The sequence below is a fragment of the Aristolochia californica genome, unplaced genomic scaffold, assembly GCF_029961685.1.
Source record: "Aristolochia californica isolate CCGP_79_NKW_82.1479 unplaced genomic scaffold, dmAriCali1.0.hap1 SCAF_2, whole genome shotgun sequence".
NCBI classification, from domain to species: domain Eukaryota; kingdom Viridiplantae; phylum Streptophyta; class Magnoliopsida; order Piperales; family Aristolochiaceae; genus Aristolochia; species Aristolochia californica.
This window is the reverse complement of record NW_027181881.1, coordinates 38,735,592-38,879,770: the sequence shown is the minus strand read 5'-3', so window position 1 is coordinate 38,879,770 and position 144,179 is coordinate 38,735,592. Positions and strand designations below refer to the sequence as shown.

The 144,179-nt window shown below is 37.3% G+C and overlaps 9 protein-coding genes and 1 pseudogene across 10 annotated transcripts; 6 read left to right on the top strand and 4 right to left on the bottom strand.

Annotated features, from left to right (window-relative positions):
- The first annotated feature begins 3,983 nt into the window (after positions 1-3,983).
- On the top strand, positions 3,984-28,547 carry LOC137955654 (mechanosensitive ion channel protein 10-like). The gene is made up of 6 exons (XM_068802690.1): positions 3,984-3,997; positions 4,429-5,892; positions 7,405-7,528; positions 10,452-10,745; positions 27,482-27,684; positions 28,132-28,547. The coding sequence occupies exons 2-6, from the start codon at positions 4,466-4,468 to the stop codon at positions 28,394-28,396; spliced, it is 2,313 nt and encodes a 770-aa protein (XP_068658791.1). The 5' UTR covers positions 3,984-3,997; positions 4,429-4,465; the 3' UTR covers positions 28,397-28,547.
- Positions 28,548-38,852: 10,305 nt separating this feature from the next.
- Positions 38,853-41,375, bottom strand: LOC137956153 (thermospermine synthase ACAULIS5-like). The gene is made up of 10 exons (XM_068803513.1): positions 41,165-41,375; positions 40,980-41,046; positions 40,718-40,812; positions 40,522-40,624; positions 40,209-40,297; positions 39,785-39,941; positions 39,629-39,704; positions 39,481-39,539; positions 39,247-39,383; positions 38,853-39,158 (listed from the first exon to the last, which is right to left on the bottom strand). Exons 1-10 carry the CDS (start codon positions 41,305-41,307, stop codon positions 39,068-39,070), a joined length of 1,017 nt encoding a protein of 338 aa, XP_068659614.1. The 5' UTR covers positions 41,308-41,375; the 3' UTR covers positions 38,853-39,067.
- A 1,502-nt stretch (positions 41,376-42,877) lies between these two features.
- On the bottom strand, positions 42,878-47,394 carry LOC137955909 (small ribosomal subunit protein uS3x-like). Its single transcript, XM_068803126.1, has 6 exons — positions 47,248-47,394; positions 46,991-47,138; positions 46,529-46,700; positions 43,595-43,649; positions 43,380-43,511; positions 42,878-43,255 (listed from the first exon to the last, which is right to left on the bottom strand). The coding sequence occupies exons 1-6, from the start codon at positions 47,275-47,277 to the stop codon at positions 43,088-43,090; spliced, it is 705 nt and encodes a 234-aa protein (XP_068659227.1). The 5' UTR covers positions 47,278-47,394; the 3' UTR covers positions 42,878-43,087.
- Positions 47,395-50,846: 3,452 nt separating this feature from the next.
- Positions 50,847-54,495, top strand: LOC137956350 (uncharacterized protein At2g37660, chloroplastic). Of its 2 annotated transcripts, XM_068803815.1 has the most exons (9): positions 50,847-51,060; positions 51,544-51,630; positions 51,711-51,766; positions 51,958-52,053; positions 52,147-52,227; positions 52,335-52,397; positions 52,478-52,651; positions 53,400-53,495; positions 53,590-54,495. In XM_068803815.1, exons 1-9 carry the CDS (start codon positions 50,883-50,885, stop codon positions 53,665-53,667), a joined length of 909 nt encoding a protein of 302 aa, XP_068659916.1. In that variant the 5' UTR covers positions 50,847-50,882; the 3' UTR covers positions 53,668-54,495. The 2 variants fall into 2 exon arrangements, with proteins under 2 accessions (XP_068659916.1, XP_068659918.1); XM_068803817.1 differs by lacking the exons at positions 52,147-52,227; positions 52,335-52,397.
- A 5,080-nt stretch (positions 54,496-59,575) lies between these two features.
- On the top strand, positions 59,576-66,231 carry LOC137956012 (replication protein A 70 kDa DNA-binding subunit A). Its single transcript, XM_068803290.1, has 2 exons — positions 59,576-60,573; positions 64,032-66,231. The coding sequence occupies exons 1-2, from the start codon at positions 60,314-60,316 to the stop codon at positions 65,662-65,664; spliced, it is 1,893 nt and encodes a 630-aa protein (XP_068659391.1). The 5' UTR covers positions 59,576-60,313; the 3' UTR covers positions 65,665-66,231.
- A 727-nt stretch (positions 66,232-66,958) lies between these two features.
- On the bottom strand, positions 66,959-67,703 carry LOC137956342 (uncharacterized). Its single transcript, XM_068803806.1, has one exon. The coding sequence runs from the start codon at positions 67,582-67,584 to the stop codon at positions 67,219-67,221; it is 366 nt and encodes a 121-aa protein (XP_068659907.1). The 5' UTR covers positions 67,585-67,703; the 3' UTR covers positions 66,959-67,218.
- A 15,417-nt stretch (positions 67,704-83,120) lies between these two features.
- Positions 83,121-83,726, top strand: LOC137955036 (uncharacterized mitochondrial protein AtMg00240-like). The gene is made up of 2 exons (XM_068801916.1): positions 83,121-83,433; positions 83,620-83,726. The coding sequence occupies exons 1-2, from the start codon at positions 83,121-83,123 to the stop codon at positions 83,724-83,726; spliced, it is 420 nt and encodes a 139-aa protein (XP_068658017.1).
- A 2,434-nt stretch (positions 83,727-86,160) lies between these two features.
- Positions 86,161-111,429, bottom strand: LOC137956005 (peroxisome biogenesis factor 10). The gene is made up of 11 exons (XM_068803281.1): positions 111,050-111,429; positions 110,377-110,408; positions 108,862-108,951; positions 108,274-108,368; positions 104,295-104,505; positions 103,911-103,980; positions 103,610-103,688; positions 103,184-103,317; positions 87,676-87,773; positions 86,469-86,560; positions 86,161-86,352 (listed from the first exon to the last, which is right to left on the bottom strand). The coding sequence occupies exons 1-11, from the start codon at positions 111,237-111,239 to the stop codon at positions 86,250-86,252; spliced, it is 1,194 nt and encodes a 397-aa protein (XP_068659382.1). The 5' UTR covers positions 111,240-111,429; the 3' UTR covers positions 86,161-86,249.
- Positions 90,159-91,739, top strand: LOC137956127 (uncharacterized; annotated as a pseudogene).
- A 29,874-nt stretch (positions 111,430-141,303) lies between the features above and the next one.
- Positions 141,304-142,841, top strand: LOC137957032 (NAD(P)H-quinone oxidoreductase subunit U, chloroplastic). Its single transcript, XM_068804732.1, has 5 exons — positions 141,304-141,605; positions 141,720-141,781; positions 141,932-142,021; positions 142,111-142,251; positions 142,384-142,841. The coding sequence occupies exons 1-5, from the start codon at positions 141,326-141,328 to the stop codon at positions 142,474-142,476; spliced, it is 666 nt and encodes a 221-aa protein (XP_068660833.1). The 5' UTR covers positions 141,304-141,325; the 3' UTR covers positions 142,477-142,841.
- The last annotated feature ends 1,338 nt before the right edge of the window (positions 142,842-144,179 follow it).

The following is a 144,179-nucleotide window of genomic DNA, read 5'->3' as shown; positions in this document are numbered from 1 at the left end:
GAGGAAGAATTCCCCCCCCCCCCCCTCGCTCTCGCTCACGGTCTCGCTCCCGACTCAGCTCGAGTCGGCTCGCTATCCATCAAGCCGAACCTGGATTCGATCGAGCACGGCTCATTAAAATTAACGAGCAGATCCCGAATCTCGAGCTCAGCTCGAGATCCAGAGATATAGAATCGAACCGAGCCAACACCGAGCTGAGCTCGAGCCAGTCGCTAGCCGGCTAGGTTCGAAGCCACCCCTAGTCTCAATGATTCATCTAAGAGAGAAAGGAAGGGAGAGGGGGCATGGTCACCGGTTCAATAGTGAGCTTGCTCGACGACGTTGAGATTGTTCGGAGGAGAAGAACATAAATGAGGGATATATTTCAGGCATAAGTTTTTTGGTGGATACGTGTTTAGAGGAAGCATAAGAGCAGTAACGCCTCCTTTCGTCTTTCCAGGTAGTAAAAACATTTCTATGAAGCAATAATGCGGCGCCTCGATGTTTCTTAAGAGTATCTTTTTAAAAAAAAATCAAAAATAGGTATTTTTTAAGGAGAGATTTTCAAGCAAGACAGGCTGAAAACTCTTGGAAAAAAATGTTAAGGGCATGTTTGGAACCCACAAAAAATATAATAAAATAAAATAAAAGGAGAGAGAAAATTATTTTCTATTGTTTGGCAACAAAGAATCATAAGAGAAAAGAAAATAAGAGATAAAGTCATAGTTAATAAATTTTCGCTCACAAAATGATAAAATTTGAAAAGAAACAAATAGAAATTTGAGAGAAAATTTTTAATCATCAAAATTTTAAGATACTACTAATTTTCTTTTCTTTTCTATTTTCTGCGTGTATCCAACCATGAGAAACTGTATTTCTCTTCTATTCTCTCTTTTATTTTCCAAATGCATCCAAACAAAAAAAAAATTCTTTTCTTTTCTCTTTTTCTTCATCTTCTTTTTCTTTTCTTTTCTCTCCACTATATGTTTTCCAAACACAACCTAAGAGGGGTCCTACAATTTTGTCCCCTCTTGCCTCCTCTTCTTTCTAGTCTCTCCCTTCCCTCTTGCCTCCCTTCACCCCCTTAACCACTTAACCCCTAACCACTACCATCATGTCAACCGACTGCATGTGAGGTTGGCACTGTGGCTCTCATGTAGGATGAAGCCCTACACTGGAGCTTAAATAATTATATATAAATTAATATATGAAAATATTGTATAAATTCATATACCAAATTATATATAAAAAATTATATTATAATATACTTTTTATAATATTACATTATATTATAATGAGAAAATATTTAAATTTTATAAGAAAATATTTATAATTTAATTATGTTATACTTAAAATATATAATTATATTAAATATTATAAATAAATTATTATTTTTAATTTATAATATTATGTTCTAAATTTTTACGTCTATAATCAACTCAAATAGAATATTAGAATTTTTCCTAAATAGATTGGCACAAATAAAAGTTTTGGAGAAGTGGAGAAGAAACTCTAGTTTGCTTAAGAGAGAAAATTTGGTTTGTAATTACTTAAGGGTATATTTGGTTTATGTGGCCTAACTTTTTAGAAGGGTTGAGAATTGTAGTCCAATCCATTACTACTTTCTATTTGTAAGATCCTTCATATTATTAAAAAAAGAACTTTTTTTCTCACCAAAGATTCTCCTACTCAATATTACTTTTTTTTACTTTTTGTTTCTTTGTTTTTGTCATTGTGGTTGTTACTTCTAATGCTACACTTCTAACATGCTACATTGAAACCAATATGGAGGAGCAAATATCATTCATGCATTTGTGTGTTTTTATTTTATATGTTTCAAATAGAGAGGGAGAAAACAAACATTTCCAAAATGTTCCTTTTGCAAGAGTAAACTCAGTTTTTCAACCAAATCATTCAAACTCTTGCATTTTTTCTTGGTATCCTTAGTTTTTCTAAGGCTCAAATAATTTTAAAATTTGTGCCTAAAGTGCTGGAAGCTTGAAGACACTCTGGGAGTGGTTATCTCTACAAGTTTTATTTTTTTTATTTGTGTAGACCCTTTTAAGTTTAAAAGGAGATTGCCCAACTAGAGATAAAATAAATAGTATTGAATCTTTTTGGGATAAATTAGAATAGTATAATTGGGTTTTACATGTGGCTTAAAAAGAGTCAAAATCTCTTTTGTAATTCCATGTAATATAGCTTATTAGTAAAAAAAAATCACAGGCAAAAATTCTTAAGTGCTAATTAACATTAGGGAAACATCGAAATAAATAAATATTGACCTCTTTGTGGTGTCTGCAATTTTGCCTATATTTCTCTACTTTATTTGCATAATTAGATATTTAATTTTAACTTTTATTTTTCAATTCATCATCTCTTGAGAAGCTAATTAGGTAAACATTTTTTCACCCAATATTGCTAACTTAACCCATATATTTAAAAACTGGGTTGACCAAGTGACATTGGATTTGCGATGAGTTGGAAGGGACTAGCCCCAAATAGAAGGGGCAAGTTTGATCCACCCCCATAAAAATCCAAGATTATTTGACCACATAAGAAAACATCAACTATTAGGTGTGAAAAATAAAACAACATAATACTTATCATTGCTAAAAATGAATTTAGCAAAACCAGAATTCAATTTGGCAGAGCTAAATGAAATCTAGTAGAGCTAACATGGATTTGGTGGATACCCAAGTTCTATCAAAACTTGAGTATTTGTATTAAGAACTTAAAGTATCCATTTAGAACTTGAGTATTTTAAAATAAAAATGGATCTAGTGGAGCTAAATTAAAGGTAAAATCAATTTGGAAAATACCCAAGTTTTGAAAAAAAATAATCAAAGATCTATCAAAACTTTCGGTTAAAACTCGCGTATTCTTATAAAACATGGGTATTCAACAAAAAAAATTATTTGGCTCCTCTAGATTCTTTTTCAGTGATAGTAAAGTTTTCTATTACTTTTTTTCACGTCCGACATTCTTACGTGATATTATGTTATACTTTTTTATATAACAAAATTTCATTGATTGTGGTCCAGCCTCTTACCTAAAAATAAACGAGCCATTTCATTGGCATAGACTAAGCCACCGGAGATTTACACCTCATCCTCTTGGCTACCTTCTATAGACGATTCATGTGTTGGGGGGATCCCAATTCATGGTTTATTTGAGTATTGAACCGGGCCAAAATTATTTGGTTCGGTTTGCTCTTTTCTTTTAGTCACTATCGAGGTGGCGACCGAGGGCATCAAAGGGACACTGCTCATTTCCCGCAAATTTTTTTCTTTTGAAAAACGTGACTTTGAAAGCCAAACGAGGGTTTTCGAAAGGTTTTCATTTTTCTGTCTTTTCACATTTGAAGAATCGTTACTCATTACTTGCGTTTGTTTAACGCTTCCCGGCCTTCGATGCCATTTCCTGCCGTTTTTTTATCGCCGTTGCAACCACTTTCTGGTGACTTTTGGCCGTTTTCAACTCTCAAGTCTCACCGTCGCTTTGTTGAAGTTCTTGGGTTCGAATAAGCCTTTCTTAATTAATTTATTGGATTCATCTCGTCCACCAGTCTCAGACGGTTTTCTGTCTTTTAGCATTTTATAATCGTTGAAGACGTGATTCGGCTATATTCAAAGAAGAATGCGTCAGAGAAATGCAGCAGGTGGTGTGAGATCACTCGGTTTGAGAGCTAGTATTTTTATTATGGAAAAGTTCAAACTCCATTGGAAATATTAGCATTTAGCACAAGTTTGATCTTGCTAGTTATCATTTCGAACTCTCTGCGTCTGGGAGGAGCAAAAGCGGTGCAAGCCTCATCTTATTTTTCACTGTCAATCGCTTGAAAACTTCGCGAACCAACTCTCTGATTCCAGACCTGGAAATTGCCTCATCCGGCGGCACCAGACGCGAAAGGAGTGGCGAGGCTCGTTTCTGTCCTGTTGGAAACATTATGAAAATATAGCAGTGCTTCTTCCCGGCTACCGCACGACCACAAGAAGGAAGACGGCAGGACTGAGAGGTGCATCATCTCTGAACATGCTTTTTTCGAAGTCCTCAAAAACTCTTGTTTTGTGGAAAGCTGCAGCAGACCAGAGGCTCAAGCTTGAGTCTTTTCCCCTTTTCTAAACCATTGATCTCAGAAAATTTTGCCGAATACTTCGTCTAGTCGTCAGTTTTAACAGAGGATATACTGGCTCCAGGCTTGGATTTACACTCAAAAGCCAGGGATTTTGTTTAGCTTTTTTTGTAATCCTTTTATTTCCGGAAAAAGCTTTGAATCCTTCAGAATGTTTATCTAGCTTGCTACTTTTAGTGCTTTACTTAATTTTTTCCCGCCTTTACCAGTCCACTTCTCCGCTAAATATCTTATATTTCTCCTGTTAATGCCAAGAATCATCTGTTATCTTCATAATATCGAAAGCTTGCACGGTCCTGAAATACTTTTATTAGTTCAACAGTCTTCGAGGTGTCGAACTCGGACCTTGACATGGATTCCACCCTAAAAACTCTGCCCGTGGGTGAGAAAGGAGAAGTTGTTGTAGTTATACCACCAGAGGAAGGCCTCAAGGAGTGTGCTGCCGATGAAGGGTCCAGCTCATTCTCCAAAGTTACGGGGTCTCCTGCTAATAGGCCAACTAAGGAATCAAACGTCTCCACCGCTGAATTTTCACAGTTGGATCGCCGCAAATCCAATGCACACGTCTCCACTTATATAAGCAGTCCTTCACCTGAAAACGCCAAATTCATCCCAAGCGCCAATAAACCTCCAAAATCTCCGTTGGAAACTGCAATCAGACGCCGTTCTTTCTCAAGGTCCTCATTCTCCAAACCCAAGTCAAGGTTTGTGGAAGAACCTAATCCTTATTCTGTGGTTTTAGAGGATAGTAGCGATTCAACAGTAAATAATAGGCCGCCAAGTTCTCCTTATAAAGCTCCTACCATTACTCCCAAAGCTGTAGGTACTCCTAAAACACCATATACTCCTGCTGATGAAGACGAGGAAGAGATCATAAGGAAATACATTCCTCCTCACCAGAAGTGGCGTCAGAGGCTTAAATTTGGGGTTTTGTTTGAGTGGGTCACTTTTATTTCTGCCACAGGGTTGCTAGTTACTAGCCTAACTGTTCACAGATTACATAATTTTGTGATATGGGGGTTGGAGATTTGGAAATGGTGCATGATGGTGATGGTGATCTTCTGTGGTAGATTAGTAACAGAGTGGTTAATCACAGTTCTGGTATTTTTGGTTGAACTGAATTTTGTGCTGAGAAAAAAGGTCCTTTATTTTGTTTATGGATTGAAGAGAATTGTTCAGGTATTTTTTTGGTCCGCTTTGATACTTCTTACGTGGTTGCTTCTGTTTGATCGTGGGGTTGAGCGATCACACAAGACGAGCAGATTTTTAGACTATGTTTCACGAACGCTTGCTTCAGTGGTGATTGGGGCCTTTCTTTGGTTAGTGAAGACGTTGTCAATGAAGATCTTGGCTTCTTCTTTCCATGTTACTGCATTCTTTGATAGAATTCAAGAATCAATATTTCATCAGTATATTCTTCAGGCTCTTTCTGGGCCTCCCTTGATGGAGATGGTAGAGAAGGTTGGGGCTACAGCAAGCACAAGAAGTTCTGTACAGCTGAGTTTCAGAAGTACAAAGAAAGGCAAGGGAGGGGAGGAGCAGGAGGTGTTAGATGTAGCAGCACTTCAAAAGATGAAGCAAGAGAAGGTTTCTGCTCTAACCATGAAAAGGTTGGTTAACACGATAACAAGTTCACGCTTATGGACGATAGCCAATACTCTTGATGAAGTTGTTTATGAGGATGGCAATGAACAAAAAGACACGGAGATTACTAGTGAGTGGGAAGCAAACGCAGCTGCATATCAGATATTTAGGAATGTTGCCAAGCCTGGTACAAAGTAAGAGTTTTTTTATTTATCTTATGATTTCTTCAGTTATTTCATTCTTATTCTTGATGATATTCTTCTTCTACTTTGTTTTTTTCCTTTTTCTTTTGTTGATTTGGTTTTGAATATTACTTTCAGGGTAGTTCCGGATACAGACGTTATATTTAGGATAGTTCCAGATACAAACATTATATTTAGGGTTAGTTCCAGATGCAACCCTAAATTTGGTCCTATTCTTGGGCACTTATATGCTGTATTTCTAACCTTATCTATTTGAAATTTCATAAATAAATGCAGCGTCACCTTTACTATAATATCCTATAGGGAAACAAATTGAAGACATGACCATATTACCATTTATAGTAATTTTTTATTTAAATGAATTATTTTTAGAGGAAAGTTGCAGTCTTCCCTCTCCATTTTTCTATAGGGGAAGGCTCACCAACCCTCCTCTCTTCTCTAGGAACAAATGCATTTTTCTCCCTGGTGAGCATGGCTTTGCTGAGACAAATAGTGGATTATAACTCCAATTACAAGGAGATGTGTGTCACTTTTGGAACACATATCTCCCCTTTGTGATCAGTGTATTGCCACATTCCCAGCATAGGAAGTCCCAACCCGTGGAGGACTGCTCTTTCCCCTCTTTTGTTGTTGATTGGATAGAGATGATATTGGAAAGAAGGAAGAAGATAGGTAGGGTGAGCTGCCTTTCCCCTTGTTTCTGAGCGTTTTGCATGGAAATGGGGGAGGGGTGAGGATCACCTCCTTTATTTTTGCCTTTGTTGGAACTCATGATAATAGGGAGCTGTGGCTCTGCCTCTCTGTCTTTGTCTCCTTTCATGGATTGCCCACCCACCCTCTCTTCTCTAGGAACAAATGCAGGTTCCTCCCTTGTGTAGTAGAAGCTTTGGGGTGGAAGAGAAGCATGAATTCCCTGAGATGAATATAACTCCAATTACTATGAGGCAAGTATCACCTTTGGGACACATGTCCTCTTTGTATTTGTGTCATGCCACATTACCAGCATAGGAAGTCCCAATCCATAGAGGACCACTCTTTCTCCTCTGTTGTTGTCAATTTGATAGGAAAGAGAAAGGAAAGAGGTAAGAAGATAAATAGGGTGAGACCTTCCCCTTCATTCCTAGGCATTTTACATGGAAATGGTGTGTGTGTGTGTGTGTTTGGGGAGGGGGGGGGGGGGTTCTCTCTCTCCCTTCCTTCTTTATTTTAGAGTGATTTTCTAAATTACTAAGTAAAAACAAATGATTATACCCTAATGATATGATTTGGGCTTTCAGTAGGCATTTTTGATTGGATCATATTTGGAAATAGGACATGTTAAGTGGCCTGGTTTGGAATTAGAGCAAAATTAGTTGTTGTATTTGGAAATTAACCTATTTTATTATTAGTTGAATTATATTGTATGATGCTAATCTTATTGATGAGAATGTGTTAATTGTCTTAGCTATCTGTCAAACTGGACCTCTTGAATATTTCTCACACTATCTATGGAATGAGAATTAGGCATATCGATGAGGAGGACCTTCTACGATTTTTGAGTAAGGAGGAGCTGGAGAGTGTGCTTCCACAGTTTGAAGGTGCAGTGGAAACGAGAAAGATAAAAAAAGCAATACTGAAAAATTGGGTGGTGAGATTTTCCTCTCTCTCTCTCTCTCTCTCTCTCTTCTCCAGGTGTTATTCTATATACTTTTTCATGGATTCACTCTTCCAAACATTAAAGAAGTCATCTGTAGCAAGTGCCCGATACTTCTTCCTTAAAAGAAGTTTGAGGGGGTGGAAAATAGTTTTTATCTTTGAAAACTAAAAACTCTGGAAAAGATTCTTTAAGCATACAAGTGCCAGATGTGCCAGATTGTGCCCAAGTGGCACAATCTTGAGAGTTAAAATAAAAAGTGTTTTAAACAATCTCTAATTGCCCATTTAGGCCTGGAATATGGTATAAATACCTACATCAATGGGTTAAAATTACGGGTGGGTGCAGGTTATTGAAAACCTAAACCTGTCCCATGTCCTCTCCTCAAAATCTCTCCCCCACAAATGACCATGATGGGGTTGGATATCTAACTCTATCCTGAATCCCAGCATTATAAAAAATTTAAAAAAATAAAAAAAGAATAAATAGATTAAATGTATACAGTTGTATGATTAAATTTTTTTCTTTGCTAAATGCCCATGTTGAACTAAACAGTCTCTTTTAATAATGTTGATTACACATACACATATCCCTTTTACTCATGGTGATACTTGACCCCAAGACATCGCACTAAAGACCCTCCACTAGACTTCAAAAGTCTCCTTTTAAAAGATATTGTTGTCTTTATAAAATGATTGAGGGTGATTTTTTAATAACTTTCTATGGATTGTAGTTAGGGACTACCCCATCGGGGTAGGGGAACTTGTCACAGGGTTTTAACCCTCATCCCATCCGCTTCGAGCCTGTACGAGTTTTTTACCCTCATCTCATCCTACCCTATGGGGTGATGGGCCTACTCAGTCTTTACCTAATTTGTCTTTGGTAAGGTTCCAGTTTAAGTCATGTGCCTAGTCACTTACATGCCCTTATACACCAATGTATGCCTCAGCAAACATCTACTAATTTTGGAAGATAAAAAAAACGTAATTTCTCATCAGAAAAAAAAAATACATGGAGTAGGTCCCAAATGTGGGGCTTGCTGCTAGGCCTAGGAGGGAAAAGTTCTGCCACCCACCTGCTTGTGATTCATGGGCTATGGTTGTGGACCTGGGTGGTGACTCCACATGTAGGACTTACATATTTTATTTATGCTTTTTTATTTCTGAAGGGTAATTATAATCTTTTTACCTTCCAAATTTAGAAAAAATTGCTTGAGGGTGTGTTGATATTCTTGAACATGTTATAAAGGCATGCAAGCACTATTTTGAACCTGAGGAATATACCAGCAATTGAGTCTTAAGAAGTACCTAAGAACAAGGGTGATGTCTGTCGATGGGAGTGGCTTTATTTTAGATTTGTACAGATGTAGGATACCTTGGATCAGCAAACTCCACAGAAGTAGCAATCAGCACTCTCCTCATGGTCTGGTTGATGTCTTTTTGATTGTACAGGAAAGACTTTCATATCTTAAGCTCCACAGGCTGCTGATATCCTCCTCGGAGGCCCCATTGATGGTATAATGAAATTTAAGAAATCTTTGGGCTCTGAAAGCAAATTAGGTTACTCCCAGTCAGCAAATTGTCGTTTGATCTCTCCCTTGATACAGATGGTGGTCACTGGCTAAATCTTGTTGTAGGAACATCCCCTTGGAGACCAATTAGAGGTTCTCTAGTTTGTGCTTTTCTGATGATCCCTTTCTCCTGTTTGCATTCTCTAGTATCTGTCCTTGGAAATTAAATCTTGTTATTTTAAAAAAATAAATCTTTTATAGCCCTTCAATATAGAATTTCTTTCCCTTCCCTGCTGTTTATAAGCCATAAATTTGTTTATTCTCAATCAAAAAGTTCGAAATGGTCTGATGTGGATGTGTTCTTGGAGCTAAAGTATACTTCAAGCATACAGGTGACAGATGTTATGGTAACAGGTAGTTCTAAGTTCTTGCAAATTGCATAATTTTGCAATTAAAACCAACTGACTTTGAATTGAATAGTTAATAAAAAGTGTCTTATGATCGTGGACTTCTCTGTGTTGTGACTTGGATCATGGCCCTTCAGATAGGAACTAGCAACCTGTGTGCCTTGTGTACTGGGAGAAATGTGTTGATTCTTCTGGTAGAGATCTACTGTAAGCTGTTTCTTTTGAAAGGGGGTTCCTTGACCTTTTTTGGCTGGGCCTCTGGAAATTGTCCCTGCCTAGACGATTTTCTATTTGCTCAACAAAGTTAAGATATATCTGATCAGCTTACCATCCATTGAGGCATCCTCAGATCCTCTAACAGCATTACTCATTCTTTAGCTAGGACAGCTGCCCCTTAACAACATCTTGTTGTGGGCAGGACCTTCCCATTAGATTAGTGGTTATTACAGTTGTTCATTCCTGCTTTTTTTTTTGGTGCTGTTTCTTCTGGTTTTTGTTATGGATGACCCTGTACTTTTTGTATTATTTTCTCTATTTTCTGTCATCATAGCTTTTTCTGATTGTGGTAAAGAAAAAGTCTACCATAGTAAAATGTATGAAATCATGTGGACTAATTATTTTGCATTTCCTTCCATAAATTTGTTTTGTATGTTTTCTTAGGCAGGTTCACCACTGCCCATACCATTGCTTTCTCCTTTTTGTTATACGGATTTTACTGTCGCAGATGAAAACTTAGTTAATTTATGCATTGACAAGAGGGTGAGAAAGTTATTACTGATGCATTATGTGGTTGGATATCGATTTAATACTGATTAGGGAGCATAAATGAAATGAAATGAAAGGACAAGGGTACTTACATTTAACAAAAGTGTTATTTTAGGATATTCTCAAATCTATTATCTGCACATCTTCTGCTCAACTTTTAAAACCCATCCCTACCCCCAATCACTTGTCTAAGGAGCTTTGCGTTTATTTTATTTTATTTATTTTATTTTTTCAGGTGAAGGTCTACCTGGAGCGCAAATCGCTTGCACATTCTCTAAACGACACCAAAACAGCAGTAAAACAGTTGAATAAACTAGTGTCAGGGATTGTGATTGCTGTTATCCTCATCATTTGGCTGCTCTTGATGGGAGTGGCGACAACCAAAGTGCTTCTTGTTATATCTTCCCAAATGCTATTAGTAGTTTTCATCTTCGGAAACACCTGCAAAACCCTATTTGAAGCGATAATATTTGTTTTTGTTATGCACCCATTTGACGTAGGAGATCGTTGTGTCATAGACGGAATACAGGTAAATCTCCTTAAAATTTCTTTTTCTTCTTCCTTGTTTTATACATCTTCACTTGTTTTTTATGTTTTTCTTCTTCCACTAGTGAGCCTTGTATTACATCCTAGAAGTGGGTGAGTGACTGGTAGCATAGTCATGACCCTTATCTTCTATTAATTGCTCAAACCACTACACCTCCCATCACGATTTGATAACGGGTCCAGGTCTTTCCCAAAATGACTAACTCAATTAGGAAGCCGCTTTCCCTTACTAATTGATTCTTGTAGTACTATTCTTCAACATAGCTAGTGCCTGAGACTACAGGTAGGCCAGTTAGATCCTCATCTCATCCTTGGCAGGGAACTTTTAAAACTAGTACGTTTGTTCAAATGATTGGGGCTTATTGTGGCTCACATATCAAAAGTCTAAGAAACTGATAGCAAGCCCAGAAATGTGATAGGGCCAAAAGCTGACTTACCAACTGTGGATCATCTATTCCCTGGAATGGACTTGGTAGCTTTTAAAATTTTGACTTGGTTTGAGTTTGACTTTTTTAGGATGTTACTGTTGGGAGTTTTCTGGGGCACTATACCACATTTTTTTTCTCTTGACAGCTTTTGTCCTTAGATGGGAACAATAGCAAAAGGAAAAAGGAAAAACAAGTCCAAGCCTTTTGTGCTGTATGAACGTGCTAATTAGTACATTGATCTTCTCTTCATCTGTAGTATGTAAGACATGACATTATTAAATGCAGACTGTTCTAAGGAACTTAAAGCTGAACTAGATTAAGTGGAATGGCACGCTCTCCAACAAGATATAAAATTTTTGGTCTGCTCACAACCCCTCCAATCAAAGATAATTTTGGCTCTGATCTATCTTGCTTGCATATACCTTGCTCATATATGAAACCCGTGAGCTTAAGGGGGGGTTAGTCAACAAACTTAAAATTTGAACTTCATCTTCATCTCCTGCTTCAAATTCATTTGATTCATCTACATGAAATTCAACTTCAAACTTGGTGTTAGTGTGGACGAGTTCATGTGCACTAGAAAATAGTTTCTAGTGTTAATGCCCCAAAATGAGAAAAATATAAAAAACAAGAGAATGAGTAACTTGTAATAGTATACTTAATTAAAACATAATACTTAAACCCCAAATTAGGTAAAACAAACATGATTACTACACGAATAAGTAATTTAATATATAATTAAAATATATTAATATATTAATTAAATTAGATATTATATTATTTAATGATTGCAGTTTATTGTACATTAATACAGTAATTACATGAGCCAATTAATTGTGCACATGATTAATTATAAAAAATAAATAAATAAACAAGAAAAATTGATCAAATGCTAACTTTAACACACTATATTTTTACTTATTATTGCATCATCCGGAGGAAAAGCAGCGACAGAGAATAGGATTTGCAAGTTTTTTTTTTTTTTATAAAAAAATCGCATGTGCAAAATGTTATGCACGCAATAACATTGCTAAGTTATTTACAGTAATTAATTGTTTTTCTATACTTTATTTTATTTTATTTCAGTTAAAGAATTAATAGGCCACATGGGCATTTCTTAAAATTTTATCTTGAACCTTGTAAGGGTGAACCCTATTTAAGGGGTAAGAGTAATGAGAAAAAGAAAGTATTGATTTAGAGTAAACAAGGGTTTTGAGTTCTCCTTAACGAGCTCAGGGGTGTGAGTTCTCCTCAAAGAACCTAGCCTTTTCAAGCCTCCCTTTAGCTTGATTTTTTTTTCTTCTCTCTTCCTCCCTACGAATCACTGTGTCAGATCCGGGACCATAACAACTAGTATCAGAGCGGGAACACAATGAACGATTCTTCGTCCCGAGAAAATGGCTTGCCAAGCGCGATTTATTGGAAGAAATACACGCAAGGGCTGTAGCATTGGAAGCAGCATGGCGTGATGGAATGCGTGAATCTTCCATTAAAATTTCTGCAATTGAGAGGCATCTCGCTGTCACAGAAAAGAAGGTCATACGACCTAAACTCGCTCAAGCAGACATTGTCTCAGACGGGAAGAAAGACCAAGGGACAGAAGCTGTCTTCGCACACGCCACGGTTCCAATTTCTTCCGACGAAGCTTCAAATGCTTTGTTCTCAGTTTTGGAACCCCAAAATAGCTACCCCGAGAAGCCCAAGAAGCTTCTTCCCCAACTCTTCAGACAGCCACCAGGTTCCCTTATTCCAGCAGCTGGCAAGGCGAGGAGAAAATGGGAGAAAGGGTGACGAGAGAAAGGGTAACCACAGTGGAAAATATGGTGTTGACAGCAGGAAATGAAATTAGGACCTATAAGAGTTGACAAGAAGAAATTTGGGGGTAAGTTTCTGAAATGCCCTCGATTTTTATGTCAAAACGCATCTCCCATGGGGTTGATGGGGCTCAAATGGGCTGAGCAGCAACAACGCTGCTCGAATTTTGGGGACGAGGGTTTTTTGTTCCGGAAAGAAGAGCAACCGAGCGATTACTTCAATTTTGATGGAATTCAGGCTTTTGTGTCTGATGTGCGAGATGGGATTTTTTTGGGTTTTCTGGAAGTGGTAGAGAATATGCTATGGATGAATTATTTTTCTGATGATGAGAACAGGACCAGTGCGTCTGTTCATTGTCGTCTATCCAGCAATAGCAGTCATGCTTAATTTTTTAGGTCCCATGTATTCTGCTCGGACACTATTTGTTGCAATTATTCAAACAGGTGTGAGTGCTGGAAATTATAGGGTGGCCGAAGTGAGAAAGAATGGGGAGACTGATGGGTTGAACAGTCTGACGAATTTTCAACTTGCTGCTGCTATTGCAGTGCAGAAAGGGGCACAACAGCAGCAAATAAAAACTTTTAGAAAAAATGCAGATGAGCAGCACCTGGAATTTGCTAATTTTGAAAAAATGAAACAAGACTTGAATGTGCTTGTGAAAGGTGGGAACATTGCTGATGCTCGTTGTGTATTTAATGAATTGCCTGCCGTTGATCTAGTCTCATGGACAGCAATGATTTTGGGCTATACACAAAGAGGCCATCCTAGTGAGGCCATGGAGCTATTACAGACAAGAAGTGGGAAACTATGGTTCCCAATTCTGTAACTATAACTGGTCTTCTTTCTGCATGTTCGCCAAGTTCAGGGGCTTTATCATTGTCTTCAACAAAGGGTGCTACTGGTCATCCCCTTGGAGCAGTGGGGCAGTTGAAGCAATCTTTGCTGTCCTTTTGACAACAATAGCAATGCCATACATGGCACAGAATGCCAACTTCCCTGCTGTTGCTACAGAAATTCACCAGAGAGCACTAATCGCTCTTTGTGAGTCCTCTCAGAAGATTTACGTTGCTGCAACCAACTCTAGATGTGACTGGGGCTTCCTAGAGGATATTGTTTATACATTATGTATGCAGAATGATGAGGCTGTGACAGTCCTGAGTTTAGAAGCAGCAGTGGCAAGGGGTGCAAAGCTCAAATGCAGGACTTATGAAGCAAAATTATCTGTTGCAGTGGTCAATACATTTAGTCCTGTCCAGGATGTTACTGATTCTTGCCACACAGGGACAGCAATAAATGTAATCTGGGTTCTTGCTGCAGGTGCCATTCTTAGACCTCTTGAGACTGACAAATGGGTTCAATTCTATATAACAAGGAACAGGTTGGAATTGACTGATAATCTATGCACTACCTTTCTGAATTTATATGCAAAATGTGAATTGCTAGATAACTCTTTGGCTGTAATTGAGCAGATGCTCCAGATTTTTTTTTTGTCTTTGACAGCTTATTTTTGGGTTTGGATAATAATGGATCCATAGAGGAAGCTGCTGGTTTTTCAGCACATAGGTTATGCAGAGATTCACCAGAAATGTTTGGTAAAATGAAAACTCATACCATTGGACTAGATGAGATCACTTACCTGCGTCTGTTCAGTGCTTACGCTCATGGTATGTTAGTACAGCATGCTGGCCAATGTGAGGGGACTGGCTCCAACGACTGAACACTGTGACTGCAGGGTGACTGTTCTGAGTACAGCAGGGTATGCACATAACAGACCGCCTGAAGAGGCTCATGGGTTCTTCAACAAAATGATGTCTGCTGTGGCAGTGCAGAAAACAATGCTGCCAGAGCCAAGAAAACATTGCTCCTGTGGCAGTGCAGAAAACAATGCTGCCAGAGCCAAGAAAACATTGCTCCTGTGGCAGTGCAGAAAACAGTGCTGAAAACAGCAGCAGTGCAGAAATCAGTGCTGCAAAACATTATTCAACTTGATATACTAGTTCTGCTTTTCGGTGGTGATCAACATTCTGTTGGCCACCATGTCTTGCAGTGGGGTTTGAAGCTCCTTATGGGGATCTTGAATGGAAAGCGGGTCCTCACTTTTCATTGGGTTACAGCTTGTTTGGCAGCTCAGTATCCTGTCCCTAACGAGGTGTATGAAGTTAGTCCACATATTCAAAATCCAGAACTTCGTGTGAGGAAGCAGCATTATGAGCTACTGTATCCGATAGATGCTATTGATAACAAATAGCTTCAGGTGACACAGAGACAGCGGCGGCAGCTCGCTTTCCTTTTGTTACAAACCAAACCCCATGGACAATTCCAGCATACCAACTCATCCTCTGCATTGACTTCACTTATGGATGAGGAGAGGAGTCATGGTAAGTTCAACGCTGATAATTTCCTGTTTTGCGTTATTCCTAAGCAGATAAATGACATAGAGAGAATGGTTGGGGTAAGTACTAGAATTATTTCTGTTTTCCATAGTACTGCAATTTATGGGTTTGATGAGCACTTGCAAAATTCAGAGTTGTTTAATCTTGACGTTTTTACTGCTGCCTACAACCCAGTGATGAACATACAATCCATTCTTACTCAATATCCTGTAGTGGGTTTCATCACTACTTCCACCAATCTGGGTGCATTACATCAAGGAAAACAAACTTACATCAAGATAGCTTTTAACTGCCCGCATTCAAGCTGCTTTTCAGCAGCAGAGGTTATCAATGAAATTTTTGCACGGCTGTCACTGGCTGAATATGCTTATGAGGCTCATGTTGCTGGTCTCTCTTATGGGATAAACAATACCGAAAGTGGAAACCAGGTGCCAATGATTTCAAGCTAACTATTGTCAGTACCAATTGAACCTGATTTGGGTGCACGTCTTGGAGTTGCTCGTGTGCCAGAAATTGGATTTATATACACGAAATTCGTCAGGACCGTAACCAGTACTGCCACGGTTGTTTGTGGAGTTCAAAAGGATATGCTGAGTGATCCAAGAGCAACAGAGTATGCACAGAAAAGTGAGGGTACACTAGAAGAAATTGGGCAGACCGTAGTAATTATGACTGTTGAGATTTCAAAATTCAGAGTTTTGTCTCAAATTAAAACTGCCCAACCTTTGGTATGTAGGGTGTATGATGCTGGCACCAAGTTTCATGACATGCCTGTCAAGGCACTTAAGATGGATGATACTAGCAGAGTTTTTGACCAAATCTCACAGAGGAATTTAATTTGTATGCATGCTATGATGTGGGGACACTGTCTTCATGGCTGTCTTGCAGCAATGGTGGGTTTATTCTCACATGGGTTTTAGAAGATTATGGTGGAACGTCTTGTTGGCCAGTAATGTTCTTGCCAAAATGGAACAAGTGATAATTCAGACTGTTGTTTGGTTGCTTGACTGTGTGATCAGTTGCTTCAACAAGTGATGCTGACAGTGTTGGATTCTCAAAAAAACAAAAAAATTGCTTCTTAGGTAGAATGCTCCAGTTTTGTCGTCCCGAGGGCTGACACAGATACCGTGGATGCTACTTTGGAATAGGTAGAGACATTCGGCAAACAGACCCTACCTTTGAGCTTGAGAACAAGCTTTTTCTCCAAGGGGGGTGTAATGTTATGCACACAATAACATTGCTAAGTTATTTAGAGTTTAATTAATTGTTTTTCTTTATTTTACTTTATTTTATTTCAGTTAAATAATTAATAGGCCACATGGGCATTTCTGTAATATTTTATCTTGAACCTTGTAAGGGTGAACCCTATTTAAGGGGTAAGAGTAATGAGAAAAAACAAGTATTAATTTAGAGTAAACAAGGGGTTTTTGAGTTCTCCTCAACGAGCTTAGGGGTGTGCGTTCTCCTTAAAGAACCTAGGGTTTTCAAGCTTTCCTTCGGCTTGATTTTCTTCTCTTCTCTCTTCCTCCCTACAAATCACTGTGTCAGATCCGAGACCATAACACGAAACTCGCACGTGCGAGTTTGCACGTTGTGCGGGACTGGGCGTTGAGGGGGGGGCGGCTGATCTGACAGCTGAAGGCAATGGTAGGGGGGTGACGACGACGGGAGAGGATTCGAAGCAGCTGCTTTGGCTGGGGTACGATGAGGCGAGGGCGAGGCTACGGGCGGCAAAGAAGGCGTTGCACGGGGGGAAGGATTAGGTGCGGCAAGAGGGAGATGGAGGCCGAGAGGGACGAAAAAATTTTCGGATGAAAGAGAGAAGAGAAGAATGAGACCAATGCAGGATAGAGACCAAAAAAAAAAAAAAATTCGACGAGGGTTCGATGCATCCCGCCCGCTTCATCCGGATGATTCGCAATATACTGCGTAATCCCCGAAATTAAATCATGGAGATGATTTTGGGATTCATCAACATGAATCAGGCGTTGGTGCTTCACTAACAACGTTAGGAGATGAACTGAGCAATGCGGCTGAAGTTCATTTCCCGCGTCAAGTTGACTAACCCCCCCCCTAATATACCATTATAAACATGCCACTTGAAATGTCAATTTCTTTTCTCATGTGAAAAATGACAGATTTTCTTATTACTATCAAAATTCTTTACTAATTCAGTTATCTGGAAAAGCATCTGTAGTTATGCTATTATTTTTGGGCTATTGATTAATTTTGCTGCTTGTCTTTACTTTCATAACATGGTCTCTTATTGTTTGAGGCCACTAATCATTTAGGAGTCATTATTTTTTTTTCTTCATTTCTTTGTTTCATTATGATAGCACACGAAACAAAGGGTGTACTTGTAATTAATTTTATAAGTAAAAGGGTAGATTAGGGAAAATGGAAAGGGAGCTTCAGCTACGGGACATATTTATAATCATTGTCTAGCTTGAAGGATAGATATGACGAGTAGAAGTTGTTTAGAAGTAGAAACTCCATTAAAAGTAGGAAGTTGCTTTGCTAGTAGCTTTTTAGTAGCTTCATAGTTTGGTTAGGCCTAGTGGTTTCCTAGTTTGGGGAGTTCCTAGTTTGATTAAGCTTAGATTAGGAGTTTCTCTTTCATTCAAATTATGTAGCATTTGTAAATTGAGAAGGCTGGGCAAAAGGGGACACAAGTCCTCAAGCCCTAATTTATTTTTGCTTTTGTTAAGGAATAGTCATACATGGATTAAGGAGTGCAAAGATATTGAGTTTTTTAGCTGGGAAAGAGGTTTCCTAAGTTGGCTAGTCATTTGGGGATGGGCCTTGGACCCAACTTCACATGGTATCAAAACAACTACTCGTATGTGGGTCTACACCTAAACTATCCACTTGTAGAGCCACAAAAAGGGCCCTGCACCTAAACTATCTACTTGTAGAGCCACAAAAGATGACCTACATGTGAGGGGGAGTGTTAAGGAATAGTCCCACATGGATTAATGAGTAAAAAGATTTTGAGTTTATTAGTTAGGAAAGAGGTTTCCTAAGTTGGTTAGTCATTTTGGGATGGGCCTTGGACCCAATGTTATAGCTTTATTGCTTTGACAGTTATAGAATTAGTTGGCCCTAAAATCTTCTAGTTCTTATCAAGTGGTAGTGGAGCTGTTCTTTCCGCAGATTTATCACCATCATCCCACAATTATCGTATTATGAGTTATATATTGCCAAAAATGTTTTGGAGTCTAGTTTCTAACGCAAAAAGAATTTTGATAATTTGATTTTTTCTACATGGAGAAATCAAAATCTGAAGTATCAAAGGTTGGATGGTAGAAAGCTTTTATTTTTTAGATTGTTAAAGTTTAGGGGTATTTTGGTAATTTTATTATGGTATATTGTATCATGAGGTTCTAGTCAGAAATGTATCAATTAGACATCTCCAATGATGTAATTTTTACACATTTCAAAAAAATGATATAATTGTTACCCTTTTTTGTTACTGTTTTATGGCTGTAAGGGATAGTGTAATAGGGGTAATATGGACATTTTCCTTGTAAATCACTTTAAGTTGTTTAATAAAGAATTTTGGGGTCGACCAAACTCCCTAATATGACTGCTCTCTGAAAGCAGTCTTTCCCTCTTATTCTCTTCTCCTTCTCCACTTTCTTACTTTTTAATTCTTCCTTTCTTTTAGTTTACATGGTATCAGAGTAATCAATCTATTTGTGGTGGGTGTTCAACAAGAATTTTATTCTCGTCAAGCCTGCAAACTCTCCAGGAAGAGGGATTCTCTAGAATTATTACTGATAGAAGTGAAAGGTTAGACCTTTTTTTCTGTTTCTTTGTGCCATAACCCTAGGATTGATAGGTTGTGCTATCAATTGAATAACTTTATAAGATTTTTGTGCCCCTATTGTTTGGATCTTCTATCCCAATTTTGTGCCTGCACAAGTTTTAGAGACTCAACACTGCCTGTATCATCATCATTAGGGCTGATGGCAGCCTAATTACCTTCTTCTAACATTCTTTTTCTTAGACTACTGGATTGTGTCAGTGCAATCATATTCATTGGAGTATGAGTGCCCTAATTTACTGTGCTGTGTGGGCCCGCCTCATATGCATAGGCACATGTAGAGTTTTTTTTGTGAATTCTTTGGCGTTGGTGGTTTTAATAAAGTGTTAGATGCCCCAAGTAGGAAGAATCTACCATAGTGAGTGCCACTGCTCGAGAAACAAATACATCATCCAACATATAGAACCCTCCATTCCATGTCTTGAACCAATCGTCCTCTTCGTTTGTAATTCTTGGAAAACACAAGTAGGATAAAAATTTATTGAATAGTTGAAGGATTTAGTAATAGGACTCATAGACAAATTGGAACAAACAGAACGAAATCTAAGGACATTTGTGGGGTAGAGTGAACGGACCCTCCCCTTGAATAGAAGAGGTGGATCCATCAGCTAAAGTAACTCAATGGTATGAATGAGATGGATTAATGGATTGAAATAAGGAAAGCATACATGACATATGTGTAGAGGCTCCTGAATCAATGACCCAAGAAGGAGAATGAGACCCATTCAATGCAGTCATATCTGTACTAGCCATTGTGGCACTTGTTGAAGATTAAGGATGAATCTCAACAGTCGAAGTAGTAGATGATGCAGTTAGTTGGCCCAATTAACCCACTAACTTTTCTTGTCTTGTTTCAATGTGGAACTTTTTATCACTCAACACTACCCTTCATGTCTAGGCTTACACATAATAGGTCGGAATGTGGGTACAAACCCTCTAATGGGGCACACGGACTTCATGGAACCCACCATACAAATTCCTATCTCATGGACTCCATAACACAACTACCTAGGTGAGCACAAACAAGGATTTCGCTCACACACACAACTTGCTCTACCATGTTGAGCTTTTTGGGTTGGGTCCGATTTCATCTCAAAATGACTAGCCACTTAGGAGGCATATTGTTCAACCTTATAACTCGTTAACTTTTCTTCTCAATGTGGGACTTTTTCGTACTCAATAGATACTCATTGGGTGTAGACATCTATTGAAGCCCAAGACATTAGACAGTGAATGGCACAAACCCATAGTCCACGCTGAATCTCAAGGGCGAGGTTCTTATAAGGGGCTGCAATGATAGCACATGAATAATAATGACATACTTGTGATTAATTTTATAAGTAGAAGGGTAGATTAGGAAAATAGAAAGGGAGCTCCAGTGGGACATATTTGTAATTATTGTCAAGCTTGAATGGTAGAATAGGAAGAGTAGGAGTTGTAGAATTTTGGATCCCATGTAGAGGACTTAGATCAACTAAGAAGAAGAGATCGACCACAAAGGTAGAGAGCTTGGACTAGGTGGAAGAAGAGGTGCGCCGACCAAGGGAAGGAGGGAGGCTGGATGAACTTTGGAGAAAGGAGGAGAGAGCTTCAATGCTCTACTCTTAGCCAATGCCTTTATTTATAGCTTTTACAATGCCCTTAGGGCTACAACTTTATAAAAGAAAGACATAAAAAGGACAAGTATTTACACCTTCGTGCCATCTTTATGAGAAACATCCTATTTTACCCATATGCCACCACTTAGACGTGTGGCCTTACTTGCCTTGGACTTGTGGGCTTGAGCCCATATTCTAACACTCCCCCTCAAGTTGGAGGTGAAAAAACATCATAGATACCTAACTTGCCACATATAAAGGATAAGATTTTAGATGTGACTGGTTTAGTAAGGATATTTTCTACTTGCTCTTGTGATGAAACATGTTTGAGGGAGATTATACCCGCTTGAAGTTTCTCCCATATAAAGTAGCAATCCACCTTAATGTGTTTGGTCCTTTTATGGAAGATTGGATTTGAAGTAATATGAATAGTTGTTTAGTTATCACAATGTAGACCCATGGGACCTCCTTTATACAATCCTAATTCAGTAAGAAGGGTCCTCCATAGGAGTTCACTAATTGTGTGAGCTATAACTCTGTATTCTGCTTCGACACTAGATCTTGCAACCTCATTTTGTTTCTTACTTCTTCATGTAACCAGGTTCCCTTCAACAAGAGTGCAATATCCAGAAGTAGACTTCCTATCATCTGGTGATCCAGCCCAGTCTATGTCTGAGAAACCGTCTATGTTGAAGTGACCATGTTTTATATAAAGTAATCCTCTTCCCGGAGCTCCTTTTATGTATCGTAATATTCTCTCTAAGGCATGTCAATAGGTAAGTTGTGGTTTACGCATGTATTGACTCACCACACTTACAGCATATGATATGTCTGGTCTAGTTATCGTGAGGTAGATCAGTTTGCCCACAAGTCTTTGATATTTGTCAACATAAATATCTTCTCCAGTCATTGCACATAATTTTACATTCGTATCTATTCCCGTTTCTTTGAGGAGGTCCAAGACATACTTCCGTTGAGACAATATTATCCCATGTTTAAATTGAAAAACTTTTATGCTCAAAAAATAATTAAGTAGTCCCAAATATTTAGTTTTGAATTCCTGACATATCATACTTCTTGTATGTTATGTGCATCATCACCGGTTAAGATAATGTCTTCAACATATACAGCCAATAATATTTTTCATTTAAAAAAAAAATCATTTTGAGGTATCTTTAAAATATACCGAATGATCTGCCGAGCACTGATGAAAGCCAAACCGTAGTAGTGCTTGGCAAAATTTATCAAACCAGGCCCGAGGGGACTGTTTAAGCCCATATAAAGACTTTTATAACCAGCATACAGACTCCCCCTCAACCACATAACCAGGTGGTTGAACCATATAAATTTCTTCGCGTATCACCATTTAAGAAGGCATTCTTTACATCGAGTTGATATACGGGCCATGATGAATTAGCAACAAAAGATAATAGGATACGTACTAAATTTAATTTGGCAACTAGAGAAAAGGTTTCCTCATATTCCACTCCATAACACTGAGTGTATCCTTTAGCAACGAGTCTGGCTTTAAGATGAGCAACGGACTCATCCGGGTTATGTTTAACCGAAAACACCCATTTACAACTGACTGTTTTTTTTCCTTTTGGGAGTGATGCTAAGTGCCAAGTTTGATTCTCATATAAGGCGTGCATTTCTTCATCCATAGCCGCCTTCCATCTTAGATGCTATAGGGCCTCATGATAGGACTGCGGAATTGAAGTAGAAGAAAGAGATGCAAGAAACTGAGAGCAAGCAAAAGACAAACGATGGTGAGACATAAAGTTGGATATAGGGTGAGAAGTAGTACAGGAATGACGTTCCATTCTTAAAGCAATAGGCGGAGTATCAAATTTTGGACCAAACCTAGGGGGGGATGGACCTACCTCAGGTGGATCCAAAAACTTCACAGGTGAGGTGTTGGCCGGTGCTTCAGGGGGCTGAGTAATATCGACATTAAAGGGCACAAGTAGACAAAGAGTGATAGGAGGAAATGACAAACCTGGAGGAGCATCATTCGAGGAGTAGAATGAGGTGTCCTCAAAGAAGGTCACATCCCGAGATACAAGCATCCTCCTAAGGGTAGGATTGTAATAGACATACCCTTTCTGGGTGCAAGAGTACCCAAAAAAAAATACACTTCATAGAATGAAGAGCAAGTTTACTCTTTTGTGGATATGTGACATGGACAAAGCATGTACATACAAAAACCTTGAGAGGAAGAGAAAAGGGGTCTTCACCAAGAAATAATACAGAGTAAGGAGTTTTATGGCTAAGAACTGATGAAGCTATTGATAAAAAAACAGGTCGTAAGTATAGCATGAGGCCAATAAAAGTTAGGTACCTTCATGGAGTAGAGGAGGCCCCGAGCAACTTCAAGAAGATGACGATGCTTCCTTTTAGCAACACCATTCTGTTGAAGGGTATAGGCACACAATGTTTGATGGATAAACCCATTACCCTCACAAAATGATTGGAACTCACTAGACAAGTATGCCTTAGCATTATCAAACCTAAGGATCTGAATCTTTTTTCCAAATTGAGTTAACACCATAGCATGAAAGGTTTTAAAGATAGTAAGTATTTTAGATCGTTCTTTCAAGAGATATAACCAAGTGACCCGGGTAAAATCATCAGCAAACGTAACAAAGTATTTAACATAAGAAATATTAGAGACACACAAAGGTCCACATACATCAGAGTGTACTAAAGAAAAAGGAGCAGTACTTGTAGTTGTAAAGCGAGGAGAATATGTATTTCTATGATGTTTACTCAATTGACAAACTTCACAATTGAAAGTAGAGAGGGATTTTCACGAAGGAAGTAAATGACTCAGGAAAGGTGTAGAAGGATGGCCAAGCCACTTGTGCCCAAGTTGTGCCTCGGATGTAGTGGATGATAGGGCAGCTAATGGAGGAAAGTTGAAGTAGTACAAACCCCCTTTTTCATGGCCGCTACCAATTACCCTTTTCGTAGTTAGATCCTGAAATGTACAAGAAGAGGGTGAGAAAGTGACAGAGCAATTCAGATTTTTTGTGATTTGACTAATCGAAAGCAAGTTGAAAGGAAATTGAGGGACAAATAAGACATCTTGAAGAGGGATAGAAGATGTGATAGACAAGGAACCCTTGCCAAGTACTTTGGTTTGGGTACCATTAGCAATAGTAACAAATTTATTGGGAAAACATGGAGATAAAGAATGAAGCATGTGTTTGTTACTTGACAAGTGTTCGGAGGGCCCAAAGTCTATGATCCAAGAGGAGGAAGAGGAAGAGGAAGAAAGCATACCTGAGGCAATGGTGGGAGCAGTAGTAGGTAACGGTGGAAGGGAAAACTCCATAAGGGACTTCATCTTATGAAATGTGGCATAGTCTTCAGCAGTGAGACTCATTTTTCCGGATTGGGAGTCATTCTTTTCTTCCCGTTTATCAACATTAACGGAGGTTGGGTTAGTCGTGGCCCAATCTGGCTTGCCATGAAGCTTCCAACAGTTTTCCACAAGGTGGTTTTGACCACCACCGTAGGTGCATATGCGAGGCTCAATGCGTGAATGGGTAGGACCCGTTCTACCACCTCTTGTGCAGCCCCCTTTAAAATTTCTGTCGCGTCCTCGGTTGGAGGATGATGTACCCCTATTATCGGAATACATAGCTGATGGAGCATCAATAGGGGAGGTAGGAATGGATCAGGGATCCGTATCAACGTAGCACTAATTTCGTCGAAGGATGGAAGTGCGATGAACTAAGAAGTTGGGTCTTAGCAACCTCAAGATACGGCTTGATATTCGTTAAGTAAATGGCTGCTGCCAAGGCCTCCCGTTGCCTTTCTTGAACTGCAATATCTGTTGAATACGATTGAGTGATCTTCCATTCTTGAAGAAGTCCCTAAAACCGGGCCAAGAATTCATGAATATTATCCCCTTGCTTAGTATTCAGCATACTTTGTAAGACATCAAACAATTTTTGCAAATAGGTCATGCTAGAGTATAATTTAGCGCATGTGTCCCAAATATCCTTGGCTGTTTCCAAGCAGATCACATTGTTGGCTACATGTTCTTCCATGCTATTTATGAACCAACTAATAACCAGATTATCATTTTTAACCCACTTGAGGTAGGCTACATCTTTATCAATTAGAGGAGAGAGTTTGTTTAAGTGACCTAGAAGATCATGATTAATGAGAACCCGTCGTACCGATTGTGACCAGCTAAGATAATTGGAGAGGCCCCTCGAGGGGATAGTAGTAATTCTGAGTATGTCACTCGTACTACTTGTATGTTCAATCTCCATTATGAAGTAAATCAAATGCTTAAACTACACCAAGATCAAATTGTAAAGGGCGTCTCAAAAAAATCCACTAATGCAACTTAGAAGATCCGTGGACCAAATCAAACACTTACAAAGGGAGATATAGAATTTTCTCCAGCAGAGCAGGCACTAAATCATCGAAGAATTTGTGCTTATGTCAAGTGGAGACATCATCCAGAAATCAAACAATTCCTCTTATATCTTTTAAAAAATAAAGAGGATAGATTTAAACCTTTATGCCTTAATCCAAACTCCAAAAAGAACTATGGCCAAACACTTAAGAATCACAATCTTCTTTTGAGATCCTTATTATCAAGTCAGGTCTCTTATAACTCCTCAACTCATGGGAACCAACTTCCAAAAAACCAAGTGTTGGAGTTCAAGAAAGTAGAAGGGGCAGCAGAATAATAGAGGCAAGTAGACGCTGGAATTTTAACCATATGACGATCATCCAACAAAATAACAAGATCCCATGAACAGCGCCAAGTGTGAGAGAACTTACAGCAACATGTGCTGGAAATCCAACTCATAGAAAATTGATCCAAGTTACATGTAGGTAACCGAATCACAAATCATTTCCATCAATACATCAATTTTGATAAAACACTAGCAGCAACCAATCTTGATCAAGCTTGCAATTTAGCTACAAGAAGATCAAGATTATAACATCTTCTTAATCACAAGAGATTAATCTTCACAACTTCTCATATGAAAATCATCTTGTCTTGATCTAATCTAGAAATCAAGACCTCAACTTGTAGAAGGAGAATATGTAAATAATAACCAGAATTGACTTATCTCTTCATGGTTGGACTCCTTTCATGAATAAATTCTTGGACAGATCTTCATAAATATTGGCTTGTATACTTCATCAAGGGGGATCCTAAACTCCTTGTTCTGATACCATGTAGAATTTAGGATCCCATGTAGAGGACTTAGATCAACTAAGAAGAAGAAGAGATCCAACCACAAAGGGAGAGCTTGGACTAGGTGGAAGAAGAGGTGCGCCAACCAAGGGAAGGAGGGAGGCTGGACAAACTTTGGAGAAAGGAGGAGAGAGCTTCAATGCTTTACCTCTTAGCCAATGCCTTTATTTTTGGCTTTTACAATGCCCTTAGGGCTACAACTTTATAAAAGAAGAGACATAAAAAGGACAAGTATTTACACCTTCATGCTATTTTTATGAGAAACATCCTATTTTACCCATATGCCACCACTTAGATGTGTGGACTTAGTTGCCTTGGACTTGTGGGCTTGAGCCCATCTTCTAACAGGAGTTGCTTAGAAGTACGAACTGTCATAGGAGTAGGAAGTTGCTGTCTTAGTAGCATCCTACTAGTTCTGTAGTTTGGAGAGTTCCTAGTTTGATTAGGCTTAGATTAGGAGTTTCTCTTTCATTCAAATTATGTTACTATTAGTATCCATAAATAGAGAAGGTTGGGCAAGGAAGAAGACACGTCCTCAAGCCCTAATTTGTTTTTGTTTTATTGCGTTCTTGGTTGAGAATTATTTAACCAGAAAATCTTTCACTTTGGTTCTTAACACAGGGAAAAAGAACTCTGCCTTTTGCTACAAGCAATTTTTTTTTTTTTTCAAATGGTGAAAAACTTTTACTACTGGTAAAACTTAGCACAAATACAGAAGAATGAAGCTCAAGCTACAATGGGGAATGACAAAGAGGGTCAGGAGACGCCTTCCTTGGCGAGAACATCCAAAATATTATTAGCAGCTTGGAGTGTGTGCTGCCATGATACAACAAAGGAAGTACATAAGATTGTTTTCAAGGAGGAAGAAAACAAAGAGAGTTGTAAAATCTGAAACCAACCAGTAATAAGATGGAAACAAAGGAGTGGAGGAAGAAGTTGGAGGTTGTCTACTTTTCTGGGTAGAAATCTTGATTAGGGCATATAATTGACTCTTAATCTCTTTCATTGATTACTTACAGGACATGCATGACTTCGAGAAAAAATGAAAAGAATGAAAAAGAAGAGTGGTGGTGGGGTGAGGAATTGGAAGAAATTGATGAAGATGAGAGAAAGTTTGGCAGCTGCTACTTTTATGTAGAGAAGAAAGAAATAATGCAAGAAAATTATATGGAGTGTACGGTTACAGTTTGCTTGAGAATTGGGTGTTTTGATATATTGCCATGTAGGATATGTGGTGGACAAGTGATAGAAGGACTATAGATGATTGCTGTTAACAGAAATAACTTAACTCTGTGATTGGCTAAACGTTTTGCAGCCATATAGCAAAGTATAAATGAGTGGGACCGGTGGTGCCATTTTATGTATTTGACACTATTTCTGAATTTCAATCCTTAAATAACTGTTGTTTGGTCACCTTAACCTTTTGCAGATGGTTGTTGAAGAGATGAATATTTTGACAACTGTGTTCCTGAGGTACGACAATGAGAAAATATATTATCCAAATTCAGTACTGGCAACAAAACCCATTAGCAACTTCTACAGAAGCCCAGATATGAACGATTCTGTAGAGTTCTCTGTTGATGTTTCAACCTCAATGGATAGCATCAAAGCTCTCAGAGAAAAGATAAAGATGTATGTTATTCTGAATGTCCTTACTTGTTCAATACAAATATTTAGCAAGCCACACTGGTGCTGTAGTTAGCATTCCTATTTATAGAATATTAGTGCAGTTATCTAAGCCCAAAATTGCAGACTCCTGAAGTGTGCCTATGGCACTCTCCCAAGCCCGAGGTCCACTATAATGAACTATTGTGGATGGTCTCTGGCTAAATATCTGATGGAGAAATTCAAGATGTGTTTTCTGATTCCTTTTATCGTAGCACATGAAACATTATTTTCTGATGACATAAACTAGATCAATGTAGTGTTTACAGGCTTCAGATTATTTAGATGCTTACAAAATGCACACAGCATATCTGTCCTTAGTTCTAGCATAACTAGATTTTTCGTTGTCAGACTCGGCCTTTTTTTATTCTCTTTTCTTAAATATCATTGAAGAAGCTCATTTTGGCACCTCAGGTTCATGGAAAACAAACCTGAGCATTGGCATAGTAACCACAATTTGGTTGTAAAAGAGATTGAAAACATGAACAAGATGAAGATGGGTCTATTTGTTCTCCACACAATGAACTATCAAAATATGGGGGAGAAGACCAGCAGGAGATCTGAGCTCCTCCTTGGGCTGAAGAAAATTTTCGAAGAACTTGGAATAAAGTATCATCTGCTGCCTCAAGAAGTCCACCTCACCTATGCCAGTGGGATGCCAACAAACTTGGGCCGGTGATGTTTTGTTTCTGAATGACAGAATAGAAGCTGTTCTTACCTTCTTGATTTACCTTATTATAATGAAAGGGATGTGGTATTCACCTGTTGTGGTATGAGATTTTTAGAAGAACTATTATTCTTCAACGAGAAGCTTATTTCTAGAAAACAGTTGAGCGTTGAGTTTATTAGTTGATAAATTCTTATGTTTTGTGTATTGGTTTTAAGTTGTTATTTAGTTTTTGTTCGTGAGTGTTCTAGGTCTCGCAGTCATCTAAAAACCAGGTTCTCCTAATTTTAGTCCAAGATAAAGACCAAAAAAAAATAAAAAAAAATGGTCTCAGCAACTAGTTTTACAAATTGAAGAACAAATTTCCCCTACTAAAACTGAAAACAATTGACCAAAAAATAACATGTATCACACTGATTCTGGTTGATTACATCCAAAGTTAAGAGTTGTTATTTAGTTTTTGTTCGTGAGGTCTCGCAGTCATCTAAAAAAGACTATGGCATGAAATGATTTAAATATAGAAAAGATTCCAGACCTATCATTGAATAAAAGTGGCAATGTAACTCAAGTAAAATAATCTACAGAGGCAATGAAGTATTTAACTTGAGAAATGTTTGATACACTCAATGATCCCCATACATCTGAATGAATCAAGGAAAAGGGAACAACACCTTTAAGTTCAGCTCAAGGAGAGTATGTAATCCTTTGGTGTTTGTTCAACTGACATATTTCACAATTCAAACCAAACAAAGATTTCAAAGAAGAAAACTAATATTGAAGTGATGATGTTGATAGATGCCCGAATTTGTTGTGCCATAATTGTGCCTCTTTCTGAGAAGTAGAAAATGTAGTCACTAGAGGCAAGTCCATGGCCTCCACCAATCATCTACTTCGCTGCTAGATGCTAGAAAACACAAGAAGAAGGTGAGAAGGTGATAGAACAATTAAACTTCTTTGTTAACTGACTGACATACAACAAATTTAACAGAAACTAGGGAACAAATAAGACATCAGTATGCGAAACAGTGGGAGTAGTAGAGGAGAATCCTTTCCCAAGAACTTTGGTTTGAGATCCATCTGTTAAGCATGGAGACATAGAATGTAAAAGACTCTTATTACATGTAAGATGCTCATAGGCCTCTGAGTAAATGATCCAAGATGAAGAGGACGAAGTGGCACAAAGCATACCTAAGATAATGGTAGTTGCAACAGTAGTAAAGAAATATATAGATACCATTAAGGTTTTCATTTTCTATAATAATTCAAAATCATCATCCGAGACAGTCTTCTTCTATTTATGTGAGTCGGTTTTTTCTTCATTCTTTTAAGTGTTATTAAACGAGGCCTAACTGGCAGCAACCCAATCTGGCTTGCCAAGAAGCTTCCAACAAGTGTCCACTAGATGATTTAATCCTCCATAGTGACTGCACACCCATTATCAGTCCTTGAAGGACCAAAACTAACTCTACCACCTTATCCTCTCCCTCTTCTATAATATCTAGCGCGCCCCTTGTCTGCAAAATTTGTATCCCTATTACTTGAGTACATAGCAGAGGATGTCTTAGCTTGTGGAATGGAAGAGGGGTCTGGTATTCATAGAAGACTAGTACTTATATCACCAAAAGATGAAAGTGCTAATATCGATATCTCAAAAAATATAGCTCCTAATCATAAATGATTTATTTTTTTAAGAAACTAGCCTCAAAGAGCTTTAAATTGATATCTAATTTGACATAAAAATATATGTTATTTAATCTTTTATGACCTTTTGATTTTCTTCATTCTGTGGCTTGACCCTTGCCGACTCCAACGCAAATATCTCCTTAAATATAGATCAAAATGGCATAAAAAAATTTCTTCTGAAACTAGACTTTGATACCTTTCATCCAAGTATAACTGTTATTCATAAAATATATTTTTTTAGAAAAAGAATTTGATAGATTTGAAACTTTGTAATTTGGCTGAACTGAATAATCTTTCTTCTTTGGCCAGCATGACCATTGACCCTTGCGAATTGATATATCCCTCTAGAATATTCAGATTGAAAATTGGTTTTATAAAGTAGAAAATAGACTTATAGTTCTTTCTTTAGACATATAAAGTATCATTCTTGAAGTCTTATAATGGCTCAAAAATTGAAAATTTATGCTATTATTTGAACCTCTCTTGCAGTCTTACCTTTTCTGTTTAAAATATCGATTTCTATTTGTAGAAAACTCTGATTACCAAAATTATTTTTTAGTTGGAAAGTAGACTCAAAGATATTTCCATAAATATATAATTTTAATTATGAAAGGTTCATTATGGAGGTAAAAACACCAAGAAACCAACGTATACTGGGATACGAAAAGAAGAAAAAGATTCAATACTAACCTAAACTACTAGAGATGATAGATAAAAAAAGAATCACATTATCTCTATTGGTTCACCAAGTCAACTCACAGAACCCGCTTTGATACCATTTTGAATTTCTAGAAAAGAGAAAAACTTCACTACCTTGATCTAATGTTAGTACATGAGCCTATATTTATAATAGAAGAAAGAAGTAGAATCCAATTTAATTAGACTACCTTTGTCCCAATTACACCCAAAACTAAACATTAAAAGATAAGTCCTAAAATAATTAAAATAATTGGGCATAAATAGAAGACTAACATAACTAAAACAAATTTAATTGAGACACTTCAATGAGACCTCTTGTGAGACTCCTCTAAGACTCCACCATAAGAATTTTGACTCTATGAGACTTCTTGTTTTGAGGCTCATGTGAGACTCTTTCATGCCTGCTCTTCAATACCTTTCACAATTACATAAAAAAACAAAAAGGAAAAAAGTTACACCCTTACTTGGAGAGATGCTTCTCCTTGAGTGATTCAAGCTACCTACTCCTTTGTAGCACTTTGTGAAATGATCAAGGAGCTTGTACTAGGATGAATGCTATGATGATTGAAAGAGAATAAAGTTTTTCAAGGTATGTGGCTCTCTCTCTCTAAAGCACTTTTGATGGAAATTTGTAAGATAAAAGATTGTAGCTTGAAGATATGCCAATAAATGCTCATTCACTCATTTACACATGGTTTAGTACGGTATTTATAGCCTCCCCAACTCAAACTAGTCATTATTTGCCCGTTTACAAAAATCAATACTTTGATTGATCAATCATTGTTAAGTGATTGATCAATCAATCAAGCATAATGACTACTTTTCTATTAGATAGTGACTTATTGATCAATGGACTGATCGATCAATATGTTACTGTTGGTTGAGAAAAGTTAAGTTGATCGATCAATCGAGATTCCCACTGGTTGTGCAATTCGAGTATGATTGATCAGTGTATTTTTCTATGATCGATCATGCTTTATGTTCGTTACTGGCAAGGGTCTGACTGATCGATCAATCAAGAGGGATGATCGATCATTCCATGACAATTGTGCATGCCTGGACAGTAATGATCGACCAATCCAAGTGGGATGATAGATCATGTGTTATAGCATGAAATGGTTATCTTGGTTGATCGATCAATCAACTATGGTTGATCGATCATGCTATATATTTCTGGCTTGCATAGTTCTGGACGATCAATCAGTCCAATGCCAATTTAAAAATATAAATTTTTTAAAGCATAGAAATTTCTAAGTGCTCTAACATGTTTCTAATGATTTTTATGATAATCCTAAATATGTATATATGAAAATTATAACCCAAAGCTTCGATTTCACAAATGTACTTAAGGAATAGGAAGTTTAGAATGCTCTCTTACAAAAATTGATTGAGTTTAGATATTTTGTCTATAATTCTTGAACTCGAGTTTTCTTCTTTGTGGGTGCTTCTTCAATAGATGTTCTTCAATTGTGCTTGAGGTCTTGAATTTGGCTTTGACGCTTAGACCTTGAGATGCTCTTGAAGGTGAAGTATCTGAAATACTTGGATTTTCAAGTTATTAGTTCAATTAAGTTTTGTTATCATCAAAATCAATGTAGAAGTCAACCTACGGTTAACAAGTTGTATTTATTATGAAAATTGTTAACCTAGATGGACTTGCATCCTTAATTTTGATGATAACAAAATTTAAGCTAGCGAGTTGATATTTTGAATGAAACATTTCAAGATGCATTGCCTTCAACATACACACATATAGTCTATGAGGAAGAACCGGCCACATCATCAACACAAAAGACCTTGAGCCAAATGAAGAACAAGTCACCTTGAAGAAGCACCTATGAGGAAGCCTGACAACTTGAAAATCTAAAGTCTAAGTTTCATAGAAAATCTCAAGAATTCTATCTATATAAGACAATAGCCAAACAAACTCAAATTCTTAATTAAAAGTATGTTTTGGAGTATTAGAACATAAAAGGTCATCTAAACCATGTTTTGAAATTTCATACAAATGTGTTAGAAAAATAAAATTTTGGCTTAATCCATACTTAGAGCTTAATTGCATACACTAGCAAAGGGTTTGAATAATAATGGTACCAAACATATGATCGATCATCTTGAATGCAACAAAATTTTAGTATAAAGTATAATTAATCATTCTGTATGAGCATGATCATCAGCCAGTATGCTGAAAGGTAGGGTATATAAAACATGATTGATCAACCTTTATGGTTATAATCGGTCATCCAGAATGTTGTTAGATAGGTGTATAAAGAATGATCAATCAAAGACTATAAGGCATGATCAACCAGATTTTCAAAAAATTTCAAAATCGTTGATCAATGGCTTGACCAGTCAGTAGGTTATCATGAGTAAAAAACGTAGCAATTGGAGTTGAATGATTGATCAGTAAAAATTGATCGATCATCCCTTCATAGTAGCTTTTTTTACCATGGTAAAAAACTAGTTTTGATAGGAAAATTAGAAATGGGGACCAAAACTCATTCCAAAGTATTTAATAAGCATTTATTATAATACCAAAGTCATATGGATATATCTTTGTGGCAAAATTTCTATTTACCCTTTGTATGAGAAAAAATCCCAAAATCCACCAAAATTTTAAAAGTCTCTAAATATTTGTTGCCATTCCTAGTTCCATCAAACTCCACTTTGCACATGTTCTAAGGATTGGAATTGGATCTCACTAGGAGTTAGTTGTATTTTCAAAAGAAAGGTGTAAATTTTATTTGTGTCTTTTGTCTTTTTACTTTCCTTAAAAGAGGATTTTTAGAACCTTGAATCTAGAAGGGGAAAGATCTAGTTGTAATAAAATTTTGTTTAGAGAGAATGGGATTAGTATAATTAGGAATTACCCTTGGTTTAAAGACAGCTGATGAATCTCTTTGTACTTCTACTAGTAGAGGATAATAGTGAATTTTTCCCAAACAAGAGTTTTTGGGTGATGATTACCATTAGAAGAGCATCCAGATAAAAACTCCATCAAGAAGAGCAATCAGCAAAAAGGCTACCTATGTTTAATGGAACAAATTATGCCTATTGGATAATGTATGAATAAAAAAATTTCCTCAAATCTATAGTTTGGGATATTTGACATGCTATCAAAATAGACATTTTAATCCTCACAAGGTAATTGACGGGGAAAAGATCTCAAAGGATTTTGGGGAACTCTCTAACAAACATAAGGAGCGACTTAGAACCAATTCAAAGGTAATTAACCTACTCCTATGTGCCTTAGGACCAAAAATTTTAATAGAGTCTCCACTTGTAAAATAACTAATGAAATATGAGATAAGTTGGAGTGACCCAAGAGAAAACTGCTAGAGTTAAAGATCTAAATCCAATCTATTAGTTGCATAAAAATGATGAATTTAAGATGAACAATGATGAAACTATAGCTGAAAGAAACTTTAGGTTCACTCACATTATCAATGCATTGAACATTCTAGGTGAGAAAATTTCTCTCTATAGTAAGCATGACAAGTTTCTCAAGACTCTTGACAAGTTATGGAACACGAGGAAGACTACCATAAAGAAAATTTTGATTTTAGGATCATGAGATGAGAGGAACTATTAGGTATCCTCTGTACACATGAAATTGAACCAAAAGAAAACAGGAAGAACCTTCTAGGAGGAAAAATATTTCACTAAAAGCGAAATCTGCTCCTAGTGATCCTAGTGGCTCAAGTGAGGGGAGCTTCGATGAAGTGAGCTCTTTACTAGGCAGTTACAAAAGATGTAAAAAAGAAAGAAAAGTTTAGGAGAGGTCATAACAAAGGTGAAAAGGATTGAAGTTTGCTTTTGAGTGTAGTGGCATAGAACAATTAAACGTCCAAATATCAAGGAGAACTCACCATTGACAAGCAAGGCTATCAAGAAGAAAAAGAAGAAAGTTTTGATCTTAGCTTGGGACGTCTCTTATAGTGAATTCTACCATTTCGAAGAGGATGGAAGTGATGTTGGTCTCATGGCATGTGAAGATGATGACTCCACTACATCAGAAGAGGTAAGTGAATCCAATTATGAAGATTAATTGGAACAATTACTTGAAAAATCTCTAAAGAGCATCAATAAGTATAAAGATAGATTTGATGTCCAACAACAAGAAATGACAAAGTTGAAGGGTGAAATAGCTGCCCTTAAGGAAGAAAATGATGATCATGTGGCCAATGCATTAAGCCAACAAGAGTTAGAAGAAGAAAAAAGGCTTGTGATAGACTAGCATTTGAAAAGAATTGCATTGAGCTAGAACAAAAGCTCAAAAAATGCTACTTCTCATAAGAATGTACCAAGTAGGTACCATAGGAAGAAAAAGAGAGGTCAAATGCATAACTACATATACATGCCTCATGTTTGATGCTACTATTACAATCAATTAGGACATTATGCACATATATACAAACTTAGAAATGGGTATGGTGTAAAATAAATGTGGGTAAGAAAATTTGGATAGTCAAGGAGAATGCATTGGTTAATATTTTTTCAAAGGGACCCAAGTTGGTTGTTGAAAAATATGATGTAATTAGAGTGTCTTTGATGTAATTAGTTTATCTCTTCTTCACTCTTACTAGGGTGAAGGGTATTATTATAATATTATACTTTTATCATCAATAACTATAGCTTAAGAGGGAGGGTTTGGAAAATTCCATAACCCTATTCTTTCGCCTTTTTTTTCCAAATTCGTCATTCTTCATCTTCTCCTCCTAAAACCTTCTCTCCACAACTCTTCTTCTTCTTCTTCTTCTTCTTCTTCTTCTTCTTCTTCTTACCCCTCAATCCTCTTCTATTATGATAATACATCATGGAATCCTAAATTTCAACATGGTATCGGAGTGGGGAAAGATCTGAGATAGAAAATGAGAAGAAAGGGAAGAAGAAAAAGAAAAAAAAAATAGGAGTTTCTCGTTTTTCCTTTAGTCTTCTTTCCTAATTCATTGTTTTCATTACATTTTTAACTCTCTTAAAATATGTTATATATATAAAATTATATATCTTTGAAAATATAATTGAGTCTATTTTCTAAATCAAAATGAATATTTTAATTCAGATTTTTATAGAAAGAGAAATGGACATCTAAACTAGCAAAGGTCAAGCAGTAGAAAAGTTTCAAGCAACAGCAGGAAGCTTCAACTTTTGGGCTGATTTATGCCATAAAGTACGAGACTTTACAAGGATAATTATATATCAAAAGTAATATTTGTAAGTCTATTTTCTTACCTATTCAACCAATTCTCAATCTAAGTTTTTTTAGATGGAGATATCGATCTCAGAAGAATCAATGGTCATGTTGGCCAAAGAAGAAAAAGTACTCAGTTTGGCTAGATTACAGAGTTTGAAATCTATCAGATTATTCATCTCAATTTTATGAAAATAAGTTATACTTAGAAGAAAGGTATTTAAGTATAGTTTCAAAAGGAGACAATTTCATGTCAATATGATCTATATGTAAGGAGATATTCGCTTTGGAAGAATCAAAGGTCATGTTGGTAGTCTATTTAATGTGAAGATCCAAATTTAAGCCAATTTTTTTGCTTTTGTTTTTGAGTTATTGGTATTGATGAAAAAATATCAGGAAAATATCTCATGATCTACCCTTGATTTAATGCTGAAGATTATAGAAGTATCTTTGTTAGGAGATTCTGATCTAGGATCAGATTCAACACGTGTGTTTCTTCTCTGTTTATGAGAAATCGTTTTAGTTTATTAACAACATGTTAGAGCAGCACCCGGTGTACTTACCCCCTTATGAAGAGAGCAGCCTCGCTCAACCTATCACTCGTTGAAATCCTTTCAAGCTATAACTGGTCTAGCTTCAAGCTTTGCCTTCAGTTTTTAATCTTGCCTTTCAAAATTGGTTCATTTTGTAATTACTTCTCTAAGCGTGGACTACATTCAAACACAAGACACTTATGTCATTGACTGCTAATTAGTTGGTTTAATATGGCTAGCTCTCGGTTTGGTGGCTGAATTAATCATTGATACAGTAAGCGTGGAAGGAACATCCATTACTATTTTATCCACTCTTCTCTATTTTTTAGAAGACCATTTAGTTCAGTTATTCTTTTTGAGAAGATTAACAACACTCGGTACAACTTATTAGCAGTTTATTACTTGATTCCAGCTTATTATTTGGTGAACATATTCCTTATTCAAATATGGACTTACTGTAAAATACCTTATTACTCTTTATTACTCTTAAGGATTTTTACTATTCACCAGTTATCCATTGTTATATAACAACATATTTGGTATGTGTTATTTGGATATCGGCTCATTATCACAACTGTTATTGTATCTTTTTTATTGAAACATTATTATTGAAGACTAAATCCTCAGTTGCTTGCCTTGGGTTCATTATTTTTCGACTATTGTCGGCATTAGTTCATTAGTTCGTATGATGAAGAATAAAGCACATGATGACCTTGATTTTTTCATCTTATCTTCCTCATTAATCATTACCCTTTAATAATTGGGCAACTTTTCTCCTACCATATTTTATTTGACTCTCATTTATCCCCTTTGGCCAACCCTTTTTAGTGTGTTGTTATGGTTGGTCCTTTTTATATTGGGGTGTTTTTAAGTTCACTGAGACTTTTTATTAGTATCCTTGGGTTTTTTATTGTTGTCTTATGAATGACAGATATTACCCACTTGAGTAATTATTATCACTATATTTGTTTGAAATCATTTGAGGTTGGTTTTGACTTATATTCTTTCACCCATTTCTACCCCTTTTGAGAGTCTATGCTTGGTTTCGTACTTATACTTGGACCTCCATGATGGAGGAGATTATGACTACACAACTATGTTGTTTGTTTCAAGCTGGGAGATCAATGTCTTTACCTCCCAGCTTGAGGGGGAGTATTGGAAGATATGATGTAATTAGAATGTCATTGATGTAATTAGTTTATGTTTCTTGTCTCTTCTTCACTCTTACTAGGGTGAAGGGTATAATTATAATATTTACTTTTATCACTTATAAATAGAGGTTAAGGGGGAGGGCTTGGAAAAGTCCATAACCCTATTCTTCCTCCTATTTTCTCCAAATTTGTCACTTTTCCTCTTCTCCTCCTAAACTTTCTCCCAAAAATCTTCTTCTTCTTCTTCTCCTCAACCCTTAATCCTCTTCTACTATGATTATACATTATAGAATCCTAAGTTCCAACAAGTTGGGGTCTTAAAGGGATTTATTTTTCTTTTGTAGGTATGTCTCTAAGCCAAAGTACTAAAGAATGTATAGATTTTGGATAGTGGGTCTTGAAAGCACATGAATCAGTGATAAAAAGAAAATTTTGGAAGTCACCCTAAAGGATGCTGGTCATGTAACATTTTGAAACAATGAAAAAGGTAATAAAGATTAGAGGAATTGGAAAAATAGTCATAATTCTTATATTTCGGATATTTATTATGTTGAAAGGTTGATGCATGATTCGTATAGTATTAGTCAACTTTGTGATAAAGGTAGTAAAGTGTGACTTGAGAATAACTAATGCTAGTAAAAAATGAAAATTGATGAAATAGCATTAGAGGGTCATAGACATGGATATTATGTTTTATAGGAAATTCAAGATTGAGTCAAAGATCTTGTTATACCACATGAACGAATATGGGAAAGACCATTTATGGTGACTCTGCACATAGACCTATTAGAATCATTGTTGGATAATAATACAGTTGGATAATAATACAGCCACAAGTTGGCATGGCTTTTCAAGAAAGAGCAGTGGCCTCAGGTGAAGTCGAGGTGAAGCTTGGAGGCAAATCTCTAATTGGAAAAGAAGGTTTTAAAAAGATTTTTACAAGTAGGAAATGAGTTATTAAATTTATTTGAAATTTACATATTGTACATTCATGATGATTAATCAATGAGAGATCTAGGTCTGGGAGAAGAAGATTGAAGGCGAGAGGTGAAATTAGGGTTTTCAATGAATTTAGAAATCATGTAAGAAGTATCAGTTGCATAAGATGGTGCTTATATGCCAATAAGCTCCGTCGTTTCCGAAAATTTTTCAGCAGAGATCCGCCTGAGGATGAGCAAATTCTAAGCAAATATACATGCATTTTGTAAGATCTGATCTAAAACAGAATTTATTATCTTATTTGGTTCAAGAGTTTGTTTCCGCCATCAGATATACTGTAAAAGAAGAAAAGAATCCCACGTCCCCAAACTGTCTATTGCTTACTATTAAAGAGACTACACTTAAAAACCTCTGCAACTGTTCAATTCTAACTTTCTTTTGGACGTTGAGTTCCTCACTGTCAGCGGCATTTCTCCCGCATCCCCTTTCAGAGATTGGAATTGCAAGAGTGTGCCTTCCCATGCCCATGCAGAAATCTCGCATTTTCCTCCGTGTATACGTGAGTTTCATTCAACAGCCTGCCAACATAAAAATCCAAGAGTCACCGAGGGAACAATTCGTTTTCATGGGAAGGATGGGACTATGAATCGTCAATGAAACACTCACGAGTTGATAACAGTCTTGTTCATGACAGTAGACGCGACGAAGGAATCGCCATTCAGATAGTGCAATTCTCCCTTGATTCGTTCCTTGATATTTGCGTCCATTTGTTTGGCATCGAAGCTAAATGGTTCATCAGAGGCCTTCAAAATGCAAATATTAAGCAAGAAAGCCAGAAGTGGCGTTAAAGACTATAGCAGTGACGAATCATGACAAACGAATCCGGAAAAATCTACCTACCATGACCCAACCCCAGGTGTCGGCAAAAGAAGGGATATGAGCAGTATACGCCACCACGTCTGAAGAAATATGAGCTAAATCATGATCCCCTCCGTAAACAAGTAATAAACCATTTTGAAGTTTGAGCGGAAACAGGGAAAATACTCACATTTGAAGACCTGTTTGAGGGTGTTGTAAATGGAGGAGAAGACCTCCTTGTGGGTGAGAACACCTGCAGGTCCGGCCTGTGGACACAAAACAAAAGGAAGAAATCACTCGGAGGAATACAAAGTCAGAGAGGAAATGAGAGTTGAGAGAGACCCACTTGAGTTACAAAGACGCCCTTGTCGTTCAGCTTGGGCTTCAGCACCTGCTCATAGAAGCTCTTGGTGTAGAGCTGATAGCAGGGCCCTCCTTCCACTGGATCCGCCAGGTCTCCCACTATCACATCAAACTTTTCCTTCCTTGCCTCAATCTCCGCCCTTTCATCAACATAATGGAAGCTCATCAACATAAAGTCAAGAAGCTCTTCCACATAATGGAAGAAAGATTTTTTTGGCCATTGCGTTGTTTAATATTAATAACGTCCTTAAGTTGGGGCATTAATCATGCACCTGTTACAGGCAGCTTTTCAAATGAAACAGCAAAGCCGTTCAATGCATCTAAAGGAAATGATTATGTTTCATTAAAAGCAATTAAATGAGATGCTGTTAGTGAAGAGACGAGATATTAAAACCAGATGGACTCACTTAGCGTCGTTAATGACGAGGTGGAGCTTCTCGTCGGCGAAAGCGTCGCTGTTCGCCGTCAGGTACCTGCGGCAGAAGTCGACCACCTCCTGCATGAATGCCATGAAACGTGGAAACATGAATATAGGGGAACGTGGACGGAAACCTCTGTTTTGCGAGTACAGATGAACCTCAAAACTAGCATAGCGACAAAACCGTCCGTTACGTTTTTTTTTTGGGCTGTGGCCAAGTGGGAATGCTCGAAGATAAAAGTGGTTTGAAGAGATGAAAGAAGTTGGGTTGAAAGAAAAGGATTTCTTTTCCTTTTTATCACCTGATCAATATCGCACATCACGACTTTCTCTATATTTTTATGCTTTAAAATTTCTCTCGCTGTCGACCCTTCGCCTCCTCCCATTATAAAAACTACTTTGGGGCTGCAAACGAAACAAATACAAGATGAAAAATCCATTGAAGGATCAACTCGAATTAAGGAAGAGCGGAAACGAGTGTATGCATATAGAACTTGCTTAGGATGGAACGAAAGAGAAGGATGAACTAAGCATTCATGGTAAATAAACTCATCCATTTCCGCGCTCTGCATCTTGCCATCAATCACTAAAGCCTGAGCCATTGAAAAGTAAAAAGAACAAGATCAATAAAAGAACATAGGACAGAGAAATAATAAACGTCAAGAAGAAGACAAAACGCAAGAAAAGGAGAAAAAAAAAAAAAAAGCGTCTGTTATCGAGCTTGAAGGCCTAGAGAAGAAAGATGGAGCGCGATAGCGACCTTGCCGAAATGTTTTGTGTCCAGAAGAGCTATCTCCTGAAACTCGCTTGCTCCTCTATGTAAAACGCTGATCAAGGCAAAGAGATTGATTAAACAAAAGATCAAACTACATAGAAACCTCAAAGAACGCCATTAAACAACTTTCCTAGCCGGAGACAAAAGAAAAAAAAAAAAAAAAAAATCACCTGTTTAGTGAAAACGACCATTTGAGATCCACATCGATCTCCTCCTCAAACCAGTAGCAATTACTTTTGCCATCTGCAGTGAATCCATCACCTTGAGACACTGTGAATCCGTTTCCAAGGCTCATCTCCACGGCTTCACCCATTTCAACCACACTAAACGGGGGAACAAAGAAAAAGGTTAAGAATGGCAAGCAGATAGAAGGAGAAAGGGGAGAGGAGAAAACGCTTGAGGAGAGAGGTCCAGCGAAGCGAATTTATACAGATGAGGGAGCTGGGGGGGAGGGAATCAAATTAAAGAGGAAAAAAAAAAAAAGAGAAAAAAGGAAGATAAAATCGGATACGAGGGAAGAAGCACGCGCGGAGGAGAGTGGGTTCTGCATGAGAGGGGGGGAGGCAAAATTAAGGTAATTTGGTGGGAGGCGTGATCTCGGGTGGGACCCGCCACTGCCGACGTGGGAGTGGTTGAGCACGTGGCAAATAGGTGGGTCACAGAAGGGGACAAGAGTGGGGTCGACGTGAAAGAAGTGGGACCGGGAGATTAATGACGGCTGGCGTCCGGCCAAGCGTGGAGGAAGAGAGAGAGAAGGAAGTTGGCGGGACCCGCACGTGAGGAGGAGGCAGTCGAGCGTGGAGATTCCACTAATAAGTAGATATTGTGGAGAGTCCACCTCCACCTACAAAGCCCTTCGCCTCATCATGCAGCCATGTCTTTGCGTGCCGGTCTTATTATTTTTTTTTTACCTTCTTTAATTGACCAAATCGCCCTTTCATTATTATTAATCTGATCCCTTAATTCTTTTACAAAACCCAGAGTCCCTCAAAGAAAACACTTGATTAATCTATTTAAATAGTTTTAAATTAATGTAAGGGTAAAAAAGAGATTTTGGTAGGCATATGGAGCATTAGTGAGTGATTGCAAAGTGAAGTCACAGTCAAGAGATTTCGGTGGAGAGGTTTCGGTCATTTCACACATTTCCAACACCCGGCAGCCAAAAAAGAATGTCTCCTCCCTTACAAAACCATACTCGTGTTTTTTTACATTTTTTTTTTCCAAGTCAAAAGCTTAAATAATATGAGTGGAGAAACCCGGTTGCAGGAGTCAAAGCTTTTTCTATGCCTTTTCTACCCCCCCCATTGTCCAAAGTCAAAAAAAATCCCACACTTTTTTAGTGTCCAGTCCACACTAATTACCCATTTTTTCAGAAGACTCTTTTAACTCTAATGATTTGGAATTCCCCGGGACAAACTATCAACCGAATCGTGTGCTCGATTGACCCGCTGACTTCCTCCCCTTAGTGGTCCGATCTCGGCCGACAATTCGGACCCCACCCAGATATATAAAAGATGACGTCAGCGGGAGACTTTGGAGAGAAATTGTCAATTGGGATAAAAACTTAGAAGTATCCAGAAATTTGAAGCAAAACTAATTGATGAAAAGGTCATTAATCTGTTCAAAATTTTCACTATTTTAATAATATTATACCATGCTTGGAAAAAAAAAGAAAAAGGGCTTGTGCTTTGATTTGCTTGCTTTTTGCTTTGGCTGTCGTTGATTTGTCTACCGGCAAAGTCCCAAGCATTCATTAGAGAGGAAAGCTACTAGAGCCGCATTCGCTTCTTCCCTGCCACATCATATGCCCCAGAGAAATGATGCAGCTAAGCTTAAATGACAGTTGCTGAACATCAAGCATGAGAGACATTTTAGATGTTCCCTACAGCGCCCAAATCACACTTTCTCAACTTGGAGCTCTTCCAAATTCAAGCATGAACAGACAATACAATGCATATTTTTTAAAAGTAAACAAAAATTACTAAAGTTGCCAGTCTTTCTAAAGTTATAAGATATAGGAAGTATATAACGATCTTACAAAGAAAAAAAAACACTACTAAAATTCCTTCTTCTTTTCATACAGAGGAATCGTCTCAAGCTGCTGGAACCTCTATGTCTGTCGCCAACAAATTTGGCCTCATGTATTCCTCCTCTTCCTTCGGGGTGTGGATGGTGACAAGATCGGGAAGAGGCGTGGTGGGGCCCTGCTTACCCTTTGGATCCCAGTCCAACATAATCTTCACTTTGATACCAAGAACACCCTAACACAATATGAATCAAGATTTTCATTAGCCACAAACCCACAATATCTTAAATATCTAACAAAATCATCACTTGAGAGAACAAAAAAAATGTAGTATATATTATATGAGAGGAAAACCATACCTGTCGAAGCAGCACATGTCTTACCGCAGAGTCGATGTACTCATTTACAGGTTGACCAGAGGATATCATGTATCCATCTTTGAACTTCATTGATTTGGCACGCTGTGCCCTCAGCTTCCCACTTACAATCACCTGCGTGTACAAGGCGGACAATGTTCAAAAAAGGCAATCAATGAAGAACACCACATGAATATAAAAGTAATTTTGGAGCAGACCTCACATCCCTTCGCACCACTTTCCATGATGAACCTCAGGACACCATAGCAAGCCCTATATTGCCCACAAAAAAAAAAAAACACTATATTAAATTAGTGTTATAAATATAAAAACCTAAGCCTACCCAACATACTCCAGAAAGCTCATATACGACAAAAACCCTGAGATGAATACCCCCACTTGTGCTTACACAAAAAACTCCCAACAGTCCAAATGTTGCTCATTGATAAATAAACATATAACCTAATGCTCAATCATTAATAAAAGATCATAAATAAATAAAAATAGTTTAGAAAAAGCTTCTGCTTAAAATGGTTTCAACATGACACAAGAAATAACTGTAGGAGGATATTCCAAACTCCAAGCAAATAGTTTAGCATGCAAGAAGCCTGACAACCTCCATAGAGAACTTCTATTTTAGCATTGATGCACAAACCTCGATAGCTCATTAACAACAGCATCTAGGAGCTAATAAACCAATGCTGGAATTATGGGAAAAGCCGAAAATCAACCAATGTCAAAGGTGATAATATAGGAGATACTGCCAATCATAAAATGATGTATTATGGGATGATTCCCTCTCCTTGTAATCTTGCTCTTTTGAGCCAATTAATATAACTTAAAACTATTTCAAAAGAAAGAAAAAATGATGTATTAGAATGAAGCTGAAATGCATTTGAAAAAGGGCGGCTCAAGCATGTAAATTTATCTGGAACATTTTTTCAGTTCAAAAAAGTTTATATGACCCCAACATTAAAGGTCTGCATCTCAATCTGAAATTAATACAAAACTTGAAAAGAACACAGCCAAGGGAAAAAGATCCCAACAGTTCAAGTGTAGCTCATTGACAAATAAACATATAACCTAGTGCTCAATCATTAATAAAAGTTAATAAATAAATAAAAATATAAATGATCGATCAGCAAAGTCATTTAGAAAAATCTTCTGCTGAAAATGGTTTCAACCTGACACAAGAAATAACTGTAGGAGGATATTCCAAACTCCAAGCAAATAGTTTAGCATGCAAGAAGCCTGACAACCTCCACAGAGAACTTCTATTTCAGCATTGATGCACAAACCTTGATAGCTCATTAACTACAGCATCTAGGAGCTAATAAACCAATGCTGGAATTATGGGAAAAGCCAAAAATCAACCAATGCCAAAGGTGATAATATAGGAGATACTGCCAGTCATAAAATGATGTATTAGAATGAAGCTGGAATGCATTTGAAAAAGGGCTCAAAGCATGTAAAATTATCTGGAACATTTTTTCAGTTCAAAGATGTTTAAATGACCAGAACATTACCCCAATCTGAAATTAGCACAAAACATGAAAAGCACACAGCCAAGGGAAACATTATAAATCAACCACTTGCTTTCCAATTAAGGTATTCTTCACCTAAATGTGTTCTGAACCTCTACAAAAGTCTGACTGTATCCAGGAGTACATAGTTCGAGAACGACACTTTAGGCCACATGTTGATTACATAAAAGAATTTCTAACAATACAATAGGGTATAGCTCCAGTAACTTTCAATGACACAAAAACTTCTGCACTTGCAAAATCTGTATCGTGAAAATACACAGGAAGAGAAGAAAAGGACCACAAAAAAACACAGTTTAAATGTAACCCCAACCATTCCACATGAAGACAGATAGTTCCATGATTATGATTGGTGCGGCCACCTTAATTTGGTCATCTTCCGACACAAAGTTGGTATGAGAAAAACCTATTTGCTTTATAGATGACTGGAGAACATGACTTGAAGCTCAGAAGAAAAGAAACCTAGTACATGAACTCAAGCCTAGATAAACAAACAATATTGGATCAATAAACTGAGATACAGTCAATACAAAGATCAGCCATACTACACTCTGGCACTTGACATAACACACTAAATAACAAAAGCATAACGGCCCTAATCAAAGACAGGAAACACGAATTTCCAGTGTCACTAAAAATAGCAACGAGATCAATTGAAAATCCAAATAGTTACAAACAAATAACAATTAGGTATGATAAATTATCACACATACACAGGAAGTGTTATCACGGTAAACAGTATGAAGAAGCCAGATCAATGCTGTCATCTTCCACACAAAATTGGCACTAAGAAAACCTTTTGTTTTATAGATGAATACAATGCCTTCCAAATAGCTCCCATGGACCATTCAGGTCAGCCAAATACACTTTCAATATTCTACTGAGGTTTCCTGAAGATAAGTCAATCATTGGATAGAAGAAAAAACAAGAATTTTGACAACCCGTATAGATGAACTCACAGATAAACAAAAGGCACCCCAAACTTTTCCTTGCAATTTTCCCATCAAGAACCTGAATAGAAGGTTCCTCAGACCATAATTCAAGAGGGAAGGGCAGCCTACATATGGGCGTCCTCAGACACGAGGTTGGTATTGAGGACCAACTTTGCTGTAAAGATGAATTCAAAGAATAATCAAGTTAAAGAAAGCCGAAATGACCTGACTTGGTTTCCTTTTTGAAAGTTCATGAGATTGGCCAGATAAAAACAATGTTCACACTTAACCATTTATCTCGAGATTGGAGCATTAGCTCAATGGCCACATTGGAGGGTTTCTAATGTGAAGTATTCGGTTTGGGGGTGATGAGGGGTTTACAAAAAATAGTTCAGACAATCAGCACTCAAAGTAACAAAAATATGAGTGTTTCCACTCATTTTGAAAAGGTACGCTTAAACTACAATGAAAACCATTGAATCCCTCTCTTGCAACGGAGAGTCAAAAATAACTGATCGGCAATGGACCAACATAACAAGTACTGAATATTTCAAAAACAAGGGCAATCCATCCAGAGTGAAAAGACAGTAATATAAGCTTGTCCAATTGAATCAGGATGGCATGGACCATATCAGATCAAATCAAATAACATACATTTGTAACAATAGATGCATACCTCCGGACAGCAAGCCCTCCAAGCAGCTTGTAACGAAGGGACTCTGCCTGGGCAATGGCACAAAGACCTCTGTTATTGACCTTCTCAGCATACAGCTCGACGCTGTTTTCAGGGAAATTGAATCGTTTCTGAACAACTGACGTCAATTCCCGAATTCTTCTGCCCTTCTCACCTGAAGGAAATTATCAAGTTCCCTTATAAAAACTTTCTAAATAAATCAAAATTGGAAACCAAAAATAATGATCCGATAAAATCTGAAAAAAACAATTATGTACTTGACCACACGCAAAACTGTTCAGAAACACAAACACAGCAGTCCTTCTCTTCCTAGACTCTAGAAAGAATTATGATGAATACAAAAAAAAAAAAAAAAAGGCCAACGGGCCACAATAAGAAAAAGATCATAGATACTAATCAAAACTTAAACATGGCGATACAAGAAAATCCAACTGAGCGGCTTACCAAGTACGTTCTGCGTTCGAGTAGCTCTGATGATGATTTCCGTTCGCATAGGTGTAACTCGCACTTCAACACCAGAATAGCCATCTTCCGCAAGTTCTCTTGTCAGAACCTCATTCAACTCAGCAAAGAACACTCCATCAGCTACGAACTGCAGAAGACGAAACAAATTTTTTGAGGTTAAAGTTGAAATAAAAAAGTTACTGAACAAACATAACATTACAGAAGACCTAAAACCATAATGGGCCAAAAAGAAGAACCTTTCTTTTCTTGCTCATTTGGGTTGCCATTTTCAATGCTCGGAGGGAAACAGAAATCGAAGGGAAAGTTGTGAACACAAGAGCAGTGTTCTTCGCTCTAAACAGTGGTCGTTGTTGTGCAAACGAAGGCGAGGCCGGTTTGGGATGTTTATGATTTAAGAGCAAGCAAGAAAGATTGATCGGACGGCTAGAAAAACCGAAGTTTTACTGGAGGGACGAGATTTAACACTGGCCATTTGGTCTCCCAAAACCCTAATTTTTATTCTAGGCTTCAGTGTGCGTATTGCGCATCATGGCTTAAAGCATTTCATTAAAAGTATAATAATAATAATTAGCTGAGTGAACAGACCTCGAGGTTCGCTAATAACTCGGTTCAGTTTAATTCGAATAAACCCGATTTGGAAGATCAGTTCCAACTCAAACGAACCAAACTTGAACGATGCTCGGTTCGGCTCGCGAACCTAAATGAGGCTCGGATCTCGTTTATTTAAACCCGCGGTGAGGAGTCGATAATCGGGACCGAAGTAAGAGCTAGACTCATTTCGTCCAACGTTGCGCACGTCGGAATACCCTCAAACACTATGGTGCATGAACCAATGTCATGTGTTAGAGAAAGTGGTTGTGCAGGCGTTAAGGATGATTCAATTTTTCACTTCAATTCAAATTTATAGTGGATTAACCCCCTTAACTAGGGGTGGCATCGAGCCAAGCCGAGCCCAAACCTGTTTATGTTCGAGCTGAGCCTTGTCTCGAGCCTAAAATTATTATCGAGCTCGAGCCCAACAAGTTCGAGCCTCAATATATATTTAAAATTTTTCAAAAAATATATATCAAATAAAATGTATATAAAATTATGCATATATTTTACATAAAATTGGGCATGACCTCTACATAAAATTGGGCAAAACCTATATGCATCATACGTGTATAAGATTGGGCATAACCTTTACTTAAAATTGAGCATAATCTATATATATAATACTTGTATAAAATTCGGCATAACCTCTACTTAAAATTGGGCATAATCAATATACATAATACCTGCATCAACACTCCATAAAATTGTTTATACATTTTATAAACACTCCATGAAATTGTTTATACACTCCATGAAATTGTTTATACACTCCATAAAATTGTCTAAACACTCCATACACTACATAACATTATAAATAAACTCCATACAATAATCAAACACAACAAAATTAAATGAAATATCACTATCAATTTACAATCACCCAAATAAAAATTATAAATCCTTTAAATAAAATCCTATTATTATTAGAGACTTACTAGAAAATTACAAGAAATATTTTAAATTTTCTTAGGAAAGTTAAATGGACCTCTTATTGTATTTTCTAAGGAAATAAAATAATTAATAATTAATCTAATATATTATTATACTTATCGATAAATTTTTAATCACATAAAATGTCAAACACAAAATTGTTATGAAAATTGCCTCATCCTCAAAGTATTATATCATCAATTGTCAAATACTTATTCAAAAAATTTCTATATGGTTTTCTAACCCATCTTGCAAAGAAAATTTTACTTAGAAAATTATATGATTTTTTAAAAATAATTTATAATTAGAAAAATATTTTGAAAAAACTTGAGGCACTAATGGTCCCTATATTTCTACTAAAAATGTCTTTTCAACATTTATTGAAAAAATCACTAATAGTCTCTAGAAACGTATTTCTACTAAAATATCTTTTCAATTTCTTTAAGAGCCATGAGGAAGGGACAAAGAGTTTTTTTTTCCTTGTTTATGATCTCGCAAGTAGGGATGGCTTTGAATAAATTATATATAAAATTATGCATACATTTTTTAAAATTATAATGATAGGGGATTAAAAATTTTAAAATGGATTAAAAATGCACCAATATTAATCTTTTTTACTTCAATTGTTATCTAGCTTGTTTTGTAATTTTTGAATCTAAATTATGGCCTCCTTACTGCCCTAGATGAAAATTTATATTATAGGAAAAACTAAAAATATTTTTCTTATGATACATATTCCCAAAAAAACCTTTAAATAAAATCTTATTACTATTAGTGACTTATTAGAAAATTACAAGAAATATTTTAAAATTTTCTTAGGAAAGTTAAATGGACCTTTTATTGCCTCTTCTAGGGAAATAAATAAAAACAATAATAAATCTAATATATTATTATACTTATCGATAAATTTTTAATTAAATAAAATATCAAACACAAAATTGCAATAAAAATTGCTTCATGCTAAAAGTATTACAGCATCAACTGTTAAATATTTATTCAAAAATTTTCTATACAGTTTTCTACCCCATCTTGGTACGAAAATCTTATTTAGAAAATTATATGATTTTTAATAAAAAAATCAATTAGAAAATTGTTTAAAAAAACATGAGACACTAATAGTTCATAGAAACTTATTTCTATAAAATTTATTTTTAATTTTTTCGAGCGTTATGAGGAAGAGAATTTAAGGATTTTTTTTTCTTTATGATCTCGCAGGTGCGGAATCATCTTCGCGCAAGGGAGGGGGGAGATTAGTTCTCCCTTGAACTTAGGTTCTGGTTTTCTGCTGCGGAGGGAAAGAGGTTACGGCGCTAGGGTGGACCTGTCGTCGGGGATGATGGCGACGACGAAAACAGAGTAGACGACACGGAGAGGAAGAAATTGAATGGATTGCCACAGAGGCGCCCGACGAAAAGCTAGGACGATGGTAGAGGCGGCGACAACAGCCGATGGGACGGGCTCGACAGTGACGAGGGGTGGAAAAAATTTTCCCCCCCTCGCTCTCGATCCTGCTCCCCCGCTCCCGATCCCGATACCGATCTGATTCACCTCGAGCCGCCTCGCGAGCCGATGAACCAAACTTGGCTTCGGTCGAGTTCGGCTCGTTAAGGTAAACGAGCCGATTTCGGTGCTCGAGTTTGATAGATAACGAATTGAACCGAAACAATACCGAGCCGAACTCGAGCCGCTTGCGAGCTGGCTCGGTTCGTAGCCACCCCTACCCCTAACCGTGCTCGGGTTCCGTATGCTCTCAGTGGAGCAGTCCCAGGCACTCCTTAGGCTGGGAGTGTTGGTTGTCATATTTTTTTGGTGTCATATTTTTTTATATTTAAATAATTAAGTAATAGCCACAATGTTCTTAATTATGATATGCCAAAAAATTATGATTAATCATAAAAATATAATAATTTAACCCCAGGATAAATTTTATATTTAAATGATTAATTAGGATGTGATAGTAATATTTTAAAAAAAATTCTAGTTGCCGATAGGCCTAAAAAATTCCTTTAAAGATAATTTTTTTATCCCATAATAAAATAACATAAAACGTTTATGTGTTATAATCTAAGCCCATAAGAAATATTATAATGATATATTAATTTATCTGTTTAATTTATTTATATAAGTAAATATTTAATATTTAATTTCATTACATATTTTAGTAAACTTGTTGTTCCACGTCGATGAACTTCCAAACCCACCGAATCCGACATAAATTTTATCCAGTAGCGCCTCTGCACGTACGCATTTGGGTGGAACGCGTTGTTTATCCAGTTCACCCTGCTTGCCCGTCTTCCAACGGCTAAAAGCAGCCGCCCCGTTTCAAGGCTGGTTCGCCTAGTTTCTCATGGCTTCGCACGGCAGTCTCTCCATTGCCATTTCCATTCGTTTCCCCTCTGCCTTTACTCTTCAGAATCCATGGCAAATCAATAATGTCTCCGCTAGACGCGGAAATGCATCTCCCATCTGTTGTTCTTCTAAGAGGAAAACCAGCTTTACAGATCAGATACTTGATTATATTGAAGGTATCTCTTTACATTTTTCTGGCCAAATTTAAGCTTGCAGATTTTTTAGGTTCCTAGCTTATAAATTGATTTGCAAGAGGTTTCGTTTGTTGTTGAGTACTAGAACGTGCAAACATTTGTTTTTTTGTTTGGTCGAATAATTCAATTAGTCTTGAGACTGGTATTGAACCATTCACGGTTTATATAGAGATCGGGACACCACTTTGGATCCCTCATTTGAAGTGGTAAATGTAAAGCATATAGGGCTTTTGATTCGGTTGCAACCTTTTGTGTTGTTCTTACCAAATAAACAATCCTAATCTCTTACATCTGAAAAGGGTTTTCTCATTGATTTTTCCTCTTTACCTTCCTTAGCTTTGTCTATCTTAGATTGATTTTAGACCGGAACTGGTAATACTTTCCCTGTCAAACCTGTCTAAACTTCAATACGCAGTTAGAATCCGATAGGGAGTGTCAGAATGATTTGTTAGATTCATTTTTTAGGTGGACCCAAGTTAAGGAAGTGGTATGGAGCACCTGATTTACTTCCAAAAGATGGAGGTCTTGCGGAAGAGGAAGATGAATCCCAAGGTAATAATTCCGCCTACTGGAAATGGTCCTGATTGAATTTGAGCTGTTAAAAAACTAGGATGAATTTGTTTGAAGTGCAGAAGAGGAAATGAAAGATGCAATATTGGTCACAAATGGAGATAGTGAGATTGGTGAGGTAATGCAGACCTGTTTTAAACTCCTCATATTACTCAAGTTTTAACACTGAACACTGGACACAAACTCGCAAAACAGAGCTTTAGTTTTTGTATGTGGGAATTTGTTGGTACAGTGAGTACAATAGTTTCATTCATTTCACCGGATCTGGAATTTGTACCATGTCATTAGCACTCATTTGACATTTCACAGATGGTAATTGTATCCCTAATTGTCAAACGTGCACGAGTGAAGGCTCTTGTGAAGAATAAAAGAGCTGCTGTTGAATCATTTGGAACTTATGTTGAGGTCTTTTTCTTTTCTTTCTCCCATTTGTGTTTGTGTCCAGAAAAAAATGATTTTCACTACTATCTTACATGGTATTTTTAATTTGATACAAAGTTGATCACTGGAGACACCAGAGACAACTCATTTGTTAAAAAGGCTTTGAGAGGAGTTCGTGCAATTGTTTGCCCTTCAAATGTATGTAAATTCCCAAAAAAAAGTATATTTCATGAATCAGAGAATTGTGTTTCACTCATGTTTTTATGACAACCTTTAGTAGTCTCCCTACGTCTTTTCCCTTCCAGGAAGGTTTCTTTTCTGAAATTGGCAGCATGAGAGGTGTCCAGCACATTGTCCTCTTGTCTCAGGTTTTCACTCATTCTATGAAATTTCTGAGAAGCTCTTGTGAAGGGAAAAAGATGCAATGTAAAGATTAATAAGATTGCAGTTGGCTGTTTATAGAGGAAGCGGTGGAATCCAGGCTTTAATGAATAGCAAGGTATTCAAGTTGGCAGAGAAAGATGAAGCTGCTGTATTAGCCTCTGGAATTCCATACACAATAATTCGAGCTGGATTGTTGCAAAATACCCCAGGTGGCCAGCAAGGTTTCAGCTTTAAAGAGGTTAAGTTTCATTTTCTTTTTAATTCATACTGTTTTTTAGTGCATAGAAGTTTGTATGAACAATGAAACTCAAAGGATGAGTGTGGTTAATTCATTAGATATAATATCTTTACTCTGATTAGTGACAAAAAAACGTGATGCCTACTGCAAGAGGCATTTGTAGGGCCTCTTGATGTTATAGGTAGTTTAGTTTCTACTCCAGATTCTAATTTGAGGATGAATCAACTTAGGGCCTTTCAAGAGTATAAACTGAATGGTCTTCCTTAAGTCCACTCTTTGCTTGTTGTTCTTGTAGTTATTGAACTATATTGAATTTAGATTAGAAGAGTTGAAGAGAGAAATTGAAATAAAGAAGAGAGAGAGTTGCCACAGAAAAGAGGAGAAGAGAAGATGCGACAGTTGTTGGCTCTGGTCCATCAGTGCTCAGCATTAAATCGTGGTGGGGCACCGGAGGATATTGTGGTTTAGCTGGAGCGACACTACCTTATGATTCAATTTCACTGGTTTCTCTGTATTGGCCCTGACAAGTTATGTTAGACAAAGAATTGAGGTGCTGTAGGATCAGTGTCATGTTCGACTTTTGACAATAATTGGTTCACGAAAGGATATGATATAGGTGACCTTTCACTGTGGTAACTGTTAATTTTTAATTTTATTGGGATCACCACATGGCATACAGAACTCTTTTTAAGGAAATGAATTAGTTTCTATTTGATATTCAGTATTCTAAAAACCAGAGTTTTGTTAGGGTGTTGCAACAAAAGGAAATCTAAGTAAGGAGGATGCTGCTTTCATTTGCGTGGAGGCACTTGATTCTGCTCCACAAACTGGATTGATTTTTGAGGTTTGCAAAATCATTGAATCTATGTAAAATCTTTGGTTCATCATAGGAGATTTTGTGGTTCACAAGTTTGCTATAAACATATATTACTTTATAGGTGGCGAATGGTGAAGAGAAGGTCTTAGATTGGAAAGAGTGTTTTGCATCACTGATGGAGAAGATGGGGCCAGCTTGAGTAAATACTAACTGTGAGTGGGTTATGATTAATTCTCTTGCTTCCAAATCTCTTCACTGCTCTCAAATATTGGGCGTTGTAAACCTTGTAATTTAGAAGATCATTCAAACTTTATCAATGAAGAATTGTCTTTGATTCTCTGATGTCATCTTCTTGTAGCCTTGTGTTGGTTATGTTGGTTCCCTTGCAAACCTTTCCCAGTTTGCCTTTTTGTATGTAGTGAGCACCCACACACAACAGCAAAAAAAAAAAAAAAAAAAAAAAGAAGAAGAAAAGTTAGTAGGTCTTTGCCAGCAGCTCTTTATTAATTATTAAGTAAAATTCTTGGAGCAACCAAAACATTGTCATTACAATTGTTGAATTTATGGAAAAGAGAAAAACTTCATTGACTTGATGTAATCTGAGTACATGAACCCTCATTTATAATAGAGGAAAGTAGTAGAGTCCAATTACAATTAAACTACCTTTGTCCCAATTACACTTAAACTCTAACGTTTAAAGATTAATCATGGTATAATTAAATAACTCAACATAAATAAAGGACTAACATAACTAAAACACCTTTAAACTGAGATTCTTTTGTGAGACTCCTGTAAAATTTCACCATATTAATTCTAGCTTTGTGAGACTTCTTACTATGAGAGTCCTGTAAGAGCCTTCCATATCTTCTCTTTAACACTCCCCCTCAAATTGGGAGGTAATGACAGTGATCCCAGCTTGAACCAAATAACATAGATGTAGTAATAAGCTCCTCCATCATGGTGTCCCAACGCCGGGCACCCGACTCTCAAAGGTAGAAATGGGTGATAAAACATAAGTCGAAACCAAACTCAAAGGATTTCAAACAAATATAGTGATAATAATCACTAAAGTGGGTACCAATAAAAAGTCTAAATGGACTTAAAACACCCATATAAATAAAAGGGAGAAACCAAAACAATGTTCCAATAGGGGTAAGTGAGAGTCAAATAAAAGACGGTAAGAGAAAGGCTGCCAAATAACCAATGGGTAATGGGTAGGGGTGGCATTGAACCGAGCCAATTCGTGAACAACTCGAGTTTGGCTCGAAAAATTCTGAGCTCAAAACCGAGTTCGAGTTGAGGTTCAGGCTCGTTAAACGAGCCGAGCTCGAACGAACCGTTGTTCGGTTCGGCGGCTCGCAAGCCGGCTTGTTACTTAACGAGCAATTTTGGGCTTAGCCCTAATATTTTCAGCTTTTTGTCTTCCTTTCCTCTCTTCGGCTTTGTTCTATCTTCGGGCTTTGATTTCGGGGAGTATCGAATTAGGGATTGGAGAGGCGTTTTCCCTCTTCGGCATCTTCGTTCTTTGGCGTCTTTGTATTCCTCGGTGGAGGGGATGTAGCAGAAGCTGGGTTATACGATGGACGGTGAACTGGGGGAGACAGAGAGATTTGCGAAGGGTTGGGTTGGCGATGGTAAAGGATTTGTCAAGATTTTAGAAGCACATCAGTCCGTTTGAGACACCGGCGCAGTGGAGATGCCGTCCTCGGTTCAGGTCTTCGTAGCTGATGATGACCAGTGGGTGTAACGAGGGAGCTCTGCTCGTGTGTTCTTGGCTCTACGGGTTTAAAATTATTGGAGGAAATTTCTGTTTGCTGGGTGTCCCAACATCGATTAAGATGGTAGCCGACGTCGAGGTGGTGACGGAGGTCAGCACATGGCTAGAGGTTGAAGACGACCTCCAGGGTTCGAACTGAGATGATTCGGGCTCACCCGATTGACTCGAAAATCCTAAGAAAAAAATAAAACAAAATTTTTATTGTTGAGTGCGGGATTTGAACCCACAACCTCAACTTAAAATTTAAGAAAATGACATTTAATCCATGTCACCTTGAGTAATATCTTTGGATACATTTAATATATATTTGAATAACTAGAAAATCAGTATGTTTGTTTTTTATGCCATTTCTCATTTACTTCGTATGAATAAAATAATTTTACATACAAATATGAATTTATAAATGCATATTTATTGTAAAAATTTGTTTAGGCTTTTATGCATACTTAATTTTCTATACATATTGTTGGTTGACCTAAATATAAGGAATTAATAATTGGCATCAATTTTAGTCAATTATATTGATGTTATATTTTTGTTTACATTTGAATAATTGAGTAATAGCTACAACATTCTTATTTATGAAAATATCTAGTGATATTAAACTTAGTCACAAAAAGTTAATTACATAAAAAATTATGAGATAGAAATACTAAAAAAAAAATCCAAATTGCCCATAGGCCTAGAAAATTTATTGAAAAACAAAATTTTATCCCATCATATAACGATACAAATCATTTATGTTTTATAATCTAAATCCACATGAAAAATTATAATGACATATTGATTTATTTGTTTAAATATTCAATATTTGGCTTCATTGCATGTTTTAGTAAGCTTTTTGTTTATTTTGTAGTTGTTTAGACTTTATTTGTTCTAAATTTTGATTCCTCCTATATTATTCCTCTGAATAGAGACAATTATATTGATTGGAAAGAGAAAACTCTCCTATCATTCAGGTGCATAGACAATTTTATGCAGGGTTAATGTATAGAGGTTATGCCTAATTTTAGGTTCAAGTCATGCCTAGTTTTATGTAAAATGTATGCATAATTTTATATACAGTTTATTTGACATGTATTATATGCAAAGTTTTAAATGTAGTTTTGAGCTCAAACTCGGTTAAAATTATTGGGCTCAAGCTCGATTATAATTTTAAGCTCGAGGCTAAGCTCAACTTGAGCTCGAGTTCGAAATATTTAAATCAAACCCCGTTTGAATATAGGTAGGTTCGGGCTCGGCTCGATTCGATGTCACCACTACTAATGGGTAATGGGTAATGAGGAAGATGTTGATGCTACCATGTTCTTTATTCAAATCTTTATTAGGATAACCAATGCTGACAACAATCAGTAGCCGAGGATTCCTTTCATAATAATGTTTTAGTCAAAGAGACACAATAGCAACAACAGATATGGGTCAATGCCCAAATAACACGTACCAAATAATAAAAGTCCTTAATAAGGACACATAAAATAATCTGTTATGAGTCCATCCTTGAATAAGTAAGCTTTAATACTTCTGATATCAATATCTAAAAAAATATATCTCAGAATCACAAATGGTTTGTTGATCAAGAAACTAGACTCAAATATTTTTAATTTGATATCAAATTTGACATAAAAATATTCATTCTTGAATCTTTTATGATCTCTTGATTCTTTTGATTTTGTATCGTGCTGACTCTAATGCAAATATCTCCTTAAATATAGATCAGATTGACATGAAATTTTCTCCTTCTGAAACTAGACTTCAATACCTTTCATCTAAGTATAATTTTTGTTCATAAAATATACTTCTTTTGAGAAAAAGAATCTGATAGATTTCGGAATTTATAATTTAGCCGAACTAAGTACTCTTTCTTATTTCGCCATCAACCATTAACTCTTCCAAGATCGATATCTCCATCTAGAAAACTTAGATTGAGAATTGGTTGAATAAGTAAAAAAATAAACTTACAGATTTTTCTTTGAATATATAATTCTCCCTATAAAGTCTTGTTCTTGATGACATAAGCTGGCTCGAAAGTTGAAACTTTCTACTGTTGCTCGAAACTATCTTGCAATCTGACCTTTGTTGTTTCAAATATCAATTTCTCTTTGTAGAAAACTCCGATTGCCAAAATTCGTTTTGCATTAGAAAGTAGACTCAAATATGTTTCCGTCAATATATAATATGTAATATGAAAAACTTAGTATAGAGGTGAAAACATAAAGCAAACAACGCGTATAGGGACTAAAAAGAGGAAAAAAAAGATAGATACGAGCCTAAATTGCTAGAGATAATAGATCCAAAAAGGATCACATTATCTCTGTGGGTTGACCAAGTCAACTCATAGTACGTGCTCTGATACCATGTTGAATTTATGGAAAAGAGAAAAACTTTATTGACTTGATGTAATCTGAGTATATGAACCCATATTTATAATAAAAGAAAGTAGTAGAGTCTAATTCCAATTAAACTACCATTGTCCCAATTATACCCAAACTCTAACACTTAGATAAGTCGTAGCATAATTAATTAATTTAATATAAAAAGAAGACTAGCATAACTAAAACACCTTTAAACTAAGACTCTTATGTGAGATCTCTTTCAATGAGGCTTTAGTAAAACTCTACCATATAAATTTTGGTTATGTGAGACTTCTTACTGTGAGACTATCCTATAAGAGTCTTCCATATATTCTCTTCAACAACAATTATTTTCATTACTAGTACAGAAAGAAAATACCAATTCTAAAGGTTCTCCAAGCCTAGAAGATGGTTACCAATTTTTTCTAATTTGGAGAAAAAAAACATGTCCATGAGATTAAAAAATTTAAAAGAAACTAGTTTCTTTTCAGGATTATTAGATTCCATGTGCTTAAAGATGTATAAAATTTCTAGATGATTGATTGACTACCCAAAAAATAAAATTAATCAATCAGCTAAGATTTGAATCTTGTTTTCCAAACAACGAGTTCAGTAATCTCTAAAATTTCCTTCCATGAATAGTTGAATGAGATTTAAAAACAATGTCAAAATATGAAACACAGAGTGTAGAGTTTGAATGATACCAGTCATTGTAAACATTGAATTGTTACTTGTAACAACAAATACTCCTATACTTTGTTAAGGAATAATTCTATATGGATTAGTGATTATAAATATTTTAAGTTTATTATTTGGGAAAAAGGTTTTTTAAGTTGGCTAGTTATTATGGGATTGACCTTGGACCTAACTTTGCATGATATTAAAGTAGATACTCATATGTGGACCTCCACTCAAATTATCTACTTGTAGAGCCGCAAAAGAGGGCCTACACGTGAGAGAAGATGAAGTAACAAAATTTCTTTTTGGATGCACAACAACTAATTTTCATAAGAATGTATAGGTATACCAATATTAAATACAATAATATAAATATCTCTTAATAGAAAATTATTTTATATTGTGATTATTTATATATTTATTTCAAGAAAACACGAGCAATGTTTTTCAAGATATATTAGGTTTTTGATACATCTTTAAAATCGATGTTGTGGACAACCAAAGTCGATCTAATGAAATTGTAAAGATCTTGAAATTAAATCTAGAAAGTTTATTTTATCATATGAAAAAGTTTTAAAATGAATTTTGTAGCTAATTTATTTGAAAATACTAAAATTATTATTATTTTGGACAAGAATATTATTCCAGAGCAAGTATGAAAATAGTAAGAAATCTTACAGAGCCAGAATTAATATGGTGGAGTCTAAAAAACGTCTCATGGAAAGAGGTCTTATAGAAGAGTCGCAGTTAAATGTGTTTATATTTGTTCAATTGTTCTAGGATATATGTTTTAGTATTTAACTTTGGGTGTAACTGAGATAAGGGTAATTTAATTGTAATTGGATTTTACTTGTTTTCTTTATTATAAAAAATTAAAAATATCGATACATGGTATGCACTCTTAAATTTTTAAGATTTTATTTTTTATTTTTATTTTAATTCATGAAAAATTATAAATTAAAATTTATGTATATATTTCTTTTTCCCTATCAATACTATAGACTTAAAAGTTTAATTCAAATTATTAATTTAGAGTTAAAAAATATTATTATAATTATTTTTTTACAGTTGCAACAACTAATCTTACGTATTTATTAATCAATGTTTTTACAAGAATATATCATTATTATATTTCATTTAAATTAAGACATCCTTTGTCCGTGTTTTGAAAGTTTGACCGAAGTTTCGTCTGCGGGCCTTCGGCGTAGATAAGTCGCTTACTGCTTCCCCGCGCTTTCTTAGATCTCCTTGCGCTTGGTGCGAAAGCTCTTGATTTGATATTGCAATTTCTTAGACTGAGATTTTCAGTCTTTTGACCTTCCTGATTCCAGATTGCATTTCTCTGCTATAAGTAATAACTCTGGTTTTCTGATCTTTACAACCCTAACGCCACCACCTCTCATATCGATCTTCTTTCTTTTCGAATTGCAATTACAACTGATTTTGCTTTGTTTCTACGATTTGAAGGACTCAAGCTTGGAGCTTAAAGATCATATATTTAGAGAAAAATTAGGCCGCCTTATTCTTTGGTTGATTGCCTCATTCCTCGTGGTTATTTCTTTTCAATTTTGACTGATTTTCTTCTCTTTGTTAAGACCTTTACCTTGTCCTTCTACCAGCAACAAGTCGGGCGGCATTCCATCTCTAAAATCGTTGCCGGTTGTTATCATTGTTTTTGAACAGTCTTTTTCGGGACTGAATTTTGTTCTCTTGTTAAGGCCTTTTTTCTTTTTCTTCTACAAGCAATAAAGTTTCCTAATTCATCCTCCGTTTTATTGCCCTCTCTAAACTCGTTGTTGGTTGTTATTATTGTTAGTTTTGATCAAACTTGGCTCGTGTCTGAATTTCCTTTTTTGTTAAAGCCTTTACCTTATTCTTCTACCAGAAACACCGTTTCCTAATTCTACATTCCCATCATTTTCCTCTGTATCATTATTGGTTGTTATTATTTTTATTTGTAATATTATTATTAATTATCATCATCTTTATCATTATAGACTTTTTGAAGTTTTACACGTGAGGTTTTCTCTATCTTCAAAATGCCCGTAAACCTCACTTCTAATGCGATCCCAGCTGTTTTGAAAGGAGATGTAAATTTGAAGCCTCTACTCCAGGTTTTGGAGATAAAGCTGATCCGGGCATCTCAGGATAGGTATAAAATTATCCTCTCAGATGGTGTCTCCACAGAGCAAGCAATGCTGGCCACTCAGCTTAATGATCATGTGAAGAGCAGGAAAGTGCAAAATGGATCTGTTGTTCAACTGATTGATTATATCTGCAGCACTATCCAAAATCGCAAGTAAGTTTTGTTCGAGTAAACTATTTCTATATTTTTTATGTTCTGTAGAAGCCATTAGTGGATTTCTTTGTCAATCTTGATTTTTTGGGTACAAGTCTGATGGCGTGTATGTGACAGTTTTTAACTTCAATATGCAAAAAGTTGTCTAGTGATCTAGTGGTGTTATAAAAAACATGAGTCGGTATAGTAGGTTCAGTTGTTTCAACTTTGGGTTTTTGAGTTATGCAAATAGGAACTCACTTTGGCAGATTCTCTCTATATTTTAATTATAAATAATCTTTTAAACTTTAGTTACTTTTTCCATCTTCCTACTTTACAAGAACAAGTTCTCACGTGCCATAAAAGGATGGAGATTCGTAGAATAAAATATCACTGAATTTATCGAGTGACCCTAGTGCGCAGGTGTAATAGTTTTAAACCAAGTTACAATGTGTTAGTTCTATTTTTAAAAAGGAAACTGGAGAATACAGAGTCTTCTGTATTTTTTACTTGACCTGTTTATCTCAGGCTAAAGTATGCACTGCTTTTTCCTCATAGTTTTTATGCAAATCATTAGAGGAATTGAGTCTATATAGTCTAGATACACTACAGTCCTCAATTTAGAAAGTATTGTCATGTTAATTATTTGGATCGTTTCCCTTATCTTGTTGTGCTTAAATTGTAAAATTTGCTCATTGAAGAGGTATTTGCATGTGTTGAAATATAAGCAAGTAACTGTTGCAATCTAGGTCAATCCTTGGCAAGGTAGGATTGCCTCATCTTAATTTGATTGAGAGTAGCCTGTGTGGTTATTGGGAGGCTGTTGTACAATCCTTAATGGATTGAAGCTATTGCTTAATTGGCTGTTTTATTCCTGAGGGAAAAGGTTGTGAAGCAATTCTATTGTAAGCCACAAGTCCTTGTGTAGATACGTGGTGCAAAAAATCCCATTGTTGGGTCTAGGTCTGTGTGCCTCGTAAACCATTGTTGAAAATCCCTTTAAGGGTCTAGGTGTTTGTACCTAGTTGTTGTTGACCATAAGTTCCAAGTGCCGGGTTGGTTATGTAATTAGACCTCTGTGACCTGCTGCTGTAGATATCATTTGGTTCTACTTTGTGATTTTTAACTTCAAAGTGAAAAGTCCTTGGGAGTGGATTAGCAATCCAAGATTGGATTGTGAATACTATAAATCTTATATGTCCATTGTATTTTGCTTACTTAGATTATATGTGCTAGTATATTAATTGTGATACGATTTGTGCACACTCAAACATTTCGAGAGAATAAACACACATCAAGTATTTCAATAAAAGGAGTCAAATTTTGACAGCAAACTTAAACAAACCTATTCCCTCCTCTTCCTCTTCCTTCTCTAGTTTGGCTCCTCATTGGAGCTAACATGTGTGTGTATGTGTACAAAATTTGGGCAGGTCATTTGGAACTATCATAGGTAGAGTGTTTGGGTAGTAGTATGGGTTGGGGAGTTGGTGTGTGTTAGGAGATATAGGTAAGTTTGGGTGCAATTGATATATCTTATGATCTTTGTCCCTTATTCACTTCTTCTAGGGTGAAGGGTATACTTATAATTTTTGAATATTTGGCATCTATAAATACAGCTTAAAGGGAGCGTTAGGACACGAGAGAGAGAGAGAGAGAGAGAGAGAGAGAGAGAGAGAGAGAGAGAGAGAGAGAGAGAGAGAGAGAGAGAGAGAGAGAGAGAGGGGGTGTTGGGGGGATTGTGGTGGTGTTCTTCTATATTTTTTACTAGACCTGTTTATCTCAGGCTAAAGTATGCACTGCTTTTTCCTCATAGTTTTTATGCAAATCATTAGAGTAAATGAGTGGTTATAGTCTAGGTACACTACGGTCCTCAATTTAGAAAGTATTGTCATATTAATATTTTGGATCGTTTCCCTTATCTTATTGTGCTTTAATTGTAAAATTTGCCTATTGTAGAGGCATTTGCATGTGTTGAAATATAAGCAAGTAACTCTTGCAATCTAGGTCAATCCTTGGCAAGGTAGGATTGCCTCATCTTAATTTGATTGAGATTTGCCTGTGTGGTTGTTGAGAGGCTGTTTATAATCCTTAATGGATTGAAGCTATTGCTTAATTGGCTGTTTTATTCCTGAGGGAAAAGGTTGTGAAGCAATGCTATTGTAAGCCATAAGTCCTTGTGTAGATACGTGGTGCAAAAAATCCTATTGTTGGGTCTAGGTCTGTGTGCCTCGTAAACCGTTGTTGAAAATCCCTTTTAAAGGTCTAGATGTTTGTACTTAGTTGTTGTTTTCCAAGTGTTGGGTTGATTATGTAATTAGACCTCTGTGACCTGTTGCTGTAGATATCATTTTGTTCTACTTTGTGATTTTAACTCCAAAGTGAAAAAGTCCTTGGGAATGGATTATCAATCCAAGATTGGATTGTGAACTACTATAAATCTTATGTGTGCATTGTATTTTGTTTGCTCTTGTGCTTACGTAGATTATATGTGCTAGTATATTAATTGTGATATTATTTGTGCACACTCAAACATTTCGAGAGAATAAACACACATCAAGGATTTCAATAAAAGGAGTCGAATTTTGACAGCAAACTTAAACAAACCTATTCCCTCCTCCTCCTCTTCTTTCTCTAGTTTGGCTCCTCATTGAAGCTAACATGTGTGTGTATGTGTACAGAATTTGGACAGGTCATTTGGAACTATCATAAGTAGAGTGTTTGGGTAGTAGTATGGGTTGGGGTGTTGGTGTGTGTTAGGAGATATAGGTATGTTTGGGTGTGATGTAATTATCTTATGATCTTTGTCCCTTGTTCACTTCTTCTAGGGTGAAGGGTATAATTATAATTTTTGAATATTTGGCATCTATAAATACAGCATAAGGGGGAGGGTTAGGACACAAATTCCACAACTCTAATTCTTCCCCACTCTTCTTTCCTCAACGTGACTTCTTCCTTCCTCTCTTCTCTCAGCCGTCCCTTCTTCTTTCTTCCTTCTCTTCTCTTCTCTTCTTCTCTTCTCCTTCTTCCCTCTCTTCTCTATTACCTTAAGTTGAAGGTCTTAATATCATGGAATCTTGAATTCAACAGTGTGCGTAGAATTTGGGTAGGTCATGTGTAACTGTCATAGGTAGAGTTGTCATAGGTGTGTGTGTTCCCACATTCGCGTGCAGAAGTTGGGTAGGTCATGTGGAACTGTCATGGGTGGAGCATTGGGGTTGGTCATGTGCACATAAGTTTCTTAATATAAGGTCATGTGGAATTGTCATGGTGGCGTATTTGGGTACTAGGGTCGTTGTGTGTTATCACAGTTATTTATTTATTTATGTGTGTGTGAATTGTAAATGTTAATAAAAAGTGTAAACATGAGAAGTGTAATGTTCTATTTTGATGTTGTGTGGATGTCTTTCAAGTAACTGCATCATGGAGAAAATGTTTTAGTATTGTGGTTGAATATTTTATTTTTCTCTTCTTATTTGCAGGATTATTGTGGTTCTCAATATGGAAACTATTATTGAATACTGTGAGGTTATTGGGAATCCAAAATGGGCTGCACAACTAGAGTCTGCCCCGTCAAGGATTTCATCTAACAGCATGTCAGAACAAAAGATTGGAGTACCTTTTGGTGGCACATGTGATCCTGCTCCTTCAGTTAGAATCAATAGCAGTGTAACATCAGGTCCCAATAACATGACAACAAGCTTCCGACCCACTGTTCAACCATCGTACCAGCCTCCTCCAAGTTACAAAAATCGTGGCCCTATTGCAAAGAATGAGGCTCCAGCTCGAATTATACCTATAGAAGCCTTGAATCCTTATCAGGGGCGTTGGGCAATTAAGGCAAGAGTTACTGCAAAAGCTGAACTTCGACGTTACAACAATGCCAAAGGAGATGGCAAGGTGTTCTCTTTTGATCTCCTTGATTCTGATGGAGGAGAAATTCGGGTCACTTGCTTCAATTCTGTTGTCGACCGTTTTTACAGTATTGTTGAGGTTGGTAAAGTCTATGTAATATCAAAGGGAAGCTTGAAACCTGCTAAGAAGAACTTCAACCATCTTAATAATGAGTGGGAAATACTTTTGGATGCTAGCTCAACTATGGAGCTCTTTCCGGATGAAGACAACACAATACCTAGACAACAATTCTCTTTCAAACCTATTAATGAGATTGAAAATGTGGAGAACAATTCTATCGTGGATATTATTGGTATTGTGGTATCAGTTAATCCTTCAATGCCTATATTGAGAAAAAATGGTATGGAAACACAGAGGAGAATCCTGAATCTGAAGGATGCCTCGAGTCGGATTGTGGAGTTATGTCTATGGGGCGAGTTCTGCAACAAGGAAGGCCGAGAGCTGCAAGAGATGCTGGATTCAGGATTTTTCCCAGTTTTAGCTGTAAAAGCTGGGAAGGTAAATGACTTCAGTGGCAAATCAGTTGGAACTATTTCTTCCACTCAGCTTTTCGTTAACCCAGATTTTCCTGAGGCTCACAATCTTAGAGCTTGGTTTGATGGAGGGGGAAAAGATATCGCTTCTCAGTCCATCTCTAAGGACATTATTCCACAAGGCTCATGGAATGAGATGCGCAAAACTGTGTCACAGATAAAAATGGATGGCCTTGGTAGATCAGAAAGGCCTGACTGGGTCACCATAAAGGCAACAATTGCTTTTATTAAGACAGATAATTTCTGCTACACGGCTTGCCCATTGATGGTTGGAGATAGAAAATGTAGTCGGAAGGTGTCAAGATTGGGAAAGCTCAGATGGAGATGTGAACGATGTGACAGGGAGTTTGAGGAATGTGATTACCGGTATCTTCTTCAAGCACAAGTGCAGGACCACACCGGACTGACTTGGGTTACAGCTTTCCAGGAAGCAGGGGAAGAGCTCTTGGGTTGCTCTGCCAAGGAGTTGTATGGTTTAAAACATGAAGACAAAGATGATGCCATGTTTGGGGAGATTATTCGTAATAGTCTCTTCAAGCAGTACTTGTTACAGCTGAAAATTAAAGAGGAGATTTATGGAGATGAGCAAAAAGTGAAAATCACTGTTGTTAAGACAGAGAAAGTGGATTTTTCAGCTGAAAGTGTGTATCTTCTCAATTTCTTCTGAAAGGCACATTGCTACACCTGAAGTTAGATTAGGCTAAAGTGTAATGATTGAGTTGGTGTGATTATTATTAACAGCAAGGAAACTTGAGAGGGCAGATAGATGTGTAGTAATACAAGGAAAGATGAAACTTGAAGGACACTCTGTGGTTTCAACTATCCGTGGTTTCAACTCTGAGCACCAAAGACCTAATAATGTACTAGTAAGTGAGGTCTTATATTAACACAACTGATGAACTGGTAAATGGTGGAGACTGAAGAGGACATGGAAGTAGTGTAGAAAGACTTGGAAGTACAATGGTGACTGCAAATGATGAATAGGAACAAAAAAGAAAATCATAAGGAGATCGGTCCAATTGAGATTTGGGACGAGGCTCTGATGATTATATGCTGACACCATTTTCCCAGTAAGTATCATTCATCATTCATTAAGTTACTGCAAAAGCTGAGATGCACCTTTGACCAATAAATAGATTGTATAACGTCTTTCAGATGTAAACATTTATCAGCTTCGATTTCATTATTTGTAAGGCATTTAGAACTCTGAATAAAAGGTCTGTAGCAGAACAATTTCTCTGAAAATTATTGTTCCATTCTCTTAAGATTTAGGTTTTGCGTGTTACAAAATCATTGCGAGTGTGTTCAGGAAGCATATCGAATATGCTCTGCATTAGTCCAGATTTCAAGTGTTTAAGCGGATCAGCTCCAAGTTTTCCTTGGAAAGTCGACTTTGTACTGCTAGAAGTTCTGCAAACTACTGGTTGTCTTCATCTTTGTCTTAAATGGAGTTGAGGAAATACAACAAACAATAAGCATATTGATTCACTTCCTTTTCTTGCTTAGATGTTCGTCCAGCACCAGATTGTGAAAATCAAAAGCAGGTTATCATTGAAACTTGCTGCAGCAGCCATTTCTCTGCTTCCATTGAAGCTTTTGCTTTCACCTCAGATGTAAAGTTTTACAGAATTTTCTCACTCAATCTTAAGCTTCGTAATTTGATCTAAAAGAAAAGTTAAAGAAATAATTGGACCCATAAGTCGTCGTGTTCCCTATAAACCGGAATCAACAGATTAGACCAATCAGGAAAGATCGCGTAGTCTTACTGCTGAAAAAATTTCAAGAGCAGTTTTCCGCAAGTCGATCAGATCCTAACAATGACCACGTTCGCCTGTAGATTCGGCTCAATTTTTCTTAGTTTGATGGATTTTTCGATTTCTGAGACATTCGACGCATTAAGAAACTTGATACGAAAAAATTACTCTAGAAAGCTTAATTAGAAGGGGGATAATTGAAAGAGATTAGATGGAAGTCGAGTGTTCGTCCTGAGTTTCCAGAGAAAATCGAAAAGGATCCAATTACAAGAACCAGAAGCAAGGCCCGAGTAGGGACCCGAGGCAGGAGCAAGTAAGGTGAAATCATTGGACGCATATACATACATAAACGAGAGAGAAAAAAAAAGTTTTGGACAAAGAAGCTAGAGAGTTACAAATCTAGAAACATGAACCAAAAAAATACAGATATTACTGGATATCACCGAAAAGGAGAGACATTAGCTGATTCAAGTTCGCTTGACAGGGTCGAAGTTGGCAACGCCAACGACGGCCCCAACAAGGACGCCAAGCACGACTCCACCTGCAACAATGCTAAGCAAGAAATTCTTTAGAGAAGGCGAGACCCCAGGCTGAGCAGCCTCGGCGACATCAGGAAGTACCATGACCGCGGTAAGAGCGGCAGCCGTCAAACCGGTGACAGCCTTTTCCTTGAAGGACGCAGAGATCTCTACTCTGCCGTTGGCTTTAAGGGTAGGTTTCGCGGCCTTGAGGGGCATTCTCATTGGATTGAAGAAGGCATCATGGCTTACAGCCTTCCTTTGGCCGGCAGAAGCTACCGGCAAGACCATGGCAACTGCCGACGTCGACGCCATTTTCTTCCGGGTTTGATCTGTGACGAAGGATCAGTGAGCAACAGACTGGACCTGCCACAGGCGATTGCCGATGCTTTCTTTCTTTTCTGGGGTTTGGAAGCGAGGGGGAAGAGAAGATTAGATAGATAGAGGAGATGAGAGGTGGGAAAAGAGGGAAGCTGCCAAGTCAGGTTGCACGTCTGATGTGGCCGCTTCTCCTTGGAAGAATAGAAGATAACGTTATCTAATCTGCTTAGTATCAGGAATTAACTTCCGTACAATGCCACGTGGCATGGAAGGGATGGGACGACAAGCCTTTGATACTTTAATTTCTTTTATTTTATTTGTTTAATGCAATATTAACTAGTAAGGGGTGGTTCGACCTCAGGTTTCGGGTTGGTTTAAGTAAATGAGTCGAACTAGAATGAGTGGCGGTTCGGTTCGTGAACCAGCAAGAGTTGATCGGGAGTATTCATCCGGGGAGTTCGATACGAGTCAGGAGGGTGATTCATTCGGGGATATGCCATAGCTATTCATTCGGCGAGTTATGTCTCTTCCTCTTCGGCATATCTAGAGCATAGGAGGTGTTTCGAGTTTTGACGGAAGAATAGGGCAGCCAGGCCACGACTCCTCCTTCCTGTCTACAAAAAATCGATCCTCCTGCCATACATCTTCTAGTGCTCGTAATTTTTTTCGTCACTCTAGCCGATTTGGGAGTTGTCAACGGAAGTTATACGTAAGTTTGATTTCTTTCAACATTATTCTCTGCCCGGATGTGAATTGCGAAAATTTTGAAACTTAGTCGTTTACAATTTTTCCCGGCATCTGCAATTTCTTCGCCGCTCTAGCCCGATTTGGACGTTGCCAACAGAAGTCACGAAACAGACCGGTATCAACTTATCCATTTTATCTCTGACTACTGTGAGTTCTCTTCTCTTTCCGATTCTTCTCTTTTCAATTTCTCTCTTTGAATAGAGCTTGGTCAAAGAGAGTCGAAAGAGAAGCACAATTTTCACTTCCCTGGTCTTGGATTTTCGATAACTCTTTCTTCTTTTCCTTCACTTGGGTTGTCAAAAATCCTCTCGAGCTACCTTATCGATCATCGTGACGATTCGGTTCGGATGCTTTCTTCGGCATCTAATCCTCCTCGAATTCTAATTTTGATTACCAGTGATGTGTCTCTAAAGAATATCAACGACTTATCTTTACATTTCAATATCAAGTAATACATACACAAGGAGGTAGCTGTAGTGTCCTACAAATATGGAGAGAAACCAGGACACTAACAGCACATGACAATACACAATATACACGATCTGCAATTAACTAAGTAAAAGAAAGCGGGGTTAATATATAGCCTATAATTATGTTCTATCGTGCCCCTGCAAGCGCAAGACATTTGGAAGAATGCTAAACTTGGAACGATGAGATTGAAATAACATACTGGCCAAAGGTTTCGTGAGCGAGTCTGCTAATTGATCAGTAGTATGAACATGCGAAACCTGAAGTTGGTTTTTGGTAATTTGATCTCGAACGAAGTGAAAGTTGATTGCTATATGTTTCATACGAGAATGAAACACAGGGTTCACACATACATATGTGGCTCCTACATTATCACAATAGACCGTGGGAACAACAGACAACTCAATTCCAAGTTCCTGAAGAAGATGAGTGATCCAGTTAACCTCAACAGTAGTAGATGCAATGGCACGATATTCTGCTTCTGTAGTCGACCTGGCAATCATTGATTGTTTCTTGGAACTCCAGCTGATAGAATTAGGTCCAAGAAAGATAACATAGGCGGAAGTGGAGGAATAATTATCTTTATTGCTAGCATAATTAGCATCAGCAAAGGCATGGAGAGCAAGGGAGGAGTGAGAGCGGAGAAACAGGCCATAGTCCACATTACCTTTGAGATAACGAAGAACACGTTTCATAGCAACCCAATGAGCAGTAGATGGCTGATGCATATATTGGGATAATCTGTTGACAACAAATGAAACATCAGGTCGGGTGAGAGACAAGTATTGAAGCGAGTCGAGAACTTGCCTATATTCAGTAGCATCACAAGCAGGAGAACCATCATTTAGGAGAAGAATCTCAGTTGATGACATTGGAGTGCTAACAGGTTTTGCCTTATCCATTTTAGTTTTGACAAGCAAATCCCAAATATGTTTTCGTTGAGAGAGATGAAGGCCAGAGGATGTGCGAGAAGCTTCAACACTGAAGAAGAAGTGCAGAGGACCCAAATCTTTCAACGAGAACCGATCAAAGAGACATGTAATAAACTGTTGGATAAGAGCATTACTAGAACCAGTGAGGATGATATCATCGACATAAACAAGAAGATATAGAGTGCCGAAAGTAGACGTGCGAATAAACGGGGAGGTGTCACAACGGGAAGCAGTGAAACCTGCAGCAAGAAGGAATATGCGCAACTCATTGTACCATGCACGAGGAGCTTGGCGTAGACCATAGACAGCTTTGTGTAATTTACATACATGATTTGGAAATTGAGGATGCACGAAGCCTTGTGGCTGCTGCATAAAAACATTGTCAGACAAGGTGCCTTGTAAAAAGGCATTGTTAACATCCAACTGGCGCAAGGACCAGCCCCGAGAGATGGCAATACCAAGAATTAAACGAACAGTCGTTGGTTTTACAACATGGCTGAATGTTTGAGATAAATCAACACGAGGACGCCGGTGAAAACCTTTGACAACAAGGCAAGCCCTTGTAACGAGCAACGACTCCATCATGATTGGTTTTGATCCGAAAAAATCATTTACAACCAACAACATTTGGGTGGGAGAGGATGGAACTAAGGACCATGTGTTATTTTTTTGGAGAGCAGTGTATTCATCACTTATGGCCTGACGCCAATGAGAAGACGCCAATGAGAAGATTTTTGAGCCTGGGTGTAACTTGTGGGTTCGATGGGAGAGGAGTCTGTGAGGGTAGTGTGGAGGTCAAAAAATTTCTTAGGTTTGTGAATGTTATTTTGAGATCAGGTTGTAGGACGAGAGGGTGGAGCAGAAGCATTGGTGGTGGAGGGAAAATCAAAAGGTGGGTTATGAGCGAAAGAGGAGGATGGAAAACATATCTGTGGAGTGTGTGTAGCGTGGGCATCTGGAGGTGGCGATGGCGTGGAGATAGGAGCAACCAATTGGGCCGTGAGACTCGGCGAGGTGGGCATAGCGAGATCAGAGGAGTGGGAATCGGCTAGAGGAGGGAAGGGTGAGAGAGATTCCGAATTTTCTGGGGATTGGACCGAGTTTTCAGGCGAGAGGGGAACAACGCGAGGAGAGGGGGTGGTAATGGGCAGAGTAAGGGAGGGCGACAGAGTGGCCGGATTTGCTGGGGTCGAGGCCGAAATTTCAGGCGAGATGGGAACAACACGAGGAGAGGGGGTGGAAGCGGGCCGAGAAGGTGAGGGCGAGAGTGAGGCCGAGTTTTCTAGGGAGGTCGACGAGCGGGAGTTGAACGGAGAGATTGTAGGATCAGGAAGATGAAGTGGGTGCAGGGTGGCGTTTGGGGAAGAAGTTGCAGAAGGGGAGGTGGGGCCAGGTGGATGAGTTTGGGTGGCTACGATCTGTTTGTGAAGTGGGCCCTCGATGAAATGGTAAATTTTTTTAGAAGAGGTGGGAGTGACACGGGAAGTCGAAGAATCAAGATTGGCATAAGGGAAAACATGTCCTACAAAATGAACATGACGAGAGACAAAAACTTTGTTAGTATGTGGGTCAAACCAGTAAAAGGAGTGATGAGCAATGGAGTAGCCAAGAAAAACACACGGGCGAGAGTGAGGTTATAATTTATGTTTAGTATAGGGACGAAGCCAGGGATAACATAGACAACCAAAAACACGAAGGGAAGTGTAATGGGGATGATGATGAAATAATTTGTGAAGTGGAGTGTCAAAAGCAATAGTAGAGGAGGGCATGCGACTGATGAGATATGTAGCTGCTTTAAATGTAAAGGACCAAAATCTAAGAGGTAAGGAAGCTTGGTGAAGAAGAGTAAGACCGGTTTCAACGATGTGACGATGTTTCGGTTTGGCAGAGCCGACATGTTCGGGTGTGTAGGGAGGGGATGTGAGATGTTGAATACCAAATTTACACAGGGTGTGTGTTAAGGCCTGATATTCACCACCGTCATCAGTGTAAACTGTTTTAATTTGGGTATAGAAGAAATTTTTGATTAGAGATTTGAATTGCTGAAAAATAGCAGGAACATCAGATTTGACTTTAAAAGGATAGAACCAAGTATATTTCATGAAGTAATCGACAAAAATGACATAATAGAGAAACTTGTCAAGGGATAAAATTGGAGATGGACCCCAAACATCTGAATAAATAATTTGAAACGGTTCATGACAACTTAGGGATAAAACATGAAAAGGCAATTTATGATTTTTATTACAAGCACAAGAGTCACAGTGAGATTGAAATTTTGAGACTCAGAACAAGTAATGTGCTTCGTGGCAAGGAGTTTTTGTTGGATGGAGTGAGAGGGATGACCGAGTCGTTGATGCCATAAGGCAGATGTCGTGGTGAAGGAGGTAGAGGGTGAGACCTTTGGAAGGTGGAGAGTAGGATGGCCATTCGTATAAGTTGTTCCTATTCCAGCCTCATGCCAAGGATGCCCCCGTACTCAAATCCTTCACAAGAAAATGGTTAGGAAAAAATTCAACAGAGGTGTTATTTTGTTTGCAAAACTGAGAAACAAAAATGAGATTTTGTTTAATAGATGGAACACATAAAGTATTATTCAAAGTGAAGTTGGTATTAGGTGCAGTAAGTGTAGAGGAGCCAGTATGAGAGATAGGAATACCAGTGCCATCACCAACAACGACATCTTCATTCCCGTCATAGTTGGAGTACATGGAAAGGTTTTGCAAGTTAGAGGCAATGTGATGAGTTGCACCCGAATCAAGCACCCAATTGCCATTGGAAGCACTAGGGGCACCGGTGATTAAATGAGCTTGTGGCCAGGATTGTGGATGGTTTGGTTTGGGGCAAGAGCGACACCTTTGTTGTGTGACCAACTTTGTCACATAGTTGACAGACGACACGAGGGTAGCCCTACTGAGTATTAGGCCGCCAAGGGGCAGTGAATGGAGAAAATGATCTAGAGGGATAGCTGTTACCGGGATGAGGAGAGCTATTGGACTGGTTTTGGTTGGATGAGGAAGGATGAGAGTTTTTGTTGGTTGGAGAGTAGTTTCTGTGGGGTCCACCTTTGGGCTTCTGACCACTGCTTTTGTGAGTAAATTGAGCAGTGATGGACACCTCTGGCTTCTTGTTTTCATTCCGTTGCTGGATCATCTCTTCATCGAGTAGCTTGTCATAGAGATCTTCGAAAGAGATTGTAGAATCATGAACCCGAACAATAGTAGTGAGTTCCTTGAACTCATCTTGAAGGCCATTGAGGGTATGACTGATAATTTCTTCATCGCTCATGAGATGACCAATTATGGCTAAGTCATCAATCACACCTTTGATCTTAGTCATATAGTCTGATATAGTGAGACCCGCTTTCGTAGTCCGCATCAAGGAGGTGAGTAGCGTAAGCATCCTTGTGTTTGATTTGTTGGCATAGCTTGTTTGAAGCTTGGCCCAGGCAGCTGCTGAAGTTTGACAATTATTGATAGTGGGACCAATGACTAAGTGGATTGTAGCTTGAATACTCAGGAGGACAAGCCGATCTTGCCGGAGCCATAAGTGGTACGCAGAATCGACTGTTGGAGGACAGGATGGGAGTCATCAATAAAACCAAGGAGACCGTAGCCAAACAACAAGTTGGTCATCTGAGATTTCCATGAGGCGTAGTTGGCTCCATCTTTTGCTAATTTGAAGGGGATTTAAGAGGAGGCATTGAGGGAGATCAGATTTGTACCAGCAATAGTGGTATTACCTGACATGGTGGTGTGCCCAACAGTTGGTATTGTTGTTGGGTTATGAGGAGGAGCAAGCTGAGTTTCCTGGGAGGAGGCTGAGCGTGGAGAAGAAGGATTGGACATGGAAAAAAATAATAATATGGAGTCACGACAGATCTGGGTGAAGAAAGAAGAATGGGACAGAGATTGAACGGATAAAAGAAAGGAGGGGTTGTTCTTGTGACAGCTAACGCTCTGACACCATAAAGAATATCAACGGCTTATCTTTACATTTCAATCTCAAGTAATACATATACAAGGAGGTAGCTGTAGTGTCCTACAAATATGGAGACAAACTAGGACCCTAACAACATATGACAGTACACAATATACACGATCTGCAACTGACTAAGTAAAGGAAAGTGGTGCTAATATATAGCCTACAATTACGTTCTATCAGTCTCCTCGTTTATTTTGCTGCAACCTTGCTGATTATAAGATGATTTGATGATTTGTAGTAATTTGGACCGAAATTATGTTTTTTTTGTTTGTAAAGTAGTCTTGTTTTGCAACTATTTGATTAAGGATTTGGTTTTATGTAGGAAGGATTTAACTCATTTGACTAAGTACAAACAAATTTTATGCAGTACAAATTTGTAAAAAATATGAGAATGTAGGTTTGACAAATTTGGAAAAACACTAGAATGGTTTGATAAATTGATCACAATATAGGTTTACAATACCTCTTCTCAACGGAACTTTTGCCAATAACTTTGTGATTGAGGTACCTATTATATTACATGCTACAATTTCTTTGTTATTGAAATTGTTACAATTTTTTCAAGATTGAAATTCTACACTCCATTGTGATTGTTTGGTGAAGAGAACCGAATGGGTTTTTCAGAACTGAATTTGGCCCACTACACTCTCTTTCCAGGGCATCAGAGAGTTTAGGAATGAAATCTCAACTACCTGTTCCTAGAGGTGCAAAGAGAGTGAAAAGAGGGGAGGGAAGCTCCCTCTCCCTTTTCTTTGCTTTTTACAGAGAGGTGCTCCTCTTTGTTTGTACTGAGGTCAACTTATATCCGTTTAAACCCACTTTATTGCCTTAATTTTGCAAGTGGATACATAAAAAAATTAGTTTCTCTAAGTATTGCAATTGAGTATAACAAACAGTACTGCAAGGTTTATGCACAGTTTATGTACAAAGGTCATGCCCTATTTTAAGTAAAATTTATGTACAATATATTTAACATGTATTTTATAAAAACAATTATGTTCAAACTTGGTTAAAATTCTTGAGTTCGAGTTTGATTACAATTTTAAGCTCAAGGTTAGGCTCGGCTTGAACTCGAGTTTAGAGTATTTAAATCAAGCCCAAATCGAACATATACAATTTCCCCCTAGACTAACTAGCATCCAACGATTCTCCTATCGTGATATGAGGCTTCCCTATGCTAAGTAATTCCTAAAAATAATTGATTAATTGTTTTCAGAAATTATTAAATAGAGATTGAGACATAATATGGGCTCCTTTCCTCGTAAAGGAGGGGAACAAGTGATTTGTCTTCTCCTCTCTATCGTCCGCTAAATAGATGAGAGAAAAAGTAAGAGAGAAGGAGTTTCTAGATATGAAAATAGGAAACTAACGTTATGAGGATAAATATAGAGGAGGTGAATAGAATTATCAAGTTTAATGATTGATTTTCACTTTAAATGGAAAAAAAAAACTTTCCTCACAAACAATGCAGAAATCTAAATCTAAATCAAGTAAACTACAAATATAAAAAGATTTATTGTGGTTTACGACTCAAACTTAGTTTATTACATTCGATCCACCTCAAAGTTAAATCAATTATTAATAAATCAAACAACATCTACAACAAAAGACTTACAAAAATATCAATTACAACAATTGCAACCAGGTATTAGCCTAGACTCATTAAAGGGATTTTTATCTTCAAATCATCTCACACCTGCTAATTGATTTGATTTACATTACATAGATTACTTGCTTCACAAATATAATAGAAGTTACCTCTAATTAGGTTGATATTACAATAATGTGATAAAATAAAATTAGATTATACTAAGATGACAGTACCACAAAACTGATCTCAAGAATTGATATAATTCTAAGTTCAGAAAGATTTATGATTTTTAAAACCTACAATGAGACTACTCCGAGTGAGAGTCAAATATGAAACTCTCAAGGTCAATATGAAAGATGAACAAATTCAATAGATCTCAAAGTATGGGAGCACAAATTAGCTTGCTAAACCTAAATGCAATCAACTGATTTCAAAATCGTAAGAATAAATGTACTAAGCTTGTTAGATTTAGGATCCCATGAAAAAGTATAGTAATGGAACTAGGTTAGTAGAGAAGAAAGCAACAAGTGAGAGAAAGAGAGAGAACAAGTGGGAGAAGAAGAAGAAGAATGAGAAAGAGAGGAGAGGGAGTTCGGCTAAGAGAGTGAGAGAAAAGGAAGTAAGAAGGATTAGGATAAATGACGTCCTAATCCTCCCCTTCAATGTATTTATAATAATGAGAGAATCAATAATTACATCATTACCCTTTACCCTAAGAAGGGAGAAAAATGGACAAAAATCAAAAGGAATTTACATCATGCTACTACTCTGAGTTTATCTTCCAACACTTCCCCTCAAGCTAGGGGAGAGAACATCGTAGATACCCAACTTGTCGCATATAGTGGTCTAGATCTTGGATGTGACTAGTTTTATAAGTACATTCGCTACCTGTCCTTGAGATGAAACATGTCTGAGAGACAAAATACCAGCTTGGAATTTTTCTCGTATAAAGTGGTAATCTATTTTAATATGTTTTGTTCTCTTGTGGCAGATCGGATTTGAAACAATATGAATGGTTACATGATTGTCACAATATAATTCTATAAGGGCTTTTTTGTAGAACCCTAATTCAGAAAGAAGAAATCTGATCCATAGAAGCTCACTAACCGCATAGGTCATAACTTTGTATTCTGCTTCTGCACAGGATCTTCCAACAACATTCTATTTTTTTGCTTCTCTATGTAACCAAGTTACCTCCAACTAAGGTACAATACCCAAAAGTCGACTTCCTATCATCAGGTGATCCAGCCCGATCTGCATCCGCAAAACCTTCAATGTTGAAGTGACCTTGATTTTTATAAAGAAATTCCTTGGGGTTCCTTTTAAATACCTCAATATCCTCTCCAAAGCTTGCCAAAGGGTAAATTGTGGTTTATGCAAATGCTAACTAAACACACTTACTACATATGATATCCAGTTTGGACATTATAAGGAAAAAAACTTTCACACAAGTCTTTGATATTTACCTATATCAACAGCTTCACTAGAGCTTGTACATAGCTTTGTGTTAGTATCCACAGGAGTATCTGCTAGTCGTCATCCCATAATCTATGTGTTATCTAGTAAATAAATAGCAAACTTTCTTTGAGATAATACGATCTCATATTTTGACTGGAATACCTCAATATTAAAGAAAATTTTCAAAAGTCCAAAATCCTTCATTTTGAATTCTTTGCATATTTTCTCTTTGACTTCTTTTATACTGTCTGCATCGCTGCCAGTTAAGATAATATCATTCACATATACCGCCAATAATACTCTTCCCTTTAAGGTATTCTTGACAAAGACAAAATTATCTATTGAGCATCTGTTGAATCCAAACTGTAACATTGTTTTGCTAAATTTGTCAAACCTAGCCCAAGGATACTATTTAAGGCCATATAAAGATTTTCTCAATATGCATACTGACTCCCCCTCAATCACAAAATCAGGTGGTTGATGAGTATAAATTTCTTCCTTAATATCACCATTCAGAAATGCATTCTTCTCATCCTATACTAAATTTAACTTGGCCATTGGGGAGAAAGTTTCATCATAATCTACTCCATAACACTCAGCATAACCTTTTGCAACTAGATGTTCCCCTATTTGGTATTCACTGCCCAAGAACTTGTGCTTGGGAAATTCCACTGGAATTAAATAAAAGAGATTTTCACTCTTTTAAGCCATGTTTATGCTCAAATACATAATTTACAATTCAATATCCCTAAGAGATTTACTAGATTCTACCTCTAACAAAGTCCTTTCTATCTAGATTACTGAGGTTCCAGATGAACCTAAAACAAAAATTACAAAATAAAGATAAAAGTTTACACCCTTATCAATTAGGGAGAAACTTTATTCTTTGAGAGATCCAAACCTTCAACCTTTGTAGCACAATGTAAAATATTGGAGCTTGACTAAGATGTATGCAAAAAATGGTATAAGAAAAGAGAATGGGATTTTCTAGAGTTTTGACTCACTCTTTCTTCAAAATACACTTTAAGACGAATTTCAAGAGATTGGGAATAAATGTAAATGGATATGCCAATAAAGGCCCATTAACTTATCAATGGAGGTTTGATATGGTATTTATAAGTTCACTAAGCTAAAGTAGCCATTGTTTGCCCCTTTTTAAAAACTTGAGTTTATATTAATTGATCAGTGTAAAGTAGATGATCAATCAATCGTGTGTAATGATTTTTTTGTTGTTGAGAATATGACTTATTGATTTATGGTATGATCGATCAATATATTTTCGTTGGGTCTAACATTTTAAGTTGATTGATAATGTACATGATATGGTCGACCAGTCAAAATTTCCATTGGTAGTCTTTAACAAGTGTGATCAATCAATAACCTTACTATGATCGATCATGTTTTATGTCCTTTGTTGGCAAAGTTCTATATGATCAACTAGCCATTGAGGTTGATCGAGACATCAACATGAATTTGCTTTGCCTAGATAATATTGATTGATTAGTCCAATTGGGTTGATCGATCATGTAACATAGATGGGTCATATTCTGGATAATCGATTAATCGACCTTGGTTGATTGATCATGCTTTATATTTTTTGTTTATGCACTTCTGGTCAATCAATCATTCCAGTGTCAGTTCATCATATAGACTTTCAAAGCATGTGAATTAATCATCCTAAATGATTCTAACATGTATGAAATGTAGGTATGCATTTGTAAAAATATGTTTAAATGCATAATATATCCTAAGGCTCCAAATTTGCATTATATGCTAGGTTTTGGAAAGAATACACTATTCTCTTACATAGAGACTAAGTTTTTGACTTTTCTAAGTGGTTCCTAAATCTCTATTATCAAATTTTTCTTCATCTTCTAATGGTGCTTCTTTAATAGTTCTTTGACATTCCATGAGGCTTGAGGTCTTTGAGATGCTTGTAATGATTCAATGTTTTAGACCTTGAAATTGATGTAATCTTGAAGGTAAAGTATATGAGATACTAGATATGCAACTGTCAGCTTAATTAAGTTTTGTGATCATCAAAATAAAAAAGGAAGTCAATGTTACGATATGTTAAAATGTATATTAAATGTAATTTATATTCATAATTGTTGTATAATTTGGGATATGTATATAGGGTTATTTGATTAGGCTTAATGGGATGAGGGGGTATTGTTTTGGGCCCATGGGCCATTTTGTAACAGGAAAACCTAAAAGATAAATACTTAATGAAAGGGGGAAAATCCCCAACGGAAACAATTTTGGATTCATCTTCATGTGTTTCGTTTTGTCATGAAACCAGAGAGCTACGCTCTCTCTTGTGGATGTTTGGACTGTTCTGCCAGTCTCTTGATCTTGTTTTGTCATGGTATCAGAGCTCTGAAGAGTAATCGTCCGACGTATTTTTGTTCGACGACTTGTGTGGTCCAACGAATTTTTTTCTCTTCGCTTTCGGCATTGATTTCGGGCGCTGCTGGAAATACTTGTCGCATGGTTCCGTTGCCGGACGAGTTACGGGGTTCCGTTGCCAGGAAGGGGGTTCTCGCTGGAAGGGGAAACGAAAGGGGTTGTCGGAAGTATTCTCCGAACTCGAAAACGTTATGGTTCCGTCGTCGAAAAAGCTCCATCGGTGGTTTCGTTGCCGGAGAAGCTAAAACGGGACGGGGGTTCTCACCGAGAAACTTGCCGGAAGGGGGAACGAAGGTAAGATTTTTTTTCTCCTGCACGTTCGTTTTGAGTGATTATTTGGCATATGGTCGTTTTGAAATTTGAGAACCTTTGGGGGCCGATTTGCAATTTCTGAAAGTTTGGGGGCCATTCTGGAATTTCTTAAAGTGCGAGTGTACTTTTCGAATTTCTAATAGTTTGGGGGTCTAATTCAAATTTCTGTTAACCTGGGGGCAACTCTTGGATTTCTGCAAGTATAGGGGTTTATTTGTAATTTCCGAAAAGTGGGGGTGTAGTTGGAATTTCTTATCTTGCGGGGGTGCATCAGGAATTTTGCTAGATTCAATTTTATCAAGTCAGCAGACAAGTCCGATTTCGCTCCTATTCGGTTCACGGGCAAGAACTATGGTATTTGGGAATTTCAATTCCGATTATTTGTTCAGGGAAGAGGTTTATGGGGTCATATTGATGGGAGTGATCTGGCACCTGGCGATGCTGACGCATTGTCAAAATGGATCATCATGGATGCTAGAGTCATGACTGGGATACTTGGATCTCTTGAGCCTCACCTAGTCCCAAATCTAAGGCCCTACAAAACTGCCGCCGATATGTGGAATTACCTCCACAAGGTTTATCGTCAAACCAGCACGGCCCGTCGATTTCAAGTTGAATATGAACTTGCAAATTTCACCCAAGGTAGTCGTTCGATTGAAGAATATTTCTCGGGCTTCCAAAATCTATGGGCTGACTACACTGACATTGTTTACGAGGATGTCCCTGCTGCTACTCTCTCTGCTATGCAAGCTGTACATGACACCAGTAAACGGGATCAATTCTTGATGAAGCTTCGTCCCGAGTTTGAGATTGCTCGATCACATCTGATGAATCGTCATTCGGTGCCGTCCTTAGATGCCTGTTTGAGTGAAATTCTCTGGAGGAGCAGTGCCTTACTACTCAGGCTGGCATGGAACCTCACGTTTAGGCTGATCTCTCAGCTCCTGTAGCTTATGTAGCACAAGGAAAGCCTCGGGGTCGGGACACCACTTCTGTCCAGTGCTTCCACTGCAAGACTTATGGTCACTTTGTTCTGGACTGCCCCAAGAAGTCGGTTCTATTTTGTAGCTACTGTAAGAAGCCGGGTCATCACATCACCGTTTGCCCTACACAACCTCCACGAAGGAAGCCTACAACTTATCATGCATCCATCGGTACATCTAGTTCTGCCATATTGCCGCCTGCCATTTCGGTCCCTATCATTCCTAATCCACCAGCACCTGCCAGTTCCACCACTCTCACTCCTGAAATGGTACAACAGATGATCATTTCTGCCTTTTCTACTTTTGGTATCTCAGGTAAACAGAACCTTTCTACTCAACCATGGTATTTTGATTCTGGTGCCTCTAACCACATGACCAACAATGTGGTATCTCTTTCGAATGTCCGAAAGTATGATGGCAATCTACACATCAACACTGCTGATGGCAGCACTCTGCCTATCAGTGTTGTTGGTGATCTCTCTCCATCTTTAGCTGATGTCTTTGCATCTCCTGACCTGTCGACAAACCTTTTGTCTGTTGGTCAATTGGCTGATAAAAACTGTAATGTTCAGTTTTCTTGCTTTGGCTGTGTTGTGCAGGATCAAGTGTCGGGGAAGGTGATCGCGAAGGGGCCTAAAGTGGGTAGGCTATTTCCACTTAAAGTCTTTCTATCCACTGTTATTCCACGTTCTCCTGTAATTTCTTTTGCTTGTAATGTTGTTGGATCTGGCCCTAAGTTGTGGCATAGACGTCTAGGCCACCCAAACTCGACTGTACTTCGTACATTATTTAAATCGGGTTTATTAGGCAATCAAGATTGTACTTCTCATGACACGTTTTTTAACTGTTCATCATGTAAACTTGACAAAAGTAAAACTCTATCATTTCCGCATCATGCCTCGCATGCCTCCCACTGCTTTGACCTTATTCATAGTGATGTTTGGGGAGTTGCTCCCGTTATCTCGCACGCACAAATTAAGTACTTTGTCACCTTTATTGATGACTTTAGTCGATTTACCTGGGTCTACTTCCTACGAGCTATGTCTGACGTTTTTGTCATTTTTAAGAGGTTTCTTGCACTAATTGAAACCCAGTTCTCCGCTCACCTTAAAGTACTCTGCTCTGACTCTGGAGGCGAGTACATGTCGGTAGAATTTCAAGAATTTCTTCAAAACAAATGCATTATCTCTCAACATTCTTGACCCTCGACACCCCAACAAAATGGTGTTGTTGAGCGCAAAAATCGTCACCTTCTTGATATGGTCCGCACCCTTCTCATTGAATCATCCATTCCTCCTAGGTTTTGGTGTGAAGCTCTCTCTACCTCCGTCCATTTAATTAACCGCCTGCCCTCGCCTGTCTTGCATCATGTCTCTCCCTTTGTTAAATTATTCAGTTATTCTCCATCCTACACAGATCTTCAGCCGTTCGGTTGTGTTTGTTTTGTGCATTTACCTGATCATGAACGACATAAACTTATAGCTCAATCCGTTATGTGTACATTTCTTGGGTATGTCGGTTCTCAAAAGGGCTATATTTGCTATGATCCTTAGGCACGTCGAGTCCGTGTTTCTCGGAATGTGGTCTTCTTTGAAAACCAATATTTCTTTCCCTCTCAAGTTACACTTCCGTCTACCTCTTTGTCTAGTTTGCCGAGCTTTGATGAGCCTCAACCCACTGCTTCGCTGCCCTCTCCTCCTTCTGACCTAGTGCTTGCTCCTGATCCTCCCTCTGCTCCTGCTCCCCTCCATCTTCGCACATCCACATGTAGTTCTCACCCTCCTGACCGCATGGTTTTCCCTCCCCTGTATCTCTGGCAACTACTTTGTCTTCTATTTCCATTCCTTCTGGATATAAACAGGCTATAGCACATGCGTGTTGGCAAAAGGCCATCCAAACTGAACTACAAGCGCTAGAGGAGAATCACACCTGGGACATTATGGCTTGCCCTCCTACTATTTGGCCTCTTGGAAGTAAGTGGGTCTTCTCTGTCAAGCTGCATTCCCATGGATCGTTGGATCGGTACAAAGCCCGCTTTGTGGCCTTGGGGAACAGGCAAGAATATGGGATTGATTATGAGGAAAATTTTGCCCCAGTTGCCAAGATGACCACAGTCCGTACTATCTTAGCCATTGCAGCCTCTCAATCTTGGCCATTGCATCAGATGGATGTGAAGAATGCCTTTCTCCACGGTGATCTGCAGGAAAATGTCTATATGAAGCTTCCCTCGGGTATGTCTACATCCTCTCCTGATCACGTCTGCAAGCTACGATGTCCTTTGTATGGGCTTAAACAAGCCCCCCGGGCTTGGTTTGAGAAATTTCGTAGCACCTTTATCCTCCACCGATTTACCCAGAGTCAATATGATTCCTCCCTCTTTTATCATAAGTCTGTTGCAGGCATGGTCATTCTCTTGGTTTATGTGGATGACATCATCATTACTGGCACTGACTCTGGACTGATTACCACGCTTCAGAAGGTGTTGCATGCCACTTTTCATATGAAGGATCTTGGACGCCTCACCTACTTCTTAGGGGGCTGGAGGTCCATCACACACTCAAAAGTATTTTCTTAAACCAACATAAGTATATTCAAGATCTTATCACACTCGTTGGGTTGGAGGACACATCTTCGGTGGCTACCCCTATGGAGGTCAATGTCAAATATCGAAAAGATGAAGAGACTCTCCTTAATGATCTGACTATCTATCGACGACTAGTCGGGAGTCTCATCTACTTGACTACTATTCGCCCGGACATTTCCTATGCTGTTCATAAGGTCAGTCAGTTTATGGCATCTCCTCGACACCTTCATCTTGCGGTAGTTCAACGCATCATCCGCTATCTGCGCAACTCCCTTGCTCGTGGTTTATTTTTTCCTACTGGCTCCGCGCTACATCTGGTTGCCTACAGTGATGCTGATTGGGTGGGGTGCCCTGATACCCGTTGCTCTACTACAGGTTGGTGTATGTTTTTAGGCGATGCACTGATTTCTTAGAAATGTAAGAAACAAGATCGAGTGTCCAAGTCATCTACCGAGGCCGAGTATCGTGCTATGTCTACTGTGTGTTCGAAAGTTATTTGGCTCCATGGTCTTCTTGCTGAGCTCTAGTTTCCTTAGCCCTCATCTACACCGCTTCATGCAGATAATACAAGTGTTATACAGATTGCAACCAATCCGGTTTTTCGTGAGCGTACCAAGCATATTGAGGTTGACTGTCATTCCATCCGCGACACTTGGAGCGCCGGGTAAGATCTCTACCGTACATTTCTTCGGATCTTCAAGTGGCCGATGTCTTCACCAAATCATTGTCTCAATCCCGACATAATTTTTTGGTTGGCAAATTGTTGCTGGTTGACTCACCATCATTAATTTGAGGGGGGATGTTACGATATGTTAAAATGTATATTAAATATAATTTATGTTCATAATTGTTATATAATTTGGGATATGTATATAAGGTTATTTGATTAGGCTTAATGGGATGAGGGGGTATTGTCTTGGACCCATGGGCCATTTTGTAACAGGAAAACCTAAAGGATAAATACTTAATGAAAGGGGGAAACTCCCCAACAGAAACAATTTTGGATTCATCTTCGTGTGTTTCGTTTCGTCGTGAAACCAGAGAGCTATGCTCTCTCTTGTTGATGTTTGGACTGTTCCGTCAGTCCCTTGATCTTGTTTTGTCAGTCAACACTCGATCAACATTTACAACTTCCAATTAGTTTCTATGAGTTATGATAAGGTTACATACAACAGTATCTTGTGTCTCTATTCGAAGCACAAATAGACAATCTTATAATGAAAATATGACAATCAAGAATAGCAAATTGATTAAACCAATCCTAGGGTGAATCTACCAATAATTTCAGTAGTACTAATAACATAAATGACAAACTCAAGGCACTTGAAAGTTTTAAAAATACTAGCAATACGAAAGGGTTTTCAAAAACTATCAAATGATATGAAAATCAAATTCAAAATTATTTAAACATGAAGAAGTCACCTTCCACAATTTAGAAAGTAACTATCCAAATCAGATCTTAAAATCAATGCTCATAAATACTCAATGACAAATCATCCAAAAGTACTTCTTGGCTCTCAATGGCACTAACACTTTAAGAAATCAATTGGAATTTCGAAATTCGTGTGGGCAAACGTAGCTTAAAGTTTGAGTCAAGTGTTACACATATATAACATGTTTCACAGTTAAAAAAAAACTAGCCACTATGAGTGGATAAGGTTATTTTTGGTTTTTTTAAAAAAGGTAAAAATAAACTCCAAAAATTACTGAAAAATAATTGATAAATCCTATTTTTTCCAATGAACATATTAATAGATCGCTTACAAAATTAGATACCTATAACCCTCTAAAACCTCCTTTGACATTCTAAAAAGTCGATTATTTGTATCAAGGGTTCGATTCCAATGCCAAGGATTCAAATCCATTCCTTTCAACAATTTGTTTCTATAGTCGAATCCACGACTAGGTTCAAATTCATAGCCTTTAGCTTCCTATATAATTTGAATCCACTTTCAAAATAAAAAGTTCTCAAATTCGCATCCTTATTGTTGACTTTCCTTCATATGGGTTCGAATCCACCCATGGATTCAACTCACACAATATGCATACTTCATACAAGGTTCAAATCCTCTTTTAATTTTGAAAGTTCTTTGTAACACAGTTCATATCCGTTTTCATGCTTTGCTTGCTTAAGGGTTCAAATCCATCCTTCTTTACAAGCTTTTTTGAGTCCATGGGTTCGAATCCTTTATGATAGGTTCAATCCCTTATTTAATTCTAAATTACATTTTTTTTCTCCTTCTTTCTACATTCAGATGGGTTCAAATCCACATTCAAATCCATTTTTCAAAAAATTCTAAAAACAACTTTTTTTTTTGTAAAATTCTCATGCAATGATTAGGGTATCATATATAAATTATCACAAAATCAAGTGTTTGGAGTCATCTCAACCCTCTTTTTTTTCACAAGTTGCAATTGATTTGAAACAAAATGGTTTCATACTCCTTCAAAATCAAAAAGAAATAATTAGGCCATGACGTGGTACATGTTAGTGACATTGCACAATTTACCAGATAATGGGTTGTCAATACTAGGGCCAATGGATAAAAATCTTATAACGCACTCCCCAAGAAGCAGATATTTAGATATGGTAGTATTCAGAATTACATGATAAACTCTTTGACAACATGTACAGATTGAATAATATGAACATCAACTGTCAAAAGAGTATAGTGTGAATCTTCTAATCAACATTAAGAAAAATTATACTCACAACTTTACACAAAAGTTATTCTGGCTGAGAATTTTTAAGCTTTTATGATTAGAAGAGGAAAAAAAATGATTAAACATCCAATATGGCTCAAAAATCAACTATATCTTAACATAAAGACCATGAAATTTCCTGAGCCACATCTCAGCATGAGAAAATATCAGGGTAGGGTCCTTCATTCATGTGATCCTTGTCTCAGCATGATACCAAATTAGAGCCTTGCATTCATGCAGGTACCAAATGAATGAACAACCCAGATTTTATCTTACACTTAGATGCAACTCAGGAAATCCATCAACCCCTCACCCATGCAAGATCTTTGAAGAATATTTCCTGCTTTTCAAATTAACAAAAGTCACTGCATACATGCACCATAAACTGATTTCACCAAAGAGAAGAATCACTGTTTTTTGCTTTTATTTTCTTTGTGTGATTTCTTATACTGTGGTTACAAAAATGATTATTATGAGACATACGGATGCTAAAAATCAGAATGATAGATACAAACCAAACTCGAGTGCGTTACTGGAGTGCGACATAGAGGGCATTCCGGCTTTTCATTGCACCACTCCATGATGCAGTTCCTGCAAACACCCCCCCCAAAAAAAAAAAAAAAAAAAAAAAAAAACAGAGCAAAACAGGTGTATCATAAATGAATTAAGAAACCAAAATGATTCTCAGCAGAGAAGTGACGCAGTACCAGCAGAAGACATGACCACAGGGTGTAGCTGTTGGATGTTGGCGAGCACTTAGGCAAAGTGTACACTTGCTAGTAACGCTTCCAACTTGGGCCTGCAAGAAAATTAAGAAGTATCATTTTCTTTTGCAAATAGTAAAGTTCATCCTTATCAGTAAAAGAAAATGAAATCAAAGAGAACCCACTCAAGATACCCTTCTGTCTTATTGCCAAAAAAAAAGAAAAAGAAATCTTTCTGGTATGATTGAAAAACACATAATGACAAAGAATAAATGAAAGAATAGAAAATAGATCGGATAATAATTAGTCATTGAACTAGTTGAAATGTTGAATGAAACTATACCATCTCTCCACAATGAGGTCACATCTATTTATAAAAAGATAGTTGCATATAACAAGTAGGCGACCATAGTATTTAAGAACAATTGGCATGTAGTTAATGTGGTCACATGTTTCCTAATGGGAAGAAAGGTAAATTAAATCTCCGTTAACAATTTAGTCGATCCTCTAATCTTGTTAATCAACAATAACAGAGAAGAAAAACAACCCTAACTCTAGGGAAACCAACAGCTTCAGTATAGTGAAGTTTGCTTAGCATTCAAAACATGGTTGATTTAGATCCAGTTTTTGGATCGGTCAATCATCACTTAACAATCTTTGGGTTCGTTGCCACCCAATTGGTCGCCATAAAGCTAATAGCTTCGAGATTATACTCAAGATTGAATTACTCACTTATAGAATAGCTTATAGCTATCGGTATTTGAAATTTTTTAACTTGTAGAACCACAGATACATACAGAAGGACAAGGCAATATATGTTGAATTAACAAGATGATACGTAACTGTTCAGACCCCTCACTTTTAGAAGCAGGGCCATCAACACAAACCTCACCCTGTGCTACCAGGATCAGATTGGCAGGTTCTAGGCAATTCAGGTCTCATGAAGAGGCACCACCAACGAAAACCTTATCCATTCTCTATTTTTCAGGATAACGAATTATCAGCTCTGTTTCAAGTTGTATTTGCTCATCAAACCAAGAGTTAGACTACATACATATAGCATAAGCCATGAGAAATCCGACAGTATAGAGGACTCCCAGTGAATTTCATGAACAAAATGCAGATGCTGCCTCTGTAAGCATTATAACAATACCGTGAAGAAAGAAAGTTGAACCCAACCATGGCTTGTCCAACAGGCTAAGAGACATACCTCCACAACAGCTGTAGAATCCGAGGTCCAGCTTCCTTTTTCAAGATTCGAATCAGCTGTCATATTTCCATCTTCGTTCAAGACAGGCAATCCTTGTCCTGAGATGCAAGATACGAAGGACAACAAAAATAAGTTGGATTTCTTCAATGAAGCTTGGAGGGCCTGTTAGTGCCCTTTTTAGGAAATGTCAAAATTCGTTTCCACACAGAAATTGATTTCCAGGAGCATTAACGGGTCTTCATTTCCTGGAAAAGGAAATATCCCTGAAAACCTCTCCTTAAAAAATGAGGTCAGTTTCCAAGAAGAGGTTTCCAGGTAGAAGAGGAGGGAAATCTCTCTCCTAAAAAATATAGAAGTCTTTATCAAAAAAAAAAAAAAAAAAACAGTCAGAAGTCATTTCTTCCCCCCTAGCCCAACTGTTGGTATAGTTACCCAAAATACAATAGCAAGAATTCATATTATATTACAACATAAATTGTCGGTGTTGCACGACTTTCACTTTGTTTCGTTCAAGACTCTCAAAATCCAAGTCAACTTCGTCGAGCAACTTTCTCTTAAGTAAATTAAGCAATCTATCTCATACACAAGATAAAGTGCGATGAGTTAGTTCGTGTTTGCTCAAATTTTATGAATGAGACTGATTCAAGCTAAGCCTTTAGATGGTATAGGGTCTAATTGAATCAGTCTAACAACCAGTATTGCCCAAGTCCAATTCCAAGTCAACTAGGTGATACTCAAAATATGAAGTTTTCATTATTTCCTTAGAAATTATACTAGAAACTACTATGAAAAACTTTATAAATTTTCAAGCAACTTCCTAATGGGGCACTAATAAGATATCAAACTAAAGATTTCTTGGAAACAGATGCAGCAAATGCTAAGATGAAAAATTTAGCTAAAATATTTAAGGATAAGAGATCACCCAAAAAATTCTCATGTTTATGAAAAAACAAGAAAAAAGGAGGCTCAATTTAAAGAGGCTTGAATTGCCTACTTTGGGCTCTAAGTTCCAAGAATTGAAAGTTTCTCTCAATTGCAATTTCTTATTTCAAACATGCTAAAGTTAGAAGTTTTAACTAGACAAGTACTTGCCATTTTTAGCAACTTGTTGTTTTGGTTAAAAGTTACAACTAGAAAGTCTTTTCTAGGGGTAATTTCCTGTTTAAGTTCGAGTCTTTGTTTCCAAATTGGTATAACCTAAAGTTAACAAGGCTTTAAGTTAGAGACAGTGACCTATTTTAAGTTTCTTTTCCAGCAAATAGAATTACATTAGAAAGTCCTAATTGGAGTCTATTTCCTAATGTGGACAGCATAGGAGTTTCCTATTTTGTTGATTTGTATGCCTAAAGAGCAAAGGGCCCTCATATGGAACACAGGAATAGTGTTTTGACATCAAATAAAGTTTTGAATTTTGTTCTGTCTTGGATAAATTTGTCCTTTTGAGTTTTTTTCTCTGTTTGCTATTTTTCCTAATAGCTAGCAAAACCCTACTTTTTGTCCTTCAAGTTTTACCCATCAAACTTTGTTGAAAAGCAAGTATGGAAGAGTCTTACATGACTCTCATATCAAGAAGTCTCACATAGTAAAAATTTATATAATAAAATCTTACAGGAGTCTCATGGGAGAAAGGTCACACAGAAGTGTCTCAATTAAAAGATGTTTTTAGTTATTTTAGTCTTCTATATATGTTTAGTTCTGGAATTATTCTAGGACTTTTCTTTAGGAGTCAGAATTTGGGTGTAACTGAGACAAATAGTTTATTTTTAATTTGATTATACTTGTTTCCTCTATTATAAATAGAAGCTCAATGTTCTCAATTATAATCAAGTCAATACATTATTTTCGTACCTCTAGAAATTCAACATGGTATTAGAGGAAATTCTATAAATTGATGCTACGTTAATTTACAGAGACCATGTTTTTCTTCTTCTCATAATGCTTCTGTCTCTTTGTTTTTAATATTTATTCTTTTAGTTTTGTTAGTCTTTTGTTTGATGTCTCAAACCCTATGTTCGATCAATAGCCGTTGTCATCTATCCGTACACTAAAATTTTGCTTTTACATGCATGAGACTACCAAGCTTTGGACCAGAAATAAAAATCAAATTGTTGCCATCAATTCTCTCTCTTCTACTGCAACGGCCATTAACTCATCAAGTTCTTCGACTTCTTTTGGCCAGATGGTTTTGTTTTTCTCAGCCATGGTCATCTCTGACAATGCTCTCATTAATGTTTTCTCCTTTATAGAATTTCAGGTCAAATTCTGTGGCAGTGTAAATTTAATGGGAACTCAAGAAATTTACAAGCAGAAGCTCCAGTCTAGCAACCTCTTTCACTACCCCACCATAAATCTTAGTGCCGGTGCAATGCCTAGAGCAGTTCAGTTTCTCCTCCTCAAAGATCCATTTATGGATGTTTTGGTGGTTGTGCAATCCCTAATGTGCTACTATGGAAGCGTCCAACCATTAGTTTCTTTGTGCTTCTATGAGTAAGCACCGTTTGGTTCTTGTTTGTGCTTTTGTGCCTACTTGTCGGCATCGCCTTCAACCATCCTTCTACTCTGGTCATTCTGTTGATCGGTTCTTTAGAGGGTCTCATCGGTTATGGCATGCAATGGCTCATCATTGGCCAGTGGATTCACCTGCATCTTTATTGGTAAATGTGCATCTTTCTCTATAAGGATGGCAATAGCATGACCTGGATGAACACAGCGACACTTGTGACTGAGGAATTTAAAAAAAAACAGAGGTCCTATTTCAGGGATACTCAGAGGGTACATGGGTCTCAGTACCGCCATCTTCACCAAGCTCTGCTTGGCTCTCTTCTCTGATAGCCCCTAAAGGTTCAAGTTTTGAATACTCAACTTTCTATAGAAAAGCTCTAAAGTTTCTATGGTGATGCCATTGAAAGACAGAATTTTTACTTGGATAAGAGAGATGACGTCAACAAGAGGTACGCCTCCAACACCGTGTCAGACTTCTCAAAGATTTTCAAAGAAGTCGGAATACAACTCCAATTAGGATTCGACTACAGGAATGAGGAGTCATGGTGTCGACTCCTTCAAAGGATTGTGCTATCCAAATTTCAGAAGAGGATGGCATCGTCTCTGTTAGAATTCAGATTCTGCAAGGCCAACCGAAAAGTGTTCATGCTTGCTACCGTCGACCATAACCCCAATGCAGTTGAGTAGTTCACAAGGGAGAAGAAAGTTCGCTACCCAACCAGGCAGGAATAGAGCCATTTCTGGTGTCTTCGTATTTGCTGCCGACTCTGATCTTAGTCTGTATTATATGGCCCCACCTATCTGTTTTTGCCTCTTTACTCCGCTTTCGACATAATTTGGCGGTCATTGCTAGTCCCCGGAGTGCTTCATCCTGGTTAACAACATGGCTAAGAGACGCAATAATGGAACAGTAGCCCGCAGCACCACCGCGTATGGTGTGCCCGAGTTGTCAGCCAGAGAGACTTAAATTCTTTAGGTAGTCATGGCTCCACTTCTCATCTCTGCTTCTGCCACTTCTATTCCTTTTCTGAAACTCATGAGTACCTCAAGGTCTGGAAAAAGATTGCGCATTTGCAGTGTCGAAGTTGCAGATGGGGCTGTTCCGGTGAGCCAACATCCTTTACGCAAGAGTACAGCATTCTTGCTAGGTAACTAAGAACTAGACTTTCCGTTAAGGAATGTGAAATATGTGATTTCTTTGCTTACATTCCACAATATAGTTGTGGCATTGCATCATTGAATGTCACTATTGCAGCTTCTATTGTCCTGCATCTTGTTGGAGTTTGAGCAGGCTTCTTGAGAGAACTCGTGACGGGAATAGATTTTCTATACATGAAAAACCAATGAAGCAGGGAAGAAGAAATTGTTGCCATGAAGCGGCTGAAGTAATTGTTGAGGAAGAAAAATTCAAAGGGAAAATGATTGCCATTTTTCAGGACAAACCATATTGGTCCGAAACGGGGCCCGAGTTCGGGTCCAAGTCCGTGTCTAGGTCAAAATTACATGATTCAGATCTACATAACAGGCTTTGTCCATGTGTTATCATGCAAAATCCATCTTAATAAATTATTGGTTTCAACGAGAGATAGCCGAGGTGATTTGACACCGGGAGACATAGTCTCCTCTATAGTGTTGGCATGCTTGTCTACATTGCTTGCGTATTTTCCGCATGACGACTTTTAAAATTTTTGCTCATCTCCCATAAATTCCTTTGAGGTCATACTTGATCCAACTTGATTATTATTTTTACAGGTCTACCATTACAGTCTCCTGTTAATTTTATCATCGTGGTGTTTATTTCATCCCACCATAACCCTTTTTACTCTGTGTACTTTTTTCCTACCTTCTCCTTTTGAACTCTCGTTTACCTATTTTAGGCTAATTCCTTGTTAAATTTCTTGGGTTATTTTTTTTACTATATATAGTTGTTGTTAAGTCCATCGAGACTTTTTACAGGTGCCCTTAAGTGGGTTTTTTGTCGCCATCTTTTGATTGGCAAGAATTACCCTATTTAGTGATTGCTATCACTATTTTGTGTTTAAAACCCTTAGTGTTGGTTTTGACTCCTTTTTATTTGATCACCCTATATATTTTAATTTTTTAAGAGGTTGTATCCAGTTGACTACTTATCTTTGGGACACCTTGATGGAAGAGATAATTACTATAGGAGTTTTTTGTTTCAAGCTAGGATCATTGACATCACCTCCCAACTTGAGGAAGAGAATAGAAGGAGAAATATGAAGGATGAAGTAGGTGACAGAATCTACAATGAAAAATTCCACTTATTGCGGTAATCCAATTTTAAGTGACCAGAATATCTAAGTCAGGGGGAGTACAGTATGAATTTTTTTTTCTTGAAGACCAAGAAACTTTTTCCTTGCAAGCTAAAGTTATAAACTCTAGTTTGACAGAGACTGCTGAAGAGCAGGTACAAAAGAATCTTATATGACTCTCATAATAAGAAATCTTATAGAGCAACAATTCATATGGCAAACTCTTACTGGAGTCTCACAAAAGTGTCTCAATTAAAAGATGTTTTAGTTATTTTAGTCTTCAATTTATGTTTAGTCGTTTAATTATTCTAGGACTTATCTTTAGGAGTTAAGACCTTGAATGTAACTAGAACATGGGTAATTAATTTGTGATCTGATTCTACTTGTTTCCTCTATTATAAATAGAGACTCATTGTACTCAGTTATAATTAAGTCAATGAATTATTTTCATCTTTAGAAATTCAACAAACTTGAATTATAGTTTTCTAAGTTGTTGCTAAAATCTAGGTTACTTATACGCTAGAGGAAACATTCCACTTTGTTATTCCTTGAATCTAAACCACCATGATGCGTTAGAAACCTATAATAATAATAAAAAAAAATAACCACATTTCAGCTATGGGCACTAACATGCCATTTTTTTTTTTAAATGATGCAGATTTTTATTAAGACAAAAGCTCAAAAGAGCAAATTACAAAGGAGGGAAGCCTTCCCGAACAATGAGAGATTGCTAGGAAGTTCCGAATTTTTCCAATTTATCAGCCAAAGAGTAGGCTGATCTAGGAATGAGATTCCAATTACAATGTCAGCAATACTATCAGTGATGGGCCAGTGGAGCCAAGGGGCGAAGCTGTCTTTGGAACACCAACTAATAACCGTCTTCGAGTCGCCTTCACTGATTAACTTGCCATTGAGACCATCCCTGAAGATTTGGAGGCTGAACAATAGAGCACTAACTTCAGCAGTATTAGAATCAGCAATGCCCACCGGACCAGCATAAGAAAGAATAGGGTCTCCATTGTGACCTCTGAACACACCACCTACTCCAACTGACCCAAGACATCCAATAGCACTACCATCAAAATTCAGCTTAATGCAGTCGCAAGGGGGAGGATTCTAGATAGCCACATTTGGAGTTCTGCTGGGGCCAGACATATGAGCGATCAAATTCCAATTTTCCCGAATAGAGTGGCAAAATCCTTCTTTGTATGAAGCCAGCTCGAGATGAGGCCAACGGCATGAGAAGCCGTGTTGTCTGGGGTGCTAGCTTTGGAGTTGAATCTCCGGTTGTTCTGCTCAAGCCAAATGCACCATGGAACATACACAAGACAGGCCGAAAGTATTAACTTGCCCCAGCCGAGGAAGGAGAATCCCTCAAACCATCTCAAAGGTGCCAAAGAGGTCCTGATGTAGCCCCACTTGGAGCCCAATTTTCTAATAGATTTTCATCCAAACTTGCCATGAAAATCCACAGTGTAAGAGAACATGCTGGACTGTCTTTTCGCACTCACCGCAAAGGGGACAAGAAAGATCGGGGGCAGTGAAGCCTTTTCTATGAAGGTTGTCTGAAGTAAGAATCTGTTCTTTGATGGCTGACCACACGAAAAATTTGATTTTGCTTGGCGCTGAGAGTTTCCAAGCCAAATTCGCCTTGTGCTCATGAATATTGTAGTCTTGCTTTCTGATATGAGAGTAAGCCGAAGTAACAGTGAATCGACCATTATTACTAGGCTTCCAAATCAGCTTATCAACTAAGTGCTCTCGGATAATAGTACTACTGAGTTTGGTAAGGAGAGAGCAAAAAGCCAATGATTCCTCATCATTTAATCCTCGACGGAACAGGAGACTCTACAAGTGATCACTCCATGAATCAGCCATAGAGCAAGAGAGGTCGCTTGCCACCCATGCAGCCTTGGGAAGTTCTCCGAGAGGGATCGGGGGTCACACCATTCATCCGACCAAAAGACAAGGGTCCTTCCACTGCCCGCATGAAATGAGGTAGCATCTCTAAATACTGGAAGGAGCTTGAAAACTGATTTCCATATCAGGGATAGGAGGCGAGCGGCGGCACCCTCTCTCCTCTAGGCACCCAAAAATTGAAGGTAGAATTTCACCATTTTCCTCCATAAACTGTTATGCTTGTTGTTGAAATTCCAAATCGATTTGAGCATAAGAGCTTTGTTCATTTCTCTTGTAGGCCAGATGCCCAAGTCTCCCCTATTATGAGGCATGCAATTATCCTTCCAACTAACCAGATGGTAACTAAAGGTGTCTTCTGAACCTCTCCATAGAAATCGTTGACGAACGACATCAATTTTGGAGCAAACGAAGGCCGGACAGTGCATGAATGATAACAGATAATTTAGTAGCCCAGCCACACAAGACTTGACGAGAGTGAGATGCCCCGCTGTTGATAAGAGTTTACCCTTCCATAGTGACGCCGAAGGTCGAGAATAAAAAAGTGGGAGCCCAAGATATGAAGCTGGCATATTTCCCACAAAGCATCCCAGGTAGTCCGCCATATCCCCAAGCCCAGCTGGATCAATGTGATAGCCAAGAAGAGTGGTTTTTCCCCAGTTTATGTTATGACCGGAAGCCAATTCAAATAATCCCAGCACGGCACACAATTTTCTGATCTGATCCATAGTACCAACCCCGAAGCAAATAGTATCATCCGCAAAATGGAGAATCGGAATATCAAAGGTTGTGCAATCTGTCGTGGGGAGGAGTCATCCCATGTTCTTGGCCGAGTAGATCAAGAAGGATAGATATTCTGCTACCACGTTGAAGAGCAGGGGGGGAGAGGGGGTCTCCCTGTCTGATTCCCCTGGTTCCCTTAAAATACCCACAAATTGTTCCGTTGAGAAGGATGGAGTAGCTTGCAGAGGAGATGCAACTTTGAATTTAGAAGCGCCTTTCCCCGAATCTCATCTTCCCCAGGAAGGTGTCCAGAAACTTTTAGTTAACTCTATCAAATGCCTTTTTGAAGTCAAGCTTGAGGATGAATCTGGGAGCTTTCAGACCTTCAAATGATGACTAAGTTCATGACATGCCATGGCTGAATCAAGAATGTTTCTTCCCTTAGTAAAAGCACTCTGGCCATGGTGAATGGCAATAGGGAGGATTGCCCTGAGTTGACTAGCAAGGAGGCGCCTAATCACCTTATATGCACTGATGGTGAGACTGATCGGCCGGAAGTCGGATGGGAGCTCTGCCCCATCTTTTTTAGGGATGAGGGCGATGAAAGAAGCTCCGATACTCCTATATCTAATGCCATGCTGATAAAAGGAACGGGCCATGCTGGAAATATAGCCTCTGATGAAGGGCCAACAACGACGATAAAATTCCCGTTGAATCCATCCGGGCCCGGAGCACGATCCAGAGGAAGACCAAGGGCTGCAATTTCAATTTCCTGACTAGAGAAGGGGAGCTCGATGAGACTAGCTGCAGCTGATGGAATAACCTGGAGGTTAACCCTTTGGAAGAAGGGTGGACTGGCTAGTGATCAGAGTATAAATCTGCAAAAAAATCCACCAATGAGTCGGAAATAAGGGCTCGGTCCGAGGTGGTCTCACCGTTGACGCTGAGCATGGCAATGCGGTTGGTCCTTCTTCGTGCAGAGGCGACTACATGGAAGAATTTAGTATTAGCATCCCCATTGGAGAGCCATTTGAATCTTGCACGTTGCTTCCAGTGCACTAACTCGTTGTGGGCGAAGGACTGCAATTGCCCTTGAAGGGCATACCTCTGAGAGACTTCCGGAGAAGAGAGACCTCTGACTTCCTCCTCAGAGTCGAGACAGCTATCTGAGCAAGAGCATTGGTTCTCACAGCCGAGGAAGAGGCCTTCTTTTTGGAGGCCCAGGACCTTAGCAGCGGTTTCAACATCTTGAGTTTGATTGGGAAGGTCCATCCGCTTGGGCCAGCAACGGTCATTTTCTCCCAAAAGGATTGGAGAGATAGATCAAAAGAGGGGTCCGCCATCCAAATATTGTTGAATCGGGGGGGGGGGGGGGGGGGGGGGGGGGGGCAACTGCCAAAATGGGTATCAACCATAATCGGCCAATAATCAGAGACGACTCAATTGAGCACTTTGCCGGAGACATTGTTGTAGAGTTGAAGCCAATCATTGCTGGCTAAGAATCGGTCCAGCTTTGAGAGGATAGGGGGTTGCCTGCCATTTGACCAAGTGAAGGTCTTCCTAGATAGGGTAATCTGATCCAGGTCCCAACTACCAATAAAATCAGCAATTAGCCTCATGGAGGTAGTGATTTTCCGGGACGGCGGGGATTTCTCGAGGCAGAAGCGAGTGACATTGAAGTCGCCCACAAGCATCAGAGGAATAGGCCACATCTGACAAGTCCTCAATAGATCCTCCCAAAATAGGTGGCGCTCATGATGTCTAGTAGGGCCGTAGACACCAACTAGGTACCAAATGTTCCCCGAACCTTTGTCTCGCAGCTTGATGCCAAGGGAGTAAGAGCCACAACAACAATCAAGCACCTCAATAGTACTGGTGTCCCACATCAGTAGGATACCGTTAGCCGATCCCACTGTATCCACTGAAGCCCAACCGGGCTCCTTTAGGTGCCACAACTCGCGGATGTATCCAAGGGGAAGAGAAGCCACCTTGGTTTCTTAGAAAACAACAACATTAGCCTTGGTAGAGGCAAGGAGGTCTTGAATGGAGGCGCGGCGATGCAAGGACCCAATTCCACAGACATTCTAGAAGAGAATAATCATTGATCATTATTCATCTTCTTCGACTTCTCAGGTGGGTGGTTATCTCCCGGGAGAAGCTCCGTGAAGACAGTGCCCATCACCTTGGCAAGTTCCACTATCTGGGCCCAGGTTTCTAGGGCCTTTGAAAAAGTGTAACAATAAAGAGTATAGAGAGAAGAAGTAAGAGGAAGAAGAGGGGACAGAAAATGAGAGAAGAGAGTCAAGAAAGAACTCTCGTTGGGGTCATGCTCGAACCCCATCTTCTTTAATAACTTAACTTTAGAGATAATTACTATTATTCCCTCATACACTTAACCTTAATTAACTCTATATCTCCCACCATACATCCTCAAATTACATCAAACTTGAACTAGAGATAGATCTAAACAAGTAGAGCAATATAACATCTACTCTAGAGATCACAACTAATGTAAAAAGACAAAATTACCGTTCAACTATTTTTCTAACACTCCTTCAAGCTGGAGCATATATATCCATTAGTCCCAGCTCGTTTTAGAAATACCCAAAATAGTGTTTACCCCAAGCTTTAGTAAACATATCTTCAACTTGATCACCAGATCGAACATAGGGAGTGACAACTTCCTTCTTCATCACTGCATCTCGAATGAAGTGACAATCTACCTTAATATGTTTAGTTCTTTCGTGAAATATAAAACTCCCTGTAATGAATATGGCTGCTTGATTTTGACAATACATAATCATAGACTAATCTCTTTGTACGTTCAATTCTCTGATCACCGATCTCACCCACATCAATTCATTGATTGTATGACTCTATATTTAGCTTCAACGCTAGAGCGGGCCACAACGTTTTGCATTTTATTGTTCTAGCTTACCAAATTACCTCCCAAGAACACACAATAACCATTGATAAACTTTCTGTCAAGTCTGGACCCAGCATAATTTGCATCCGAGAAAACCTCTATTTTTAAATGATCATGGGGTTTAAAGAATAAACCTTTTCCATAAGTACATTAATATTCGTTGTGCAGCCTCTAGATGAACCTTACGAGGGCAATCCATACTGACAACACTAACAACAAATGATATATCAAGATAAGTGACTGTGGCATATATCAGTTTGCCAACTAATCGGCGATATACTGTCTTGTCATTGAGTTCATCATTTTGTTCATCATGAAGTTCATGTCTAATCTCCATTGGTTTGGCACCCAACAAACCATATTCCAACAACATATCTATGACATACTTCTTTTGTATCAATACTAGGCCTGCCTTACTTCTAGCCACCTCAATGCCCAAAAAATATTTTAAGGAACTCAGATTTTTAGTTTGAAAATGTGTCACATCACTAACAGAAAAGATAATATCATCCACATATACTAGCAAAACCAAAATGACAGACGGTCTCTTCATGATAAAATGTGAATTGTCACGTTGACTTCTAGAAAAGCCAAAAGACATAACTATCTGACTAAATTTCTCAAACCATGCTCAAGGACTTTGTTTGAGACCAAATATACCCTTCCTGAGGTTGCTCCATATAGACCTCTTCATCCAAATCGCCATATATGAAGGCATTTTTAATACCAATTTACGACAACGACAACCCTCGGTTCACGGCCACATAAATCAAAATCAGTACAGAAGATAATCTAGAAACTGGGGAGAAGGTAACACATCCACACCATAAGTTTGAGGGTATCCCTTGACTACCAACCGAGACTGTATCTCTCAATGGACTCACCCGCCTTATACTTCACAATATATACCCAGTGACTTCCAACCACTATAGCACCAGGGGGTAAGTTACACAACATCCAGGTGCCTTTGTCCAGTACAGCTCCATTTCGACAACCATGGCCTACTTCCATTGCGAAGACAAGAGAGCATCCTGCACAAAAGACGAGATAGTACAAGCAGACAATGAAACTATTTGTACTAGTCAGACAATGAATCAAAAGATACACAATTTGATAGAGGATATTGAGTTCCTTTTATGAGCACTTTTCCGAAGGGCAACAGAAAGGTGCAAATCACTTACCTCAAGATCCACAAGGGACTTGAGGGCTGGTGTGGAGTCACATGCCGTTTGTGATATACCTGTAATGGTTTCTCTACAGTAGCACCAGATGAAGGACCAGGAACATCCTCCACAAGAGTGGGGACAACTATCTCAAGACCAATAGTAAATGGAAAAAACATCTATGGTGGATGAAGTAAAGAATGGAGTATTCTAAAAAAATATCACATCTGATGATACATATGTGTTCATAGTAAAAAGATAGAAGCATTTATATCCCTTTTGAGTACGAGAATATCCTAAGAAAATACATTTTACTACAAGAGGAGACAATTTATCCCTAGAAGAACCAAAGACATGTGCAAAACATTCACATCCAAAAATACAAGGGGATAATGGAAATAATGTGACACAGGGCATCAACCCTGTATAGGGATTTTTCACCTCCAAGAACAAAGCAAGGCATCCAGTTAATGCGATGGCAGGCAGAAAAACCGCATCACCCCAATATGATTTGGTACATTCATGAGTACTAACATAGTGCATGCCACTTCCAAGCGATGGTGGTTCTTATGCTCAAGTACTCCATTTTGCTATGGAATATAAATAAATGATGACTAATGTATAATACCATGACTTTGACAAAACAGATCAAATTTTTTAATCATAAATTTTAGACCATTATCAGTGTGAAGTACACAAGTAGAAGTATCAAACTGATTTTTAATTTCATTATAAAAGTGTTGAAACACATCAAATACTTCAGACATCTCCGGTAAGAGATACATCCAAGTACATCGACTAAAATCATCAATAAATGAAAGAAAGTACTTATAACCAAAGATACTGGGCACGGGGTTAGGGCCCCAAACATCATAATGAACAATGCCAATAAGCGACTACTTCTAGATTGGCTTAAAGGAAATAGAGTTTGATGATGTTTGCCCAAATGACCTGAGTCACACTGAAATGTAAGACTGGAAAGAAATGCAAGAAAAAGTTTAACTAACTTCACAAGAGAAGGATGACCTAGCCATAGATGCTACTATAAAGGTGAGACTGCATAGTGCAAAGCCTATAAAGAATCTTGGGAGTGGCTCTCCTAATAATAGTTTGTCTCTCTCACATGCAAAACCAATCATCTTCCTCATCATGAGATCCTAAAATACACAATGAGAAGGATAAAAAGTTAAGGAATAATTCATAGATTTAGTGAGTTGACTAACTAACAACAAGTTAAGGGGAAACTTAGGAAGAAACAATACAGACTGAGGTGAGATGAATGAAGGCAGAACTAATTTACCCATTCCTTAAACTAATGAAATGGATCCATCAACCAAGGTAACTTGTTTAACAGCAAAAGACTCTTTTAAATCAGATAACAGAGATGACATACCTGACATATGGGTATCGGCTCCTATGTCAAGTACCCAAGAGGATGAAGGACGCACATGAAGACAGACGTACCAAAACTAGCCAGAGTGGTTGTAGGAGTGGAAGACTGAGTCATAGATGCTGAAGAAGCAGCAATCAACTGTATCATACACTAAACTAGTTTTTGCATTTCATCAGATGCCCCTAGTACAATATTCACTATGGGCCCAATAGATGCTTTTGTGCTCTCATGAACATAAGTGTTTGCTCATGTAGGTTTAATAAATTTAGCCCAACACTTATCAGAAAAATGGTTTGAGCAGCCACAATGAATACATTTTCTGTTAAGTCTACTATCACCCCTGCCTCTACCTCTGCCTCTAGCACTTCCACCTCGACCTCTAACCAATTCTAAGTTACCAAGAGTATTGAGTGCAAATACAGTAACACTAGTAACATTTTTGCATCCCTCGGATATAACAACAGACTTTGCGCGTAAGACTTTGCTAAAGCCATAGATAGAGACTGAATATCATTTGAGGCTAATAGCTGCGCCCGGACAGCATCAAATACCCAAAACCATCCTTAAATTTTGCTATATGTACCTGTCCATATCGCTTTCTAGATTCCCTTTCATCGGTAATAAAGGAATGGAAAATATTTATCTCGTGCATTACACCCACTAGTTCATTATAGTACTCAATAACAGATCTCTGACCTCTCTTGAGGCTGAACAGTCTGACATATAATTCATGAACTCACGACAAATTGATCTCCAGAGCATAGTTATATTCTAAGGACACCCACATTTTCTTAGCAGTTTCGTAATTCATAACTTGATTCCTCAGCTTGGAATTAATGTGGTTGATTAGCCAGGTCATAACCTGACTATTTTCAACTTCTCAGTCATCATTCAAATGAACAAGAAGATCTTCCCTAAAGAACTAAGACTTCCTTTTCGCCTTAAGGTATATTCAAATTGACTTTGATCAATTGAGATAGTTTTGACCATTTAGTCTCTCAAATGTAATCAAAATTGCATCTTTTCCCTCAAAACTTCCAGATTAACTTGAATTAGTGATTGTTTCACTAGAATCAGCCATAGTACCACATAACAATCACAATCAGGGAATAGAAGCTTCAATCAACAAGATAGGTGGGTCCCACTTCTTAGAAATTAGGGTTTTTTATGCACACTTGCATTAAAACCCAAATCACATCCAATTCCACCAGCTATGTGTGATTAAACCAGAGAAATATTGTAAATTACAATATTTGGACAGATCAGCTTACCAGTGGATGGGACTGCACACCAGAAGAATGGGTACTTCCCAACTCAAAGAATCCTTCTAGGACTCTATCTCAACATTAGTCTGCACTAAAGGCAGCAGATCCAACAACCCTAGGGATATGGCCGAAAGAGAATGAGAAAAACTTGATTTTTGCTAATAGTCGGCGCACAAACCTCGAGGGATCCTCTTTCTAAGAAGTCATAGGTTTCAATGGAGAGAACTGGTGAAGGATAGAGGCTCACAACCAAGATCTACTGCTCAGGTACCATGAAAAAGAGTAAGATTAAAGAGTATAGAGAGAAGAAATAAGAGGAAAAAGAGGGGATAGAGATGACATAAGAGAGTCAAGCAAGAATTTTCATTGGGTATTGGGCTCGAGCCCCATCTTCATTAATAACTTACCTTTAGGAATAATTACAATTATACCTTTATACACTTAAAACTTAATTAACTCCTTTACATCTACCACTATACATACTCAAATTACATCAAACTTGAACTAGAGATAGATCTAAACATGCAGAACAATATAACATTTACTCTAGAAATCACAGCTAATTTAAAAAGACAATACTACCCTTCAACTGTTTTTCTAACATCCTTAAATTTTTTTTTCCAGAACTAGCTAGAAGAATTTTTTGAGAAGGGTCAAAAGTTTTTTCTTTTCTTTTGAAAACGGCCTTAAAAGATTTAAAAGAAGAAAAGGAAGAATGTCAAGAAAATAAAGACGAGACACATCCCACAGCCAAATGTTTTGAATGTACAGCAACCATTCAGTGGGAAAAAAAAATAATCTTGTACATCTAAGTGTGCAACATTTGGATCCTACATGGAACTAGAGTTCTAGACTCATTGAAGGAGTCTAAGAATGAATGTACCTCCTTCCAAAAAAAGAAATGCCCCAAGGGAAAACTCGGATTGTGCGCCAACTTTTCATAGAGTTTTTCATCTTTTTCATCTTTAGAGGTGTGTTGTAAGCCATCATGATCATAAAGAAAATTAAGAAAAATAATACAACAGTACAGTTCCATCTTTAATTCTGCAGGCAGACCAAAATCATTTTTCACCTTTAGAAGTGGTTGTCAGCCATCATGATAAAAAATAAAACTGAGGAACAATAGTTTACTGCCAATCTTTAACACTATGAGGCAGGCCAAGAAATTGTTCACTAGAAAGTGAAGAAACAGGACTACCATCTTGCATGGAACAAATTTATTATCTTGTTTATTCACATTTTTGTGCATAAGAATAATTGTAAGGTCAAACTAGTGTAGTTCATTTGACAAAAACAATAAAATAAAATAAACAAAAGACAAAAAATTTAAGTCCATGATGAATGACCTGCTGATGTCCAGTGTGTCCCCGTTGATGTCTGATGGACTGAACTTGCAATAGAAGATAAGTTGCTTCTGCGAAGACTTTCAGCACCAAGAATACATAGCTGAATTAAAAGGAACACACCGAGAATTTGGTACCTGAGTTTAGAGAAGCATCAGTAATGGTACTAACAAATCTGTATCCCATGTAAGGTGTTACAGAAAAAAATAAAAACCTGTTAAAACCAGGGAATTACTATCACTTGGTTAAGCTCACTATATACATAAAAGCATTCCCTGAGAAACTAAAGGTAGCTGCAAATTCAATAGGTTAGTACTTACCTGTTGAATAGTTTCTTTCTTTTTAAACCTCTAAGAAAGCAGTCCATGTTATGAAGATTTTTCAAGAAGCAATTATCTATGATTATATCTAAACTTTAGAGCTTCATACCTCGGTCTTTGATTCAATGGCTTGCCAATGAAAACATACTGAATGCCAGCAGCTCGCTTGGAAATGTGATAATACAGACCTGCAAAATATAACAAACATAAGACCACTAGATAACTATAATTCAGAAAGAGAATCCAAAAAATAAATAATTCAGAAAAGAAAGTCACTCATATATCAGGTTTTTATCTCATTTAAAGAACTTGAAATGGAAACGGCAGTTCTTCCACTCATCCAAAAAATATTTCCTTCACAAGTGAATTATCGATCTAATCCAGCAATACATAAAAAGAAATGAACTCACCTTCAAAATAGAAGAACATGAGATTAGTACGAACAGCAATTTGCAGAATTTCATAAACAAAAGGGAGCATCTGTGGAGGTCCAGTAACACAGACATGTTAGTTAAGACTGAGAAGCATCACATCAGAATGGTATTCTAGACAGGCATGGAAACATCTAGTTTCGATATTGTACTATAAATAGGCCAGTATGAACAGGAAGCATCAAATTAAACCACTATTTATTTCAAACTAAAAAATCAGCTGCATCATTTTTTTCTTTCAAAAGTCAACTATGAGCAGAAGAAAAAAAGGAAAGAAAAGAAAAAGCAAAACAATGGATGTGTTCATTATATACAAGATCCATTGAATAATTGAAGCCAATACTTGACGCAGGAATAATATACCAAAGGCCATTGCTGAACTCCAGACATCCATATTCTATGAAATTTCTCCTTCAATCTAGACAATGCTGATATAGATACCCTTCTTTCCAAGAATGGTGAGCTTCCAGAAGGAAGAGATGATTCAAGCTGGTTCCTTCCCGGACCATTGTTGCCAATCAGCTCCTCAGACTGTGAATCGGTAAGCATGATTCCACGGGCAGCCATTCTAGAACTGTCCAATGGCAGATGTTTCAGTCCCATTCTCAAAGGATAAATAGCACATGTCAAAGAAATGTAAGTGTTTGAAAGAACTAATGTTTGTCATTGAGGTCAACTACATGTGTCATTTGCCTCTATCTTTTCAAGAATGATGAAGTTTACATTTTTGGGACAAATTGAAGCTATATGCTCCAGCATGAAGGGGGTGTTAGAAGATATAATTTAAGTTAATTAGGTTTTCCTTAATTTTTCGGACAGGATTTTCCTTTAGAAAGTAGATTTTAGGGTTTTATGGATTGTAGAAACATGAATGTAATTTTGAACTTTGTTTAAGTGATACATATGGGAGAGGTGTCTCTAAACCCTAATCTCTCCCATACTTTTTCTCCTGTAAAATTCAACAAGTTAAAAGTAACCAACAGAGTTTGCATAACATAACTACAGTTGCATCTGGAGCCAAACAACAGTTCTTTGGGTCAAAAAGTTCATCTTGCATTCAAAAATTTGTTTGAGTATACTTCCTTTTTGAAAGAGTTGACCTTCCATTGGAGAATCAACTTTTGGGTGATGCTATAAATTAAGCTCTTCCAAAGAGACAGTTTTTCCTTCTTGGAAGAAAATATAATAATACTCTTTGAACTAATATACCATTGTGTATTTCATATGAGATGTACTCATATGGCTCATTAGACATTTGAACCACCTAAAAGGTACCATACTAATTTACTCAATCTACCTAAGCCTTATACACAACAAGCGGACTCACCTAAGATGGGCCCACTGAAAATGGTACTATACATTTGATGTGGACCACCTAATATCAGCCTACATATCTAATCCTCCTAATATCAGCCTACATATCTAATTAGGGGGCTGCTTATGAGCGTTGTGCTAAAGTCATGGTCCACTTTCATTGAGGTCTTGCACATCTAGAATGGGAACCAACTAATCTTACAAACCCATGGGCTCATTATCTACCTTTCACATTAGCTACATAGTTTAAAATATTAGGTTCATTGATAAAAAATATTGAAGGCATGTTGGTAATTTACCTTTACAATTATGTCTTATATATTTAACCCAACATAATAAGACATTTTGCACATGAGAACTCTTTTAAACTAGTTGCTGCCAGACTAAATTCCTCTTCTGAAGAGGTGTCTAGAAGGGAGCTCTTCAAGAAAGGCGTTCTCAAGAAGGCCTATATTGAAGAGAGAAGTCAAAGACAGTCTTTAATGAATGTTTAAAGAAGCAACAAAGTGTATGTTGAAGAGCAGATATGGAAGAGTCTTACATGACTCTCACAGTAAAAAGTCTCACAGAGCTAGAATCAATATGGTGGAGTCATACATGAGTCTCACAGGAGGTCTCACAGAAGAGTCTCAATTAAAGGTGTTTTAATTATGTTAATTTTCTATTTATGTTCAGTTGTTTAATTGTTCTAGGACTTATTTTTTAGTGTTTAACTTTGGATATAACTAGGATAGTGGTAGTTTATTTGTAATTAAATTCTATTTGTTTCCTCTATTATAAATAGAGGCTCATTTTACTCAAATTACATCAAGTTAATAAAGTTTTTCTCTTTTCCAGAAATTCAACATGGTATCAGAGTGGGTTCTATGAGTTGACTCGGTCAACTCACAGGGATAATGTGATATTTTTCTGATCTATCATCTCTAGTAGTTTAGATTCGTATTCTATCTTTTTTAATTCTTTTTTGTCCCAGTACTCATTGCTTTCTAGGGGTTCGCACCTCCATAATGAACTTTTCATATTGTAAATTATATACTAACGGAAGGATCTTTGACTCTACTTTTCAAAGTAAAAAAATAGAAATTTGAGTTTTCTTTAAAGAGAAATAGATATTTGAAGCAGCAAAGGTCAAACTGCAAGGTAGGTTCCAGCAGCAGCATAAAACTTCACTTTTCGAGCCGTTTTATGCCATCAAGAATGAGACTTTATATAGAAATTTATATGTCAAAAGAAAGATCTATAAGTTTATTTTCTATCTTATCAAACCAATTCTCAATTTGAGTTTTCTAAAGGGATATATCAATTTCGTAAGGGTTAATGGTCATGCTGGCCAAAGAAGAAAGAGTATTCAGTTCGGCCAGATTATAAAGTCCGAAATCTATCAGATTATTTCTCTCAAAAGAAATTGGATGAAAGATATCGAAGTCTAGTTTTAGAAGGAGAATTTTTTTTTTTTTTTTGAAAGGATCAGAGGGAGAAATTTTTATGTCAATCTAATTTATATTTAAGGAGGTATTCGCATCGGAGTCGACAAGGATCAAGCTATAGAACAAAGAATATAAAGAAGTCATAAAAAATTCAAAAACAAAGTTTTTTATGTCAAATTAGGTATCAATTTAAAATTCTTTGTATCTAGTTTCTTTATAAACAAACCGTTTGTTATTCTAAGTTATATTTTTGGAAATATAAAAAAGTACCAAAGGTCAATTTTGCCGAAAATCTCTCCTTTTTTTCCTATTTTCTCTCTTATTATCTCTCAATGCCTTAACGTGAATTGAGTTTCCTTTTCTCCTAAAATTTGAGTTTTTTAACTAAATTTCTCTTTTAATCAGAGAGTTTTTATCAAACTTAATCACTTCATGATGTGCTCATTCAAGGTATACAATATCTTGCTTCGATGTTGTTTTCAAGGTTTGCGTTTTTGTTACTTGGTTGTGTATCTTCGGTATAGTTAACTCCAAAAAATTGTTGTCACCACAAAAAAAAGTTATACTTGGCCAAATCTATTAAGTTCTATCATTATAGTCTCTCCTAGTTTTCAAAAGAAAAAAATGTCACTTTGGAAGTATAAGTGTTGCATAGTCGCCTGCTTCCGGTTAATGTTTTCCTCTATTATTTCTTCAGTTTATCATCTTGTATTTTTATCACTTCAAAGTAATGCTTAGACCTACTACCTAAAAAGTATAGGAGTGTGCCCAACATCCAGCTTAAGTCAAGATTTTTGTTCTTCACCCAAAAGGTGATTTGTGTTTGAGTTACCCTTAAAAAGTTAGTAGTCTCTTGGTTGTGCCTTAAATTTGGGCCATTTTTCCGCCTTTAAAATTGAGTGGAGTGTGTTTCAGACTATGACCATTTTCGACAGCCTAAGAGTGATTTTCTTCTCCCATATTGTGTTTTGTCTAAATTGGGTCTCTATGTCCTTTCTATCCCCAACTGGAGGGGGTAAAGTAGAAGAAGAAGTACAAAAAAGAGGTATTTTGTTCTACTTGTTGTGGTAATTTTTATGTGACCAAAATATTCAAGAAAGGGGAAGCACAAAAGATGAGATTTTTGCATCTATGAAGAATTTTTTTTTCAACAAAAGAAAATTGAAGACCAAGAATCTTTTTCATTACAAGCTGAAGTTGTAAATTCCAGCTTGAAGGGGAGTGTTGAAGAGCAGATATGGAAGAGTCTTACATGACTCTCACAGTAAGAAGTCTCAAAGAGCTAGAATTAATATGGTGGAAACTTACAATAGTCTCATAGGAGGAGGTCTCACAAAAGAGTCTCAATTAAAGGTGTTTTAGTTATGCTAGTCTTCTATTTTTGTTCAGTTGTTTAATCGTTCTAGGACTTATCTTTTAGTGTTTAACTTTGGGTGTAACCGGGATAAGTATAGTTTAATTGTAATTGGATTCTACTTGTTTCATCTATTATAAATAAAGGTTCACTGTACTCAAATTACATCAAGTTAATAAAGTTTTTTTGCTTTTCTAGAAATTCAACAGTGTACAATATCCTATAAAGTAGCAAACCAATAACCAACCTAATTCTTTCAGCGAGATAAGGAACGGCTGTCTGATACACAATGAAAAGAGCTCGCCTTGCTGGTGTTGGAGGAAGTCCATAAGACCCCTCAACCTACAAAACCATATATAAAATGTTAGACAGCCAAATACAAGGTGAAATTATTAAAATAAATTCCTTAAGCTACAAGTGTGAGCTTGATTTGAAAAAAAAATCTTTTCTGAAAAACCCATTGACATCACAAGATCCACATATTGTTTGTTTACTGTTTTCAAGACAATATTCTACAAGTAACAATGTCTACCAGAATAGGATGAATCCAAGTATGCAGCTAATCAGAACAAAAGGGTTCTGAAATGGTCTGAATAAGAAAATCGCAAAATGTGAAAAGAAACAGAGTTTGATTTCTTTTTTCTTGTTCCTTTCTAAATAGCTACTATATGATTATTCATTGCAAATGAACAGGAACTTGATATGCACACTGAACTATTTTTCTTGTTTTCTTTTATCCTCCTTGGGCAAACTGAGAGGCTTCATCAAATCACTACCAGAAGCCAACCTTTGACATGTATAGATCAATATAATTCAACAGATTGTAGAAATAAACCTGTGTTATATCACAATATTCCTCTCCCAGTGTCTGCTGACCTGATCCAGTTGTCATTATATAATAAAGCATCTGGCCTAACAACTTTGCCTGAAAAAGAGAAACAAAATGTGCATAGAAAAAAGAGAATGCCAACCTCAAATGCTTCAGAAATATGAAAACTCAAGACATGAAAATGTGAGTGAGATACTAAGAACAAAGGAGAAAAGGGTCTTTTGTGATAAAAGACTTAAATATACTCCAGAAACTTCAGTTCAAAATCTAATTAAGATAGGAAACTAGAAAAGCTAGACAAACGATGCAAGAATCCAACTCCTACATCCAACCCATCTTATAAGAATGCTTATATGGAGGATTCTAATTTCCTCAGTACAAGCTAGATTCAAGAACATATCATTGATGAACAGAAAAAAATTAACTCATTGATAAGCTGGTCAAACTGAAAAAGCCACATGCCAATAAATTTTTTTCTGCTTTCATTTCTTCTGAATCTTGTTTTTTTTTTTTTCCTTTTTTAAAGGAATGGTAATTTTTCTTTTTTCATTATTGTTTTAGAATTTTCTCAAGGACTCATTATAGTTAAAAGATTTCGTGCATTAATCAGTTACAGGAAAATACTCAACTTCCTCTCAGGCATCTTAGACATATGAGTTGGCAGTTAGGTAATAAGTTGCTACCAACTGCTAAATTTGTAGGGAACCTACTAAAATTTGCTTAATTGTCCTATGGTCCAATAGCATTGACATTGAAAGCCATTAGCGACAGCACAAACCACCCTCCAAACACCCAGTCTCCCAAGAAACTTGAGCCTAAGACCTCAGATTAAGAAAACCTCCCATGTAGTACTTAAGGCAAAGGCTCAATCTCCAATAAAATTTCCTTGTGACATGAACCTATTGGAATAGTGGAGGAAGCAGAAGTACTTAAAGCTTCTTCAACTTGAGTCACAAGGCAGTGAATGAACCAATAATTTGGCCTTAAAAATATAACCAGGAATATATCTTCAAATGTATAGTGCATTTGACAAAGAATCTCACCCGTTCCAAGGTGTGTCTAAGCACTACAGAAGTTCGGTATTTCACTTTTTAAGTCATCATTTCTTCAGTCAAAAATAAAATATCTTGCTTTTGGAATGATGAGGTGATTTTAGTGTAAGCATACACAAACAACTGAAAAAAAAAAAAAAGAAGAAAAAGAAAAGAAAGCCAAGTGCTATAGAGAAACAATTATGTGGAACCAAATATGTGTTCAAATTGGGAAATGAGTATCCACTTTTTTATGGTCCTAATGCTTCTCTTCTCAATTTCAAAATATAAAAACATGAAAAGTAAGCTTCTGATCACCTTCTTTAGGACCAAGGAGTGATGCTCTTACAGATTATACCAACAAAATCATTGTCAATTCGAAAATGAGTACTTGAAAGAAAAAGAGTTCAAGCTCTGATAAGAATGAAAAAAGAGGATTAAAAAGGATGACATAGGAAATTCTTGGAAAAGAATAGCACCAGTCGCCCACCTCATTCTGATAAGTTACTGCAACTCTTGTACCTACAGCAAAAGGTTCCTTGTTGATAACAACAGAAAAGAATAGTGTTCTCATAAAGACCAGAAAGCCATAAGCAGGAAAGAAATAAATACAGAACATGTAATTTGTGATGTGCTCAACAAATTCTTCAAATCTGACAGCTACTTTGAACAAAACGAAAACAGCTGACACTCAGGCCAACTCTACTGATGCTCAATGTTAATTAAAATGTACTCACCAAGCAGTTAAACGAATCAACTACAGTCATTCCAAAGATAAAACGATTAACGACAACAAAAGTCACTCTCCCAATTAGAAAATAGAAGCTTCACTTCCAAAACAGTAAAAAGGAAGTCTCAGCAATATAGCTGGACTTCCAAACAGGCGTCATATGGGGGTACTGTCATCGCCGAGAACTTGTCCCAGATGCATCAAAGAGAACGTTAAAGCATCAAATCCTCAATAAACGCGTCAATGAAAAATAAAGCAAAAAAGTATCAAAGTCGTGTCGAATTGTATGAAAACATAAAGAATCCCGCAATCGAAACCAAAAAAAAGGGCTAGTCTATGCATTCGTTTTCTTTCTAATAAGTGATGAGATGCATAGTTGGAGAATTTTCTCGACAGGACCATAAAATAACCAAAATTCAAGAAAAAGATGTACCAAATAGATGGCGAAAAGCATCGCGGCAAGCTTCGTAGACGTATGAAGCGTACTGGTCATCCTTCTCAGCAGCTCTCATGATTTCCGGCTGCGCAGCCGGTGGAAACCGCCGCGGGCCCGTCGGCGAACTGGACGATGCGGGCCCACTATCATGTCGCTCCCCAGAAGAGTAGGAGGGCTCTGATATCATGCTGAAGACGGAATTTGACGGCGTTGAAGATTGGTATCACCTAGGCTGCAGGAGAGGTAGCAGAAGATCTTGAGTACTCCAATCTATCCTTTCCGGAAGAGCAGCAGAAGCATTGGGTTTTTTTCTTTTAGAAGACCAAAAAAAACAAAAGCACTCTTCTTTTATTAACCACAAACGGAAACAACCACCCCCAACGAGCCACACACACAGAGACACAGTATTTACAGCCTAAAAAAAAGATACAGGGTGTATTAGGGGGGAGGGGGTTAGTCAATAAAACGGAAATTTGAAGGTCATCTTCGTCTCATCTTCGTCTCCGAGATGAACTTCATTTCAATATATTCCAAGACCAAACCACAGTGTCTATGGTCGTGCCCAATCTAAGCCTCCTGATGGTCCCAACATAGTTTTGGCACAATCTAGCATGGCATGAACGTTTAGCAGTAAATCTCCTTCAATAATGACCTCTTTGCTCTCGTAGAGCAAACAATACATTTTTTACTTTTCCTTCTTTTTCATTTATTGTTCATGCGAGAGGAGGGAGGCATGAGAGGGTGGAGGCTCCCTCCTTCCTTCCCACCAGCAAGGAAGGGAGAGATGGGAGGGAAGGCTGCATCCCTCCCTCCCACCAGCCAACCAGCCCTTAGACACTCTCTTGTTGTCAACCATAACACTTTTTTTTTTTTTTCATTTATTGTCTATGGGAGAGGATGGAAGAGCCTCCCTCTTTTCCTCCCACAACAAGGAAGAAAGTGTTAGTCCAATGTTTTAATACATTTGGCAATCTTATGATCTTGATGATAACAAATAGTAGTTTATGGAGTTTCTAACGGTTTAAATAAGTGTATCTTGACACATCCTTCAACCAACTATATGATCTGCTCACAAGAAAGTTTGAGAAAGTGAGAGCAAACATCAAATGACATTTGAAACTTGAAAGACCAAGAAACAAAGAAAAAGGAAGTTTGGTTGTGGAGAAGAAGTCAAACAAGAGGATGAGTATCCCAGACCATATAAGCATATTTTCTAAGGATGAGTAAGAAAATCCGACTAGAGTACCTAGATTGAAACCATTTCAAATGAATTAGATTGACTCAATAGCTTTTGAGAGCAAGTTTTCAGAAATTCATAAGATTGCTCTCTATTAGGCGTAGAGTTGACTCTAGGTATCGCGAGTTGACTTTGGCACCCTTGTTCTTTCTATTTCTTTAACTAAAATGAGGAGAGTTGCCTCTAATCCCCTAGAGTTGACTATAGTCATTCTTGAGGTTCATAAAGTTACTTCTTACCTCTTGTGAAAATAGACTTTACAAAGTCAACTCTAATTACTGTAGGTGTTAGAAAATGTTGGTCTTTGATGCCATTTCACTAAGTTTTGATAATAACATATATTTGGTGCTAATGATGTGTTTTGAATAAAGTATGGAATTAGAGTTTTAAATAATATTTATGCTTCAACAAATAAACAAAGAGAAAAAAAATTTAGACATTTGAAATGGTCCTCTAACCAGCATTTGGAGAAAGCCACCTAGGAAGAAATGGCAATGGAATGATTCCTCCCCAACATATAGATGAAACATGACAGACTCGAGTACAAGCATTTCAAAAGAAATGGCAATAGAAAGGGTTCCTCGACAATTCCCGAATCAATCAAGATAAGATCTTAAAATATTATAAGTGACCTATTGTTGTGTAGCTTCTCAAACCAAAGTTTTTAAGCATTTATTTGAATATTTTGATTGAAGATTTATTGAATAGAGCACAAAACGGATTCACAATGGTTGTTGATTGATTAAGCAAACCTTAATCAATTAAGAGTTACATGTCTTAATTGGTTAAGAAGAGAATTTATTTTTAACTAGTTTCTAAGACAACCAGTCAACTAGATAAAATAATCAATCAATCGGTTATTTTAACCTATCTATCTATTATTTTGAGATAACCATTATGATTATTTTTTAAACAACTAGTTAACTTAACAGACCAAATGTTTAAAAAAAATGTAACATTATAATAACCACTAGTTGGTGGTTTAAGCCTATAGATAGCCCTTTAGCTTCTTTGAGAGAGTAATAAGTGGAGAACGAGGGGTGGCCAAGAGTAATACAGCTTTTGAGCCCCAATTTGTTTACTATCCTCAAAACAAAAGTGAAGACACATTATCCCAAGTGTTTGCATACTTTCGAATCATTCATAGAGATCACAATTCAAATTCAAAGCTTTCTTCCAACGCATCTTTAGAAAAAGTTTACTCTTGTGCACTAAATTTTTTATATCGTTGCTAGAATTGTCTTTCCATAATCATTAAAATTGTTTTGTTTGTTCTAGCAAGTCTTTGTGTGATTTCAATTTTAAATCCATTATTCGATTGAGTTGCATTTTGAAATATATGTGCATTTGAGCTCTTGTTTTTAAATCCCTGATTGTACTTAGTTAATTTTGGTTGAACAAGTTGTTATGGTCCCGGATCTAACACATGGATTCGTAGGGAGGAAGAAGAGAAAGAAGAAGATCAAGACAAAGGGAAGCTTGAAAACCCTAGGCTTTTTTAGGAGAACGCACACCCCTGAGCTCGTTGAGGAGAACTCAAAACCTTTTTTATTCTAAATCAATGTTTGCTTTTTCTCATTATTTTTACCCCTTAAATAGGGTTCACCGTTACAAGGTTTAAGATAAAATATTACAAAAATGTCCCTATGACCTATTAATTCATTAACTAAAATAAAATAAAGTAAATTAAATAAAAACGATTAATTAGACTCTTAATAATGTTATTGTGTGCATAACATTACACCCCCCTGGGAGAAAGAGCTTGTCCTCAAGCTTGAAGGTAGGGTCTGCTTGCCCGTGCCGACGTCTCCACCTGTGCTCAAGTAGCATGCGTAGTATCTGTGTCAGCCATTCTGAACGACAAAACTGGAGCATCCTACCACAGAAGCAATTATTTTTTTTTGCCGACTCTGCTAGCATCTCTTGTTGTAGCATACCCCAATACAGATAAGCAATCGAACAACAAGTTGAACTATCACCTGCTCCAAACTGGCAACTTCTGCTTTGATATGAACAACCCTTGTGCGATCTGCCCCAACGGTTGCCTCATTGAAAAAATGCAGCATGTCCACGGTAACATCAGTCTATGGACCCAATCCATGTTCAACAAAGTGCTCAACATTCTTGACTAAATTACCATGAGTGTAAGCACTGAACAGATGTAGGTAAGTGACCTCATCTAGTCCAACGACATTAGTTGCCATTGTACCAAACAGTTCTAGTGAAGTTGTCCGTTAAGTTTCATCAGCTTCATCTATGGATCCCTTACTGATGAAGTTCGCACAAACAACAACATACTTCCGCTGTTGAAGTCTTTGCTGCAGTCGCTTACCAATATGGTGTATGCCTGTGTTGGTAGCAACAACATTGCGGGAAATCTGCTGAAAGGACTCACAAAGAGAAGTAGTGCGCTTTGGGGAATTGTTGTAGCAACAACGTGGAAGTTGGCAGTCCTTGCCATGTATGGCATCACTATTGATGTCAAAAGGACAACAAGAATTGTTTCAAATGTCCTAGCTGCCCCAAGGCGATAACCAGTAGCTCCCTTTGTTGAAGACAATGAATAAGCCGTTGAAGTGGAGAAGTTCTGCTCAGCAGCTTCAAAAAACTTTCTCTCAGGTTGCATATTCTCATGTTAGGCACCTTTCTTCACTGCAACAACAACAACACCACCGAACAACAGAACTGGTATATCATCTTGAAAAATGTGGTGCAGGACTATTTTGTGCACTATCACAACAACTCTGTTTTCTTGGTTGGTTGGCATCACTGTTTTCAGCAGTGCCACTGTTGTAAGCATTGGTTTATGCAGTGGCACAACAACAACGCAAAAAAAATTGATGAAGAACTCATGTGCTGCTTTAGGTGGCCTGTTATGTCTGAGAATAGCCACCTGACAATCACAGTTTGCATTCGTTGGAGCCAGTCCATGTGACTCACATTGGCGAACATGTTATACTACTTGACCCATTTGCAACTTCCTTAACTGTGAACATACAGAAAGAAGGCCAGATATAGTTACAGAATTGGGATCCATAGTTTCCCACTTCTTTTCTGGCAAGAGCTTTATGGCCTCGCTATGAGCTCTTTGTGTAGAGCCCAACATTAGTGTTGTCCATGAGACTGTCTAGAATTTGATTTGTTTTCTATCCACAGTATGAAAAATCATTCTCCACAGTAAATTCTCCACTATTTCCAGAAAAACCAAATTGCTAAGCATAAAAATCACTATTTTCAACAGTGATTTATGACTGTTTAGCAGCAAACTTTTTTGCACTGCCACAACAGCACTGTGTCCTTGGCTGTCTAGCGGCACTGTGTTCTGCAGTGTGACAATAGCATTGTGTCCTTGGTTGTCTAGTAGCAATATATTCTGGACTGCCACAACAACATTGTTTGCTTGGCTGGCTAGCAGCACTGGTTTCAGCAGTGCCACTGGTGCCAGTACTGGTTGCTGCAGTGCCACAACAGCAACACAAAAAAATTTATGGAAGAACCCAAGTGCTACAAAACCAACAACCTTCCCCCTGTTTCCTCTCCACATCCATAGGTGACTCTTCGGTGTGAAAAACATCACTCAACTGGGTTAAAAGAGCCTTTTCTGGGTTTAAAGAACTCCATGTAGTGGAACTTCCTCTACCTAAGGAAGTTACATATTCCAGGTGATGCTCCTCTACATCCCTTCTAACAGGTTTTATTTTTTTTCTATTGAGCCCATTTCTGCATTGCCACAACAACAACAAATTTAAAAATTGGAAGTGTGTCTCCCCAAAATGCATATCGCCAAGTAAGATGACCTCCAACCAATCCTCCATAAACATAACCCAATGCCACCCCAGTTGGTATACACATGAAGAATATTCCAAGCCAAGATGTTTTCAAAGCTTCAGGTGCATTGTCATCACTAATTGGAGCCCCTTTCATCACTGCAATAGCAGCAGCTAGTGGACAATTCATCCTACTGTTCAACCCAGACAAAGAAAAATAATTAATCCACAAGACCATTCCTAACACACCCAAAAAAATTTTATCTCCAGTTTTTCCCACGTTAGCTACCTTCTCAAATTAAGAACTCCCACAAAAGGAAAAAATTCCACAAAACCCAAAAAATTAACCCCAATGTTGGCAAATTGATCAGGAATAGACTCACTAATGTTGTTCTCATCAATGGAAAAATAAAACAGCACCCATAAAAATTTTTCTATCAATCCCGGAATCCTCAAACTCCTTAGTATAGAATTACAGTACTCCCCTTCCTGCCAGGCATTTTATCATACAACTGCTCGTCATCGTCCCTTTTCCCTATATTCCCAATTTTTTTTCGGAAATTTATCGTTCATTGGCTACTTCTACTGCCTAATGAATCAACTTTGCCCAAATAATAAGCAAAATAAAATGCAACAAGAAGAAAGACAATCCCTTCCTGCTTAGGCGCGTAACTCCTTTGTTTCTCAGCCCCAAGTATCACCCTCAACGCAGTTCTAGAGTTGTTTCTGAAAAAATTTATGGACAAGAGAAAGGAGAAGACGAAATTGGTAGAAAATCGTCTTAGGAACTTATCCCAAAAATCGTTCCGGTCCTTTTCCCATTAAAATACTGAGAGCAAGAGTGAAAGTGAGATACTGAGTTGTTCCTGACGTTGAACAACAGCCCTTTGGGGCTTGTCCGCTAGAAAATTTTCCCTCTCGATGGTGAACAGTAGACCTTTAGGGTGTCTTGCACAGGGTTGATTTGAGGTCGAATCCAAATCGATAAAATCTTTTGACGAAATCTTCTTTTCTAAAATTTCCAGAGAAGATGGATCTCCCAGTTGGAGACCAAGAGCAACAACAACGGGCTGGCGCTTGTCAGACTGTCCCAAAGGGCTCTTTGCCCCAAAACCCTCAGATTTTGGATTTGAGGTCGCACCCAAATCATCCACAACAACTTCGGATGGTGAACAACAGGACGAGGATTTCCCTACTCAGGATTTTTTTAATTTTTTGGCCCATGGCCTTTCTTCCCGTCCGAGACAGCTTTTGTTACCTTTCGTTCTGTGAAATTTTCGTGCTCAGAGATTTTAGGTCTTATGACCTTCATTTTTGTGGCAACGAGATGCCTCCCAATTGTAGACCATTCCTCTGACATTCTAATGGAAGATTGATGCATCTCCTGTTGTAGCTCACCTACTAGGCTCGCACACCTTGATACATCTTACCTGTTGTTGTATGCAAATTCTGGAGTATGGCAAGTATTTCTCTCGGGTTGAAGAATCCATCATTGTGTTCCAGCTCTGATATCAAATGTTAAGTACCTAGCCAATACTACCCAAAAAGACCGGCTTGGTAGGTAGCGGAAAGCCAAGTACTTAACCCCAGGTCCATAACAATACTCTCACCGTTATGAGCCGATGTCCACGGTGGCCCACTCTAGCGACCCAGACCACCTTCTTGTGCTACACAGGTCTCTAGGTCGCCCCCTCCGAGATTCGAATTCGCAACAACGATATGACTCTGATACCAGTTGTTATGCGGATCTAACACATGGATTCGTAGGGAGGAAGAAGAGAAAGACGAAGATCAAGCCGAAGGGAAGCTTGAAAACCCTAGGTTTTTTAAGGAGAACGCACACCCCTGAGCTCGTTGAGGAAAACGCAAAACCCTTGTTTACTCTAAATCAATGTTTGTTTTTTCTCATTACTCTTACCCCTTAAATAGGGTTCAACCTTACAAGGTTTAAGATAAAATATTACAAAAATACCCTTGTAGATAAAATATTACAAAAATGTCCCTGTGGCATATTAATTCATTAACTGAAATAAAATAAAGTAAATTAAAGAAAAAAATTAATTAGACTCTTAATAATTTTATAGCGTTCATAACACAAGTTTAATTAAGTTTCAAATTGCTCACTATAGTTCAATGAATAACTTTCAAGCTAGTATTTTCAAAACTTGATTTGGATTTGTAAATTTGAGTTCCAAATTTAGTTGATTGGCATGTCTTTGAGTTGCTATCATAATTGGAAGGGAATGTAGTTGGGTATAATATGGTTTTTTATGGGCATTGTTGTATTAACCTATTTAAGAGGCAAATGTTATGCTAAAGTGTGAAGCAAGAAACCCTTGCCAGTGAAATGGGATAAACATTGTGTAGGCAAGTCCAAAACCTTAGCTCACATCATCTAAAATATTTTTGTGGTCATGGTTGAGCTATTGTGATACGAGTTATGTACTCACCAATCAATAGGCATTTATTGCCAATTATTGTTATAGTAAATCCTTTGTGGGTCTAGGTTTTTGTAGCCAAGTGGTTGCAGTTGGAAATCCCTTTGTGGGTCTGTAATTATATAACCAAGTGTTAATATAATGCTATTGAAATTTTTAGGAAGAAAAGATATGAGGGAAATTAAGGTTTTTAGATTCTTATCCCCTATTTATAACTTAAATAAAATAAAAATTACATCTTATGGCTCTGTAATCCCGAGGAAACTATATTTTAATGAAACATTGACATTAATATCGCAGATAGTAGTTATTTACAATAAAAACTAATTTGACCTCCAATAATGAACATTTGTTTGAGAAATTTCACCAAAAATATTTTCTATAAAAATGTTTCTCAGAAAAAACTTGCACTAACAAATATTTTTTATTTTCCTAAAAATATTTCTCCTAATTTTTATGTTTTCATTGGAAAATAATTTTTATTTTAGTAAAAATATTTCTCATTAAAAATTCCACATAAAATTACATTTAATTTTAATAAAAATATTTTTTTCCTATTTAAAAATATTTCTAGGAACTGTTTTATATATATTTTAATTTTTATAAGAATATCTATAGACAAAAAAATTAAACAATTATTTTTAATTTTTATTAAAATTAATTTGAAGTAAAATATTTCACCAAAAAATAAATATATTTGCCTAAACTTTCACCAAAATTTTTTTTCACTAAAAACACTTTTATTAAAATTAGTTTTTGGTACAATATTTTTCCAATTTTTTTAAAAATAATTAAAATTAATAATTTGTACGATTTGAATTTTTTTTATTTTAGTGAAATAATTCACTTCTAAATATTTTATTTAATTATTTAGAAAATATTTTCTTATCAATATTTTATCGATGATAATTCATTTAAAATTAAATAATTTATTTTATTTTTCTTGTATAATTGTTTAAAACAATTAATAAATAACAAATAATTTTTACAAAAACTTTTTAAATTTTTTTGATATAGCTAAATTTAGAATATTATATACAAAAGCCAAAGGAAAAATATTAATATATGTAAAAATAATATATTTTTAAAATTTACAAATAATGGTGTACCTTGAAGAACCAAGGTGGGAGGAACGAGACATGCCTAGTTGCTGTAAAGACGATCCACTAAAGTCACCAAAAGAAGATATGATGCCTAGAGTATCCAACAAACCCATCATCTGAGCTGTTTGAGCTTCATTTTCTCCAAATCGGTTGTTGCACTGCACTAAAGTCACCAAAAGAGGATATGATGCCTAGAGTATCCAACAAACCCATCATCTGAGCTGTTTGAGCTTCATTTTCTCCAAGTCAGTTGTTGCACTGCATTGGAGGTACCTAAACTCAAGTTGTAGCACGGGTGGGGGGTGCTCTGAAACCTATCTCCTTCTCATAGCCAACCCGAATGCACATCACCTAATCATATATGGCATTGTAGTTGGGCTTTACACTTGCAACCTAGGCCCTCCTAAACTAAACTATCCATCTATTCCTATTAAAGTTGCACATAATAATTAATAATTTGTGTAATTTTAATTATAAAAATAAAAACATGTGAAAACATGAAATATTAACATGGGCAACCCTATTATCCTCAAGTGCCTATCCTCTAGCCTATCTATAGTGGATGTTCTTGAAGAAATTGAGTTTTTTACTTCACATTACAAATGTAATATAAAATGGAGTTAGAACCTTATGTTGATTGTGTGTAGACTCCCTTCTAGATTTTGATGATAACAAAACTTAATAGAACTAACACTTGTAAATCTAGTATTTCAGATGCATTTTCTTCAAGAGACATTGACTTCAAGGTCTAAAACATTGAATTGAGACAAGATTCTCTAAGATCTTAGCTTCATGAAAAATCAAGAACTCTTGAAGACGTACCCTCAAAAGATGAAGAAAAATTGAAGAGTAGAGTTTATGATTCACTTAGAAATGTCAAAAACTCAATCTATGTAAAGAGAGTTGTTCATTCCTTCCAAAATTTGAGGTACAATGCAAACTTGGAGCTTTATGATATATTTTGCATTGAAACATATTTTCACTGTTAGGAATTAGATGCCCTAATTCCAAACTAAAGAGAGCAATAATAATAAACACAAAAAAAATGCAAAAGCAAGCACGAAAAAAACACAACAAGATTTGTACAGGTTCACCTCAAGGCGAGACTATGTCCTGTCTTCTGCTACTGTAATAATCCACTATGAAGATGAAATAGTTTACAAGAGAGATCACAAACACTTATAGGTATTGTTTTTTCTCTAACCACCCTCGGCCGCAACTGATGCTCCTCGGATGATTGAAAAAACCCAAATAGTGCCCCCCCCCTACTTATAAAGAGAAAATTAGGGCAACTGCTTTACAAGAGTGAAATTCCCAAACCACCCTTAATGAAACAAAATTTAATATATCGTGGACCTGTTGAGGAGTCAATAGCTAACCGAGTCACCCAAAGGAGGCACCAATGACTCACTGAGTTAATTACTTTTACTTTCATATTTTATATTGCTTTTTAGTATATTTTTCATTGAGTATTTAAGAGTACATGCCATAAGGGCAAAAGTATAATTTTTAAGCACTAAACTCTAATGATGTCAAACCCTATTTAGAGGGTAAAAAAATAGAGAAAAAACAAGCATTTGGAGTTCTCCTTAATGAGCTCTAGGGTTGGGAGGTCTCCTTGACGAGCTCCAGGTATAGGTTGTCTTTTGAATCTGAGTTTTCTTCTTTCTCTCTTGAATTCTGTTTTATCTTGTTCTTATCGAAACCAAGGAGGGAAGTTTTTTCCCTTTTTCCAAGCTCAACCAGAGGCTATAGCCTCTCATCCATCCACAGTAGCAAGAGAGGCTTCCTTTATCTCTTTCCAAGCAAAGGTAGGGGCTTTCCAGCCCTATACCAACAACAACCAAAATTAAAGGTGCTTCAACCTCTAGTCCAACGAGCAACAGGGTTAGGGACCCCTAACCCCTCTCAGTCGTGAGCAGCAGCAAGAACAAGAAGGGTCCTAACCCCTCTCAATAGGAGCAGCCAAGGCCCATCCCTTTCCTGTCCAAGAACAACAAGGGTTTCTCAACCCTTATTGAGAACAACAACCAAACAGTAAAAAGGAGACTCTTTTCCTCCTTATCGAGAGCAGCGATTCTCTCTTACAACTCTGGACTAACCAATCCCACGCAGAGTTACACGATCCATGGCCAGGGACCATAACAGGACTAAGCGTTGATTAGACTCTACAACTTAACAATCTCCCACTTGGAGACTAATCCATCATCAATATCTCGTCTACAATGGCAACAACTTCTCAATCCTCAGAGAGAAGTCCAACTGAAGTTGCACACAACTTTAGTTTCTCAACTGTAACAATATTTGTCAACATATTAGTCGGATTTTGACTTCCTTGAATCTTCTCAAGTGCTAAGACTTCATCCTCCAAAGCCGATTTTATGAAGTGATAACGCACCTATATGTGTTTTGTTCTGGCATGATAAACAAGATTCTTTGCTAATTGAATAGCACTCTGAGTGTCACAATATAACACAATATTCCCTTGCTTGAGACCTAATTCTTCCCAGAAAGACTATAGCCATACCATCTCTTTGCTGGCTTGAGTCACGAAAATATATTCTGCCTCAGTGGTGGAAAGAACAACTATCTTCTATAACTTAGAGACCTAGCTAACTGCTGCACCACCCAATGTGTATACGTATCTAGTGATACTCTTCCTACCATCAATGTCTCCAGCCATGTCAGCACCTACATAACTCTATTATCCCAAGTCCATTGAGTCTGCAGTGCCTCTCTCAAATACCTGAGAATCCACTTCACTGCATCCCAATGTTGTTTACCCGGATTACTCATATATTTGCTCACAACTCCCACAACATGAGCTATGTCTGGTCTAGTGCACACTGTGGCATACATGAGATTGTCAATAGCAGAAGCATAAGGCACATTGGCCATGTGGGTTCGCTCCTACTCAGTAGAAGGTGACTGCTCCTTATATAGCCTAAAGTGACAAGTCAAAGGAGTACTCACTAGTTTTGCATCATTCATGTTGAATATGTTCAACACCTCTTTTACATATTCTTCTTGTGATAGTTTCAAGACATCAATATCTCTAGTAATCCTCTTTCCAAGGATTTGTTTTGCAGCACTCAAATCCTTCATTGCAAACTTCTTGGACAACTCCCTTTTCAACTTATCTATTTCCTGTTTGCAAGCACTTGCTATCAACATGTCATCAACATATAATAGTAGATTGATGTAGGAGTCATCAAGCTTCTTCACATAACAACAATGATTCGCTTGGCACCTCAAGAAACTATTACTACTCATAAAGGTGTCAAACATCATATACCATTGTCTTGGAGCTTGTTTAATACGATACAAACTCTTTTGAAGTTTGCACACCATTTTCTCCTTTCCTTGTGCTTTGAAACCATATGGCTTCATCATGTAAATTTCTTCCTCTAAATCACCATGAGGAAATTTTGTCTTTACATCCAACTAATCTAAGTGAAAGTCTTCATTTGCCACTAGTCCAAGCACTTTCTATTAGTAGTTAATTTCACAACTGGAGAGAAAATCTCAGTGTAGTCAATGCCTTCTTTTTGTTGATAGCTCTTTAGCACCAGTCTTGCCTTGTACCATTTTCTGCCATCATGTTCATCTTTTATTCGATACACCAAATTATTTTGGAAGGCCTTCTTTTCTTTTGGTAACACGATCAATTGCCATGTATGATTGGATAACAGTGAATCGATCTCATCCCACATGGCCAACTCCCACTTGGTTGATTCATCAGCTTGCACAACTTCCTCATAACTCTTTGGTTCACCTTTATCAGTCAAAAGAATATAATTCAGTGTAGGGGAGTACCTCTGTGGTGGTCTACTAGTTCTTGCAGATCTCTTGAGTTTAGTCACAGGAGTGTTCTGATTTACTTCTAGGGGTATGTTTTCCTGGTTTTCTTGAGCAATATTCTCCATCTCAATAATTGGTAGATCTCTCAACTGAATCACTTCAGACTTCTTGGCTTCATCACTTGTGCTCTCAGAATCTGTTCTCAACCTGTCTTTATATAAGGTAACTTCATTGAAGATCACACCCTTACTCCTGATAACCTTACAACTTTGGTCATCCCAGAAGCAATAACCAAAGTCGGTACCACCAAAGTCAATGAAGAAACATATTTTATATGTACCAACAAGTTTACTTCTAACAACAAAATCAATGTGAATATAAGAAACACAACCAAAAACTTTCAAGAAAGAAAGGTTTAACTCTTTGCCGCTACAAACCTCTTATGGTATTTTGAAATCCAATGGTGTTGAGGGACCTTTGTTGATCAAATAGGCAGCGGTGCTAATAGCCTCAGACCAAAACATCTTTGACAATCCCGCATGTAATCTCATGCTCTTAGCATGCTTGTTCAAAGTTCTGTTCATCCTCTCAGCCACACCATTTTGTTGAGGTTTCCAGGAATGGTCTTCTTCATTTTGATTCCATTATTAGCGCAATATCACTTGAAATCATCATCTATGTATTCTCCCCCAAAATCTGACTGCAAGCACTTTACATTCAAATTTGTCTCATTCTCGACCATTGCTCTCCTTCTCTTGAATGTATCAAAGACATCAAATTTCTTTTTCAGGAAATAAACCCATACCTTTCTACTTGCATCATCAATAAATGTCACATAGTAGTTAGAACCACTAAGGGAAGTAATAGTTGAAGGCCCCCCACACATCAGTGTGAACCAACTCCAATTTTGCTGTCTTTTGCTCCTTTCCGGCCTTAGAATAGCTAACCCTTTTCTACTTGCAAAAAATACAGCCTTCACACAAACTGTTGTTTACAATTTTCAACCCTGGTAACTTCCCTTTGGACTAAAGCACTTTCATTTCCTTCTCACTCATGTGACATAGCCTATAATGCTACAAATCAAAATCAATAACACCATCAAGAACTACAACCGTGTCTCTATAATTGGAAGTGATATAAAGAGTTCCAATTTTAACTCCTCGTGCAACGACCATAGCTCCTTTAGTGACTTTCCAGGCAACACCATCAAAAGTCACATTATGACCTTCATCATCAAGTTGTTCTACTGAGATCTGATTACACATGAGTTTTGGTATATGTTTCACCTTGTGAATTTTCCACACTGACCCATTTGACATCTTCAAACTGACATTACCAATACTGACAATATCCAAAGGTTCTCCGTCAATAAGATACATCTTCCTTTGATATCCAACAACATAGTTCTCCATGATCTCACGGTGTGCGGTGGTGTGAAAGGAAGCTCTTGAATCTAACACCCAAGAGTCAATAGGGCTATCAACCACAAATTTGGACTTGCTTCTACCATTCCTTGACTTCCCTCTACCATTGCCCTTATTGGAATTCCTCTTGAAGTTCCTGCCTCTAGTAGCGACACTTAGGGCAAAATTAGATGTCGATGATTCTCCAGAGTCCTTTATTTGAACTTCCTCCACAAGAATGGTATCCTGAACATCATTAAAATCAACTTCCTATTGCCTACGGAATTGTTGACCGAAGGCCTCATAGGCTCCCAATAATTTGGTAGAGATGCCAAAAGAATTAAAAGATAAACTTCATCATCAAATTTAATTTGAACAAAGGTTAATTGATTGACAATCATGCTAAACTCATTCAAATGCGATACCACTAATGTATTTTCTGTCATCTTTAAATTGAAGAGTTTTTTCATGAGATGAACCTTATTATTTGTGGAAGGCTTCTCATACATGTCAAATATAATCTTCATCATCCCTATTGTGGTTTTCTCCAACACCACATTGTGAGAAACGTTCTTCAATAGTGTTAACCAGACTACTTCCAACACCTATCTATCGAGGAGATTCCACTCATCATCTTTCATTCATATTGGTTTCATATCCAGAAGTAGTGCGTGCAACTTTTTATTATACAGATAATCTTCGATCTGCATCATCCAGAACACAAAATCCATACCATCGAACTTGTTGATTCCAAGTGCTAATCCTTCTTCACCAGCCATTGTTCTCAATCACAAACCAAAGCTCTGATACCACTTGTTAGGAATTAGACACCCTAATTCAAAACTAGCAATAAACATTGAAGAAGAAAAAGAAGCACAAATAAAGACAACATAATTTATACCGATTCACCTCAAGGTGAGACTACGTCTTGTCTTCCGCTGTTGCAGTAATCTACTATGAAGATGAAATAATTTACAAGAGAGATCGCAAACACTTACAAATGTTTTTTTCCTCCAACCTCTCTCAGCCGCAACTGATGCTCCTCTGATGATTGAAAAAACCCTAATAGCGGCGCCCCCACCCCTTAATTATAAAGAGAAGATTAGGGCAACCGCTTTACAAGAGGGAAATTTCCAAAATGCTCTTAATGAAACAACAACTAATATATCGTGGACCAGACGTTAATTAGGCTCCACAATATAACATTCACAAACTTATATACATATTTATACATGTTAAAATCACTTAGGATAATTCATTCCCATTCTTTGAAAGCATATTAAATGAATTGACACTAGAATAATCGATCAACCAAAAGTGCACTGGAAAAAAATATAAAGCATGATCAATCAACCTAAGTGGATTGATCGATCAACAAGAACATGACCAATCCATGCTATAAAGTATGATCGATCAACCCATTTAGGTTGAATGATCAATACTGTCCAGACAAAACAATTTCTTGTTGATTGATAGATCAACCTTTGAGATTAGTTGATCGCACAAAACTTTGCCAACTAGGGATATAAAACATGATCGATCACATGAAGATCATTGACTGATCATACTTGCAATGCACTACCAGAGGGAATTCTGATTGATCGATCAACTTAAAATATTAGACCCTACAGGAAGTTATTAATCAATCATATCATTGATCAATATGACATATTCTGATAGAAAAAAAATCATCACAGTCAATTAATTGATCGTCCACTTTACATTGATCGATCAATCTATACTCAACATTTTTCAAACTGACAATAAATGGCTAATTTGGCTTGGGGAACTTATAAATACCCCATAAAACCTCTTATTGAGAAGTTAATGAGCACTTATTGGTATATCCACAAGCTTATATTCTTAATCCTTTGAAAATCTTCCTAAAGTGTCTTTGTGAGAAAGAGTGAGCTAAACTCTGGAAAAGTCATTCTCTTTTCTCAAATACTCTCCATTGCACACACATTAGACATGCTCTAACATTCTACATTGTGCTACAAAAGTTGGAAGCATGGATCTCTCAAGGAGACGGTTTCTCTCCATTTGATAAAGGGTGTAAAATTTACATTTCTTTTATTTTTTTATTGAGAAAGGGTCATCTAGAACCTATTTGAATATACATAGAAAGGGCATAGCTAGAGCTAGAATCTAGCCAATCTCTTGAGGAGATTATCTTGTAAATCGTGGATTTGAGCTAAAAGGGAGTTGGAATCTCTTTGATGTAAACTCTAGCTAATAGAGTTTGATTAGTGGAGTTTCCAAAATTCTTGGGTAGTGAATACCAATAGGGGAACATCGATAACATAACATCTTGTATCAACTATTATGGTGTGTGAATTTTTTATGCTTTAATTTGTATGCTTGCATAATTTTACTTTCCACGCCTTAAAGAATTTTAAACTTGTAATTCTCAATTCACTCCCTTCTTGAGAAGCCACTTGGGCCAACAATTGGTACCAGAGTAGGCCAAAAACTAAATTTGAATCAAAATCTACTTGATTTTGAAAAAAAATGATTAAGATGGCATCTCAAGACAAATTAATCCTTCCAAAGGACAATCCACCAATTGTCCCCCAATATTCAATGGAGTCATTTATGGATATTAAAAAGTAAGAATGAATTTCTTCCTCTAATCCATGGATTGGAATATATGACATGTGACTAAGAATGGACATTTTGAACTCCAAAAAGTTGGAAAATGATATTCTAGTCACAAAGGACTTTATGGAGCAAAGTAGGGAAGATAAGAAGCAGCTCAAAATAAACTTCAAGGCTATCAACATATTGTTGTGTGCCTTGGGATCAAACGAGTTCAATAGGGTCTCCACATGTATGACCACAATTTTTTTTTTTTGGGAAAAATTAGAAGTCACACATGAAGGAACCACTAGAGTCAAGGACTCTATAATTAGTTTATTGATTACCCAATAAGATGAATTCAAAATGAAATCGGGCGAATCAATAGCTGAGATGAACTCTAGGTTCACTCATATCATTAATGAATCAAACATCTTAGGAGAGGAGATTTCACTTTATAGACAAAATGACAAGTTTCTCAAGGTACTTCCAAAGTCACGGGACAAGAAGAAGACCACCATTCATGAAAATGCAAACTTTAGGACAATGAGCTTGAAAGAGTTTCTTGGAATTATCCTAACGTATGAGATGGAACCTCAAGAAGTAGATGAAGAACAACCCAAAAGAAAAACCATAGCTCTAAAGGCCAATGTTAGTGCGGAAAATGACTCTAGTGAAGAAAGATTTGATGAGGTGAGTTTCATCGCTAGACATTTGCAAGGCGATATTTTTAAGAAAGAAATTTTCCTTCTAGTGATTTTGTGTAACCCAAAAAACCAAGCTTGCTGCCTTTTTTTTTTCTCTCTTGAATCTTTTGGGTAAGCCTTTCTAGTTCATTCCTTGCATGTGATTCAATCCAAGGAGAAGATCAAATAGCATATCTTCTAAGGAAAAAAAAACTTTTGGCACAACCAAAAATTCTCTTCCACGAGTTCAACTTCTACCTTTTTCAACTTATCAACTTAACACCAAAAAAGAGAAACCTTGATAAAATTTACTCATGTATGCATGGCCTCATGAACAACATCACAATATCATGAAATCATGAATAACTAAGCATGGCTTCAATACCATTGTTCCATATAAACAAACTTATGCTAACTCGAGCCAGAAGCAAGAAAGTGATCATATCAAAGAAATACATTATAGGTTGAAGTTATCGTGAAGAGAACAATAATTCTGAATTTCATTGAGGAAAGAATGCTAAAGAATCCAAAATTTCTGAGTCATGAAACAACAACTATCAAAATTAAAAATATAAGAAGTACTTATCTTTCACAGAGTAAAAAACACTTCTATTCCACCGAGAGGATTGATTCTTGCCAAACACTTTTATTTCACAAAGAAGATTAATATACCTTTATCATAAGCATCACCACTTTGGAATCCCATGTAACGATTAATAACTAGAGAGAGAAGAGTTACAAGGAGAATGAGAGGGGTTGGGGTAAGGTCACGTACCTAATTCTGCTTCTTACCATGTATTTATAATGTTGTATGACTTACAAATATTACATCAATGCCCTTTGTCCTAAGAGGGGTGGAAAGTGACAAGGAATAAAGATATTTTACATCATTGCCATTATATATCTTTCAATAACCTTAAAGGAAAAAAAATAACAAGGACTTCATCTTACAAGTTGTAATCATATGTGTCTTTACATAATTACATAAATCAATTCAAAATAGATTCAATCATTCTTTTGTTCTTCCTTTGATTTTGGATCTTGATTTCCTTGTTTGATTTTGCCATGCTATTCTTCTTTTGATTGAGTAATTTGAGATAATTTGTCTCCTTGATTGATTTGATCATGATTTGTAGAAGATCCTTGAGTTGGATGTAGTGAGACTCGAACGTGAGAGATTGAAGGGATTGAATTCTCTAGAACCATGTATGGGGACTTCCTCTTTTCAGTGGATGAGGTGGACATCACCCTTGCATGGTTTTGCATGGGTGATTTGTCCCTCTTTACCTCTTGTGCCACCTTTAAATGAATATGGTCTTCCTTTGTAGTAAAGATCTTTGGTATAGCTTGGAATAATGCAACCTCTTGTACTCGTCTTTGTATTTTCATATTTCTTTGTTTCTTTTCAATTAATATCTCTATCTAGAAAAGTCATATTGAGAGTTTTTTAGAGGTTAGAAAATAGACTTACTTATATTTCTTTTGACATATAATTCTTCATATAAGGCCTTGTTCTTGAAAACATAAAATTCTTCAAAAATTAAAGTTTTTTTGCTGTTGCTCAAACCTCTTTTGTTGTTTGACATTTTCTGCTTCAAATATAAATTTCTCTTTGTAGAATGTTGAAGATCATATATGGAGGAATCTTACATGATTTTCGCAATAAGAAGTCTCACAAAGCCATAATTAATATGGATTCTTATAGGAGTCTCATAGGAGGAGGTTTCATAGAAGTGTCTCATTTAAAGGTGTTTTAGTTTTGTTAGTCTTCTATTTATATTAAGTTTTTCAATTATTTTATGACTTTATCTTTTAGTGTTTAACTTTAGGTGTAATTGGGATAATGTCTCCTTAATTGTAATTGGATTCTACTTGTTTTCCTCTATGATAAATAAAGGGTCATTGTATTCAAATTATATCAAGTTAATGAAGTTTTTCACTTTTTTTAAAATTCAACATGGAATCAAAGTGGGTCCTAGGAGTTGACCCGGTCAACTCACAAAGATAATGATCATTTTTTTTTATCAATCATCTCTAGTTTAGGTTCGTATTCTATCTTTTTCTTTCTTCTTATCCTAGTATCCATTATTTTCTTGGAATTTTTACCTCCATAATAAAATTTTCATATTAAAAATTATATATTGATGGAAATATATTCTATTCTACTTTCCAACACAAAAATAATTTTGGAAATTATATTTTTATACAAAGAGAAATCGATATTTGAAGCAGCAACGATCAAACTAAAAGAGTTGAAAGCTTTAAATTTCAAGGCATTTTATGTGATAAAGCATGAGACTTTAAATGGAGAATTATAAGTAAAAATATAGATTTTTGAGTGTATTAATAGGCATTTTACCTATTAATCCAATTCTCAATCTAAATTCTTTAGAGGGAGATATCAATATCGAAAGAGTTAATGGTTATGCTGGCCATATAAGAAAGAGTACTCAGTTAGACTAGATTACAAAGTTTTAAATTATCCGATTCTTTGTCTCAAAATAAGTATATTTTATTATTATATTCGAATGAAAGGTATTGAAATCTAGTTTTAGAAGGAAAAAATTTCATGTCAATCTGATCTATATGTAAGGAGATATTTGCATTGGAGTCAACAACCATCAAGTTACCTAATGAAGAAATTAAAGAGATCATAACAGATTCAAGAAGGAAGATTTTTATATGAAATTAGGTATCAAATTAAATCCTTTGAGTCTAGTTTCTTAAGAAATAGACGGTATATTGTGGGAGATATTTATGTTAGAAGTACTAAAGGTCAGCTTTGTTGAAAATGTCTCACTTTTCCTATTTTTTCTCCTATTATCTCTCTATGCATTGGAACGAATTGAGTTTCTTTTTCTCCTATAATCTTAGTTTTTTAGCAAAAATTCTCTTCTAAAGAGTGTTTTGGTCAGAATTAATCACTCCATGATGTGCTCGTTCAAGGTATGTAAAAAGTTTTTGCTTTGATATTGTTTTCAAGTTTTGTGTTTTTGTTACTTGGTTGTGTATCTTCCATATCATCAACTCTGAAAACTTTGGTTACCCCAAAAAAGTTTATCTTGGTCAAATTTATTAAGTTCTATTGTTCTAGTCTCCCCTATTTTTTTAAAGGTCATATTCTACATTCATTTGGAAGTATGAGTGTTGCATAGTCGTCTCCTTCTAGTTAAATATGTTTTTCTCTAGTATTTCTTCAATTTATCTTGTTGTATTTTTATCACTTTAGAGCATTACCTAGATCCACTACCTAAAATGTATAGGAGTGTGGCCAACATCTAGCTTGAGTTAAGTATTTTATTCTTCACCGAAGAGGTGATTTGTGTTTGAGCTAACCTTAACAAGTGAGTAGTCTATTTGTTAAGCCCTAAAGTTGGACTGTTTTTCTGTCTTTAAAATTGAACGAAGTGTGTTTCAAACTATGACCATTTTGACTAGTGTATGGAACTTGTCGTATAGCTTGGAGTGATTTTCTTCTTCCACATTATGTTTTTTCCAAGTTGGGTTTCTATGTCCCTTTTATCCCTAGCTTGAGGGGGAGAGGTAAAAGAAGTACAAGAAAGATGTATTTTGTTCCACATATTGGTAATTTGAGTGATTTTCTTCTTCCACATTATGTTTTTTCCAAGATGGGTCTCTATGTCCCTTTTATCCCTAGCTTGAGGGGGAGAAATAAAAGAAGTACAAGAAAGATGTATTTTGCTCCACATATTGGTAATTTTTATGTGACCAAAATATTAAAGAATGGGGAAGAACAAATGATGTAGATTTAACTTTTATGAAAGATTTTTAGCCAATAAAGATTAAGATTGAAGAAAAAAAATCCTTTTCATTGCGAGCTGAAGTTATAAACTCTAGCTTGGGTAGTATTGAAGAGTAGATATGGAAAAGTCTTACATGACTCTCACAATTTTGAAACAAAATATAGAGCAATGACATATTGTGTAAGCGAATTGCTATGGGTAAAGTCACTTGTCTCTAAGCTTGGATTCTATAAAGACACCTCAATGAAACTTCATTGTCACGATAAAGCAGCTATTGACTATGCCTTTAATATAATCTTTCATGAAAGAACAAAACATATTGACATTTTTTATCATTTCATTCAAGGAAAAGTATAGGCTGGAATTATATGCTTAGAACATGTCTCTTCCTAACGCCAAGTTGTGAATATATTCACTAAAACAATTGCAGGAAGACCTCTTCATTTTACTTGTGCCAAGCTGGGTGTTTATGATGTCTATGCACTAGCTTCAGAGTGTTGGAAAAGTTAAAGCTATGAAAGACCAAAATTTTAATTTTCTTATATTTTCAATTTTTTTTAACCTTCTTTTTGGCTTATGTAAAAGGGTAACTTTTTAATTTTGTAATGGCCATTCTAAGAGACCTATAACTCATACATCTAAGGGAGAAGGGGAAGTAGCTCTAAATCACCTTTTCCCCCCTCTCTTGCTCCTCTCTTAGTTAAAATCCTTTCATCTCCTTATTTATTTTCTTCTTCCTTATCTTGTCACAACTTTATATCTCATTCTTTACCTCCTACAAGTCATTCTAAGAGAAACTTCAAGTTAGTTAAATGGAATCCCAGAATCTCGCAACAAACCTCTTTATTGGCATAAGCTAATCTCAAGGCATTTTGACTGATGATTTAAAAGTCACTTAGGTGCTATCCCCCAATCAAAGGGTGTCTATCTTCCCCCAGGAGGTTCTACCCTTGAAAAAGGTAGACCAACTCAATTTTTTATCTCTTCACATCTATTTTAGCTTTAATCTTGTAGAGTATCTTTGATATTAGTTAGCAAGTGTTTCTCACTACGTGAAACATATCTTCACGAATTAAAATCAGTTCTCTTCCAAGTTCATTTCACATGCTATCTAGTGTCCTAGGTAAGTACGTTATTGTTTAATTGAATGAGTGATGCTCATCTAGAGATTTTATATGTTGATAAAGTATCTCTCATAAGTGAGTCTCTTACACAAGTTATTCATTAGGTGTACTTGTCTCTTAGAGTCTATCTTATCATAAAAACCCCATACATAGAGTCTTAGTTCTTCTATCCTAGATTTCGCAAGTTGAATTTATATTAGGACAGTCTCTATTGTATGAAACTTGGAAAAATTTTTGCAAATTGATTATTTTCCTTAGTTAAACTAAACTCTCGAGTCTAACCCAGCCTTACTTGAGCATTAATCAGAAAATGCTTAGTTCTTAGACTTACACTGCTCAAATTTCCACAAAAACCATACAATTGTTTTTCAAACTCATCCATTTAACTAACCATAGTCTTCATCTTCCAATTTGAGTTAAAAAACCCAAAAAGATAGTTGTTTCCTGAGTCAAGTCCTTAACCAGAGTTCTGATTCCAAAACACCTAACTTTCAACCTTCCACCTCTCAAACCCCAAAAAAACCTATACCCTTAGATTCAAAACTTCTTTAATTATAAAGCATAAAGTCTTCTTTCTTTAGTCCTATCTTCCTAATCCATCCGTATAATCATAGACATCCAAAAATCTAATTCCTTCAACCGCAACCCCAGAATTCCAACCTTCAAATCCTCCTCAAACCTCCATTTTCCCTATATCCAAACCAACCATTAGGTCACCTAGGTCCGAAATAAGCCCTCCCTATCTGAGCCTAGAATCCATCATAACAGTAGTATAGGAAAAGTGGACTAGCATGTCCCTCAACTTCATATTATTGATAAAACCTAATAGCCTTAATAAGCCAAAAAATCCTCATAAGCATAATAGATATGTATATCATTGTTAGCCAGATTTGAAACCTAATGAACTACTGTTCTGGCTTCTATTCAAGATTTTGAGAATCTCATCTCATGAAAAAAAACTAATCAGTTGTACTCTTATCGTGAATCCATGATTATTTTGCTTGAACCTTACGATTTTGTTTCTAATTCTTGAATTGAGTCCTAAGCATAAATATCCAATCTTGTTGACTATTATGCTATAGAGAGATATTTTAATATGTCTAATGCAATTCAAATATGTGTATAAATGCAAATGAGAATTGGGCTCACTTATTCATTAATGAAGATCTTGAATCCAACATAGTTAAATCTATAAAGACATTCACAAAAGCATTTTGGATCTAGATCAAGATTTTGGGGATCTTGAAATAAAGAACCTAGACCTGAGCTCAATTGTAAAATCAAAATGAGTGATTAGATATGATTGCTTTCATTATCTACTTCAACTTACCTCTTGAGTTTTGGAGCATATAGACACATCTTCACAAGACTCAAAGGCTGTATTGGAATAGACGTAGTGAGCAAAATGCATTGGACAAAATTTTGAATTAGATACGAGGATCAAAATTTGGTAGCGAAGAAATTAGGATTGATCTCCTCAACAAAATATGAAAATTATGGCAAAATAAATCAAATGGCATCATTACCACACTAGTCATCCCTAAATTTATTCAAAAGTTGACCAAATACACTAAACTAGATAGATGAACAAACTAGAAAATAAAATGTTAGAGTTGATTGTTTGCATGCTAGTAGTTATCCAAATGGTGCATTAAATTGAACAAAAGTCCCATACATCATCCAATTGAATGACATATAGAATGGGGAAGCAGTGAGTTTTGGTAAACAAGCATTCGAGATGTCCATCCAAATGAAAAGATGAATGGACACTGGTTGTGAGAAGAATAAAGAGATCTTTTGCTCATATACCATCTGGCTAAAAGAACTAGATTGTGTACAAAAGTGCAAATAGAATTTTGAAAAGCTAGTAATTGACTGTTCGTGTTGAACTGAGACACAAATAAGTGAAACCGAGACACATACACTTTTGAACAATATTTTTTGACTTATAATTCTTCTCCGTTTAGGAGGCAATTTATAATACATTACATGCTGCTGATTTTAGGATCAATTTAGATCCTAAAATCAAGGAATAAAATCATAGGATCAAGGAAACAATCTGTTTCCTACAATCACGTCATAATAAACTTTTTCGTTTTGATTCTATGGAAGATTTCCTCTTCTTAAAGGAAGCTCAGACAGCTCATGCCAACACTCCCCCTTAAATTGATGCGTACAGATATCGGATGCCCAACTTGCCAAGTGAGTTGTATAAGTTCTTGCTGCATACTACGCTTGGTCTGAGACAAAAATATACCATATATCCGCTCTTCTTGAGCGCTCCATTGGTGTGATCAGCGGAAGTCTATTTGTATGATCCGATTCGGATGTTCAGTTCTGTCCGATTCGGTAATTCGGCTCGATCAAGTCTAATTCGAGTCAAATCTGGTCTTGTCGTCTTCTTCGTCGAGAGCACTTTTGAGCTGTGCTTCCACAGTGAACCAGAGATTAATTCGAGACAATCTTTGGTGACGGGTGACGACAGAGCATCTTCGGTGATGGGTGATGACAAATTGTCTTTGGTGACGGGGTCACGACAGAGCGTGTTTGATAATGACGATATAACGTCTTCAATAATATGGTGACGACAGAATCTTCGGTGATGGGTGACGACAAAGCGTTTCGGTGATGACAGAGCATCTTCGATGACGGGGTCACGACAGAGTGTGTTCGGTAATGACGACATAGCGTCTTCTGTAATGTGGTCTTGGGTCTTGTTTTCCAACTCTCCCCCTCAAGCTGGGGGTGAGTGAATAACATGAATGCCCAATTTGCTACAAATAGTTTTTTTTCCAACTCCAAATAGTAGAGTTTGCCCCGTCTAACCCCATAACCAAGAATTTTCCGGGTTAGAATGTCCTGGATGGGTAACATTTGCCGTAAGTGGCTGCTGATTATCTTCCATGGATGTCACCACAGCTTTCCCAACAATCTTTTTACTGGGTTTTTTGAAGAAATTCCACTACTCCGGATAGCCAATAATCTCATAACACTGTTGTTGCGAATGTCCTTTTACTCCACTGTGAGTACCTACCCGGTTGTTACCTTTTTAAGAGGATTGAGTGTTCTTACTGCTTGATGATCCTTGTCGGTTTTGGTTGACCAACATCGTCGAGTTCTCTGAGACTGGATGATAGTTCCCCATTGTCTGTCTCTATTGATATTCTCATCTAACATATGCGTATGTACTCTCCAAATCAAGTTTGGGGTCTTTTTGCAAGATTTCTCCACGAACTTGATCAAACTCGGAGTCAAACCCACTGAGAAAAATATGAACTTGAAGCCTAGCCAATGCAGAGTGCAACTGGATTAGCCCTTCGATCGTTCCTTCCTGAGATATGGTTGTATGATCAATCTCCTGGAAAATAGCAACCAGTTCATTGTAATACGTGGATAATGGTCTACCATTTTGTTTGATAGAAAAATATCTCTGGTTCAGCTCAAATATACAGGTTTCATCTGATCCATCATAGAACATTTTTTATATTGCTTCCCATATCTCCTAGGCAGTGGAGAGGCGAATAAATCGCTGCATTAACAATGGACTCATGGAGCCAATAAGCCAACTTTTGACTCTTTGATTTTCAATAATCCATGCTCCAAGATTGGGATCGCCAGATGCTGGTTTTCTCGTTTTGTCGGTGAGATATCCAGCTTTGTTGCACGCGCCAATTCGCTTCTCCATGATTTGGGACCATAATGAATAATTGGTCTCATCGAGGATGATTCCAGTTAGAAATGCAAAATTGTCTTGGTGGACTATAATCTGTGGTGATGGGATAAGTTCGGTTGATGCATTTGTAGTGGTGGCCATTGATCTGGAATTTTTTTTCTTCTGGTCTGGTTCAGTTCTGGTCCAATTCAATTTGGGTCTGATCCGTTTCTGGTCCAATTTTGGACCGCTTCGGCTCTGGTTCGGTTGGGTCCGATTCGGGTCAGGATGTGGTCCGATTCGGGTTCAGTTCGATCAGGTCCGATTATGGTCCGGTTCGGGTCCGGGTCAGCAGAATAATAAAAACAGACCTAAGTTAAGAATTTTTTTTTCTTTTCGCATACCTGGTTGTCTTCGTTTCAGCGACGACAGTCCTGATTTCGGCGATGGCAGGCCTTCTGGTTTTGTCGGTGATGGTACGATTTTCTGAGACGCCAGAGCGGTGGCAGCTTTTGGAACTTCCGCCGGTCTTCTGTGACAACGATTCTATTAACGACGATGGCGGTTCTCTTCCTCTTCGCTGGGCTGGTAATGCGCCGGAAAACCAATCGGTGATTTGGCAGCAGTTCGACAACGGTTTGGTGGGTTCCAGTGGGTTCGGGTGGCGGAATGTGGCTATGGAAACAATCGGTGCAGAAAGAGAGCGTAGTTGCAGAAAGAGAACATAGTTCTGCAAGTCGGCTTCCCTTGGCGACATCAGTGATCGGTGACAATAACGGGGTGGTGGTAAGGTCATCGGCGATTGTCTTCGGTGTTTGGTGATCGTCGTCGGTCGTCGGCAATGTTCTTTTTGGCTACGGGATAGCCGGAATACAGAGTTGTAGAAAAACCAGAGTTATGCAATTCCACGACGAATTTTTTTTCAGCTTCCTCTTTCGGCGACTACGGGAGCACGTAGCTTCGAATTTCAGCTCCGACTTTCGGTGACTGCAAGGAGAAGATAATTCTCCCGCTTTGATACCATGTTGAACTGAGACACTGATAAGTGAAATCGAAACACAAACACTTTCGAACAATATTTTTTCGACTTATAATTCTTCTCTGTTTAGGAGACAATTTATAATACATGACATGCTGATTTTAGGATCAATTTAGATCCTAAAATCAAGGAATAAAATCACAGGATTAAGGAAGCAATCCGTTTCCTACAATCATGCCATAATAAACTTTTTCGTTTTAAATCTACGAAAGATTTCCTCTTTTGAAAGGAAGCTCAGATAGCTCACGCCAACACTCCCCCTTAAGTTGGTGCATACAGATATCGGATGCCCAACTTGCCAAGTGAGTTGTATAAGTTTTTGCTGCATACTACGCTTAGTTTGAGACAAAGATATACCATATATCTGTCAGAGTGGTTCCGTCCACTCTTGTTAGAGTTTGTGTTCTGAGTTAGATACTTGGCTTTCCGCACCTTAAAACGGCTAGTCTTTTCGGGTTGTATTAGCCGCTTCTCACGGGATACGAACGCGGGCCATGGCGTGCCTAGCTCTGATACCATGTCAAAGTCCTAGACAAGAGTACTTCCCAGGAGGTCACCCATCCTAAAATTACTCTAGCCCAGGCTCGCTTAACTACGAAGTTCTGAGTCAGATACCTGGCCAATACAACCCGAAAAGACTAGTCGTTTTAAGGTGCGGAAAGCCAAGTATCTAACTCAGAACACAAACTCTAACAAGAGTGGACGGAACCACTCTGACACCCACCCCGCCCATTCTGGAGCCGCTTCTCACGGGATACGAACGCGGGCCGTGGCGTGCCTAGCTCTGATACCATGTCAAAGTCCTAGGCAAGAGTACTTCCCAGGAGGTCACCCATCCTAGAATTACTCTTGCCCAGGCTCGCTTAACTACGAAGTTCTGAGTCAGATACCTAGCCAATACAACCCGAAAAGACTAGCCGTTTTAAGGTGTGGAAAGCCAAGTATCTAACTCAAACCACAAACTCTAACAAGAGTGGACGGAACCACTCTGACAATATCCACTCTTCTTGATCGTTCCATCGGGTGTGATCAGTGGAAGTCTATTTGTACGATCCGATTCGGATGCTCAGTTCGGTTCGGTTCGGTAATTCGATTCGATCAAGTTTGATCTGAGTCAAATCTGGTCTCGTAGTCTTCTTCATCGAGAGCACTTTTGAACCGTGCTCTCACAGCGAACCAGAGATTAATTCAAGATAGTCTTTGGTGATGTGTGACGACAGAGCGTCTTTGGTGACGGGTGATGACAGAGCGTCTTTGGTGACGGGGTCACGACAGAGCATGTTCGGTAATGACGACATAGCGTCTTCGGTAATGTGGTGATGATAGAGCATCTTCGTTGATGGGTGACGACAAAACGTCTTCGGTGATGACAGAGTATGTTCTGTGACGGGGTCACGACAGAGCGTGTTTGGTAATGACGACATAGAGTCTTCGGTAATATGGTCTTGGGTCCTGTTTTCCAACAACTCGCTCTCTTGTGCTATCTTAAAAGAAGAGCCTTATAATAAAAGGATAGGATCTTTGTAACTTGACGCTAAGGACTCCAACTAAAAAAGAGTGAGAAGAACAGATGGAAATACTTCAAGGAAAAGAAGTGGAAATGTCATCAAATTTCAGCCTAGAATGGTTGATCTCATGTTAGCTAATTTCAAGGCATAATCCATACTATGAGCACCTGATGAGTAAAAGTTCTTCTCTCTCCTTTTTTTCTAATGAATATTTTGTCAACATTTACTAAAATCAGATTGAAAAGAAGGTAGTTTTCCTTGGTATACCTCTTGGTAGTGGGTTGATGGATCTAGTGCCTAGACTTAGGAAGATTATTGCATCTAAAAAATCAGAGGTTTTGCATATGTCAATAAATTAGGGATTAGTTAAAAATACTTTAGGCAAATATGTAGATAGAGAATGCAGAAGATCCAATTTTAAGAACATCATGCTTTTAAATGATCAGACAAAAGGTAAAACTCAATGTTTCAACCTTAAATAAGCTTATGGGAACCAAAGATGATGGAAAGTGGTTCATGCTTCCTTTCCTTTGTAACAAGAAATTCACACTTTTTGAAAATAAGTCAATTTTGAACTATGTGAAGATGTTAGGTTTGATATCAAGAAATTTGAGCTATCTATCCTGAATTTTGGTCTAATGACAATATTTACTTTGGATGGAAGAGATAATGACACCCTTACCATAACAAACTACATGTTGATGACATTTCTGAAAAAGGAAGACAATGTAAATTTTCACATATATATTACTATTGCTATCTATCAATGCAGAATTGGAAGTGATAGCTACTTGGGACACGGATGGATTTGAATACATGTATTAATCAACACTAGTGTTGAAATGAACTAGTGGACAATGAAGAAAGTGCATGGGTTTGTGAATATCTCCTTGGGTTCAAGTATGTGTGGTGAAACAATGAAAGAGACAAGAAAGGAAATCAAGATTGAAATGGGTCATGAAGCAGGGCAAATAGTGACTTCAAAAAGAAAGAAGGCAAAGGGAAAAATTCCAAAGGCATTTAAGGACATTTTACATGAATATAGATAACATAATAAAAGGTTTTGAATCAATGGGGATAGGTCTTAAATTAATGCACTTGGTAAGAGTTAAGGTGAAGTAGGTGAAGTCTACATAAGAAGATAACTCAATTACTTAAGAGAGGAAGTAATGAAGCAAGCATGGAGCCAAGGTATAATCTTTGAGGAGTGAGGATGATGTCGAATCTAACATACCCCAAAGAACATCAGAGTTCATAGAGATAGAACATAGAAGTACTTCCTCAAGGAGTAGCTAGGCCAGTTCGGAATAGGTGCAAGAGTAGAAGCTTATCGACAGAATGGAGATTCGTGTGACTATGTTATGACTTAGTTTTAAGTCACCAATGTGTTGTTTTTTGTATGAAAGTGATGCACTAGATGCCTTGAAACTGAATTGTAAAACTTAAGTCATGGATATATGATTGAATGAATGTATGATTTGAATGATTGAGTGAATGCTATATATTGATCTTGTGCATGTGGATTAAGCATGAAAGTTATGAATGAAGAGTATGCCACTACGAATGAATGTGTGTTGTTGCCATGTGATATTCATTTTTCTTTAGGCTAACCTTTTCTTTTTGTATACCCCATTCAAAGATTTTTTTAATGAAATGTTATGTCTTTTTTTTTATAAAATACAAAGGAGAGTATCACAACAAGACCATGTAGGTTAGCATCAAGAAAACCCAATTTTTCCTTGAACGTGCATAGGGTTTTTTTTTTTTTTTCTATATAAGGGTAATTTAGTTATTTTTTTTGTTTGAGATATTCATGGTTGTAGTGATTTTTTAGATTTTTGGATATTTTTAATGATTTTATTACACATTAGAGTGTTATTGTTCTTAGGCTTTTTGTCTATATGATTATACAAGTTTTGATTATTTTTATAATTTTATTATATTTAAGTATTGTCTATATTTAAATAGTTTATAAAACAAGTTATATACAAAGGAAACAACGTATGCAAAAGGGGCCCATTCTATGTGGGAGCCTTAAAAGCCCATGAACGCCTTTCCCGTCCCATCTTCGCCCGTGTCGGCGAGAGATAGCATTCTTCTGGCTGCAAATAATACGAAGCGCCTCTTAAATAGAACCAAACATTTTCAGATTTTGAGAACCTTCCAGCGAAGCCATGGCTCTCTTTTCCACGACAAGCGTTTGCATTTCTCGGTCGGATCCACTGGGGATTCACAGTCCTCTTGCGTCAAAGAGCCTACGTTTAGTCCCTTGTTCTGTTCGATTTCTATTTTCTCCAAGGAAATTGTATTTCTCTGTTCAGAATTCTGCCGAAGCTGCATCAGAAACTGCATCTGTAGAGGAGAATCCGTTAGAAACCGCTCCCGTGGAAACCTCTAAAGGATTATCTTCGCTCATCTCCGTTACTAATGTGGAAAAGGCTCTCCGTGGCATCGGTAATGATCAATCATTTACATAGGCTCCTTCCTAAAAAAATTCAAAATAACAACTTCTTCGAATCGAATTTTTGGTTTTCCGAACTTCTAATTGATCTCTGGTTTAGAATGCAGCAATTACGTCGGTAGATCATTACGCGAGACTTGGAATTCCCAGAGGAACTTCTTATAAACAAGTAAGGGGCTTCAAACCATCTTCCAACATCTACTCTCTTATTTTTCCGTATTTCCATGCCCTTTTGTTGATATCAAAGAAGCGCCGGCGTGAAATTGCACGAATCCTGCATCCATTGACCTAAGCAGACCGAGTCTTCTTACACAACCAGGTTATAGATGCTTACAAACAAAGGTGCGAAGAACTGATGGATCGAGGATTGGAAGAAGAGGAATTGAACAAGGAGATGGAACTAATAAAGGTCCCAAAATTTTCCCAATGATTTAAAAGTGCTAGGTAGGAAGCAAAGCAGCGTCGAGAAGTAAGAAAAACATTTCAATTTTCTCTCAGGAATCTTACGCGATTCTGTCATCGGAAGAGGAGAGAAGATTATACGACTGGAGTTTGGCAAGAAGCGAAATGCCAGATAGATACGTGTGGCCATTCGAGGTTGACATTACTCAGACCCCCACGCAGCCTCCTCCACCCAAAGTAATTTTCTCACTACTATCTCCTCTCTGTGTTACGCTTTGATCTTGTCAATTTAGTTGAACAAGTAGAATTCAATCAACAGCGTCATTTTCTAGCTTTCATTTTTCTACCTGTGAAACTGCTGTGCTGCAGGAGCCTGAGGATGTGATACCCACAAGGATCCTGGGATACGTTCTCTTCGGTTGGTTGATACTGTCATTTGTACTGTCTATAGCACTGAAGTAGAAGATCGTGGGTGTAGATTATGCTTGTAGAGATGAAAGGATTTATCTAACGCAGTCAGTCCCTATATAATTTCTCTGGAGAATTAGCTATAGTTGAGTGTGGGAAATGGAATGGAATTCACTTCAGGACTTCCTCATAATTTCTCTCCCATGCAAGCAAACGAGAGAATCAAGGGAGGCCTCTTCTAGTAACGTCTTTGGTGCAGGTGAAATGGACCATGGAGCCCTTTATAATAGAGATAAGTAACAAACCATTACCCAAGCAACACTTCTTGTATTTTTTGTATATCAATTTTACCTATTTACCCTTTATTTATTATTTATTAAGTGAAATAAAAAATAGAACATAACTTTTTATTTGATTGAGCATTTGGATAATTTTACCCAATTACCCGTTTGCCTTTTATTTAATGAAATAAAAACGGGGTAAGGGTAGTTTAGTGTCAGATTATATAAAATTAATTTGATAGATTTTTATTTTGAGTGAATGAGTGTTTGAAATGAAACATGATTCAAGTGCCTTTCGTTAGGTATATGTATTTTGTAACACTCCATTTATTACCTGATTACTTGTTCTATTGTTAATAAATAGGTAAATAAATGGTATTTGAAACAACTTATTTTATGTATGGATTATATAATATAATATATCATTATATTATATATAAATGAAACAATATACAAAATAACTTATTCTACTTCCTTTATATACCATTTACACCCCTACTTTTGTGTAGTATTGAAAATATCCTTTATTACCTGGCCCAACTTACAAATAGATTTAGATGATAAACATATTCAGTCGAAAATAATACTTTAGTTTCAGTCATATTTTCTCATTCACATCACCGGCTTAAATAGCTGTTTTACAAAATATATAAGGAAGAATTATGAGTGATTAACGGGATTACACAATCACCAGATTTACTGAATATTTACATGATTTCTCCTTAAGGGAAGTAATCTCAAAGTAAATCTTAACACTCTCCCTCAAGTTAGTGTATAGATATCACTCATGCCCAACTTGTCAAGACATTTGTTAAAAGCTCGGTAAGACACTGCCTTGGTTAGCACATCGGCAAACTGATCCTCAAATCGAACATGAGAGACTTCAATGAATCTTGCTTCTAACTTTTTTTTAATAAAGTGTCTATCAACTTTAACATGTTTAGTTCTATCATGTTGGACCGGGTTGTGGGCAATATCACATGCTGCCTTATTGTCACAGTATAATTTCATAGGACTTGTCTGCTCAATATGTAGTTCTTGATTCAGATTTTTGATCCATAATAATTCACATATTGCTTTGGCCAATCCCCTGTATTTGGCTTCAGCTGACGATCTAGCCACCATCTCTTGTTTCTTACTTCTCCAAGTGACCAAATTTCCACCTACAAATGTAAAATATCCAGATGTAGACCGTCGATCCTCTATTGACCCAGCCCAATCGGCATCGGTATAACCTTCAATTTTCAAGTCACCTCCTTTTTTAAATAAAATTCTTTTCCCTAGAGATGATTTCAAGTAGCGCAAGATGCGGTTGACGACATTCATATGTTCTTCACTTGGAGAGTGCATAAATTGATTAACCACACTTAGTACATAAGCTAAGTCTGGTCTGGTATGTGCAAGATACATTAACGTCCCAACTAGTCTCTGATAACGCTCCATATTAGTAGGGACTTGATCTGAATGTGTTCCCAG

Excerpts from the sequence above, each read along its gene's own strand:
- LOC137955654 (XM_068802690.1), top strand. The coding sequence starts at position 4,466 with ATGGATTCCACCCTAAAAACTCTGCCCGTGGGTGAGAAAGGAGAAGTT. Across the intron at positions 7,529-10,451 it reads CAATACTGAAAAATTGGGTG|GTGAAGGTCTACCTGGAGCG; the intron begins GTGAGATTTTCC and ends TTATTTTTTCAG. Across the intron at positions 27,685-28,131 it reads CTCAGAGAAAAGATAAAGAT|GTTCATGGAAAACAAACCTG; the intron begins GTATGTTATTCT and ends TTGGCACCTCAG.
- LOC137957032 (XM_068804732.1), top strand. The coding sequence starts at position 141,326 with ATGGCTCTCTTTTCCACGACAAGCGTTTGCATTTCTCGGTCGGATCCA. Across the intron at positions 141,782-141,931 it reads GAGGAACTTCTTATAAACAA|GTTATAGATGCTTACAAACA; the intron begins GTAAGGGGCTTC and ends TTACACAACCAG. Across the intron at positions 142,252-142,383 it reads CGCAGCCTCCTCCACCCAAA|GAGCCTGAGGATGTGATACC; the intron begins GTAATTTTCTCA and ends GCTGTGCTGCAG.
- LOC137956012 (XM_068803290.1), top strand. The coding sequence starts at position 60,314 with ATGCCCGTAAACCTCACTTCTAATGCGATCCCAGCTGTTTTGAAAGGA. Across the intron at positions 60,574-64,031 it reads AGCACTATCCAAAATCGCAA|GATTATTGTGGTTCTCAATA; the intron begins GTAAGTTTTGTT and ends TCTTATTTGCAG.
- LOC137956350 (XM_068803815.1), top strand. The coding sequence starts at position 50,883 with ATGGCTTCGCACGGCAGTCTCTCCATTGCCATTTCCATTCGTTTCCCC. Across the intron at positions 52,652-53,399 it reads AAGGTTTCAGCTTTAAAGAG|GGTGTTGCAACAAAAGGAAA; the intron begins GTTAAGTTTCAT and ends GAGTTTTGTTAG. Across the intron at positions 53,496-53,589 it reads AAACTGGATTGATTTTTGAG|GTGGCGAATGGTGAAGAGAA; the intron begins GTTTGCAAAATC and ends ATTACTTTATAG.
- LOC137955909 (XM_068803126.1), bottom strand. The coding sequence starts at position 47,277 with ATGGCAACCCAAATGAGCAAGAAAAGAAAG. Across the intron at positions 46,701-46,990 it reads TCGAACGCAGAACGTACTTG|GTGAGAAGGGCAGAAGAATT; the intron begins GTAAGCCGCTCA and ends AATTTCCTTCAG. Across the intron at positions 43,512-43,594 it reads GTGGTGCGAAGGGATGTGAG|GTGATTGTAAGTGGGAAGCT; the intron begins GTCTGCTCCAAA and ends TTGTACACGCAG.
- LOC137956342 (XM_068803806.1), bottom strand. The coding sequence starts at position 67,584 with ATGGCGTCGACGTCGGCAGTTGCCATGGTCTTGCCGGTAGCTTCTGCC.
- LOC137956153 (XM_068803513.1), bottom strand. The coding sequence starts at position 41,307 with ATGGGTGAAGCCGTGGAGATGAGCCTTGGAAACGGATTCACAGTGTCT. Across the intron at positions 40,813-40,979 it reads ACACAAAACATTTCGGCAAG|GCTTTAGTGATTGATGGCAA; the intron begins GTCGCTATCGCG and ends TCAATGGCTCAG. Across the intron at positions 39,942-40,208 it reads CTCGTCATTAACGACGCTAA|GGCGGAGATTGAGGCAAGGA; the intron begins GTGAGTCCATCT and ends TGTTGATGAAAG.
- LOC137956005 (XM_068803281.1), bottom strand. The coding sequence starts at position 111,239 with ATGATATCAGAGCCCTCCTACTCTTCTGGGGAGCGACATGATAGTGGG. Across the intron at positions 108,369-108,861 it reads AATATTGTGATATAACACAG|GTTGAGGGGTCTTATGGACT; the intron begins GTTTATTTCTAC and ends ATGGTTTTGTAG. Across the intron at positions 86,353-86,468 it reads TGTGGTCATGTCTTCTGCTG|GAACTGCATCATGGAGTGGT; the intron begins GTACTGCGTCAC and ends GGGTGTTTGCAG.
- LOC137955036 (XM_068801916.1), top strand. The coding sequence starts at position 83,121 with ATGGAGGTCAATGTCAAATATCGAAAAGATGAAGAGACTCTCCTTAAT. Across the intron at positions 83,434-83,619 it reads TACCCGTTGCTCTACTACAG|ATAATACAAGTGTTATACAG; the intron begins GTTGGTGTATGT and ends CGCTTCATGCAG.